Genomic DNA, 113298 nt, shown 5'->3' with positions numbered 1-113298 from the left:
ATTGAATATGACCGCATATTCTGTATTTATTATTTTCTGGTTTAGGGCTTCTATCCCTCTAACTATTTTCTTAGCATCAGGGCTTAATTGGAATAGGAGTTCTGTTAGTGTTAATTAATAGGAGTTAATTGGAATAGGAGAACTCCTATTCCAATTAAGCCCTGATGCTAAGAAAATAGTTAGAGGGATAGAAGCCCTAAACCAGAAAATAATAAATACAGAATATGCGGTCATATTCAATGATATATATATATATATATATATATATATATATATATATATATATATATATATATATATATATATATATATATATATATATATAATATACCAGGCGTACCTGGTACCTTAACCACTTGACCAACCACTTGTTCCCATTTATGTTGCTCACGTGGCCCCACAAAGTGAGATGATTCGATGAAATAACTATGCCCAAGCTTACCACCAAGTGCCGTCGGGACGGTGGGGATATAGCTTCGGCTACCTATGACTTTTGTACGGTCACGGTTGGTCAAGTGGTTAAGGTAATTGAATTACTCCGACTAGGTAAACAAAAATTTTGAAAAAAGGTTTAGACCTCAGAGTAAGCCTCTTGGGCTTCTTAAAGTTTCAAGAAGCCGTTGAGTTGACTTTTGAGGCAAATGTTTGTAAGTTGGATTTTTCCGATGGTTTAAAACTCGACATGAATTTCTAAGTCTTTGATTTTTATAATATATCCTTTTGAAGGAGTATTTGGACTGTGTAAAGAGAGTATTGGAGAGCTCCAGAGGACTAGGCTCCCCAATATTTGTACCACGAGAGTACCATAAAGTGCTCAATAAGCCAATAATTACGGGCTTACCATAGCCCGTGCTGCTTGGAACTTTTTGTTCCAAGTAGCGAATCTTAAACAACAACAAGCCAATAATAGTTATTTCGCCAGATACAAATTACATCGTTCACAAGACGGATTTTAAAACTTACCTTGCACAACATGACTTTGCTGAGCCTCAGGGGCATGTTAACAGCATATATAGGCCCTCGGTAAAGCAATGGGGCCCCTACCCGGATGATAGACAGTAGGACCCTCTATCCAGATGACTGGCAATGGGCCCCCTACCCAGGTGACGTGCACTAGAGACCTCACCCAGATGATGGGAATTTGGTCCCCTAACCGAATGATGGGCATTGGGGCCCCTCTACCCAGATGATGGGCACCGGGACCCCCTACCCAGATGATGGGAATTAGGTCCCTTACACGGATGATGAGCAGTAGAACCCCCAACCCAGATGATGGGCACCGGGACCCCCTACCCAAATGATGGGCCCGGCCCGTCCGCTAAAATGCAGGACTATCCTCAAATTGTTATGCATAAATTATTTATGTTATAAATATAATTTGAGGAAGGAACTGAATCCCAGGCCTTTCCAGCAGGAGGTCGAGCAATTATCCACGCTGCCAAAAGATTTCTCATGAACAATATGACAGCATCAGGCCGAGCCTGAGCTACCAGCTCCTACCCATTTTTGACTTAATCAGCCATTTCACTGAATGCTTAGGTGATTCAGGTGACAATGGCCACTTGAACACACTGTTTGTTTACATGCAGACAATAAGTCAAAATAAAGGGGCAGAAAATTGGACACCCAACCCCACATCTGAAAATAAAACAGGTGAGGAATATTCGGTCTGTCCTGGACCATTATAAAGTCGTATAATGAGTTTATACTGGTCCAAAACGGACCCGAAACTGTGTCGTTTTCTTTAGGTTCAGACTGATGTGTTTTCTTTCATATGACTTCCAGCGGTCAGAGGGACGTGTTTATGTGACCTCTCATGAACTTTAAGTAAAAATAGCCACAAACGCCAACGCAGCAGCTTCCGGAAGCACTACAAGCAAGGGTGACGAGCTATTCTTGGCCAAGTTGAAGTTAAAGCCTCTGGAAAGCAATATTTGCGCGCGCACACACAGACAAGCTAGAAGGGTTTCTAATTCTAGGGATAAACATTGTCATCCTTCCCCAACCACTTGGGCTGGACAGTAGAGCAACGGTCTCGCTTCATGTCTGTCGGCGTTCAATCCCCGACCGTCCACAAGTGGTTGGGGCACCATTCCTTCCCCCCCCCCCCGTCCCATCCCAAGTCCTTATCCTGACCCCTTCCAAGGGCTATATAGTCGTAGTGGCTTGGCGTTTTACCCTGACAATTTCCTACCCTCTCATTCTTCCCTGTGTAGGATCAAGTGAATCTGTCACATAAGTGATTCTTCTAATTCTTGTGATTACCTTCGTCTTCCTTTTCGGCATAGGTTCAAGTATATATATGTCACACACAAAAGGAGTTTCAAATTCCTGCGATAAATATTCTTATGGCCCTGTATGATTAACCATTCTGCGAGATGGGGACTCGGTATCACTGCTATCTTATTCACTCTTGTGTTGATGATATCCTCATAATGTACCAAAAGTCTACTTTTTGACACATGTACTTCCTTTCATACAGTTTTTTTTTATTATTATTATTTACTACCAGCCTTTCATATAATCTAGGGCAGGTGCACAAAAGCAGATGTACCTAAATATGTTAATACAAAAATTGGCTTAAGATCGCTAATAATCATGACATCAATTATATTTTTCGCTGTCAAATTTGGGAATTTCAGCATTAAGCATATATCAGTTGATTACCGCCAGCAGCATAAGTCAACATTAGCCAGTGTCCCGCGAGCCTAAAATAATGTAAACAATGTAGCCTATCAATGATATTCACTCCTGTAGCCTATCTATGATGTCCAACCCTGGAATTATTTGCAGGGTTCTATGCTGCACCAGTATGGAACCCATTACCTAAAGAAACACGTGAAACTGAAAAGGGTCCAGAGATTTTTAACAAGTAAATGTAAACTGTTAGAAAAATTATTCATCCATGCCTGACCTATCAGCTGTCTATCAGCAAAATAAAGTAAAACTATCAGCAAAACTGTTCATAACCTGCGTCACTGTTGGATGGTTATTTTGAGGTTATCTTGGGATGATTTCGGGGCTTAGCATCCCCGCGGCCCGGTCCTTGACCAGGCCTAATTTATGTTACACATTCCCTAGGAAGCAGCCCGTAGCAGTTGTCTGTTTTACTGCTAGGCGAACAAGACATCAGGGTGAAAGAAACTCTGCCCATTTGTTTCCGCCTCCGACGGGAATCGAACCCGGAACATTATGAATACGAATCTCAAGCGCTGGTCACTCAGCCGTCAGGCCCCCCCCTGGAATGAGAACAAATTAAATAATTTAGAGATAACTATCACAATGTGCAAATAATTTACAAGTATTTTATTCAAGAGGGTCCATTAACCGAAATTTAAGCCTATTATCTCAGCTTCTTAAAACGGTAAATATTATATTTATTTATTTATTTATTTATATACAAGAAGGTACATTGGGTTTGTGAGAATACATAGCATAGTATTTACAATCTTGTAAAGCCACTAGTACGCGCAGCGTTTCGGGCAGATGAATGTGACTAATTTTATATCTATAAGATACACAAAGGATCAGATTACAGTAATTACTCAGTGGGTACAGAATTTTTATTTTTGTATATAAGTTATTAACTACGCGTACAAGTTAAGATAATGAGAGAATAGAGCTTTACATTTTTAGGGTAATACTTAATACAAGTTCATGACAAATGTAAATTATTTAGCTTAAAGATAATTAGGCCCGGTGCCCCTGAACCCACATGTCTAATTCTGCTTAATTAAACCAAATATGGAAGCTACGCAGGAACTGGCTTCATGACACCCAACAACCTATGGAGCTCAATATCCAAAACCAATGACATTTCGACGTCACCAGCATTGATTCGACGTCATCAACGTTGATTCAGTGTCGAATCAATGCAATTCCTGGATATTGCCTACTGAGAAGTCTCTTTGAGGCTAAGGATATGTAAGTGAGAGAAATAACAAGAGAGCAAATGCGATGAGGAGGATGTAGTTGGAAATAACCCCAGGAAGCTCTACGAGCTGTCAGCCGCCGGCAAGCCATCAGTCTTAGAGGTGGAACCGAACGGTCACCATCCTCGGTTCCTTGTCGACTTAAACCTGGAATCAAGAAGAGGAACTGAGACTTTATAAGGTAATTAACAACTCATCAGTTATATGGTTTTACTGTTGAAGCAGTTTTGTGTTTTAATTAGACAAATAGGAGCCGAGCGGACAGCACGCTGGACTTGTGATCCTGTGGTCCTGGGTTCGATCCCAGGCGCCGGCGAGAAACAATGGGCAGAGTTTCTTTCACCCTATGCCCCTGTTACCTAGTAGTAAAATAGGTACCTGGGTGTTAGTCAGCTGTCACGGGCTGCTTCCTGGGGGTGGAGGCCTGGTCGAGGACCGGGCCGCGGGGACACTAAAAAAAGCCCCGAAATCATCTCAAGATAACAGTTGTATTGTGTTGATTGTAAATTAAATTTATAAGGTCGCGTCGGGGACAGGAAGCCGGCGGTTTCCCACTGGCCAATTACTGTTCTTCCCTATTATGCAAACGGCAACAGTTGCCAAACTTCCGGGAAGCTGTTTACTGCTAGGCTAACAAGTGAATGGGAACGTTTCCAATCGTTTCTGTCCTGACCGGGGATCGAACCCGTAACCCTCGGTTGTGAATTGGGGACGTAGACCACTATACTGCAGCACCCTCACTAAAAGCTAATGGTTGCTAGGAAGTTTGTGATAACTAAACAGAGAAAAATGATTATATGAATGCAACAGAGATAAAACATTCACAAGTGGACTAGATGTGAAGAGAGATGTACCTAATAAAATTATTATTATAATTGAGAAATTTACTACAATACCGGAGTGTGTGAATAAAGATGAAGAAAAGGCCCTGTTGTGTAAGTGCATTAAATTACACAAATTTTACATAGTATGAAATTAACCCGTATTTTCAGATGAACCTACATCCTTTATCAAGGTAGTGTAAACAATATATTAACAGTACATTGTTTACAGCAGCACCTTGAGCTTCATCCGAAAATTCGGTTTAATAATGCACTTGCTCAAGTATTGGGTCTTTTCTTTACCTCATTATTATTATTATTATTATTATTATTATTATTATTATTATTATTATTATTATTATTATTATTATTATTATTATTATTATTATTTAATAAGTGGTAGCGTATGCGACTGGCAATGATATATAGGATCGCGCCCACCTATATCCTAGTGGATTTTCTCATTGTTATTATTATTATTTTTATTATTTTGTTATTATTATTATTATTATTATTATTATATTGGAAGACCTTTGTCTGAATACTTGGTTACTGTGTCTAAAAATATGCGCAGGTCTGAGAGGCAAGAATTATTTTTATCAGAACTATATTGCGTTGATTTCACAAAGTTGGTTACTGAGAATCCTTTAGGCTTCTCGCCATGAGATTGCAGATATGCGAGATCAAATTAATCGGACGGTAGTTTTCTGCTGCTTCTCTTTCTGCCTTTTTTGGCAGAAAGATATTGAAAGATTTTTTTTGGCAGATATTTTGCCATATCTGCCTTCCCGGGCAGATATTTCCTTAAAAAAGGAATGATATTTGCATATTTTCAATCATAGGGGAACTATCACTTGATCCAGAGATTTTGTGAAATGGAGTTTCAGTGGTAGACATAGTTAAGCTGTTAGTTGCTTAATGATTTTAGACTGAAATTCCGTCCCCACCTGGAGCTTTTGAATCTTTCAGTTTGTCAATGCGTTTCCTGATTATATGACGTGTTATGGGGCTATCTCTTAATTCGCTCTCTCCACTTGCTTCAAACATGTGGGTATGTTTTCTACTCTCTAGGGTGAGTGCTGATGTATTGTATTAGTGAATATGAATACACTAAACTCTCTAGTGTGAGTGCTGATGTATTGTATTAGTGAATATGAATACACTAAACTCTCTAGGGTGAGTGCTGATGTATTGTATTAGTGAATATGAATACACTAAACTCTCTAGTGTATTTATTCGGTGATAACTGTCCTTTTATCTTTCAATTATAAGTCGGCTAGCCTTATCTTTTAGGAGTCTTCCGAGTTTTTTATTTTGGTCTTAATTCTTATATAGGCATAGACTGTGTGTAACTTCATATTTTCATTTATGTTTTCAACAAGAAGTAAATACAGCAAATATTGCCCGAAACGCTGTACGTATTAGTGCCTTTAGGCATAGTATTTATATATATATATATATATATATATATATATATATATATATATATATATATATATATATATATATATATATATATATATATATATATATATATATATATATATAAACATTTATTTATTTATTATTATAGACATCATTACGCAATATATATTTGTATAAATGATTCACACGAGAGATATAGGTATTAACAAGTTTGTATTAATGTATTTATTACTTTATTACAATAGTTATTGGTTTATGCAGACTAGGATGGAGGTGGTGGCGGTGGTGATAGTGGTGGGCGTGCTGGTGGCAGTGTGGTGGGGTCGGGGCACCTATTGGTCGTCCCGTGGGGTACCAGCCATACCTGCCTACCGTACCCTCTATGCCATCTTCACCATGATCTGCAACACTAACCTAACTGTCTGGCAGGTCGTTGATAAGGTAAGTAATTGGCAAAAGAAGGTGCCAAACCTTAGCTTTTCTGGAGGTTAGCTTCACCGCGCTGTGTGTGTGTGTGTGTGTGTGTGTGTGTACTCACCTATATGTACTCACCTATATGTGCTTGCAGGATCGAGCATTGACTCTTGGATCCCGCCTTTCTAGCTATCGGTTGTTTACAGCAATGACTCCTGTCCCATTTCCCTATCATACCTAGTTTTAAAAGTATGAATAGTATTTGCTTCCACAACCTGTTCCCCAAGTGCATTCCATTTTTCTACTACTCTCACGCTAAAAGAAAACTTCCTAACATCTCTGTGACACATCTGAGTTTCCAGTTTCCACCCATGTCCCCTCGTTCTGTTATTATTACGTGTGAACATTTGATCTATTTCCACTTTGTCAATTCCCCTGAGTATTTTATATGTCCCTATCATATCTCCTCTCTCCCTTCTTTTCTCTAGTGTCGTAAGGTTCAGTTCCTTCAGCCGCTCTTCATATCCCATCCCTCGTAGCTCTGGGACAAGCCTCGTCGCAAACCTCTGAACCTTCTCCAGTTTCTTTATGTGTTTCTTCAGGTGGGGGCTCCATGATGGCGCGGCATACTCTAAGACGGGTCTCACGTAGGCAGTGTAAAGCGCCCTAAAAGCTTCCTCATTTAGGTTTCTGAATGAAGTTCTAATTTTCGCCAGTGTAGAGTACGCTGCTGTCGTTATCCTATTTATATGTGCCTCAGGAGTTAGATTAGGTGTCACATCCACTCCCAGGTCTCTTTCTCGAATCGTTACAGGTAGGCTGTTCCCCTTCATTGTGTACTGTCCCTTTGGTCTCCTGTCACCTGATCCCATTTCCATAACTTTACATTTACTGGTGTTAAACTCCAGTAGCCATTTCTCTGACCATCCCTGCAGCCTGTTTAAGTCCTCTTGGAGGATCCTACAATCCTCGTCTGTCACAACTCTTCTCATTAATTTTGCGTCATCTGCAAACATCGACATGTATGATTCCACTCCTGTAAACATATCATTTACGTAAATTAGAAAGAGGATTGGTCCCAGCACCGATCCTTGAGGTACTCCACTTGTTACTGTTCGCCAGTCCGACTTTTCGCCCCTTACCATTACCCTCTGGCTCCTTCCTGTTAGGTAGTTCTTCACCCATACTAGGGCCTTTCCGCTTACTCCTGCCTGCCTCTCAAGTTTGTATAGCAGTCTCATGTGCGGTACCGTATCAAAGGCCTTTTGGCAGTCAAGAAATATGCAGTCTGCCCAGCCTTCTCTGTCCTGCCTTATCCTTGTTACTTTATCATAGAATTCTAAAAGGTTTGTTAGGCATGATTTCCCTGTCCAGAACCCATGTTGGTGCTTGTTTACAAACCCAATGCTCTCCAGGTGCTCAACAAGTCTTAGCCTAATTATTCTTTCAAGTATTTTGCAGGGGATGCTTGTCAGTGATACGGGTCTGTAGTTAAGTGCCTCCTCCCTATCCCCCTTTTTGAAAATCGGTACGACATTTGCCTCCTTCCAGCAACTGGGCAATTCTCCCGACATAAGTGACTCATTGAAGATCATTGCCAGAGGCACGCTGAGAGCCTGCGCTGCCTCTTTAAGTATCCACGGTGATACTTTGTCTGGTCCAACAGCTTTATTTGCATCCAGTGTTGTCAACTGTTTCATTACATCCTCTGCTGTCACCTCTATATCCGATAGTCTTTCATCTTTGGTAATCTCTTCTAACAATGGGAGCTGCTCAGGCTCGGTTGTGAACACTCCATGGAATTTTGCATTCAGTACCTCGCTGTGTGTGTGTGTGTGTGTGTGTGTGTGTGTGTGTGTGTGTGTGTGTGTGTGTGTGTGTGTGTGTGTGTGTGTGTGTGTGTGTGTGATTTAGTCATGTCACTTAAATTGCACCTGGCAAAAGTCAGCGGCTGCAGTTAGTCAGGTGTTGGTGGGGCCAGGAGACAGCCACTTGTGTAGTTGATTATCAGGTTTACTTATGAGACGTTATTCGCTTTATAAGATTGATTGATGAAGATTAAGCTATCCAAAAGGTGGCACGGGCATGAATAGCCCGTAAGTGGTGGCCCTTATGACCCATTACCAGTATCAAGAGCTGATTCTGGAGATCTGTGGAGGTGTGACTGCACCCTGCGTGACGGGAGATGTCTCCTGTGCGTTATTCGCTTTATAACAAATATAAAGAATTGTAACAATTAAAGAATTGTTTACAATTCAAGAAATGTAAACAATGTAACTTACCATTTGAATATTTTTATGGTTAAAATTATAAATATACTATTATTTTGTATTTGTATTATTTATTTGTTTGGAAATGCAGCAAATAGTATGCTCCTTCCCCTTGACAGGTATACCAGGAGCTCGGCGACAGAGGCTACGTGGGAGCATATGGGATAGACCTGAGGCCCGCCATGATGGTAGGCGACCCACAGTTGGTAAAACGCATCCTGGTGTACGACTCTCATTACTTCCACCAGCACTGGACTGGTGATCTCTCTGAGGGAGAACAGCGCATAGACATGTTGAACAGCAGTCACACGAAGGCCATCAGATCCATGTTGAAGCCCTCCTTCACCTGGCTCAGCATGCGGAGAATGTTTCCAGCAGTGGAGGAAAAGACAGATGTCTTGATAAAACACTTAATGAGCCTTTACCAGCAGCAGAAACCCTTCGTCAGCATGAAAGCATGCTTCTCCCGCTATGTCATAGACGCCGTTGCATCCTGCGCCTTCGGCATCAAAACCAATGCTATAGAAAACGAAGATGACGAAATTTGCAAAAAGGCCGCGCAACTGATGGAGTCGAACTCAAGGCAGATCATGATGAAGGCGTTGGCACAGCTCACCTTGCCCAACATTGTGCTCTCGGCGCTCGCAAAACGATTCACCACGCCAGTCATATGCTACTTCCACGATCTGATTAACGAAACACTGAAGAAGAGGCAGGAGTCAGGCGAGAGGCGTGGAGACTTCCTGGACATGATGCTGGAACGTGAAGAGCAGATGTATCATGACGGGAAGACTCAAGATCGTGAGTTATGTAGCCTAGGTTGTGAGTTATGTAGCCTAGGTCGTGAGTTATGTAGCCTAGGCCGTGAGTTATGTAGCCTAGGTTGTGAGTTATGTAGCCTAGGTTGTGAGTTATGTAGCCTAGGTCGTGAGTTATGTAGCCTAGGCCGTGAGTTATGTAGCCTAGGTTGTGAGTTATGTAGCCTAGGTCGTGAGTTATGTAGCCTAGGCCGTGAGTTATGTAGCCTAGGTTGTGAGTTATGTAGCCTAGGTCGTGAGTTATGTAGCCTAGGCCGTGAGTTATGTAGCCTAGGTTGTGAGTTATGTAGCCTAGGTTGTGAGTTATGTAGCCTAGGTCGTGAGTTATGTAGCCTAGGCCGTGAGTTATGTAGCCTAGGTTGTGAGTTATGTAGCCTAGGTTGTGAGTTATGTAGCCTAGGTCGTGAGTTATGTAGCCTAGGTCGTGAGTTATGTAGCCTAGGTCGTGAGTTATGTAGCCTAGGTTGTGAGTTATGTAGCCTAGGCCGTGAGTTATGTAGCCTAGATCGTGAGTTATGTAGCCTAGGTCGTGAGTTATGTAGCCTAGATCGTGAATTATGTAGCCTAGGTCGTGAGTTATGTAGCCTAGGTCGTGAGTTATGTAGCCTAGACCGTGAGTTATGTAGCCTAGGTCGTGAGTTATGTAGCCTAGATCGTGAGTTATGTAGCCTAGGTTGTGAGTTATGTAGCCTAGGTCGTGAGTTATGTAGCCTAGATCGTGAGTTATGTAGCCTAGGTTGTGAGTTATGTAGCCTAGGTCGTGAGTTATGTAGCCTAGATCGTGAGTTATGTAGCTTAGAACGTGAATTATGTAGCCTAAGCATTAGGCTACAGGAACATAGCGTAGTATGTTGTACAGTAGTAGTATTATAGTCGGGTTTGTTCTCGACTCACAATCTGGAATTCCGGGTTCGAATCCGGAATTATTGTGGGGTTACATCCTGGGAAGTGTCAGTAATTCGACCTTTGGGGAAAAGATCTCGATATAAGCCTATCATGTATATATCCTTGACAAGCCTAGGCTTCCTGTCCTCGTCGAGGCCACTAGTATTAGTGGCCCTCAGGTAAATATACACTGGCTGCCTGTCCCCCAACACAATGAATTATTATATGTTTGCCTAAAAATAATTTTGCTCTTGATATTTTCTCCAGCTGTGGAAGACATCGCTCAAACCAGCTTGTTCTTGGCGGCGGGCTGCGTCCCGACCTCCAACACCCTCACCTTCGCTGCTTTCCTGTTGGCAGCTCACCCACACGAGCAGAAGCGCCTTCGTCAGGAAGTACTCAACATCAGACAGGAACATGGCTGTCTCACCTATCAAACCCTCATGCATGCCCCATACCTCGATGCTGTCGTCTCAGGTAAACTATTACATATACTGTAATAGTTGACAACTATTTCATTACTAGTATTAATTATTATATACTGGATATACATATTTGCCTGAAAGCCACTATCTCCCTAGTGGCCTTGAAAGGGACAGGAAGCTGCCAGCTTGTCAAAGGTCCCCTTTTTGTTTCTGATGATTTTTTGTTTATCTGGATTTTAAACTGAAGTCTTTGCAATTACAACTTCAGCGGGTAGGCGGCTCCACGACTTTATAACCCCCACAAGTGAAAAAAAATCTCCATTTTTCTATCCTGTATTGTGGCATTTTGAGCTTGAAGCTGTTGCCCCTTCCGGGTAAAAATAAATGGTGAAATAAAGTAGCGCCCGATGCTGTGGAGCAGGGCCAGGCAGAACCTAACATGGCCAAACTTACATTAAACACAAGTCGCGGGTAGGAACATGAAAACAATGGTGTTTTAACATGACTAACCTGTGTGGAGGAGAGGTATGGAAGTAACGAAGCGTAAGGTCCGCGAAGAAGCCTAATGAGACTGGGATTAGAGGCAGAATGACTGGCCTAATTAGGACTCTGGTCTGGACAGGACTACAGGATGGTCTAATCAAGACGAGGTCCAAACAGGCTAGAGTGTAAGCCATACACCCTAGGTGGTCCAGACATTGCCAGAGAGATGGACCAAATATGGCCTTTGTTGGGTAGGCGGCGCCGTAGAAGTGAGCCAACCATGGTTGTTGTTGTTTTAGATTTAGTTACTCAGAACGAAGTATCCATGTAGCACGGGCTATGGTGTGCCCGTAAACCAACCATGGGCAGAGTGGAATTCAAATATTACGGGTTAGGTGACCTGAACTTCGCTGGACGGAAAGAGACAAGCAGTTCAGGAGAGGACTGATATGGCCGCGATGAGTTTGAGAGGAAACTGTCTTTAGGGCGGACTGGACAGAGCAGAAGTGCAGAACGAGTTTTAAACGAGTCAGTAGGAGTATAATAATAATAATTCCTTTTGTCGGGAACATGCAGCCTGCGTATATATACGTTAAGCTTACATCGAGGCCCCCCCCCCTGGTGATCGAACTACTGACCTTCCCCAGGATGTAAACTCACAACAATTTCCTAACTGCTCATTACCTATCTGCTGCTAGGTAAACAAAGGCATTGGGTGACAGAAAATTTGCGCAACCATTTCTGTTCCTCCCGGAATTCGAACTCAGAATTCCCGATTGTTAGTCGAGAACGAACCCAACTGTACTAGCCGGAACAAACGTAGTTGGCCACTAAAAGATAAAAGAAAACGTGACAGAAAATGGAAAAGTAGAGAAAACTGGATGGTAAGAACATGGAAATAAACAAAATAAAAATGTTTATTCAGGTAAAAGTGCATACATAGGTGATGAGTTACAAACATAATGTTAGATTTATAGATAGAGCTAGTAGAGCTCGTTGCAGTCTCCGTGGTGTAGTGGTAAGACACTCGCCTGGCGTTCCGCGAGCGCTATGTCAGGGGTTCGTATCCTGGCCGGGGAGGATTTACTGGGCGCAATTCCTTAACTGTAGCCTCTGTTTAACGCAACAGTAAAATGTGTACTTGGATGAAAAAACGATTCTTCGCGGCAGGGGATCGTATTCCAGGGACCATAGGATTAAGGACTTGCCCGAAACGCTACGCGTACTAGTGGCTCTACAAGAATGTAACAACTCTTGTATATATCTCAAAAAAAAAAATAGTACATATAATACCTAAAACCACTAATACGCTTGGCGTTTCGGGCAAGGTGTGGGAAAAAAAAACACTTAAGACTAATGCTTAATACTAATTGAGATTTAGATTTAGATATTCAGGTAAAGGTACATACATTGAGTTACATACATAATTAAGAATTACAGTTACAGAGTTACAGATTAAAGTATAAATTGTGTAGAAAAAAAGGGGAGAACATGGCAGAAATCAGCAATTTATTTTATTTTATTTTATTTATATACAAGAAGGTACGTTGGGTTAGAGAGAATATATAACATAGTATTTACAATCTTGTAAATAAGTTGTAATTATATAAATATGTAATTATATAATAAGTTATAATTATATAATTATGTAAATAAGTTATAATTATATAATTATGTAAATAAGTTATAATTATATATAGTTGTAATTATATAAGTTGGTCAACAAATAGTGAGACATGGGTTGACATTATGGGGTAAGGTAGGTTACAGGGAGTTAATTAGGTAGTGTTTAGTTTTCCTCTTAAACTGGTTGAGAGAGGTACAGCCTTTGACGTGATTGGGAAGGTCATTCCACATTCTGGGTCCCTTGATTTATAGAGCATTTCCAGTTTGGTTAAGGCGCACTCTTGGAATATCAAATAGGTATTTGTTTCTGGTGTGGTGCCCATGGGTACTGTTACAACCTTCTAGGAAGCGTTTAAGGTCAGGATTGGCATTACAGTTCGAGTTTTAAATATACAGAATACACACGAGAGGATGTGCAGTGACTTAATATCTATTTAATATCTATCTGATTTTGATTTTAATGTTACAAAATGTAAAAAGATAAATGACACGAAAATAGTAAGCTTTGGACTCCCTATTTAACCCAATCCGTTCTCATGAACGTGTCCAACGTTAAGAAACTGGTAATAGCGTGCCTTATCCTAACCTACTAGAGGACCCGCATCAGAAAACGAGATAATACTCGTTTATTTAACGATTTGGCGGGTCGTATATTAGGATTAAGGACCTGCCCGAAACACTATGCGGGTTATATATATATATATATATATATATATATATATATATATATATATATATATATATATATATATATATATATATATATATATTGTGAGGGTAACGCGTTGGTGTTCGGCTGTTTAAGGCTAGGGGTATGGCCTCGTCACATAGTTATAAAAAAAAAATAGAAAAAACTGGAACTTCGTCTGTCGTAAGGTAAGGAGAAGACACACAAAACACAAGTAAACTTTAACAATGAAATTTTAATTACGTTAAATAAATCAAAACATGAATAAAATGCACAAACAAATTCTTATAATAAAATCAATGAATTAAAATAATAAGAATACTTAAATGACACAATGAAAAGTTACGTTAAGGCAAAATAACAAGAAGTGCAACACAAAGTAAAATGGGAGGTGCTGGAATATTGGCTTAAAGCCACCACTTCTCTCAGTACACGCTAGAGTCTAGCTGGGAGGAGTGGTGACAACGAGAGCACTGAACATTCTGAAGTCCGAGGTTGGGGCGACCCCAGACATCAAGTAGTATGGGGGGGCGAGTGCAGGTGCAGCCAGACCGGCGACCAATCAGCGGAGCCGGCAGCGATCAACATGTAGTTTGGTGGTTTGGGTCCGAACAGGTGGCTGGCTGCATACGTTTTGCTCACCCTGGCAAGCCTTGCTGGTGTTGTTGTCATTGTTGGACATGTCTTCCATAGTCGTTTTATATAACCACAACGACGTAATTGTGGAGGGAAGAGCAGGCTCAATCTCTTGAAGGAGATTATCGTCACAATATATATATATATATATATAATATCCCTCTCTCATCCAATTGTAATATATTTACAGAAACTCTGAGACTGCACCCACCAGCAGTATTGACTGAGCGAGTGTGTTCCAACGATTACTAGTAAGCCCTTACTATTAACTTCTAACACTTTTGTAGACTATATAACAGGTGATAGGTGCACTTATACATAGTATTTTATTGGTGATATGTATACTTGTGTATACTGTATAACTGCCGGTGTGTACATGTGTACATGCTTGCCTTAACTACAGCCTGCCTCACACACACCTTACAGCCTGCCTCATACACAACTTACAGCCTGCCTCACACACACCTTACAGCCTGCCTCACACACAACTTACAGCCTGCCTCACACACAACTTACAGCCTGCCTCACACAACTTACAGCCTGCCTCACACACAACTTACAGCCTGCCTCACACACAACTTACAGCCTGCCTCACACACAACTTACAGCCTGCCTCACACACAACTTACAGCCTGCCTCACACACAACTTACAGCCTGCCTCACACACAACTTACAGCCTGCCTCACACACAACTTACAGCCTGCCTCACACACACCTTACAGCCTGCCTCATACACAACTTACAGCCTGCCTCACACACACCTTACAGCCTGCCTCACACACACCTTACAGCCTGCCTCACACACAACTTACAGCCTGCCTCACACACAACTTACAGCCTGCCTCACACACACCTTACAGCCTGCCTCACACACAACTTACAGCCTGCCTCACACACAACTTACCTTACAGCCTGCCTCACACACACAACTTACAGCCTGCCTCACACACAACTTACAGCCTGCCTCACACACAACTTACAGCCTGCCTCACACACAACTTACAGCCTACCACACACAACTTACAGCCTGCCTCACACACAACTTACAGCCTGCCTCACACACAACTTACAGCCTGCCTCACACACAACTTACAGCCTGCCTCACACACAACTTACAGCCTACCACACACACAACTTACAGCCTGCCTCACACACAACTTACAGCCTGCCTCACACACAACTTACAGCCTGCCTCACACACAACTTACAGCCTACCACACACACAACTTACAGCCTGCCTCACACACAACTTACAGCCTGCCTCACACACAACTTACAGCCTGCCTCACACACAACTTACAGCCTGCCTCACACACAACTTACAGCCTACCACACACACAACTTACAGCCTGCCTCACACACAACTTACAGCCTGCCTCACACACAACTTACAGCCTGCCTCACACACAACTTACAGCCTGCCTCACACACAACTTACAGCCTGCCTCACACACACCTTACAGCCTACCACACACCCAACTTACAGCCTACCACACACCCAACTTACAGCCTGCCTCACACACCCAACTTACCTTACAGCCTGCCTGGGACAGGGGTGGTGCTGAGGAAGGGTCACCTAGTCACAATACCCATCTGGAGTCTTCAGCACGACTCCCGCTACTGGCGCCGGCCCCACGCCTTCGACCCGGACCGGTTTCTGCAGCAACACAGACGAGACATCACCAGCGGCACCTACCTACCATTTGGTCTTGGCCCCAGAAACTGTATTGGTGAGTCTAATCCCCCTGTTTATTGGATGTAAAAGAAGCCACTATGGATGTTGAAAGATGCACAGGTTTCGTAGATATATGCGTAAATGAACGATGAATCCTGTTTATTGGATGTAAAAGAAGCCACTATGGATGTTGAATGATGCACAGGTTTCGTAGATATAAGCGTAAATGAACGATGAATCCTGGTTCAGAGTCCCTGATTCTGATTTTGATGACAGAGATTCGGCTGGATGATTCAAAGACAATATGGGATATAATTATTTAATAATATTAAATTATAAATAATATTTTTTAATTAATATAAAGTGTAATTGAAGAAATACTAAAGTAACATTTATATTTATTTAATCAAGCGTTCCTTTGACTTTAATTAAGGAAAAGAAGGTAGTGATTCAACTGTATAAATCTCTGGTGCTCCTTTTTGGATTATTATATCCAACTATGGAGTTATCTTGAGTTGATTTCGGGGCTTTAGTGTCCCCGCGGCCCGGTCCTCGATCAGGCCTCCACCCCCAGGAAGCAGCCCGTGACAACTAACTAATTCCCAGGTACCTATTTACTGCTAGGTAACAGGGGCATAGGGTGAAAGAAACTCTGCCCATCGTTTCTCGCCGGCGCCCGGGATCGAACCCGGGACCTCAGGATCACGTGTCCAGCGTGCTGTCCGCTCAGCCGACCGACTCCCGGCATGACAGGGCGGATCTCATTGAAACTTAAAATACTGAACAAGTTATGGAACCGCCTACCCGCCGAAGCCGTAACTGCCAAAACTGTTAAGTTTTAAAATCTAACTGGAAAAGATCATCAGAGCAAATGGGTGGACCTTTGACAAACCGCCGGCATCCTGTTCCCGTCGAGGCCCCTAATGTTAGTAGCCTACTGACCTTCCTCAGAATGCAACCCACAACAATTGTCTAACCCTAGGGGGGTATCTGTTTACTGCAAGGTGAACAGAGGCATCAGGTGAAAGGAAACGTGCCCAATTGTTTGTGTCCTACCCGGGGATCGAACCCTTGTCTCCAGGTTGCAAGCCGAGGATGCAGTCCATTGTGAGAGCGTAACATTCCTGACCAGGGGTCAATTTGGGTATGCAGACTTAACCTATCAACGGTATAGGTTAAGTAATAATTGTAATTAAGAAGCAATAAGATGCTTATCTTAATATACTAAGAAGGTTAGGTGAGGTCGGTGTTTTCTATGAAGCTTTTCAAGGTAAACTAAAATATTCACAATCAATTAGTATGTCACATATGCACTTATTAAATAAGCCAATATTGACTATAAGCAAGTGTGAGAACGGGTTGATAAGACAAATCAGTATCTAATTATACTTTAGTTATATCTATTTATGAAGAATATTTGATTTTTTGCTCGTAATCTCTTGACTAAAATACAATCTCCAGGGAAATGGTTCGCGCTGTTGGTGGTCAAGTTAGCGTTGGCCAAGATGGTGGAGAGCTTCGAACTGCGACCAGACCCAAGACAACACCAACTGCAGTACTCCATGTTGGCCATGAGTCCTAGGGATGATGTCAGGGTGTTCCTCAGCCCCTTCAACCCTCAGGTTAGTCCTCAACCTCATCCACCACCACCAACTAGCCAGTCCTCAAGCCCATCCACCACCACCAACTAGCCAGTCATCAAGCCCATCCACCACCACCACCAACTAGCCAGTCCTCAAGCCCATCCACCACCACCACCAACTAGCCAGTCCTCAAGCCCATCCACCACCACCACCAACTAGCCAGTCCTCAACCCCATCCACCACCACCACCAACTAGCCAGTCCTCAAGCTCATCCACCACCACCAACTAGCCAGTCCTCAAGCTCATCCACCACCACCAACTAGCCAGTCCTCAAGCCCCCCATCCACCACCACCAACTAGCCAGTCCTCAAGCCCCCCATCCACCGCCACCAACTAGCCAGTCCTCAAGCCCCCCATCCACCACCACCAACTAGCCAGTCCTCAAGCTCATCCACCACCACCACCAACTAGCCAGTCCTCAACCCCGCATCCACCACCACCAACTAGCCAGTCCTCAACCCCCCATCCACCACCACCAACTAGCCAGTCCTCAACCCCCCATCCACCACCACCAACTAGCCAGTCCTCAAGCCCATCCACCACCACCACCAACTAGCCAGTCCTCAACCCCCCATCCACCACCACCACCAACTAGCCAGTCCTCAAGCTCATCCACCACCACCAACTAGCCAGTCCTCAACCCCCCATCCACCACCACCACCAACTAGCCAGTCCTCAAGCCCATCCACCACCACCAACTAGCCAGTCCTCAAGCCCATCCACCACCACCACCAACTAGCCAGTCCTCAAGCCCATCCACCACCACCAACTAGCCAGTAATCAAGCCCATCCACCACCACCAACTAGCCAGTCATCAAGCCCATCCACCACCACCAACTAGCCAGTCCTCAAACCCCCATCCACCACCACACCAACTAGCCAGTCCTCAAGCCCATCCACCACCACCAACTAGCCAGTCCTCAAGCCCATCCACCACCACCAACTAGCCAGTCCTCAAGCCCATCCACCACCACCAACTAGCCAGTCCTCAAGCCCATCCACCACCACCAACTAGCCAGTCCTCAAGCCCATCCACCACCACCAACTAGCCAGTCCTCAAACTCCCATCCACCACCACCAACTAGCCAGTCCTCAAACCCCCATCCACCACCACCACACCAACTAGCCAGTCCTCAAGCCCATCCACCACCACCAACTAGCCAGTCCTCAAGCCCATCCACCACCACCAACTAGCCAGTCCTCAAACCCCATCCACCACCACCAACTAGCCAGTCCTCAACCCCCTATCCACAAAGTTCGTGATGTACTATATATGCTAGCCTAAAGTAAAATCTTTAAAATAAATATACTAGTATACTATTGTTGGAGATTGGCTTAACGAGCCAGGCTTGAGCAAGCATCATGCTGCCAGAGCGGTCACCCAACCAGTTACTGGTCTTACTGGAAATTATCGTGTCACGCACGACATCCACTAACCTACGCAATAATTTTTGTTTCCAGACTTAATATAAGATTTATAAATATTGGCTATTTTAAATCAAAATTATTATTTACCTATGTTCCGCGACATGGGTTGTAAAATATATTAATTAAATTTACTTGAGGGACATACTCTAGTGCTGTAGACAAGGACAGGAAGCCGGCGGCTTGTTCAAGGTCCCCCCCCCTAATTGTCCTGGTTATTTTTTTTAAGCTGGATTTTAAAATTCAACAGAATTTTGCCATTTACGGCTTCGGCGGGTAGGCGTTTCCATGGGCTTATAACCCTGTGGGTGAAAAAATATCTGTTTTCAGTTCTACATTGTAGCTTGTTGAGCTTGAAACTGTTGCTCCTTGTTTGTGTTACATCTGACCTTTTGAAGAAATTGTCGATAAAAAAAGTGTATAAATACACTCTGGCTTCCTGTCCCTTAACACAATTAATTATTATTTAAAATTATATTTAATCTAGGGGGGAACTAACCCTTGGTCCAAAGATTTTCTGAAAAGCAGTTTCAGTGGTAGGCATAGTTCGTCTACCAGTTCCGTTAGCAAACCTATAGGAAGAGATTGTCTTAAAAACGAAATATAACTTGGCATATACCACATATGTACTTATTAATCAGCCAAATAGTGACTATAAGCAATAAGTCATATATGTACTGTTTTGTGCGAGAGCAGGTTAGTTCCGTTACGACTTTGGATTGAATTCCGTCCACACCTGGGGCTTTTGTGCCTTTTAGATTGTTAATGTTCTTCCTAATTACATCGCAAATTATGAGTATATCCCTTAATTCGTTCTCTTCACCTCCTTCATATATTTGTGTGGGTAATGGAATGTTGTTTAATCTTTCTAGTGTGAACACTGATGTACAGGATTCATTCAGTGTTTGCTGCCCTTGTATCGTCCATTATAACTTGGTTAGTCTCATGTTTTAAGGGTCCTACAGAGTCCTTTGGTTTGATTTTATTTCTTATATAAGCATAGAATGACTTTGGATCTTTCGTTACGTTCTGGACAAGTTTTCAATCATAGTTTTGTTTGTCTGATCTGGTTTCCTGGGTTACTGTACTTTTATATATCTCATAATGTAGGATGTTGATCTGTACTTTTATATATCTCATAATGTAGGATGTTGATCTGTACTTTTATATATCTCATAATGTAGGATGTTCATCGTGGATTTAGACCTCTAGAGGGTCCGCTTAGTTATCAAAGCTCTTTTTACTACCTGTGTCATTCATCCAGTTCCCTTTATTTTCTTTCTCCTTTTTGGTACATATTTTTGCACGGGTTCATTGATGACCTTCCTGAAATTTTCCCATGACGTTTCCATGCAATGGTCACCAAGTTCAAGTTCAAGTATGTTTATTAAGACAAGAAAGAAATACATCTCAAAGGGATAGAGTAACTTAGGCTATTTCTACCCTCAATCGGCTCTCTCCAGTTCCTCTCTCATTTCTTGATAATCTCCTCGAAGGTAATCTAGAAAGTCATCATCATGAACCTTTATGTGGGTTTCTATAATTGTAATCCATCTTATAGCGATCTTAGAATATTATGAAACTGTTTCAGGATATCAAGCCGGCTGAGGATAGGCTATAACTACGCGAAGGATATTCAAGAAACAGAGGCTATGATGATACAGACGAATACTTATTGAGTATGGCATACAGTCATACGAAGAAGTAGTAGTTACCATGGTATCAAATACAGGTTTTAATGTACCCAGGCCTAAAAACACTCCCTAGCTGAATTTGGGTCTTCCATTTTTGTTTTTTTGTATTAAAGGCTTAGGTATACACATCAATGTGCTGCTACCATTCTATATGAAAGATTACAAAGTGTAGATACAAAACTAGCTATAAGTTCATATAATACTCCCCTCTCACAGGATGGTTAGTCATACATGGAATCAAGAGAGAAAATACCTACCTCAATACAAACAATAAATTAAATTTGACTAAATATAACTTCATGATTTTCATAAGAGCTTAACACTAACTCATGGAAATATTATATTATAATAATTTTGTACCAGTTTCTATAAGATTCCTGTCAAATAATGTCTTTTTTTTATATTATAATAATTTTTTTACCAGTTTCTATAAGATTCATCTCAAATAATGTCGTTTTTTAACAAGCTTAGGTATGCATAGCAAATAATAATGTTGTGCAGTCCCCTTGGCAAAATGTAACACACTCGCCTGGCGTTTCGCAAGCGCTTTGGTCTGGGTTCGTATCCTGGCCGGGGAGGATTGACTGGGCACCACTCCTTAACTGTAGCCTCTGTTCACCCAGCAGTGAATGGGTACCTGGTTGTTAAACAATTTGGCGGGTCGTATTTCTGGGAAAATTAGCATTAAGGACCTGCCCGAAACGCTATGAGTGCTAGTGGCTGTACAACAATGTAAGAATTCTTGTATATATAAATACAAATCCTCTAATTACTCAACACAAATCTGCTATTAGAACAATAACAAACTCCGGCCCCCTTACTTAAATCTTTGAATAAGTTAGATATTAAATCACTGCACATCCTCTCGTGTGTATTCTATATATTTAAAACTCTGAACTGTAATGCCAATACTGACCTTAAACGCTTCCTAGAAGGTTGTAACAGAACCCATGGGCACCACACCAGAAACAAATACCTATTTGATATTCCAAGAGTGCGCCTTAACCAAACTGGAAATGCTCTATAAATCAAGGGACCCAGAATGTGGAATGACCTTCCCAATCACGTCAAAGGCTGTACCTCTCTCAACCAGTTTCAGACTGATATCTGCCATGTATAAACTTGAAAAAAAGATGTAATCTTCTGGGTATTTAGTTAAAATTACTTCTGCATTACTCTCTTTCAATTTCTGTTGTTCAATCCATCATGTATATATCATTCTTTTTTTTCCTTTTTGTTCCTTTTTCAATTCAATTGATACTTTGGTCTCAATTAGTTTTTAAGTATTAGTTTATGTGTTTTTCCCACATTTTGCCCGAAACGCTGTGCGTACTAGTGGCTTTAGGCATAGTATGTACTAGATCTATCTAGAAATTCAACATTCTGTTTGTAAACATATGTTGATTGTATGTACTTTTACCTGAATAAACATTTATTTATTTATTTTTTATTATTATTATTTGCAAACTCATCCAAGATCTCCACCTGATTGGTGGAGATAGACTGATTGACTGGTTGTCTGAGAGATAAACTGATTGATGATGTAGGAGGGAAAGTATTGCCAACGCACCAGCGGACATTTTGTGTGCAAACTGGTTAAGTAGAAGTGTTACCAATGTCTCATCAAACTGAATATTTCTATTGTATGCAATGTTCTAGCTAATGACATTCCATTATATATATATATATATATATATATATATATATATATATATATATATATATATATATATATATATATATATATATATATATATATATATATTGTGACGATAATCTCCTTCAAGAGATTGAGCCTGCTCTTCCCTCCACAATTACGTCGTTGTGGTTATATAAAACGACTATGGAAGACATGTCCAACAATGACAACAACACCAGCAAGGCTTGCCAGGGTGAGCAAAACGTATGCAGCCAGCCACCTGTTCGGACCCAAACCACCAAACTACATGTTGATCGCTGCCGGCTCCGCTGATTGGTCGCCGGTCTGGCTGCACCTGCACTCGCCCCCCCATACTACTTGATGTCTGGGGTCGCCCCAACCTCGGACTTCAGAATGTTCAGTGCTCTCGTTGTCACCACTCCTCCCAGCTAGACGCTAGCGTGTACTGAGAGAAGTGGTGGCTTAAAGCCAATATTCCAACACCTCCCATTTACTTTTGTATTGCACTTCTTGTTATTTTGCCTTAACGTAACTTTTCATTGTGTCATCTAATTATTCTTATTATTTTGATTGATTTTATTATAAGAATTTGTTTGTGCATTTTATTCATGTTTTGATTTAATTAACGTAATTAAAATTTCATTGTTAAAGTTTACTTGTGTTTTGTGTGTCTTCTCCTTACCTTACCACAGACGAAGTTCCAGTTTTTTCTATTTTTTTTTATAACTATGTGACGAGGCCATACCCCTAGCCTTAAACAGCCGAACACCAACGCGTTACCGTCACAATATATATATATATATATATATATATATATATATATATATATATATATATATATATATATATATATATATATATATATATATATATATGTGTGTGTGTATATCACGAAAATAAACACGTGATTAAGAATGTGACAATGTCAGACCACGAAGGAAAAATGAAACAGGAAATTTCCTTAAGTACTTTCGTATATTAAATACATCTTCAGAAGGTCTGAAGATGTATTTAATATACGAAAGTACTTAAGGAAATTTCCTGTTTCATTTTTCCTTCGTGGTCTGACATTGTCATATATATATATATATATATATATATATATATATATATATATATATATATATATATATATATATATATATATATATATATATATATATATATATATATATATATATATATATATTAGTCCCTGAAATACAAGTGTCTTACACGGCAGCAAAAAAGAGTAAGGGAAACCCAGCACTCCTCAAATCAATAACAATTGCAGCATGGGGGCCTGGCGGCTAAGTGGACAGCGCTTGGGGTTCGTAATCCTTAGGAACCGGGTTCGATTCCCGGCGGAGGCGGAAACAAATGGGCAGAGTTTCTTTCACCCTGTTGCCGCTGTTTACCTAGCAGTAAATAGGTACCTGGGAATTAGACAGCTGCTACGGGCTGCTTCCTGGGGATGTGTGTGAAAATTAGGATTAAGGACCTGCCCGAAACGCTATGTGTGCTAGTGGCTGTACAAGAATGTAAGAACTCTTGTATATATAAATAAACTATTGGAGCCTCTGGAATTATGCTCTGGTCGTCGGTCTGGAGTGGCCTCACCAGGGTGTAATGCCAGGGTAGGTTGATTCTGGGGAGAAGCTGTTACCCATGCAGCAGGTCCCCCCTCTCCACGGCGCTGAAAGTCTGTAGAATAAATAGGACCCATAAAAGATGAGTCTGACCAAGTTATAATGCCCTTTTTTATAAGCCTGGCAAGTTTCCTGTTCTCGATTTTGGGAACTATAAGTTTCACCATATACAAAATATAACAAACTCAAGTATGTAAAGCTGTAGGAATATTATCTAATATCCCTACTGTGCACCTTGCTCTGTCGTGATAATTATTACTCATGTTTATATCTCACTCACGGTATCAGCGGCTGAGGATCTGCCACTCAAAACTACCTCTGACACATAGTTACTCAACACAAATCAGCAATTAGAACAATAACAAACTCCAACCTCAGACAACATGCAACACTTTTACTTAAATCTAAACGCACTACGCTCTCTCTCCCAAGTGTACTTAAATTCTTCAAAACCATTTAAACACAATTTCAATCCTAGCATTCAACGCTTCTTAGAAGGCTGCAAGAAATTGAAATTGAAATTGAAATAAGTTTATTGAGGTAAAATACACACAAAGGGATGAGGTAGCTCAAGCTATTCTCACCCCGTTCAGTACATCGTGTTAATATATACATAGACACACATCACAAACAATAAACATATTACCAAACATTCTGAGAGGTAAACATATACATTTCCTCTTTCACAAGTACGAGGCTGCAAGAGAGACCATGCAAATCACACGAGAAACAAGTACATATTTATACACATATTTCATATTCCAAGAGTCCCAACTTGAATGCCATATGACTAAAGGTTTCTGAATTGTGGAGTGATCTCCCAAATGGAATAAAATGTAGAACTTCCAGTAACCAATTTAAAAGAAAAAGAAGTACCTAATTAACATTATATAGTCATTTATATATTGTGTGTTACAGCAGTAATCTTATATGGTTCTTCATCTAATTAAGCCAATTATGTGTGCTATTATTGTTAGTATTAAATACTGTAAACCTGCTATTGTAATATTTACCAATAAAGCTATTAAAAATATAAAATACCTCCACATTCTTTAACACATTACTACTCTACTATATATAATTTGTTTAACTTTTTTATGCATAATATATACATGTTCAGACGACTTCAGACTTCCCCATTTGGCTCAGACTTTCTAGCTTACCCTTCCCATTGTTCATCTTACTAGTTACCCCCTGGAACACTGCAACCCGTCCTCGACTCAAGTCTATTCCATCCAGCGGTCGACCCCACAGACGCATTCATACATTTTTGCATGCTGTTCATTCAAAACGGGAATTTTCTCACATATAAATTAATATTATAATATATTAGCATATTGTGCATATATAGACATAGGTTAGGTTAGGTGTTTAGGTTCTGTTGGCGATTATTTGTATTTGTAGTACGTGGGTGAAGCATTTACAGCGTTGTGGTTCGAACACAAGTCGTCAGTGAAGCACTTGTTCCGGAAGTGTTCGGACGTCAGCAGTTGTGAGTCGTGTGTAAACTGTTTTTCATTCATAAACAGCTGGGGGGGGGGTTTGGCGGGTGGGTGGAATGGACTTTGGGCCTTTGTTTAGTAAATGACTCCTAACTGATAACCACAATATACTAATATAAAATAATATTAATTTATATTTGATAAAATTCCTGCTTTGAATGGACAGCATATTAAAATTTATGAATGCGTCTTTGGGGTCGACCGCTGGATGGAATGGACTTGGTCTGAGGACGGGTTGATTTAATGGCGACGACGAAACTAGACGCATGCACTCTGCCGAACCGGATTTCCGCTATGAAAACAAAGCCAGACGACAAGACACGCGCCTAGTGACGCTGACCACCTGGCGACACCCAAATACACCCGGCAGGCACCGGCAACCCACACCACACACGGGGTAATACCCCAGCAGAGTGAGCGCCTGGCGCCCTCCACGTCCAGAGGGAACACAGGAACCTCCAGGGCCCGCCAGACCCCAGCAGAGTGAGCGCCTGGCGCCCTCCACGTCCAGAGGGAACACAGGAACCTCCAGGGCCCGCCAGACCCCAGCAGAGTGAGCGCCTGGGGCCCTCCACGTCCAGAGGGAACACAGAAACCTCCAGGGCCCGCCGGACCCCAGCAAAGTGACCGCCTGGGGGCCCTCCACGTCCAGAGGGAACACAGGAGCCTCCAGGGCCCGCCAGACCCCAGCAGAGTGAGCGCCTGGGGCCCTCCACGTCCAGAGGGAACACAGGAACCTCCAGGGCCCGCCAGACCCCAGCAGAGTGAGCGCCTGGCGCCCTCCACGTCCAGAGGGAACACAGGAACCTCCAGGGCCCGCCAGACCCCAGCAGAGTGAGCGCCTGGGGGCCCTCCACGTCCAGAGGGAACACAGGAACCTCCAGGGCCCGCCAGACCCCAGCAAAGTGAGCGCCTGGCGCCCTCCACGTCCAGAGAGAACACAGGAACCTCCAGGGCCCGCCAGACCCCAGCAGCTTTCGGCCAAGCCGGGACCCCCAGCTCAACACCCGAGGTGCAAGACGGAAAACGGTAGAAAATCTATCAACGCCCCCGTGACTCCGTCGCGATATTCAGGCTGTTGTTGTTGTTGTTATAGATTCAGCTACTCGGAACAAGTTCCAAGTAGCACGGGCTATGGTGAGCCCGTAACTTACCTGGCACAGGAGTGGGGCAAGTAGCACGGGCTATGGTGAGCCCGTAACTTACCTGGCACAGGAGCGGGGCAAGTAGCACGGGCTATGGTGAGCCCGTAACTTACCTGGCACAGGAGCGGTGGATGAATGGATATTTAGGCGTCGCAACTGTTCGGATCCCAACTCAAGCCATCCAAGAGGTGGCATGGGCATGAATAGCCCGTAATTGGTAGATTTTTTGGAGTGAATGTGATCTTTGGTGGTGAAAGCGTGCGTGCTGTGCTCGCATTTAAATCATCAACCTTTACTATGAGGCTGTTATTGCGGAGGAGGATACTGCTTGACAGTATTGATGAGGGTCTCGTGCTGCTGGACACCTTTTTTTTGACCAGAAGTGTGGCAATGTTGATGGGTTCAGTGCGCCTGCCTTAAGAAATTCCAAAATAAACACGCTTGCATTCTGTATTGTCATCTACCCAGCCCGTCCTCAGGATCGATCGCATCGTCACTAAACTGATGCACTACACTACACGAGCCTTATAGGATTTATACGTTAAAATACGTTGTATTATTCGAGAGGACGGGTTGATTTACTATCCTTATTTTCGGATAGAGAAACGTGATTTGATCAGGAAGTGTTAGGAAAACACTGCGACGAGTATGAGTATTTAATCATTTTCAACGTTAAATAGTTTACTATCTCCTTCATCAAGGCGAAACTGTAACTTTAGTTAATTTATTATGCACCCCATACCCATCCTGTGGGCGGTAGAGGAAAGGGTTACAGAGGCACATGATGGGCTCTGGGACTGACCCCCGCTTCATGGGGGGGGGGAGAAGGGGCGCCTAGAGGTGTGCCCCGCTTCATGGAGGGGAGGGGAGGGCATGTGTGTGGCCCGCTTCAAGGGGATATGTGTGGTCCGCTTCATTGGGGAGGGGGCATGTGTAGCCCGCTTCATGGGGGAGGGGGGCCTGCAGTGCGCCCAGAGGTGTGGCCCGCTTCACAGGGAGAGAGAGAGAGAGGGAGGGGGACCGGTTCGCCCAGAACTGCGCCCACCCCCACTCTTACTGTACGTACACCTCCAGTATCGCAAAAGAATTAATGCCGAAAAAAAAAATTCCTAACAGGGTTTCGACTGATATTTTAGTTTTTACAACTTCCATCCCATCCAAGTTTGTAGTGTTTCCTGTACCCGCGTGACTGTAGCCTCTCCACCACCGCCCAGTGGATGAAAATGTTCCTTAGGTAAATATAATTAAATGTAACTCCTTCACGATGTATAAGAATGTGGAAATTCTTGTATATATATAAATAAATGAATAAATAAAATGTGACTAGCCTATCATCCACGGCCCTCAAGATGTCATATAATAAATAAATTGGTATAACTCTATCTCCTAAACACTCAATTGAATTATTTATACTTGCGTTTGTGGGGTATAAATTGTAAACAAATAGGTTTTTAATTTATTTTGAGCCATATATATATATTTTATACACAAATTATGATAAGTTAACTAAAATCATCTTTTATTTAATATGGTTAATAATGTTACAATGCGTTAATTTATATTATTAAACCACTACACGTATATGGAATGGGATTTTTTTTTTAATTTCATTTGTTTAAAATTGTTTATAAAATGATGTTTACTCGAAGTTACAGTACGTGTAACGGGCCCCGAGTGAGTGTACCTGGGGGGCCCTGGTGAGTGTACCTGGGGCCCCGGGTGAGTGTACCTGGGGGCCCGGGTGAGTGTACCTGGGGGCCCCAGGGGAGTGTACCTGGGGGCCCCCCGGGTGAGTGTACCTGGGGGCCCCCCGGGTGAGTGTACCTGGGGGCCCCCCGGGTGAGTGTACCTGGGGGCCCGGGTGAGTGTACCTGGGGGCCCCCCGGGTGAGTGTACCTGGGGGCCCGGGTGAGTGTACCTGGGGGCCCGGGTGAGTGTACCTGGGGCCCGGGTGAGTGTACCTGGGGGCCCCCCGGGTGAGTGTACCTGGGGGGCCCCTGGGTGCGTGTAACTGGGGGTACGGGAGCATGTAACAGGCCCCTGGTGAATGAAAGGGGCCCCGGGTGCATGTAACGGGCCCCGGGTGAGTATAACTGGGGGCCCCCTGAGTGCGTGCATGCGTCACACACCAAACGCGCGCACCTGGGCAAGGAGGGCCCCCTGGCCCCTCCTGCTCCCGTAACAGCAAGCCACCGAGCCGGGCTTTGTCTCACCCACTACCAAAGGCCAACAACCATCTTGGACACCATTTCCTTCCTTTAAATACCGCCATGTATATGTGTATATGTATATACTAGCAGACCGTATCGTGTATATTCATGTTTTTGAGTATTAAGTTTATTAATATGTGTTACTAGGCTAAAAAATATCCATTTTTTTTTTTAGTTGTTCGCCGGGGTATATAGTATATTTGGGTGTTAAAGTAATATTATAATATAATATATATTATAATAAAGTAATAGTCTTTAATGTTTTTCATGTCCGAAACGCTTTGCGTAATAGTGGCTTTAGGCATTGTATATGTACTAGCTCTATCTATAAATCTATCAATTTTTGTATAACCTCTTGTATGTATGTACTTTACCTGAATAAACAAATATTAAACATTTATTAAGGTTTTATCTAAATTTGTTTCATAATTAAAAGCCTAAGTATGTCGCATGGATTTACCTCCTTAGTTAAGGCTATTGACATTACCACAGGTAGGGTCGGGATTGTGTATATAATGCAGGCCTACTTATAGGCCTAGTGTGCATGTATCATGTGTGTGTGTGTATATATGGTGATGGGCAACCCATTTTGCAGATATATCCCAGTTACGGCCCCGCTCCTGTGCCAGGTAAGTCCACAACGGGCTCACCGTAGCCCGTGCTACTTGGAACGTTTTGTTCCCAGTAGCTGAATCTTAAACAACAACAACCATGTTCGGAGTTGTTCCCGGGCTCCGTCAGGAACATGTGATGTACTAAACATCACAAGTGGCAAAGTTGCACATCTCTGCCAACAGAGGGGATATATAGAGAGCCTATGTATGTTGCAAGCGTGACACAGCCCCGCTCCTGTGCCAGGTAAGTCCACTACGGGCTCACCATAGCCCGTGCTACTTGCCCCGCTCCTGTGCCAGGTAAGTCCACTACGGGCTCACCATAGCCAGTGCTACTTGCCCCGCTCTTGTGCCAGGTAAGTTACGGGCTCACCATAGCCCGTGCTACTTGGAACTTGTTCCGAGTAGCTGAATCTGTAACAACAACATGTTGCATGATAAAAAAAAACAGCAGTGACCTCTAGTGTGTGAGGGGGGAGGGGGATGTGTGTGTGCAGTTCCCCGTCCTGTGGCTGAGCCGTATATATATATATAGTTAACCTTAAAATAGTCATTACGCTCTTTACCTTCCCTGCCCACACACCCCCCTCACCCCATCCCCCGGAAATGGTATTCATGGGAAAATTTTATTAGCAGGTTTTGTCCACTTTATTTTGATAAGAGGTTGACAGTTCCTCGATCCATCAGGATCAGTTATTGAACAATCTGTTTTTGCTTCCCAAATATATTGTAGTTAATCTATATATATAAATGTTACTTGATGTGTATAACTTCATTATTACCTATATAAAAGATTGTTTAGCGTATTAGTTCTAATATATTGTAAAATATAATTTTCGACTAATGGTGACGTGTCAACGTAAATATAGATGCCTAATTAGGATCATTCACGTTAGTTTGCCAGCCACAGTTTCCGGCATTAAATACCTTGCAAATGGCCTGGTTAAATCCGGCTAGAGAGGTCACCCGATCTGAGAAACCTTAGTAGAATGTGCAAGGTCATCTCTTTCAATATGAGTCAATGTGTTCGATCGTTAGCGGGCGGTGGTTGGCGAGGCAGGCATTAGGGGCGGGCGGGTGCCTCCATGGCTGTTGCCCCCAGGAACGGCCAAGTCTATTCATAACCGTATACCACCTCACGACCCGCCTCTCCTATAGCCGGATAATGCCTCGGCCCCCACCCCAGAGCCCCTCCGTGCCCATTGCAGAGGCTGGTTATTGATCGAGACGACCCCAAGTGGCGGTGGAAGTGGATTGTTAGTGGGGAGGGTGTTATATAGGGCGGTAGGGGGCGGCGCAGATGCCGCCACTTGAAGTCGCAGTGCGCACACTCGGACGCCGGTGGTTACGGCCAATCCGCGTCCGCTGGCGATGGTAAGGGTGGTTAACGACGGCTCGCGTCCCGACCCTTGCATTCACACCCAACCTCACGCTTAATAACCCGCTATACACTCCACCCTCCTTCGCACACCACACTCCCAACCACTCCAATCCATTATTCAATCCACTAATAAACCCGTGCGAGGTTGGGGAGGTTATTATCGCGGGGGAAACGAGAAGGGAATCGAAGGGCAAGAACGGATACGAACCTAGTCGTTCGCCGTAATTGTGGACTTGACGACTCAGTTGCACTACCTTGTTGGACAGCGGTGTCCTTGCGCCCCGTAGTTTGGTGCCACGCTGGTCATTTGCACCTCGATGGTGCCGCACTAGGCCCCGAGAGGTTAGTGAGTGGCCGCAGGAGGCCAGGACAGAGTGAATTAGAGTCACGTGATGGCTGAGGGCGGTTTGTTTACATTTTGAGGTTGAGATAAAGCGGCGGCCCAGGTGATTCTCCCTCACCTGGCTCCTCCGCGGGGAATGTCCACCTTTATCGCCACTAACGCGCGCTTTATCTCGCCTTTAACCCCCCGCACGATGATTAAAGTGTTAAAATAAGAGGGAGAGGTGGGTGGAGGAGGCGAGAGGCGAGGGAGAGCGGTGTTAAACCTGGAGGAAGTTGTGCAGGAGCAAATGTCAAGGGTTGTGGGCCAGTTTGGCAATTCTCGTAAGGAATTGCCATCTTTGATAAGGCTGGCCTCTCTCCCTCACCTGCTCTAATTGATCCTCCACGCACATTTCTCACTCCCTTAAGTGCCATTTAAATTGCAAAATGGAGATAGAATGGGGTAGAGAAGTTCCAAATAAGGAAAGGAAGTACGTGCCATATTTATACCCAATAAGTGCCAGAAGTGATATTAGTTTATAATATTTGTGATTTGGGTGAACACAAGTTGGATTATATAGTGAGAAATAGCCGAGTGGTAAGTATATAGTGAGAATGGAGGCACTTGTTCACTTTCAGGAAGCTTTTGTTAACATTAGTCCAAGTTACATACAATAGGCCTACTCTCCAGCTTTTGATAATCTAATTGACACATTATATAGTGAGAAATAGCAGAGTGGTAAGTATATAGTGAGAGTGGAGGCCCTTGTTCACTTTTTAAGACTTTTAAGGCTTTTAAGACTAGTCCAAGTTGCACACACAATAGGCCTACTCTCCATCTTTTGATAATCTAATTGATACAAATAATACAATATGTTGTGTAACTTGGTAATGTAAATACAATGCTGTGGATTGATATTTGTAGGCCTACAAAGTTACAATTGTTATTTACATTATTTACAAGAAAATACAATGGATTTTTTTTTAATTGGTGTGTTTTATACAGTATTGCTCAGCCACTAATACACCTTGTTTGTATTGCTGGAGATTAAGTGTTGATGCTCAATTTAAGATTCACTACAATACTGTATCATATATTTACATGATACAGGCTTTTTGTCTGTCAAAATATATTACTGTATTTTAAATGCAAGAATTATAGGACCTGTTTTGTAATGCCTTTCATAAATTACAAAATAAATGGTTATAATTAAGATTTAAGACTCATAACCAAGAAGACTGTTTCATTAAATGATGGTCCTAAGTCTGCCCTGTTCTCTAGTGGGATTATTTAATGATTACACACGAGTAAACATCACTAGGGGCATGTGACGGGAGACTAGCAACTTCGAACTAGGTCATTGGGACAAGTTATTTGCTGCAACTTTGATGAAACTTTGTTCATGTTATCACAGCACTAATTATTACGACTGTGCACCCATTTGTTAAGTACTGTACAACATGATGAGTACATGTTGTTGTTATAGATTCAGCTACTCGGAACAAGTTCCAAGTAGCACGGGCTATGGTGAGCCCGTAGTGGACTTGCCTGGCACAGGAGTGGTGCTGTATGGGCACTACAGTATATGAGGCAAAAGTAAACTTGATTCTTGGGCAACTTGGTGAAGCAATTAATTATTCATTATGTTGGTAAATTTGCATATAAACATTTTACTTATCTTGTCCTGATGAAACCTTGAAGTTAGTTATGTACTCGACACAACTACACCTGGTCCTTGCTATTATCAGTCCACCATTGTACCTTGAATGGTCTGGTAAAGTGATATTTCCTTTTGGCCTATGACTCCCAAAGCCCCAACTCCATCTTTTGAAAATCTAATTGACACAAATAATACATTCTGTTGTGTAAGTTGGTATGTAAATACAGTACATTCATATTTGTAGGCCTACAAATGAGATCTTTAGATTTGTTTACATTAACTGAGCTACGATAATTGAACACATGTTCCTTAATGGCTTGGCATCATTGACAACTATGAATGATGCCAACCCATCATTTATGTTCCTAACATAATGTACAGTAGTTACTTGAGATAGGCCTAGAATGTGGTTTATTTGGGTATTGGCCTGGCAGCTGAGTGAACAGCACTTCAAATTCGTAGTCCTGAGATTCCGGGTTCGATCTCCGGCAGAGGCAGAAACAAATGGGCAGTTTTTTTCACCTTGATGCCCCCTGTTACCTAACAGTAAATAGGTACCTGGGAGTTAAGACAGCTGCTACGGGCTGCTTCCTGGGGGTGTGTAACATAAAGGAGGCCTGGTCAGGCCTCCTTTACGCGCCGCGAGAACGCTAAGCTCCGAAATCATCTCGAGATATGGTTTATATTCAATCTATTACAGGAAGCTGATGATGGCTTGTCAGTGTCCATTTAAAACAGTGACTCTGTTGGCTGTTTGCATGGTTATGTAGACAGTTACTGGTCAGAACCTATGTCGGCGCCTAACCAGGCTGGCAAAATACACATTAATAGCACCACAGTGAGTGTTTAAATTTCCTAATTAGATTATCTGTGTTGCAGTCAGTACTGAATAGTAATTACTAGTAATGGTGTTGGTAATAATTACTATTTAGCACTATAAGCACTGCATAACTTGTTTTCTAAGAAAGTTTCAGATGTTTTATTTTTGTTACTAATTGTTAAATGAACATAATTCGTATTACTACAGCTTGAAGAATGTACTGTATTTCATATTGGGTGAACTGTTATATAAATTTTAATATTTAAATAATAGTTTGCATGATATGAAATATATCATCTAAGTACTGTACACTGGTTAGTACTGTACAGTACTTAGATATTACATGTACTGTACTCACGGGAGACATCTCCCATCACACAGGGTGCAGTCGCACCTTCACAGATCTCCAGTATCAGCTCTTGATACTGGTAATGGCTCAAAAGGGCCACCACTTACGGGCTATTCATGCCCTTGCCACATTTTGGGTGACTTAATCTTCATCAATCAATCAATGTACTGTACTGTATATTATTTAAGATCTATAAGTAAACAATATGCACAGGATCCTGTAGCTCTGATGTATTGCTTACATGTACTGTGTATAATGTAAATGAATCAATACATTAGAATAGGCTACTTAAGACTAATTTATATGCATTAACCTATTTAAAATTAAGCAATTCTTTGGAAAGAACATAAGAATATAGGAAACTGCAGAAGGCCTATGGGCCCATAGGCCTATTTGTATCCACCCAAATTCTCGTATACTGTGTGTGTTTATCCATTGCTTGAAACAATCTAGCACTCTCACATCTGTTATTGTACCTGGTATATACAGTAATTTGTTATATGAAGCCGGTAGAATGCACTGAGTTTTTGTAAAGCCTTAAAGCAAATGGAGTACAGTGTTTGCAGTGATAAGCTAAAACAGTTTATAAAATTCAAGTACTTAAAACTAGTGGATGATTTGATATATGTCTAAATTCAACAGTATAGTTTAGTTTCAAATACTGTACTTTCCCAATTTATCGAATTTGACCTGCGGACTTTTGTGATGGGTCATTGACCATTAGAAATTCAAGCAACCAACCGTTTGACCATTAGAAGGGATATTAACAACATAATTCCTGTAGTTAATCAGTTACCCCTCGCTTTCCATAGACTGAGTTGCCCTGTCGAATGAATATAATAAACTGTGTTTTGGAAAGTTTATTTTAATGTTCCTGTTAAGCTGGAGTTAATACCTCAAAATTTGCGCTGAAATGTCACAATAATGTGGGAGTCTATTCACTGTACAACATGGATATTATATAAATATTTCAGGCTTTATCAAACTTATGATGTGTTAAGTCTAGGCAGTGTGAAACAGTCATGAGTGTGCAGAAGTAATAATGACATGGCACAGTATGGCATGTGTATGTAGTCATGTTATCCACCGCACGGTACAGAGCACCCCGAGGTGCTTTGAGAGAAGTGCTATTTTTTTAATTAGGCTATATTTTAATGTTTTTTTTAATGTTTTCATCACACTTTGTGTTTTGAAATGAAAATGGTTGAGTTTGGAAACATTTTGACATTAACTTTACCTGAACATTTTTAAAAAACAACAAAAATATGTCCTTGACAGTTGCACTATGAAGTTTTTGCCGAAACCAAGTGCGCAGTGCGGTAGTTAAGGCTTTAAGCCAGTGCTGGATGGGTGATCATATGGACATTGTGCTTTAGATTGGTAGACCTTGATTAGCCTAACAGGTTTCTTGACCTCAACAATGATGCAGCATACAATAATACTCTTTTTTTTTTTTTTTTATATATATACAGTATATGACAAATCCCATCCTAGGTAACATCATTCCTACATATGACCACTATTACCCGAGATGTAATATAATCCTAGAAACCTATACATAGTATAAAAGTCTAGGGTGATGATCTGTGCTTACTTTTGAGGACATCAAAGAATGAGAATGGAGGGAGCTAATAGGTGACAAGACCTTGAACCATTGTGGGATAACTTAACAAAAACCAGTGCCGAACTTGTATAAATATATGTGCTGTGGCAGTGGAAGGGAAAAGGACCAGATGGATGAGAAAAGTAAAAAAAAAAAAAAAAAAAAAAAAAAAAAAAACTATTAGTTTAACCTGTAAAAGAAGTATTAATCCTCCAATAATTAAATGGAGTGAAACATACAAAAGAGCATTGAATACAGTAGTAGGCATCCATCAGTCTCGGGAGACAATGGAGTTACGCTCTGGTTGTCGGTCTTCAGATTGTGATGGAAGGCCAGGCTCTGTAGCCCCCCGCTACATTAGGCCCAGACCAAGCTGCTGCTCTGACTCCCGACTAACACACACTGCTCCACTCCCATCTCTGGTAGGGTTGAGCCCAAAGCCCCCCAGTGGTGAACAATTTGTCACTTGGACTGGCTCCATCCATTGTAACAACTCCTCCCATCTCTGTGGCAGAGTCGACTGGGCCCCCTCTATGGAGATTTCTGTGGCTCTTGATTCTTCCTCTGATGCTGTCTCTGATCAAGTGCTCTCCACTGTTTCTGTCCTTCCCCATTCCCTCGACCGTCCATCTCCTAGGCCTCCTCCCACCCCGAACTCTATCAGTCTGCTTTGCCCCCTCGACTCGACCGTTTTTGCTTGATTTGTCTATGTCCCCCCCCCCCCCCACTCCCCATTTTGAGGGTGAGGGGGGGGGGCCATAGTTGCCCATTTTCTATCCTCAACAAAGATAGAAAATGGGCAACTTGTCAAAGGGGTCCTCACTTGTCTTAATAATTTTATCGAGCTGTATTTTGAATTGCAGCAATGTTTTGGCATTTTCGGTTTTGGTGGTTAAGCTGGTGTAGCCCCCGCTACATTAGGCCCAGACCAAGTGAAAGAGCATCTCCTGTTTTCTGTCCTACATTGTGGCTTGGTGAACTTTGAAACCATTGCGCCTTGTTTGTTTTATATCTGATCTTTTACTAGTTTTATTTTGTTTTTGGTATACTGTATCTCTGTTGTTATTGCATAGACTATAGTTACCATTCTGGTTTAATTTTATAGGACAATGTCTTTACTTTTGAGTTATGCCGTAGGATAAGTTTTCCCAACAAAATTAAGGGTGAAAATAAATTAAACATGTATCACTTGCCTGCAGAAATTATTTAATCTGTATTGAAAACGTACAGACATACCTCTTTTGTATAAATGTTGTGCAGTATTAGCGTGCCTTATTTAATCCATGGCATGTTTTGGTATTGGTTTTGAGTAAAGTCATAATTTAAAGGGATTAATAAATTGTATAGTTAATTTCTCAGTGAAACTTTATGAGAGGTTCCCATGGTGTAGTGGTTAGACACTCGCCTGGCATTTTGTGAGCGCTTTGTCCTAGGCTTGTATCCTGGCCGGGGAGGATTTACTGGGCGTCAATCCTTAACTGTAGCCTCTGTATACCCAACAGTAAAATGGGTACCTGGTTGTTAAACGATTTGGCGGGGTTGTATTCCGTGGAACATAGGATTAAGGACCTACAGTACCAGAAACGCTATGCGTGCTAGTGGCTGTACAAGAATGTAAGAATTCTTGTACAGTATATAAATTTAAAAATGAGAGAGAGAGAAAGAGCCATGGATGCGAGTCACATGTGCTTTGAGTAACCTGAACCTTTTGGCAAGACAGTAATAAACACACAACCCAACCAACACACAAGAAATGAAAGCGATGGCATTTTAGGTCATCATGAACCCACGTCAAGACAGACTGAAACATGGTCACTATCGTTTCATTTCGTGTGTAGGTTGGGCGATTTGTTTCATCCATGTTATTGTGACTTATTCTCTGCATTTATAAACATTGAGGTTACAGTATTTAATATATTTCTTTGATGTTTTACAGGCTCCCTTGGGGGTTGCAAGGACAGATGGCATGGAGAGAGACAATCTAGGATTAAGGGAACCCAACCAGTTGCACTCATGAAGAAGAGACAATGTAGCAAGCGGAGGAAAAGCATGGAAAAGAAGAACAAACAGGAGCGTGAACATAATATAGAACAAGAAGTAACAGCAGTTGTATTAAAACACGAGGAACAGAAGGTAATTAAAGAAAAGAAAGAAGCAACAGTAGTAGTAGTAAATGTTAAAAAGGAGAAAGATGAGGAAAAAGAAGAAAGTGAAGAAGATAAAACTGGAGGCAGAGAATCTCCAGAATTGCCTCCACAGGCATCCGATTCACCGCCACCATCGACCTCAACTGTACCACAGGAGGCTGTCGTTGCTCAATTGAACCAACTACAGCAGACGGTAGTTTCCCACATTCTGCAGTACCAAGCAGGAGTCATGGCTCAGTTTCAGCAGGTTAGCAGTGACAGGTCTAGCCAAATGACATGTTTCCCTAATCATAGCCTCGCTTGTAACCCTTTTGTGTATGTATAAAAGTATACAGCATGCTGTATACTGTATTTATATATGTATCTTTCAGGTTTTTAGCCTCCATTTTTCCATCTCTCGTGTTATATCTTCCTCTCTGTCTGTATCCATCATCCTGCATTTATACGTGTACAAGAAAGTAGTATGGGGTTTGCAACATGTTTTGGTGTGTAACCTATATAAAAGCTTATTACATTGAGAGAGAAGCACATGGATTTAAAAGTTAGTAAACATACTGTCAATTTTAAATACAGTAAAGTAATTAAACCTTTCTGAACTTATTCTAGTAAATACTTTAATGTTCCGATGACACTTTTTAGTCATCCGTAATATCTTGTAAATGGTCCGATGACTAGTGTCTTTTCATATTGGAATGTACGAAAATCACTATCTTAACCATTCTGTTTACACTTACATGATGAAAGTTGAAATACATGAGCACAGTGTGGGGCAGAGCTTACGAGGGGGACTAACTAGCGATCACCTCGGCCAGCCACAACTAGAGATCACCTCAAGACTGTAATTGCTTTATTAGTGCGTATTTTCACTTTACATCTTATACACCTGACAGGACTTTACACTTTACATACCTGACAGAAAAGAATGAAAGTTCTGTTTATTTTATTTTTTACAGTCATATAAATCGATCACGTACATATATTTTCATATTGTAAAATTCACGCTGAAAAAGAAATGAAGAATGTTGAAATGTATAAACATTCATATACTATATTATTAAGTGCCATCAAGCATAATCCATTATCAATACTGTACACATGTTATTTTTGTATCTATACTGTACTCTAAAGAATTCATTTGCAGACATTTAAATACAAAATTTAGTTATAACAAAAAAAAAAATTGAAAACAAAATGATTACTATTCTGTATAAGCATTTTACTCATGGCTGAGCAAGACTCCAAGAGGTCCAAAACACATATGTGAAGGTGTTAACATGTAAGCAAGTACTCTTGTTAACATTTTGATAATAAATACTGTATATATCGTACTAGGGAAACATATAATTACAAATTATGTTGATGAGGGGAGTTAATTATATTTTGACCTGGACTGAGTAAAACATTTGGTATCTAAACCATTGAATAAAATCATATAACAAAAATGTGAGATTCTTCAAATATTCTCCTATAACATATTGATACATTAAAAGTATCTAAAAAAAAATTGTTTGAGCATTCAATTCAACATGAAAATGAATATGCTTTTTACAAAAATTGTGGGGGGGGGGGGGGGGGCTGAATGGCACTGGGCCAAGTGGTATATCAACTAAATTACATTGCAAATATTATAATATAATAAGAAGATATATCACTGGCAAGTGAAGCTGAGGGTCTAGGCCTTGGAACGCCATGCCTATGTGTATATTTGGCTTTGGCCACAGGTGTATATAACCTGCAAATAAACCCACTCACCTGCTGGGTTTGTGTGGGTAGGCCTGCTCTCCAAGGCCTACCCACCCTTGCAACCAAGATTTCCCTCTCTCTAATACCCCCAACCTGGCCACCCACAGACGGGGAGCCGGTCAGCCGAGCGGACAGCACACTGGACTTGTGATCCTGTGGTCCTGGGTTCGATCCCGGGTGCCGGCAAGAAACAATGGGCAGTTTCTTTCACCCTATGCCCCTGTTACCTAGCAGTAAAATAGGTACCTGGGTGTTAGTCAGCTGTCACGGGCTGCTTCCTGGGGGTGGAGGCCTGGTCGAGGACCGGGCCCCAGGGACACTAAAGCCCCGAAATCATCTCAAGATAACTTCAAGATAACCACTGATGGGCACAAATCTTGTACACAGTAGACCTGAGACAAACTTCTGCCAGCCCTCCCACACTCTTCCTCTTCCCCTCCCTTTGCCCTTTTAACTACTGTATATGTTATCCATATTATACAATATTAGTGCAGAGTGACAGTAAGGAATATTTGTACTGTATTTTTAAGCATATTTTCTAATATTCTATATTTTGTATGCTGCTCCTGGCATAAGGGATTTGGTATACCTTCATCAATTGGCTATGATAAAAATGTCAAATTTATCAAGAACTAATAGTTTATATGTCTGAGAAACAGCACTTGGTTGTCCCTTTAGATAACCACTGTCATAAGGAGAAAATGTTCCGTCAGTCTGGGCAACATTTGAGGTACCAGCAGTATGATATGCTTCTCAAAGATCCTCACAGGGTCATACTGGTACTAGGGAACGTTGAAGGATGTCATTCATCCAAGGTGAACTTTAAACAATTAAAATAATTTACAGTACATTAAAAAATGATTTACAAACCCTAAGATCCTTGGTAACTCAAAGATCACCATAGAGCACCTTAGTAACTACCAGTTGGTTTGTCTGCCACTTAGGCCCAATCACTTTGGGGGGGGACGGTTTTATTTCGCTTCATGCAGGTCGACAATCAATCCCTGACCATCCAAGTGGTTGAGCATCATTCCTTCCCCCCTGTCCCATCACAAATCCTTATCCTGACCGCTTCTAAGTGCTATATAGTCGTAATGGCTTGGTGCTTTCTCCTCTTAGTTCCCTTCCCTTCCCCACCGCCTAGGCTAGGTCTACTACTCCCGCTGTCTGGTGGTAACAATTGAAGCATGACTTGACCCACTAAACCAACTCGCATATAAGCCTGACTCTGGCTGTGCTGCCAGACTGGTTTGGAACCAGAATTAAATTTAGTGGTTTATTCATCTATTTAAACATTATTTATATAGCACAGTAGGGCCTGTACACAGCAGTATTTTTCTATGCTGTGTATTTAGCACTTTCATGTTTATGTTTCAAGTCTGTGTATTTGCCGTGCTCACTGGTTTGTAAACATTTGGCAGTACTGTACTTAGCAGGAAGTAGAAGAACTCCCAAAACCCTCTCCAGGTATGTTCCAGGTAAAAGTGGCTTCCTAGGTGGTAATGTGTCTAGGTACCTTTACGAGATTTTCTCACTCTAGTGTTTGGTTGCAGGCTGCTTGGTTTCCCAACAGGTCAAGACTTGGCATAGCTTCAGTACTTGCTTCACTTCTTGTTGCATGGGTATAATATCTTTAGGGAATGCCAGTACCTCTTACCATGTCTGCCAGGCTTCTGCTCCTTAGAGACAGGGGCAGCAGATGTGGCAATTTGCTACTGATTTGTGTACCAGTTTGTGTTATTTTCACTATTGCGCAGCATGGTACAGTACTTTGGGAAGCTACACCGTGTCTCCTCGGTGGGTTTCTATGGTTTGTGGACGAGCCTCCAATTACTTCCTTGGGTGCACTGCCTGGTGGCTCTATTGTTGGTTTCACCGATGGATGCACTATTAACTGAACCTGGTTCTTTTTTATTTTAATTATCCTGCCGCTTCTTGGATGTGGAATCGGGTCCCTACTTTATCCTGACTTGCAAGCAACTCTATCTTCCTTAGAGATATGAAATTTTTTGTATAGGTCTCCAAGTGTTAATTACTCCCTTCATGTCCAGGTGCCTACTTTGCTGCTGCATCTTGTTGCAGATTTGAAAGCTTGCTCTCGATTTGCTGATGTTCTTACTCTTTTGGCATGTCTAATTTTCTCTGGTCATCTTTATGAAGAGTTTGATGGATTAGATGGGCTGAGAAAGTTTTCATCTTTCTCTTTGACTTCATCTGCAGCTGAGACTGCCTTAGCTGTTCTCACTGATTTTGCTTGTGTCAATACGCAGACTTCTTTGCTGCGTATCTGACCTGCAGATGTGCAGATCTGAGAGCCAGTCGGCCGAGCGGACAGCACATGGGACTTGTGATCCTGTGGTCCTGGGTTCGATCCCAGGCGCCGGCGAGAAACAATGGGCAGAGTTTCTTTCACCCTATGCCCCTGTTACCTATCAGTAAAATAGGTACCTGGGAGTTAGTCAGCTGTCACAGGGTGCTTCCTGGGGGTGGAGGCCTGGTCGAGGACCGGGCCGCGGGGACACTAAAAGCCCCGAAATCATCTCAAGATAACCTCAAGATAACTCAAGATAGCCTGGCCCAGTCTCAGGAGTCCTGGTGGACATTCAGTCTGTTGCTTTCCAACCCTTTATTCCTATTGTTGTTTTCTGAATCTGTCATTCAACAAATCTTAGGTGATGCTCAGGATACCTTTCGGCCTTTACACCTGGTGTTTAAACTATAGGCTTCAGCCCAAGCATCTTCTGATGGGAAGGGTTCATAGGGCTTATTTTCTATGAGCTACGTTCCTCAAATGTGTCTTTCCTAACTACATAATATGTTCTCTTAACGACAGTGGTGTCTTACCTTAAGGGGAAACCAAGCGAGTGCTTAGAAATGCATTATGTATTGAGTCTCAAAATCTATTATTCTGTTTTGTATATTGTTACAGCTTCAGCAGCAGATGTTATCTCAGCTCAGTTCCAGCACGCAGCCACAGGTCACCATTACACCCCACATTAAGAATGAGCGCAAGCGCCCTGCTTCCAGCATGAGCAACAACAATGAAAATCAGGAAGGTAAAGTTGAGAAGCAGTTTTCTGGAATTGTGTTTTGTTGGTAAATTTGTTATTTTATAATATGTAAATTTTAGAACTGCACTTTTCTCACAATTATATTGTCCTTTGTACAATTATTACTTTCCAATTAGTTTTGTCTTTTATTTGTTTAGACAGCTTCTTTCATTCTGCTTTTCCACTGGTGTTGTTTTGAGGTAATCCGTATTGTCTCTGTTGTCATATTTCATAACTTTACAGCCAAATGGTACTAGTTCACTAATGCTGTTAAAAAACTGGTATATATTTAATCTTCTGCTAACTGTTTAGCCTTTCTATACCTTCAAGTTCATCAAAAGTACTACTGTACCAGACTTCCTTGGAGTAGCAGTAGTACTTCTGGGTGAGATAGTTCACCCCATCGTGGTTTAGTCGGTAGTGCACGTGCATGGTGAGTTCGGGGATGTGAATTCAATTCCAATGTACCAGTATGTATGGCCCCAATATTTTCTCAGAGATACATTTCGCTCTGGTTATTAATTACATTACGTTCTGGTGATTAGTTACATTATGTTCTGGTGATTAGTTACATTACGTTCTGGTGATTAGTTACGTTACGTTCTGGTGATTAGTTACGTTACGTTCTGGTGATTAGTTACGTTACGTTCTGGTGATTAGTTACATTACGTTCTGGTGATTAGTTACGTTACGTTCTGGTGATTAGATACATTACGTTCTGGTGATTAATTACATTACGTTCTGGTGATTAGATACATTATGTTCTGGTGATTAATTACATTACGTTCTGGTGATTAATTACATTACGTTCTGGTGATTAGATACATTATGTTCTGGTGATTAATTACATTACGTTCTTGTGATTAGATACATTATGTTCTGGTGATTAGTTACATTATGTTCTGGAGATTAGTTAAATTATGCATATAAATTTCTGCAAGAGATTGTATGCAACTTTCAGTTCTTCATTTCTTAGATTAGATAATTACCATCTAAAGAAAATACCATATCGTAGAATAAAAATAGAAATACTGTTCGTACTTTAATTAAAATAGTGAATGTAATATAAATGTTTAAAGTATTTTAATTAATTTGAGTAATTGCAATTTTTTAATTCTTTAGGAGAATAAAATGTTCTTTGCCTTTTGCAGGTTTTCTTTATGGATTTTATCACTTGAATTATTTGTTTCAGATTGTGGTCAAGTCGGGGAGATGCAATTTAAACGCAAGCGAACTGCATTCAATGAAAAACAATATAAAGTATTAGAGGTTTGTTTTTCATATAATATTTAACACTGACCTTACCACTTAGCTGACAAATATCTAATAATAATATCAAAATTAGCTAGAAGAATAAATATTATGTGAGGGATAAGCAAGAGTAGGTACTGTATAAGAAAAGTCCTCGGGTTAAGTTGGACTTGTATGCCACACTTGGCTCTTGCCCTCCTTAGCCCCTACCACGATAAGGGTCCGTGTAAATGGTCTTGTGAAAGCAGTTAGGGAAAGGAGACAGTGAAGAGTCTGTAGCTATTGTTGAAGAATCGGCTTACTGTAAAGCAGGTGGCAGCGGGGCAGCTTAGCTAATAGTAAACAGAGCTGTGTTTGTGTTGTCACTGGCAGGGTGTGTCAAGGTGGTTGTTGGTTCACTTTAAGCGCAGACTATCTAAGCAAGCTTGAGAAAAAGGCAACAAATGAGAGGTGAATGGGCGTATCCATGAAGACTAGTGCATAAGACTGACTTCATTCAACACTATATTTTTTAGTTGAAGCCCATCAGATACACCTTGAGTCAGCTCTCCTCGTTGAATAAAGCACTTACCCAAGCTGAAGGTATGGAAAATGGGCCACATAGATGGGAGATGAAGCATACACAGATACACAGTCGCTCACTGGTATCTGATAGATGATAAGCAGTCCAGGGCTACACAGGGAGGTAACTGGCTTCAAATGTAAAGCTGGACCTCGAAACCTCGCAAACTATAATAGACATGAGATCGCTGGATTGTTTCAAGTGAAAATTAGGCAGGTATACAAATGAGTTTAGTTGTGTATAAATAGGAGCCGACTGCCTTGGAGAAATAGGCTTTCTGCAGTTGCCTCTGTTATGTTCTTATTTAATGTAAACAAAATTAACCTTGTACTGTATTGGCCACCACAGAGTTCATGTCAAGATATGGTGGATTTTAAGCACCAAAGTGACGATGGCCGACAACATTTGTCTACTAGCAGTATAGCAGTAATTATTGACATTTCATGTGTTGCTGATTATCACTTGCAGAGTTGAGGGCATTGCTCTCATAGTGAGGTAGGTGGCTTGAGTTAGGCTCCCCAGGCAGAGGTTAGGGAGCCGGTCAGCCGAGCGGACAGCACGCTGGACTTGTGATCCTGTGGTCCCGGGTTCGATCCCGGGCGCTGGCGAGAAACAATGGGCAGAGTTTCTTTCACCCTATGCCCCTGTTACCTAGCAGTAAAATAGGTACCTGGGTGTTAGTCAGCTGTCACGGGCTGCTTTATGGGGGTGGAGGCCTGGTCGAGGACCAGGCCGCGGGGACATTAAAGCCCCGAAATCATCTCAAGATAACCTCAAGATAACCACTGTCTCCCATTCTTAAGTTCCTTGAGGCTTAAATTAGACTCCTTACTGTCTCTTCGTCAACCAGATCATTTGCAAAGATACTTGTCATGGTGGGGGATGAGATTGATGAGAGCCTAGCAAGGGATGCTAGTCCTAGGTGGACCATCATAGGGTTGACTTAATTAGCATCCAAGGACCTCGGCTCAGAAATAGTAGCAACACTGTGTCTGAAGGATTGACATCTCATTTATATAGTAAATTTTTTCAGTTAACTGATCTCTGTAATATGTACAAATATAAATAGTAGGATTGTATAATAAAAATAGGCTATGAACTACAGGTATCATCAAAGAAAGTTTAATTGTATTTCATTTCCACAGACGACATTTGAGCATAACAACTTCCCGGAGCCAATTGACCAACACTGCATTGCTTTGCGAATCAAAACACCGTACCGCAGCATCAAAATGTGGTTTCAGAATAGACGGGCGAGCATTCGCAAACGTTTGCCACCAAAAGACCGAGGTAAAATACATAGTCCTTGATTCCCAGCAATATATGGGTATTTGTAATTCCATCTGTAACTAAGTTCTCAGTACGTTTCTTCCTTATGCTTCCTATTTTCAGTTTCTAGGGATTCTTTCGTCTTCATTTTCATCTCAGTCATCATCCTTCTGTTATCTCATTAATGCTTGTTTAATCTATGAAATTAATATTTAATATTTTGCCACAAATGGGGTTGCTGCTGCAAATTTGATATGCTGTACTCTGCTCTTATTTGCATAATATTATCAGTGCTACAGGTAGTATAGTTTGTATGAGGGATTATGTTTCTGCAAAAACAGTGCAGTTAAAAACCCATTAAAGTCAAACTTAAATGTATATGGGAAAAATAAGGTTAAATCCCAAAGATCTCCTAAAGTTGACCTGCTTAAAGGCATATTACTGGGGTACCCGCTCTATGCCAGACTGCTCGGTCTGGCACATCGGATGTGCCAGACCGATCATCAAGTCATTCACCGAGCCATGTCACTCTGTAACGTAATCGGTATTTTTGTTTCAGGTGCAGCACCAGGTGATAACAAAGCCGGCAAGAATGCAAGTGATCCTGATGCCCGATGGTACTGTACCCTCTGCCCCTCTACATTTATTGCAAAAAAGTAAGTTGATGTCAGCTATATTATGGAAGCATTTTACATAATTTTTTTCTCATAGAATGATGGAGCTTATTAAGAGAAACAATACAGGGGCATCTTCAAGATGGTATACGTCTTTCAGCAGGGGTTAAGGTGTCTGAAGGGTGTACTATACTGAGAAAGATTGGAAAGTAAACAGTGTAAAGATAATGTCAGTTTAGCAGCATTACATATGTTTACTTGTGTATAGGAAACATTACTGAATGTGTTATATCAAGATAATTTTTCTCTATTTTCAAATGAAATAAGTTATTATTATTTACTTTCAGGTTTTTAGAGAGCCATAAAGAAGCCCACGAGCGTGAAACACTATATTGTCCACATTGCAATGTGGGATTTACTCACAAGGTGTTACTGGACACACACAAAATATCTAAATGCAGCTCCAAAACTGGCGTTGATCTGACGCACCTTGAAGATGACGCTATGGATATCTCGGATATCTGTGCCAAAGGAAATATTGAGAAAGATATAAAGCCCACACTAACCAGTCAACAGAGCTCTCCGACACCTCTTCAAGCTGCCCTACCTCTGTTGTTGCTGCAGAAGTTACAGAAACAACAACACCACCAATCCCCTTCATCTCCCCCACCACTTATAGATTCAGCAGTATTGTCGCAGTTACAAGACAATCCCCTCATAATAAAACAGCAACAGCAGCAGTTAATGCAGCAGTTGCTGTTAGCACAGTTGCACAATGCACACAAGAACAAGTTATCGAAAGTTGCAATCAAAGAAGAACAAGAAGATGAGCAAGAAAATGATAAGCAAGAAGGTAATGACTCGGAAGACGATCAGAGGGAAGATGATCAGGAGGAAGAGAATCAGGCAGAAGATCAGATGGAAGAAGATCAGGAAGATGAGAAAATACAGATACAGCAACTACAGTTACAACTTCAACAGCACATACAGCAGCAACACTTGCAGCAGCAGCTCTTACTACAACAACAACAGCAGGAAGCGAAGGAACGGGAAGAGCCAAAAGGCTCTCTCACCCTTGGAGGTCTAACTATATTTCCCGTGCCAGCCTCGCGTTCAGAGGTAGCAAAGATCAGGGTGAAGGAAGAAATCAAAGAAATGGCAGAAGAAGAAAAACAGCCTTTAACATTACAAGACCAGATAACTGCTATACTGCAAAGCCATGGTCTCAAGTCTACATGGAAAACCCCTGTTAATATCAAGACTGAGCCAGTAGATAACACACAAACGTCGAAAGAAAGGGAATCGATGCAGGAGCAGATTGAGGCTATTCTTCGGCATCAAGAAGAACAACGACGGAAGCTGGAAAAGAATAATGAGGATGGTAAATGCAAAGTTACTTTCTATCTTTGATGAGTTTGAGGATTTAATATACTTTAGTGAATAATTGAATCCTTTCGTTAATCCTCTATGCACGTTGAGCATTATGTAGGATCACTTTCCTCCCAGAACACTACATGTAAATCAACAATCAATTCATTCCTGCCTGAAATCATATTCAAAGTTTCAGTTTTGTTTACTTAACAATTTTGTATGTGCAAATTATACCATTTACTTAACAATTATCTTTGACATATCAAATTATACATAGACTTTGATAGTTATTATTGTAATATATTTATATGACTTATCATTTAATAATGTTTTGGCATATAATAATTTCAGTAAAATATAATAATATTATAATTAGTGTCTCATGCTTTGGGGAGTGGAGCTAGGGCAGCATATTCTTTAGTTTAGATAGTACTTACAATAACGATGTGGACCATCGTACATATAATTGTATTGACATAATGAACAATTAGACAGTAAAATTTGGTACTATTAAATTTGGACAAACCAGAAAACGTTTTGTATTTGTGTTGCTAATAAAATGTAACCTAACCTAACCTAACCTAACCTAATAAAATGTAACCTAACCTAACCTAACCTAACCTAACCTTACCTAACCTAACCTAACCTTACCATCCTAGGTCTAATACACACTATCTGTGGCCTAATATAGTGCTCACCAAGTTGAGTTTGCAGTGTTGAGCATCTGCTTTTAATCCCCTGCCTTTCGGCCATCTTCAGTTCAGTACAGTGACTCATTCACTCAATTTTGCTATCATAATTTACATTTAAAGTTGTGCACTGAATTGGCTTCGACAACTTCTTCATCTAGTCCATTCCACTTATTTACAACTACGAGACTGGAAAAGTTACAGTATTTCTGATATCCCTGTGGCTCATCTGTGTTTCCAGTTTTCAATTGTGTCCTCTCATTCTACTGTTCCTTAATTTGAACATTGCTTCTTAATCTACTTTGTTAGTCTCTCTTAACATCTTGTTCATCATTATCATGTCTGCTCTGTTCCTTCTTTCCTTTAGTGTAATGAGGTCCAGTTCCTTCAGTCTTTTTCCATAGCTCAGTCCCTTTAGCTCAGGAACTAGTCTTGTTGCATAATTTTGGACTTTTTCTAATTTTGCTTTGTGAATCCTCAGGTAAGGGTTCCATGCCAGGGCAGCAAACTTAATAATAGGTCTCACAAAGAATGTATATAGAACTCGGAAGGGATCTTAATTCAAGTTCCTGAAGGATGACTGGATATTTGCCAGTATGGCATATGCTGCCCTCGTTATTCTGCTGATGTGTGCCTCCAGTGATAGATCTTGAGTTATGTGCACTCCTAAATCTTTCTCTTTTTTTCAAATGTTAGAAGTTGCCTTCCCTTCATCCTATGCTGTATATGAGGTCTTCTTGCGCCAACTACTATCCTCATAACCTTGCATTTGTCAGGGTTAAAGTCTAGTAGCCATCTCTGGAGATTGTCTAGGCCATCTTGTAAGGGTTTGCAGTCCTCAGTTCTGAGTCACCTCATTAGCTTAGCATCGTCAACAAACATAGATAAGAGGAGGCTTACTTCCTCTATTAGATTGTTTACATATGCAGTATTTGAAACAGGATGAGCCCTAGTAACGACCCCTGAGGTACTCCTCTCATTATCTCTACATTCTGATAACACTTCTCTTACTATGCCTCTTTGCCTTCTACATGATAGGTACTCCTTCACCTTCACCTTTAGTACTTTTCCCCATACATCAGCCTGTTTTTCAAGTTTGCATAGGAGTCTCTTGTGAGGAAGTGTCAAAAGCTTTCTGGCAATCCAGGAAAATGCAGTCTGCCCAGTTCTCTCTATCCCGCTTGATTGTTGTCATCTTGTCATAGAACTCCAATAAGTTGGTCAAGCATGATTTTCCTTTCCAGTATCCATGTTGATGCTTGGAAATAAAATTGGTATGTTCTAAATAATTGATGAGTTGTGATTAGTCTCTAATATCTTACGGGAATACTTGTTAATGATACTGGTCTGTAGTTCATTGGCTCCTGACTTCCTGCTTTCTTGCATATAGATATCACATTAGCCACTCTCTAAATGTCAGGACGTTTCCTGGTTTCTGGTGAGGAGTTGTATAGCAAGGGGCACACACACATGCTGCAGCTGCCTGTTTAAGGATCCTTGGCAAGATCTTGTCAGAGCCTGCAGCTTTCACCACATTCAGCTCCTCTAATTGTTTCTTTACTTCCTCTGGTGTTACTTCTATTTCAGTCTTTTTCCTGGACTCTAAAGTGAATACAGTAATACAAAATTATACTATCTAATTTTCTATTACGTCAGTATATGTACGATGGTCCACATAGTTACAAAAAGTACTATCTAAACCGGAGGATGGGATTGAGCCAGAGGTGTTGCTTGGTGCAGCTAAAGATGCCGTTTTACATCTGTGTACTCACACACTGAAATTTTTTCATTGGTATTTTCAATTCTTTATTGAAGTGTTATCTGCATACTTTCCCCCTTGTTATTTTTACACAAATTTTTAGTTTCTGGTCTGGTTAACCTGTAAATCTGATCCCCCCAGGGAAAAGAAATGGGCTGCTTTCTCCCCACCATTGTTCATTTTAGCTTCTCCTACCTTGAGGTTACCTTGAGGTGCTTCCGGGGCTTAGCGTCCCCGCGGCCCGGTCGTCGACCAGGCCTCCTGGTTGCCGGACTGATCAACCAGGCTGTTGGACGCGGCTGCTCGCAGCCTGACGTATGAGTCACAGCCTGGTCGATCAGGTTGATCCTAGCTGCCATCTCTGATTGTGGTGCTGAAATATTTTCATCTGTTTGTTATGCTGTTGGGCTCCCAAGCCCTGGCTGGAGTCATTGATTTTCCCTCAGTTTGGTCAGTGTGTGCCACCTCTTTCTCCCAGCCTTCCCTCTGGGGAAGTTATTGGTCCCTTTTGAGGGGCCTCCTAGCTTCTGGTTCTGACCTGGGTTGGGATACTACTGAAGGGCTAGGCTTCACAGCAACCCTTTCTTCGTCTATGCAAACTGCATGTTCTTAAGGGTAGCCTGTCTCCTTGGCCTTCCTCTGGGCCAGAGCCGCTGGTGGAAAACGGCTCCGGCAAGGTTACGCATTGGCCATACATGTTTAACTCACGGGCACTTAATGGAGCGCTACCCTGCTCCTTATCGTCCGAGCTCTTAACTGTAAGAGGATATGCACCTCTTACAGTAGTGCATATCCTTGTTAAATGTCCTGACTTCCAGGAAGTGCATGTGTCTTACTTCCTGGTTATTCCTCACGGTAATTTGTCCCTCGGTAGAATCCTTGGTGACTCAAAATACCTCTGATATCATTTGCCTTATGCACTTTTGTTCTCGTATTGGCATCTTTAGTGACAGTTAGCACCTTTGATGGTGCTACATAGTCTCCCCATAGTCTCTCCCTTCTTTTAATAATTGCTTACTACTTCCTCTTCTCTGGTGAAGATGTGGTTTAGTCAGAGGCATTAATGATGGAGGATGACTTAATGTTCAGTGGTTCCCATGACACAAACTGTTGAACATTTCAGTAGCTAATGTTGGTTGCTGCACCCGTGTTCAGATGTGTGGATTTTGGATATGCAGATTCCAAATTTTGTTATTTTAAAAATGTGCATTTTAGTATGGTAAGTTTAGCCATCTAGATATTTTGATTATTATCTTGATAAGTATTGCATCTGTAGACTATTTTGTGGTATTATTTAAACATCTCTCCATTTAAACCATAGAGTCTTCTAAAAAGTTTTCACTTGTATTGTAAAGTATATTAAATTTGAACACAGTTTAGGTTGCCAAAGATTCATAACTTTATCCTGTTAAATTGTTAAGTCATGAATAAGCAAGCTGCCCATCAGGTTCTCTCTGACACACAGAGCAGTGTGTGTACTTTACATTGCCTGTTCTGTCAAAGCTCATATGTAACACAGTTTAATTATAAAGTCCTGTACTATACTGTACTTGAGTGGCTCATGTGAATAATGCTATATAAGCTAAGAGTATCTTGGTTGCTCAGTTGTTGATTCTTCCCTCAGATGTAACAGACGACACCGATTTAAATAACATGAAACGACATCGCAGAAGAACGACTGTATTTAATGAAGTTCAGCTGCGAACGCTATATCTGCACTTTACGTACTGCAACTTTCCCGATCCTTCCATGTTTAAGATTATTGGACACCTGACGAAGCTGGAACCTCAAGTCATCAAGATCTGGTTTCAGAATGAAAGATCAAGACAGAGGAAAAGAGCCACACACATTTTGGACGAAGGTTTGTCGCTCGTTTAGTGTAAATACCTAAGTGTGAGTGCAGTTACCTAGGTGTAGTTACAGAATGAGAGCTATATGTGTTGTGTTCTGGCTTCTCTATAATCTTTGTCATATGACACTTTGAAACTACTGATGTATACATGGGTGTGGCTGAAGGTTTCAAACAAGTGAAAGAATATAGTGATATCAGATTGTGAAACAAGTACAGTGTGTAATAGCAGAAATGCTTGTTCACCTGGGGCCAGATTCATGAAAGCACTTACGCCAGCACTTACGAACCTGTACACCTTTCCTCAATCTTTGGCGGCTTTGTTTACAATTATTAAACAGTTAATGAGCTCTGAAGCACCAGGAGGCTGTTTATAACAATAACAACAGTTGAATGGGAAGTTTTCATGCTTGTAAACTGTTTAATAAATGTAACCAAAGCCGTCAAAGATTGAGGAAAGTTGTACATGTTCATAAGTGCTTGCGTAAGTGCTTTCGTGAATCTGGCCCCTGAAGAGCAATGCAAGAAATACATCCATACATTTGGTACAAAGTGTATGTGTGTAGGGAACTGTATACAAGACATGACCTACCTGTATGTATTAAATTTTAATGGAATTTTTGTGCTGTTACCACATTCAAATTTCTGTACATCTCAGCACATTGTATTTTTTATATTTGTTAATAGAATTTTGAATGTGTTCATGAATTTTTATCATTAATATATATATTAAGTTTGGAAACTTTATCTTTCAGTAAACTCCAAAGAAAAGCCATACAAGTGTCGTGATTGTGGGATGTCTTTCGCTATGCTGACATTTTTAGTGAAGCACAGTATGCGTCACAATGGGGACACAGACCAGGATACTTGTGTGCGCACCTGTCCTCTTTGCCTGCAGAAATGGAACAAGGAAGTGTTTGCATCGCACCTTAAAACCAGGCACAATGTAAATCTAAGTCTGGTTGATGAGAAGTTAGGGGGTGCTCTGATGTGCTACCTATGTGAGGAGAAATTCACTGATCAAGAAAATCTTATGATCCACAAGCATAAACATTTAAAAGATAATTATGGAGATCCACCACAGTGTTCTGAGTGCAAAACCACCTTTGTTAATGCCATTTGTTTAGAAGCTCATATGGAGACCCATAGACACCATGAATGGAACTACAAATGTAATTTGTGTGGGGCAATTTTCCACGACAAGATACTACTATCTTCACACAGGATGGGTCATGGGGTTCCGTTGGCTCCTGTTAGCACTATTGATAGGTCAAGAAGTCAGCTGCAACACACTTCAGTAAGAGCAATACATGCACGGGCAAGAAAGACTGTAGCATCCGTCATCACAAGTCTCAACAATTCTGATAACAACGAAGCTACATCAGAGACCGACTCAACAAAATCAGAGTATAGTGTCTCTTGTAACACCCCTGTTTTAAGTCCATCGACCACTAAGGCTTCAAAATCACCAGCCTCATCTGTTTCTACTGTTGTATCGCCACCAATGTTAACTCCACCTTCCACAATAATCACTCCATCCTCTCTTAATAACTTGTCATTCACTTCCCCATCAGGAGCTGTCAACTACGTTAAATTAATACCTGTGCAACTGGTCCCTGTTAATAATTCAGTGACAGGACAAAAAACTGCCAGCTTCACTACAGTGTCCTCTGGAAGTATTACAACACCAACTACCACCTTCATCTCTGTTCCAGTCTCATTGAAGGGCTCGTCAGAAACTAATCCCATCCTCAATTATCTTCTGGAGGGAACCTCATCTCCGGCTATCTTGGCAGATGGCAAGTTGCCCCCCAAGAAATCTAAAAAAAAGGCCCTGCCCAATCTCATTCCTATTAGTCAGAGTTCAATTTTGCCCTTAAAGGAGAAAAATGCAGAAGGAGTGCAAAAGTCCTCACTGCTCATTGAGAAGACTAAGAAGGCAAAAGAAGTGAAAAATGGTATTAATGTTGATAGCCAGAACAATGGAAAACTGCTCGATATTCACAACAATGTTAAAGCAAAAGGTAAATATGATTCAGTAATTTAAATTGCAAGATTAGTTATGTTCCTAGTATGGATATCTTATCTTATGCTTTTGTATGTTTCTCTTCCAGACAGGTTTCTATTCAATACCATGAGAATGCCTTATATTTTGACTTGACGCTTAAACTGGTAGAGTTTGAGAATAAAAATATGATTGTCATTGAAACTGAGGATTGTAACACCATTGCATCTGGTGATTTTGTTTTCTGCCATAACATTAGACAACCCAGTCATATTGACTTAAACAAACACTAATGTATAATTTTCAAACTCGGGTTACTTTGTTATCAGGTACTGTTGCCCAAAGGCAACTATTTTTCCTAATTTATTTTTATTTGTATCTAAAAAAATGGAATCATTCATTGTATTGATGTAAAACAAACACAATTATGATAATTAAAATTGGCTAACTTTTGCTTTTGGGTTGTATAGCCCAGATGGAGGGGGAGCAAACCTAGTGAGTTTGATCTGATACTTAGGCTGCCAACCCTTAACTAATACACTTGCTCCCACACCCCACCAACTCTCACCTAAACTCCTAAGCCCTAACTCCCTTCTTTGTTCTATACTTGACACCCTTACCTTCCCAATTTAAACTGCTTCTGCCATTCCTTTCCACCAAACCCACCAAATACCTGGTTGATGGGGTTCTGGGAGTTCTTCTACTCCCCAAGCCCGGCCCGAGGCCAGGCTTGACTTGGCCTCGGGCCGGGCTTGGGAGTAGAAGAACTCCCAGAACCCCATCAACCAGGTATATGTGGGCCTGCGGGCTGCTCCAAGCAACAGCCTGGTGGACCAAACTCTCACAAGTCAAGCCTGGTCTCGGGCCGGGCCTGGGGAGTAGAAGACCTCCCAGAACCCCATCAACCAGGTATCAACCAAGTAAACCTTTCAAAATCATTCTTTCAGCGGTCATCTTCACCCACACCCTCAGATACCTGTTGTATCAGTGATCCACTACTACCTACATGCTCACCTCTTCCCAAAAAGAAACACAAAAGAAGTGTTAAGTCTGCAGACACAAACAATGTTCTCTTCTGTCATGTTAGGAACTCTAATCATCTTATTGATTGGTCTTATAAAATCATTTTTCCTGCCTCTATTCTTCACAGATGCAATCTTGTTGACTCAGCTCTGATACACAACATATCCAAGATGAACCTTAGTCTTGGCTTTGTTGTTGTTGACTCTTGCCTTTCACAGTACATAAATGCTCCAACCTTCTTAACAAATGTGATCTGACTTTAACCTACCCCTTTTTCTTACCTTTCTCTTATTCTTACCTCATTCCATTCTTACCTTCATCCTATTCTTACCCTTCATATTATTCTTACCTGCTCCTCACCTCACCGTCTTTCTTTATTTATTTACCTGTACCTCCTTCTTCGATCACATAGTATATTCTTTCATGACTAAATATCACATTCACTCCAAACATCTACCACTTACGGGCTACTCGTGCCTGTACCACCTCTTGAGCGGCTTAATATTCATCAGTCAATCACGACTTGGTAATGGTCCAGCATGGACCGAAAAGTCGTCGTTTCTCCATTTTCTGATATGTGGTTTGGTCATTATAATATACCACTAACAATCATATGCACACACCCACCTCACACACATATACTTACCTCCACCATACCCATAATACCCATCACCACCACTATTATACGCACACCACATAGCAAAGTATATTTACACCTAAAATTGTTGCCCGCTTCTCAATGTACACTTTGTACTCAGTGTATGTACACTGTGTTCAGGGTTAAAGTATACTTGCTAGTTGGTCAGTAAGTTATTGTGGGTTGTCTTAATAATCCCTCCAGAGGTTGATAGATATTAAGCCCAACAACCAACAGACCCACACCTACACATCATATGCATACCCCACATGTGTCCACCCCCCACCCGACCCATACTCTTCCACATGCCTACCCTCCCACATCTCACCACCTGTCACTCCACAAGAACAGTACTCAGGTCCACCATTAGACACTGTCCTGCACTTACAAGGACTTTGGTCAACAATAGCCAAGTCAGTTCAATTCTCATTCCCTCACCTTATCTGCTTTGTATCGATGTAAGGTAAGGTAAATATCGGGATAAAGATTTAGGATAGGACGTAGGAAAGGAGTGGTGCTCTGCCTCTTGAATGATTGGGGATTGAACACTGACTTGCAAGAAGCGAGACTGTCTCTCTACCATCCAGTCATAGTGGTTGGTTTGTATAGATGTAGTGCTGACATAGTTACTTATGTAAAGAATATGTACAGTACAATCATACATTTGTACTTCCTTTGCAGAGAAGAGTATCAGTAGCATCAACACAACTGACTTACAGAAGATAGTTAATGAGAACAGTGATGCTCGTGATCAGCTGAGCATCCAAGGGGAACATGGAACCCTACAGGTGATATATACATAATGGTGTTATTCTACACCTGTGGCAAGTATGGAAGTGTGTGTGTAATTACCTAAATGTAGTTACAGGATAAGAGCTATGCTCGTAGTGTCCAGTCTTTCCAGCACTCTTTGTCATATAACGCTTTGAAATTACTGACGGTCTTGGCCTCCACCACCTTCTTACCTAACTTGTTCCAACCGTTTACCACTCTATTTGCAAAAGGGAATTTACTTATATCTCTTTGGCATCTTTGTTTAGTTAGTTTAAATCTATGACCTCTTGTTCTTGAAGTTCCAGGTCTCAGGAATTCTTGCTTATCAATTTTATCGATTCCTGCTACTATCTTGTACGTAGTGATCATATCGCCTCTTTTTCTTCTTTCTTCTAGTTTTGGCATATTTAATGCCTCTAACCTCTCCTCGTAGCTCTTGTCCTTCAGTTCTGGGAGCCACTTAGGGGCATGTCTTTGCACCTTTTCCAGTTTGTTGATGTGCTTCTTAAGATATGGGCAGCTGTAGGCATTTACAATTATCAGTTTATCTTCCAGAATCCAGACCTGCAATGCCGTTATGTCAACTTCTAGAGGGTTTTCAAGTATTAACTCTCTTACCTTCAAGTGTTCTTTCACCAGCACAGCCACTCCTTTCCCCTTCCTATTCTCCTGTCATGTCTCCAAACTGAATAGCCCCTTGGCAATACGACCTCATTTAAAATATTTTCTTCAAGTTTCGACTCTGTTAATGCAACAATATCTGGGACCATAAGCCGAATTATATCTTTTAGCTCCAATATTTTTTAACTAACTCCATCTATGTTGGTATATACAATTTTCAGTTCCCTTTCCCTTTGTTCCCCTACTCCCCCTTCCACTAATGATTTTGTTGCTTTGTTTTTATGTACCATTTCACTAGCTTTCCAGTCCCTAACACTTTGTAGAAAAAATTTCTTTCTTTCATCTACATTTCTATTCCTGTTTAGATGTTTTGCTTCAATGGGGTTCATTTTCAGCGTTTCTCTGTCTTCCTTTGAGAGGTCTTTTCTTGTTGTTGACCAAAGTTTGCCATCTTCCTCATACTGCAATTTCCTGGCATTTCTAAGCACTTCTGTCATTTGTTTCACTCCATTAAATGTCACCCTTAATTAAGGGGTGGTTCTTGTCTCTCAAATTTTCCTATCCTCCTAAAATCACTGACATTTTCCTTTGAATTGAGGCTTTCTCCTAAACCTACTATTTTCTCTATGATTTTCATCTATTTTGCTGCTCTGTCCACCTTAGATGAAATTTCCTTTTCTAAACACCCAAAAATTATTATGGACTTCTGTCTGCAGTGTTTTGTACAAGTTTACTATTGGTTACCATTTCTTTTCTAATTGCTTGCCTAATTTCTGCTTCTTGTTGGTCATGTCTGGTTTTGACTTCCAAACACACTTCCTTGATCGTCTCCTTCTCTTTTACAACTTGCGCATACATCTCTTTTATTTCTTCTTTATACTTTTCTAGTTCTTTATTAACCTCCTCTATTTGAGTTGTCACTGAGGTTTTCCCTTACATATCCTTGCCTAACTGTATGTCAGCCCTCAGGGTTCCTTGAAGTTGTTCACCATATGAGTCTATTTTCTTGTTTATTTCTTCAAATTAACCACTCTTCACTTTCCATGCCTCATTATCCTTTACTAGTTCCTGATGTGTTCCTCCTGTATCCTTACCTTATCAGTCAAGCTGGTAATTTCCTTACCTTGCAGGAAAATACTTCCCTTTAAATTACAAAACTCGACCTTGAGACCTTCATGTTTTTGTTCTAATTTAATTATCTTGTCTTCATAATTCTTTAGCATGTCTTCAATAATCACTAACCTGCCAAGAAACCCACCTTTCATTATATCTTGTGCTGAGAATCCTTCAAAACATTCCTTTGTTGGTGTGCCCTGTGGTGGTGGCCATCTTTGTTGTTGACATTCTGCTGTATTGGAAGATCAACTTTTCTAGCCCAGATATTTCATTCACTTACACTTATTTCTTGACTCTTAGTTTCTTTTCAAATTCTCTACACTTTCATGTATTATGGGACACCACTAACAGCCCTCACCCTGCTCCCAACACTTAGACAGTTTGATTTATCCTGGAGCCTGCGGCAGTGTGAGTGGTGTGCGACTGAAATAATATAGAGAATAATGTGTGTGTGTGTGTGTACTCACCTCCTTGTGCTTGCGGGGGTTGTGCTCTGGTTCTTTGGTCCTGCCTCTCAACTGTCAATCAACTGGTGTACTGGTTCCTGAGCCTACTGGGCTCTATCATATTTACACTTGAAACTGTGTATGGAGTCAGCCTCCTCCACATCACTTCCTAATGTGTGTGTGTGTGGTATTAATACAAAGACCCATATCAAACAGTACAGTACTTCCCATAGTATGTATACAATGTGTAACAACAGTCCATTTTCAAGAGGAAAATTTTGTTAAAGTAATTTTGTCACATTAGTTGTTTGATGAGAAATTCTGAATAAATTGGCAAGCTTGCATAAAACAAGTATTTTTCTTTGTGCCATCTCAGTGTCTTCCCTGAACTTATGGTTCTGGCACTCGAGGAAATTATTGCGCATGCCAGGTTCCAATAACTTCTCTCCGCACAGCAAAGTGGGGAAATTTTCCAACTGTCTTGCCTTTTTTCCAGAGAGGGAAAGAACGTGAGAATCAAGAAATCAACTCACTGCTGCTGGGAACAAAAGATCACAAAACACTTGATCTCTCTCTGAGAAATATTTGGCAGCTCTTAAAATTTCCTAACAAATTTCTGAAAAGACCTAACAAGACACTTGGTCTCAATGCAATTTATGGGAGAAGTTTAAGTTCCTTGTTAGGCCTTTCAGAGGTTTGTTTGATGATTCAAGAGTTGCCAAATATTGTTTGGAGGGAGTTTGAATGTATTGTGACTCCTTGTCATTTTTATGATGGGAGTTTCTTCACCTGGTCGACGACCGGGCCGCGGGGACGCTAAGCCCCGGAAGCACCTCAAGGTAACCTCAAGGTAACCTTGGTAGTCAGTTGGTCTTTGATCCCTAATGCACTCCCTGCTCATGGGAGGGAAGAAGACTTTTGGATAACATGTCATCTGTCTCAGGCTCTATCATCTAGGAATGTTCTACCTCTGAAATTCCTCTTTCAATACACAGAGAGTAATCACACTAACGTGATGCATCAATGAGAAAATCTGTAGGAGCCATGATGAGGATTCGAACCTTTGTGGTGGGTGTTCCCCAGGCACGCGCTCCAGACAACTAGGTCACGACATGGTAAAAGGATTGCAACTTGGGGTATTACTGTAGTGGGAGCCGGTCGGCCGAGCGGACAGCACGCTGGACTTGTGATCCTGTGGTCCCGGGTTCGATCCCAGGCGCCGGCGAGAAACATTGGGCAAAAGTTTCTTTCACCCTATGCCCCTGTTACCTAGCAGTAAATAGGTACCTGGGTGTTAGTCAGCTGTCACAGGCTGCTTCCTGGGGGTGGAGGCCTGGTCGAGGACCGGGCCACGGGGACACTAAAGCCCCGAAATCATCTCAAGATAATCTCAAGATAACTGCACCCACAAGGATTCCTGAGGCTTTTGCTGAAGCCGAACCAGAGTTTCACACAAACTCCCCATGCACTTCATGCTCCCCTTACATCTTCAAGAGAAAACTGGACTGTTTTCTAAGATAAGTTCCGGATCAGCCGGGCTGTGGTGGGTATGTGGCCCTGCGGGCCGCTCCAAGCAACAGCCTGGTGGACCAAACTCTCACAAGTTGAGCCTGGCCTCGGGCTGGGCTTGGGGAGTAGAACAACTCCCAGAACCCCATCAATCAGGTATCAAGCAGGTATCAAGTACTCTGGTTTTGTTATCTGGGAATGTTCTACCTCTGACACTCCTCTTTCAATGCACAGAGAGTAATCACACTAACATGTTAGCGAGTATGAGGGGGGGACAAGTGCAACTTGAGTGGCAGTGTGAGTGTGTATGAGGGGGCGTATGTCCTTTTCATGTTTGCAAGACTATGTGTGATAACTGTATGGACATGCAGTATGTAGCGTGTGTGTGGGGAGACGTTTGCTTATAATATGTTTCTTATTTTTGTGTGTCAGAGCAGCAATAAATCAGGGGAGGTAAGGTAATTATCAGAAGAAAGCACTAAGTCATTACGACTATATTCCACTTGGAAGGGATATGAGGATTAGGATTTAGGATAGGATGAAGGAAAGGAATGGTGCCCAACCACTTGGATGGTCAGGGATTGAACACCAACCTGCAAGAAGAAAGACTGTCACTACCATCCAGTCCAAGTAGTTGGTCAAAGGGGAATATGTGTGGGTCAAATCTCAAGTTACAATCTCAAAACAACCAACCTGTTGTCCTAATTGAACGTCGCATTTTGACGTATACTTTACCCAAAGCCAAGAATTGTTGTACTAGAAAACGGTAGCGGCTCACAAAATTGACATTATGTCCCGTTTTCTGTTTTGGGTCCTCTGGTAGGTTAGAATACAGGAACTTTAATACAGTACGACTATTTCTTGACATTGGGAAAACTTAGGAGGATGGGCTGAAACAACAGTATACTTTAGTAATAAAAATGTTCACTTCTGAATGTTGTTATAATTGTGTATAATTATGACTCACTGAACAGGTTGCAGCCAAGAAAAGATATGTGCCAATTCTACCAATGATTCCAGTCCAGTTGGCTCCTCAAGAACCTCAGGCAACTCCACAACCCCCAAGTTCCGATACAGCAACACCTCAGAGAACCAGAAGATCTCGTAATGTGCCAAATAAGAGGCTATGGGAGTCGTTTGATTTGGTTGGGTATAAAAGTAAGTGGATTTTGTAATGTTAAAAAAACTTCTAAATGAGATTTAATTTGATATTACTGTATTGTATTAAGAGAAGAATAAAATGCAACATTAGATTATCCATATATTTTATGGTTTTTACAGGAATTTTTATTTAAAAAATTATACTGTGTTTGTGTATGTAACATATTGACATCTTCATGTGTTGACTTAAAACTTTCCACATTTACAGTATGTCTAGCAATGCAAGGAAGGTACCTACTGTAATTGAGCCTTGCATTTTGCTGGTGGCAAATTGAATAATTTTATCACATTGCTGGGTGGGGGATAAAGTAAATATCTTGATATTTAAGATAAAGCAGCACTGTATCTTGAAACAAAATTAGCCTTGTTGCACAAAAATGATTAAACAAATGCCTTGATGCTAGTAGGTATAGTTGGCAGTGATGCCATAGGAAGGTTTACTCAACAGTTTGTGGTACAGTTTGTCTTTTTCTGTTGTTAGAAAGATAATCTTTAATTTCAGGAAGAAAAACTCCAACGTATTTCACTGGCAATCAACGCGAAATCTTGGAAGCTCATTTTGAGCATGATAATTTTCCTGAACCAGGAGAGCAAATGGCCATTTCAATTCAACTGGGAGTTGAATATGTTGTTGTTAAAACTTGGTTTCAAAATACTCGCAAAAATTATAGAAAACAGCTGAAAGAAGTGGGTATGTGTACAATGATATTTTTTGGTTTTCTCTTATTTAAACAGTACAAATAATGTAAGAAATCTGGAGGTTAATAACAACTTGATGTTTTGTTTGTATATGTATTAATGTTAGAGAATTGTTGTAGCAAGACGTCAATTCAAGAATAAGACAGGTACTGTGGTTTATTTAGAAATTTGAATTGTAAAATACTCAGAACAATATGTGATTTGTTTCTAGTTGGGCTATGGTGTCTTTACATGTACCTGATATGTTACCATTGCTCCTTGTTCATTTGCTCTTTTGCTTCCTATCACTCTCTTTGGTAAAAACTCTTCTAGTACATGACAGTATACAATATTTTCACATATATGCCTTCTCACATTTCTGACTTTTACCGTATCAACCATTTGGTCATTAGCCTTTATTTCCCATGGTTATCTTGAGATGATTTCGGGGCTTTTTAGTGTCCCCGAGGCCCGGTCCTCGACCAGGCCTCCACCCCCAGGAAGCAGCCCGTGACAGCTGACTAACACCCACGTACCAATTTTACTGTTGGTAACAGGGGCATAGGGTGAAAGAAACTCTGCCCATTGTTTCTCTCCGGCGCCTGGGATCGAACCCAGGACCACAGGATCACAAGTCCAGCGTGCTGTCCACTCGGCCGACCGGCTCCCAGTAATGGTACGGTAATTGTTTACTCCTCGCCTTCATTCTCCCAGTGTTTTGTGACATTTTCACCTCTTGGAATGGAGACAAGAGAGAGTTCTCATAATGTAGCCGGGAGCCGGTCGGCTGAGCAGACAGCACGCTGGACTTGTGATCCTGTGGTCCCGGGGTCGATCCCTGGCGCCGGCAAGAAACAACGGGCAGAGTTTCTTTCACCCTATGCCCCTGTTACCTAACAGTAAAATAGGTACCTGGGTGTTAGTCAGCTGTCACGGGCTGCTTCCTGGGGGTGGAGGCCTGGTCGAGGACCAGGCAGCGGGGACACTAAAAAAGCCCCGAAATCGTCTCAAGATAACCTCAAGAAGAAGATGTATATAGTGGGTTCCTGCAGACGATGAGTTACAATACTGTGACTGAAGGTATGATGACCAAACTACACTTCAGAAGGTGGAGAAATGACTTCGTTTCGGTCTATCTTGGACCATTATCAAGTCCTATGTGACCTCACACACGACTTGATAACTTCTTTTACTGAATGCCTGATCTATATTTTTTTTTTTGTAATGTTATGACGACGTTTCACGTCATCATTTTTCCATCTTCTGATGTGTGGTTTGGTCATCATGTATGATACCTAATTTACACAAGATTGCAACCCGTTCTCGCAAATTTAATAAGTCAATATTGACTTATTAAATATGTGCATAGGTGACATACTTAACATAATAGTTTCCCTTGAAAAGCTTCATAGAAAACACCGACCTTACCTAACCTACTTAGTATGTTAAGATAAGCATCTTATTGCTTCGTAATTACAATTATTACCTAACCTATACCTATAATAGGTTAAGTAACAATTGTAATTATGAAGCTATAAGATGCTTATTTTAACATACTAAGTAGGTTAGGTAAGGTCGGTGTTTTCTATGAAGCTTTTCAAGGGAAACTATTATGTTAAGTATGTCACCTATGCACGCAACTAATAAGTCAATATTGACTTATTAAATTTGCGAGAACGGGTTGAAGATTGATGACCTCTAGAAGGAGCTGGTCAGGTTCCTTAGCAAGTGTCTGATTAACTACATTGTGATGACTTTGTTGGCCTCCAGACATGGTAAACATTTACCATGTCTTTACCATGTACCATAACATTAAAAAAAGAGAAAAAGTTCAGGCTTTCAGTAAAAGAAGCCTGCCCTCAAGCTAGACTGTGATAGAATAACTTAAAACCTGCCTGAAGTAGCTTCTCTACTGACAGCCCTGTGCAATAGCCACTCTGCTGTCGGTCTTATACAATAGCTGCTCCACTGCCTGCTGTATGCAATAGCCATTCTACTGCCCACCATGTTCAATAGCCACTCTACTACCAGCCTTATACAACAGCCACTCTACTGCTGGCCCTATACAGTAGCCATCACTGCCAGCCCTATACAACAGCCACCACTTTGCCAGCGCCTTGCAATAGCCACCCTACTGTCAGCCCTATACAGTAGCTACTCTACGGCCAGCCCCATACAATAGCCACTCAACTGCCAGCCCCATACAATAACTAGCTCATTACCATTGTCCATCTTTTCCTATATATTAAATTATTGCCAGTTTATTTATGAATTGTAAATGTTGAGTGCATGTAATTTTTCACTTTTCAGCCAAATTCGAAGATGTTGGACCCTTTCCCTGTTACAAATGCAGTGTGTCATACATCACAAGGGAGTCCCTTAATAAACATTATGAGAAACACAACACAGAATCAAGCTACTCCTGCGGGGAATGTGGCATCTATTTTTCTCATCCGGTTGTTCTTAACACTCATTTGATGAGACATTTAAGTAAGTTTAAATATTTTGATGTTCATTTGTTTTCCCTTCCCTTGTTTGTAATATGTGTAATATTTCTGTTAGTTGTGAACAATTTATTGTCTGTTAAGTGTAACTCGATTCTTCGGTCATTTGGTTCAGTGGGTCCTGTAGTGCAGCGGGCTGGGTTCTTGGCTCACACTCCAGAGACCTGGGTTCAATCTCTGGGAGGGACAGAAACAGTTAGGGATGTTTCCTTTCATCTGATGCCTCTGTTCACCTAGGAGTAATTTGGGTACTTGGGAGTTGGACACTTGACCTTCTTGGGGAAGGTCATTAGAATGGGGACCTCCTATTGGCCCATACAAGGCAGCTCCTCATATCCACCCGAACTTATTTCCTGGGTGCTGCATATCCTCTTCTTTGAGGCTGAGGGTCCCTACAAACACAAACTTCAGAGGTGGTGTCTCCCTATATCAGTGCATAATGATAACTACATTACTCCGTGAATCAACATACGACGATAACGGCATTTCGAGGGTTAAAATGAATTTGATCACCTGGAGGTATAGTAGTTAACATGTTTCTTAATGCAGTCCCTCCTTAAGGAAGAGCAACTTCCAGAGGAAACATGACATTAAATTTAGAGGCAGATAATTATTGTTTTCAGTTTCTTTTGTATTAATGTTTTCTTTTCTTTTCCTCAGCAAAAGCTGCTGATGGCCATAAAAAGAAGCTTGGTGCTGAAGCTCCCATGCTGATGGCATCTAGTCAAACGGAAGCACCACAGACTTATGAGGGAGATAATGAGAGCACAAGTGAGTCCGACTCTAATGATGAAGGAAATGGTGAACGTCCAGCTGGCAAGGATTTCAACCTCTTGTCAAGAGCGCGGGATGACTCGATGGATGATGGCATGTCTGAGGATTTCGATGACTATCATCCAATTATGGCTGTGGAGTGTATTCTCGACAACTCCTCGGAAGAAGAATATGAAACTGAATCGATGAATGAATCGCCCATTAAAAATGGAGGTCACAAATGCTCATCGTGTATGGAGAGTTTTGCTTCTTTAATAGCCCTAAAGGAACACTACCCACTTAAGTGCATAAACACCAAATTTTTGCGAAAACCAGGAGAATGGAGACGAAGGAAAGCAAAGCGGAAACATAGAGTTGGGAATGAAATCCGCTGCATTGAATGCCATTTAATCTTCCCCGATCGACCTTCGTTCTTGGACCACTTCAATTCAAGTAAATGTAATGCTGGGAGACAGAGAATAGAATACACTGATGAAGAGCAGGCTATTCTTGTTACACATTATGATAGAAATAACTTCCCCATGCCGTCAGAAATGAGTTTACTGGCAAGACGTTTGGGTGTTCGTTACCGTCAAATCATGCACTGGTTTCAAAATCGTCGAAGTAAAGAAAGAAAACAACAGAAAGAGAGTAAGTGTATGGCTTTCATTTATCTTTGTTCTTATAGTTTTCTTATTATTATTATTATTTTCTTGGGGAAACCCCTTCGGCTCCCCAGAGCTATCTGGGCTGATATGAATGTATTAGACCCTGGCATCAGTCAAAGCACACGGAGTTCTTAGGCCTACCGGGGACCACGGGCCAAAACCTGGCCCCCTCAGAGTGGCATGAGGAGCAATGGCCTATAGAAACCCCCCATGTGGTTGGAAGCATTCTATGTCTGCCATCGACCTGGTCAGGTACCCAGAAAGGTAGATGTCCCCAAAACAAACCCTATCTGGTTAAAATATTGCTACTGAAAGCCGAACTGTTGGACAGAACTCCCCCAAACGAAAACGAGCAAATAAGCAGGACGTCACAACCGTCACTGTGCTGCTGTTTGTGCAGCTCCCCCCTCCCCGGGAGCCCCAGACCCCTGCGCCAGCTATTCACACCTGAAGTTCTGAGGCTGGATGTTAAAAAACCTGCGAAAACCGCCGACCGGAGGGAGGGATAGCTGCAGGGGGAGCCTCCCGGGTTTCACCCAGAAAATGGCGTTTTATTACATTTAACGCTGGTTTTCTGTGGGAAGCCTCTTCGGCTCTACTGAGGTACTGTAGTTTGTTTTGGGATTCCTACCTTTCTGGGTGCCTGACCTGGTAGATGGCAGATATAGACTGCTTTCAACCACATGGGGGTTGTCTAGAGGCCATTGCTTTTCGTGCCTCTCTGAGGGAGGCCAATTTCTAGCTCGTGGTCCCCGTTAGGCTTAGAACTCCATTAATTGGCTGTTGCTACGGTCTACTATATACACATCAGCCCAGTATAGCTCCTGGGAGCCTCTGGGTCTCACCCAAAAAATGGCATTTCATTACATTCAACACTGATTTTTTGTAGACCAACAGGCAGTATTGTTGACAAATAAATAATTATTTAGGCAATTTAAATTGCCCATATCTACAGTGGCAACCCTGGTAGCTTCTTTGAGCTCACATGGCATACTACCCACCAGGAACACAGAACTTTCAAACCCATCTCGTCTCCTCCAATAGGTGGGGAAGCACATGGGGATCAAGATCACCCACTATTGCGGTGAACCACCCACCCTTGCAGAGTATACAATGGGTTTGAACAAGTATTAGAAAAAGTATTAGTCCTTGATGGGGCAGATTAGTTATAGGAAAGTGGTGTGAACAGAATGTCCCTAGAATGCCAGTGCTTTGGGAAGCTACCGAAGCTACCGATATATTGCCCCATAAAGGGACCTTTCATTATACTGTACTCAGTATTGTTTTAATTAAATAATTTAAAAAAAATTGAGTTAAGCACTTAATTAGGTTTACTCTGATCACTTTTGCAGGTAAATATCCACCGGTTGAGTGTCAGGAGTGCAAAGTGTCCTTTGTGACAGATTCCAATTTGAAGAGACACAATGAGGTGCTTCACAGCCAAGACAGCATCCCGGAGTGTGAGTTTGTTTGCTTGGTGCCAGGATGCGGTGCTGTCTTCAACAACGCAGATCTCCTGGTTACTCACAGGATGGCTCATCAGGTTGAAAGTGATGCTTCGCAGAATGACGAGGTGAGCATCTGAGGAATGTGGGGCCCCATTGCACGCTTAGCATATGTAGGAGTATGCTTAGCATATGTAAGAGTATGCTTAGCATATGTAGGAGTATGCTTAGCATATGTAAGAGTATGCTTAGCATATGTAGGAGTATGCTTAGCATATGTAGGAGTATGCTTAGCATATGTAGGAGTATGCTTAGCATATGTAGGAGTATGCTTAGCATATGTAGGAGTATGCATATGTAGCATTCCTCTTCCAATGGTGAAGATGAGCAAGTTCATCGTTAGTTAAAAGTTGTAATTATTTTATAGTGCAGAGAAGAAGTCACAATAACTTGAGTAAAAATAAATAACCTAACCCATACATATGAAAAGGAAAGGATTGTGATGATGTTTTGGCTTGTTCTGGGGCCTTATCAAGTCACAGCTTTAAGTATTGTAATAATTGACTTCAGTTGTAAAAGTTAAAATATGTGTAGTTTGCATATTTTGAATTTAGCATAACCTAAAAAATCCAAACCTTGATATATCAGAAACTTGAAAAATCCAGAGATTTAGCTACCCAAAAATCTTGAAAGATCAGAACAAGATCTCAAACTTTTAAATGTACTAAATTAGGCCTTAGGTAGTACATACTAGACCTAGGATTGCTTATTTATGCCTAGAACAGGTTAGGTAAGGTAAATTGTTTCTGTTCCACTTTTTGCTTTGCCCTTTATAGTATTCCAAGAGTGCAAAATGTAACTCTTTTTTTTTTTTTGAGAGAGAGAGAGGTACACCAGTACATATTTTGTACATTCCACCCATGGTAGCCATAGGTTCTATCCTTTTTGGAAGGTGGATTTATTTATTTATATGGTTTCCCTATACTGGCTCATGCAGGTTTATTTAATATGAATTGATTGATTAAGCAGACATGCAATCAGTTAAGTCCAACAGCCATTCTAACCCTCTACTATAGTGCAGCTGGAGATAGAGTTGTGGCTATCGTGCATCATTTATTGTTGCCGCCGAAGGCGGCTAGTTTATTGTGCACCCCATACTCATTCTGTGAGCGGTAGTGCAAAAGCATTACAGAGGGCACAAAAAGTCTTTATCAGACCTCATCTTAGATTATTACATAAACAATTTCATCTATCCTTCACACCTTATAGTTACAATGTCAGCTAGTATTGTTACAATATCATGCATCACTTGTATTGTTTCCTGGCTTTTCAAGAGGTATGTTAGGCTTTTCTGACATTTGAGGGTTCAGTCGTATTATCAAAGTGCCAGATAGAACAAAACTGGATGAATACATTAGAGCTTGAGTGCGTGAGGAAGCTAGTTAACAGCCAGGCAACGTTCTGTGCCGCTGTGCCAAATTAATGTGAAAAATACATTTTTGCATTATTTATCAGTTTTACCAGATACCCTGTTTCAATGGGCAGTTAAGGACCAGTGTTTCCATGGGTAGTTTAAGGCCAGTATTTCCATGGGTAGTTTAAGGCCAGTGTTTCCATGGGCAGTTTAAGGCCAGTGTTTCCACGGGCAGTTTAAGGCCAGTGTTTCCATTGGTAGTTTAAGGCCAGTATTTCCATGGGTAGTTTAAGGCCAGTGTTTCCATGGGCAGTTTAAGGCCAGTGTTTCCACGGGCAGTTTAAGGCCAGTGTTTCCACGGGCAGTTTAAGGCCAGTGTTTCCACGGGCAGTTTAAGGCCAGTGTTTCCACGGGCAGTTTAAGGCCAGTGTTTCCATGGGCAGTTTAAGGCCAGTGTTTCCACGGGCAGTTAAGGGCCAGTGTTTCCACTTGCAGCTGAAGCCAGTGTTTCCATGGATGGCTGAAAGAGTGTTTCTGTGGGAAGATGAGATCAGTGTTCCCATGTGCAGCTGAAGCCAGTGTTTCCATGGATGGCTGAAAGAATGGTTCTGTGGGAAGATGAGATCAGTGTTCCCATGGGCAGCTGAAGCCAGTGTTTCCATGGACGGCTGAAAGAATGGTTCTGTGGGAAGATGAGATCAGTGTTTCCATGGGCAGCTGAAGCCAGTGTTTCCATGGACGGCTGAAAGAGTGTTTTTGTAGGAAGATGAGATCAGTGTTTCCATGGGCAGCTGAAGCCAGTGTTTCCATGGACGGCTGAAAGAGTGTTTTTGTAGGAAGATGAGATCAGTGTTTCCATGGGCAGCTGAAGCCAGTGTTTCCATAAGTATGAGAGCCTATGCACTAAGGGAAGCATTTTCCATGAAATTAAAGCTCAATAATATTTGTTACTTTACAGAATGTAGATGATAAGACTGCATTACATCATGGACGCATTCCTCTGTGGAAGAATTTTACTGTGTTAGAGGCACACTACAATGACAACAACTTTCCTGACCCAATGGACATTGGATTCATTGCTCGTCGGCTTGATGTAGACCCACTAAATGTTCACATATGGTTTAAGGTAAGACTTTGCAATTAATGTTTTGTGATTACCATTACCATGCTCGTCATACAGCATGGTAAGTATGAAAAAGGCTTTCAGTAAGTATGAAAAAAGGCCTTTCTGAGGAATGCTATTGAGGAATGTTAAGGTTAATTTGGCTGTGTCCTCTGAACAAGGATTGTGGCAGTTCAGTGAATGCAAGGGGGGTGAGCCAAGTCATTTCCAGAATGACCAACGAAGGCACATTACCAGTCCCCGTGGCAAAGTGGTAAGACACTCGCTTGGCGTTTAGCGAGTGCTTTGACCTAGGTTCGTATCCTGGCCGGGGAGGATTGACTGGGCGCCAATCCTTAACTGTAGCCTCTGTTTACCCAACAGTAAAATTTGTACCAGGTTGTTAAATGATTGGGCAGGTTGTATTCCGGGGAACACAGGATAAAGGACTTGCCCGAAATGCTATACATGCTAGTTGCTGTACAAGAATGTAAGAACTCTTGTATATACAGTATATATTTATAAAAAATAACATAAACCTAATCTCTGTATTAGCATTCTTCCTTGTGATAAAATTTAATTGCTGTCCCTCGTATGCTGAGTCTGTTTATGTGAAATAATATTTAGCCTGTAATATACAGTAATTGTAATAAAATCCTGGGTTTCCACATTTCAGGAATCACATTGGCACCAATTTTTTCCTGTATAAACACATAATCACCTTTATCTCCTTTGCTTTATTTCTAATACTTCTACCGTTTGCTAGTAAATTATTAGGATATTATTAATCTGTTTCTCACTTTGTGTGATGATGCCGTCATATGATTCTGCAGCTCCTTTCTTCTCTCCACATTCCCAGACTGCTGTATTTTTATTAGTTTAAATCCCTGTCAAGTCTTAAAAATGGCCACCTGCACTTCACCATGTAAGGCTTCCTTCCCCACCTTAGAGAGAAATTCTTCATCCCTTACATGGTCAATTTGCCTAGAATTTATCCCAGTTTCTAAGGATTTATAATTGTATTGACCTTGCAATATTTGTCTAGCCTCCAGTTACCAATACTTTTCCGTGACATCCTTTCATTGGATTTATTGGAGTCCTTTATTTCCATTGGTGTTAATTCTTTGTATTGATTTTCTGTGTATAGCTATTTTTCTAAAGGGTTCTCTCAAAATATTGACCCTCCTAACCCTAGGCAAACTTACTGATATCATATTTTTCCTTGACTTATTTAATTAATCTTAGTCCTCTATCATCTTGCCGTGATCCTCGTTTGTCCCTCCAGCAGCATCATTCTTGTAGGGTTATCGTAAGATGATTTTGGGGCTTAGGGTTCCTGCGGCCCGGTCCTCGACCAGGCCTCCTTTTTGTTACACATCCCCAGGAAGCAGCCCGTAGCAGCTGTCAAACTCCCAGGTACCTATTTACTGCTAGGTGAACAGGTGCATCAGGGTGAAAGAAACTCTGCCCGTTTGTTTCCGCCTCCGCTGGGGATCGAACCCGGAACCTCAGGACTACGAATCCCAAGCCGTGTCCACTCAGCCGTCAGAACACTCAGGACAGGCAGAGTTATTTTCACTCTCCAATCCCATCTCATTTCTTCATTGTGATTTTCATGCTCTTCTTGCTCATCTTCTTATTTTCTTGTAAATGTTTCTGTAGTTATATATTCTCATTCAGAAACTCTACTTTCTTTAACTCAACATTGTTTCACAAGATTGACTGAGGAAGACTGTTTGTCTAGCCACACTGTCATTTAGTTATCACAGTCTAGCCACACTGTCATTTAGTTATCACAGTCTAGCCACACTGACCCTCATGGCATATTTGATCCTCTTTCAGGAACGAAGAAAGCAGCACATTCACAAGTTGGAAGAGAGTAAGCATGAGGGCCTGGAGGGTGAAGCAGCTATCAGCTCACAAAAAGCTATGAGCAAGATGTGTTCGACTTGTGATGCAGCTTTCATCTGCCAGGCAGACCTCAATAAACATCAGGAGATGCATAAATCTCATTGGGCTCAGGTGAGCTACTTTTGCACCTGGCTTGCTCAAAAATTTATAAACAAGTTCGTGAATGGGCATGTGCTTCAAATGTGGCTTCATTCACCTTACAGGAATGTTGCTGTGGCTTATGCAAGTAAAATGACAAGCGAGTGGTTATATGTATTGTGTACTCACCTAGTTGTACTCACCTAGTTGTGCTTGCGGGGGTTGAGCTCTGGCTCTTTGGTCCCGCCTCTCAACCGTCAATCAACAGGTGTACAGGTTCCTGAGCCTACTGGGCTCTATCATGTGTGTGTGGGAGCATAAGTCCGTATGAAACTCCCGCTAAGGAATTAGGTTATAAGTTATAGCTATTAAGTATTCAGCTATATCATTATTTTGAATACTCATTTTTCATCCAACATTGATACTGGAGGAGGGACTATTTTAGACATTCTTAGGGTGTTGTATTTTTCTTCCATCTTTTAAGATGTGATGTAGCTGTTCCATCTCTTGAGTTATGGCATGTGTTTTCCATGTCTCTGAGACATGGCATATCTCTATCATTTCTTGAAGCATGGGAATGACATACAGCTTCTAAGGCATGGCATATCTGTCTCGTCTCTTGAAGCATGGTAATGACATATTGCTTCTAAGGAATGGCATATCTGTCTCGTCTCTTGAAGCATGGTTATAATGTACAGGCACTGAGGCATGGCATGTATCTCCCATTTCTTGAGGCAGGTACTGTTTTTCAGCCTCTGAGGCTGAGCACATCTTTTACTCTTCTTGTAATATGATACAGTCATTTGAAGTCTGTCACACGGTTCACTCCCTTTCATGTCACCCCTTTTTCAGTGAGGAAAACTGTTGAACACAATTAGTATGCAGCTGGATAAGTAGAAAGTAGTAGATGCCATGTTATTTTATTTTGCAAATAAATTCTGTGCATTTGATATTATCAATTATTTTACAAATATAATGTAACAAACTCCTTGTCAAAGGCTTGTTTTAAATATTTTGTTTAATCCGCAGGCCTGCCACTTTTGTGGAAAAGAGTACAGTAATTCGATTGTCCTAGAGACGCACTGGATTCGGCATGGGATTAAAGTAGAGCTTAAAAATGAATTGAACTCAGACTCCAAAACAGGGAGACCTTCAGGAGCACCTCTTACTGATACACAACTAAAGGTGAGTAGCCCCCTCACCCCACCTCGAATTCATTCATTCATTCATTCATTCATTCATTCATTCATTCATTCATTCATTCATTCATTCATTCATTCATTCATTCTCTCATTCTCTCATTCTCTCATTCTCTCATTCTCTCTCTCTCTCTCTCTCTCTCTCTCTCTCTCTCTCTCTCTCTCTCTCTCTCTCTCTCTCTCTCTCTCTCTCTCACTCTCACTCTCTCTCTCTCTCTCTCTCTCTCTCTCTCTCTCTCTCTCTCTCTCTCTCTCTCTCTCTCTCTCTCTCTCTCTCTCTCTCACTTTCTCACTCTCTCACACTCTCACACTCTCACACTCTCACACTCTCACTCTCTCACACTCTCACTCTCTCACACTCTCACACTCTCACACTCACACTCTCACACTCTCTCACTCTCTCACTCACTCACTCACTCACTCACTCACTCACTCACTCACTCACTCACTCACTCACTCACTCACTCACTCACTCACTCACTCACTCTGGGCATTTTTCATACCTCTGTTAGCAAAATAGCCTGGCGACATACTTTGCTGGTTCAAACTTCTCTGCTCTTCACGTCTGGAGTGTTTGACACGGTTCTCTCACCATTTGTATGGTGAGCGTGTGGCTGGATTAAATGTCCCACCTGAATCTTTCCTCACAATGACTGTATGAAGTCGCCTTCTCTCTGTCTCTTTGTCGTTGTTCTTGAATTTCGGTCAGGTCTGGCCTGTTTGTTTTTGTTGTGGTTGTTGTTGTGGTTGTTTTTCGATCAGCATCTCATGCATAATACTGTTGCCTCTTATCATCTAGTGTTGGAGGAGCCACTGTTGCTTGCGTTCAGTGTCGACTTCTTCAGTGCCGTTTTGCAAGTTATCTTGTGCATTTTCCACCTCCAGTCTGCTCATGCTGCTCCTGAGCCATCCTTGTTTCTGGACAGGGTTTTGGTGTTTTTCTCCTCACCTCAGTTAGCAGTTTTCCCATCAACTTGAGATACCTTTCTGAAAGCGGTGTTTTGTTGGCTGTTGTCTCCGGCTGCTCTATAGGTAAGATTCATTCTCTTCGGATGCATGGGTTTTGCTTCTTTGGGCCTGTAGGGCATTTAATTCAGTTGCAGCCCTCTTCTTTTCTGCCAAAGTATTAGTCAGCTTGCATTCAGAGGGTGCCTGTTGTGATTGATGCTTAGTTGGTTTGGCCAGGGGTTCATCACTTGTTGTGTGCATTGGTGGCTTGTTGTCGCTACCCGTTGGCTACAGGTTCTGCCTCGATTGATGCATTGTTGGTTGGTTCTGTTTCCTTGGTCCCCGGTTCCAAGGCTTGCATTTCCCAGGTTATCTGTAGTGTCATTAAATTTAGCCAGCCTATGGTCTACCCTCAGGCCCAGAGGCTAACAAGTAAGCCTTCTTGATGGCAGTGTTTTCCAACATGTCCTAGCCGATATTCGGGTTTGTGGCTATTGGCGGTATAACAGGGTTATGGTGGCCTGGCATTTGATTGACCTTCCTGGTTCCAGTGTGTTGTGTTACTTTAGGTCGTGTTTCCCCCCCCCCCCCCCGGCCTGGGTTTTCTCCTTCATCTTCGTTCCTGCTGCCTCTCCTCCATTGTAAGTCCTGTGTTTTTGTTTTCCATGATTAATTAGCTTCAGGGAGCCACCAGGAAGGCTCCTTTAGAAGCCTAGCATTGAATTTAATAAATTGTCTCTCTCTGGTAGAGCCCTAGTGGCCTCCTGGCTCCCTCCCTTCCCTTCAAGTTTGTCGGATCATTAGTGGGTTGTTCATCATCTCCAGAACTGATCAGAGGAGCTGACTGTGGGCTGAGGTCAGGCCACCTTGTGGCAGTTATCAGTACTACTGGGTTCAAGCTGGTTTTGAGTAAATCTCTTGTTTCCTATTAAATGTTGGGGAAGTTGTTTGCTGGTTTCAAGGCTTCATTTTCTGTGAACTTTACAGTTGTCTGTAAAGCTTTGCTGACTTTCTGGATGCTTTTCTCACTTGGTTGGCAGATTATCACTCGCTCCCTGTACCTGTGTGAAGGAGCCAGGTTCTGGATCTGATCCCTGGCAGGCCAAACAGAGTTCCTGAGACTGATGTGACCCATGAGAATGAAGCAATCTCAGTGAGTTAGCGTCAAGGAGCCACCGGGTCACTACCAAAAAGAAGCGTTTCATTACATTCATTGCTGTTTTTGTTTTGTTTTTGTTGTTTACATCCACCTCATCCATCCCTCCTCTCACACAATCACTTACTTACCTGGCACAGGAGATGTGCTATCGTGGTAAATACTTCAGGTTATCATGGTAAACACGTTGTTCCTCATGTTGTTTGTTATATAGTATGTATATATAGGTTCATGTGTAGATGTGATTTTAAACATACTGTATGTGAACTTTAGGTTATATACATTGCAAATTTTTATTTTTTTTATTTTCTGTAACTTTTTACAATGCAGCACTGAGTGCTGTTGCAGTGTTTTTCTATAGATGATGTCATGAATTTTGTTTAAAAGTGTACACATATCACTTGTATTAAAGAGTTTATTTTCACAGGTTTTGGAGACTCATTATGAGCACAACAATTTTCCGGGCACGTCTGAGGTATGGCTTGTGGCCAAACGTCTTAATCTAAGACCAAAACGAGTAAAATATTGGTTCCAAACGAAGCGGGGAAAAGACCGTCGAGCACAAAAGATGGCAACAACATCTACGTTTGTGTGCTCCTTGTGTGGAGCAGCATTCATTAGTGAATTGCACCTGGACAACCATAAGAGACTCCATAGATCAAGTCACAGATTTCCATGTACACAGTGCAAAGCAATCTTCCTTTCGTCAATCTTGCAGGTAACTCATGAGCTAAATCATGACTTGATATCGGGATCCAAAACTCTATTCCGTAAGCTCCCAGATGGAGCAAAAGATCCATTGACTTTAGGTCAGGCAAAACCAGGGGATATTGTAGAAAAAAGTGATTCTGACGGAAGTGAACCTGAGTTGGAAATTGATGAAAGAGTAAATATGGATGATGAAATTGCAAGTGCTGTGAACACAATAACATGCAGTGTTGAAAGTGAAGGGGAAGCCATATCAGATAATCTTGACATCCAGGCAAAAATCAGTTCAGATAATTTTGAAAATAAAGTGATAGTAGTGAAAAGTCTTGAAAACATTGATAAAGATGTTGTAAATTACTACGAAACTATGGAGAAAGAGCTGAAATATGATCTCGATGAACTTCGTGATACTCAAGTTGTGGAAGGTGGCACATCTTGTAAAGATGAGATGGAAGTACGGTTATTTTCTGCGGTGAAAGTAGCAGAAAGTAAGTCCATCATAACCGAAGAAAAGAAAACACGGCTACCAGATAAAAAAGTTATACGGGAAGAAGTATTCTTTGATGACATTACAGATAGTGAAGATGATGATGACGATGAGCCAAGATTGAAGATTGTTAGTGCATATACCATTTCTCCTGACACTGAGGATTTAGAGCTAGAAGACGAGGAAGAATCATAAGTGAAACCTGCTCTTCACGATAACAGGTAAAAGTGAATCTGGAGCTTCACAGCAGTGGAGCATTTAAAGAGAATTGTATACGTTTTTGAGTATGTCCCTAGCTGACTTGCCAAGTCATCAGTTATACTAATCTGTGACTGTCAAGTCAGCAGCTGTCCATTACGAAGATATTTTTCCATGGTTATTATTAATGTAAAAATTTATAGGTAAAAAATTACATATAAACAAAGTCCATGATACAAGATAATTTGATAATTGTAATATTTAGGGAATAATTCTCTGAAGGTTACTTAGCATGCAGAATGTGTGTGGATATGTAAACGAGCAACAATTGAGGGACACTGTTGGGGAAACGATGCTGATAAAATACTAGAATTGTTAATGTTAATAATGATACGAGCCTTCATGTACTGGTATTGCCTTGTGTGTGGAGATACAGTTGCCTTTGTTATGCTCATAACAAACTTGGACTGGCCCATAATTTGGCTACTGCTGCCGGAAAATTTGCTCAGGGCTTACAACTCGATAGCCATACAATAAGTCTAGTGGGTGTATAGCATGTGTGTTTTGCCTGCTAGTTTGTAAAGCAGCAGATGAATATATAATAATACTGAAGCCTGCTATACATCCCATAATACCCTGTGTCAGCTTAGAAAACTGACTATTTGGAAATTATGACATAGCTCAATACTTAAAAAATTTAATGTGATACAACAGGTAAACAATAAATTCTCAAACGTTTGCACTCTTGTTAGTAACATGTTAGAAAGTTTATGTTGCTCAAAGTAGGGTGTTCAAAATTTAATTTTCAATTGGATTTTTCATCCGCTCATTGGTATGGTATTCAGAGATTTGTGATAACGTAACCAGTCAGTTTAGCATTTCAACGTGTATCTTTGATATCCTTATCTAGTAAATTTATGCCATTTCATTGGAGATTAATATTTTGAACACGCATTTAGTCACGAAGCTGTAAGTGTAAGGGTGAGAAACCCCGTTGTTCACAACCTCGTTATGACCAAGGATTTGACTCTTGATCGTGTTTCATATACTGTATGTAGTTATTGCTCACCCATCTGCCTTTCATGGTCAAAAAAGCCTCAAATCAATGTTTTATATATTTATCTTTTAACCGTATTAATTTTTATCTCATTTGCATGGAGAAGATGGACAAAATCAGTATACAGTAAATCTGTATGACCTAGGTTTCATGAATATCTTACTTGGTAAATAATTTGTACAAAAGAAATCAATACATTCCATATTGAGATGACTGTTTTGCATGTATAAGCCATGTGGCTTGGCAGGAAATATGACTTGTGCCAAAGTACATGCATGCATGTATTGCTAGTTCAAATATATGTTGTACCTAATAGCCAGAACTGCACTACTTGGCCTAGTATGCCAGGTCCATTTTGCCTAACAGCCAGAAGAATTGTGCATATTTAAAATATTTATTTTGGAATTAGTTCACCGCTAATTGTATAATATTATGCTGACTACATGACTTTCTAACTTACATTTAGTTTTATGTATGTTATGCAGTAATGAGAAATAATTCAACTGGCAAATTAGATTAGGTTAGAATTATTTGTTTTGACTAACAAAAAAACTATCATGTTTATAATACAATGAAAAATTTTCATTCTGTAAGAGAAAGTTTTTGATAATTAAGAAAATTTAGCTTGTTAGGCAACTCTGGCCATTAGTTATGATATATACTGTGTATGTATATATATATATATATATATATATATATATATATATATATATATATATATATATATATATATATATATTTATATATATATATATATAATATATATATATACACACATACACACACACACACACACACACACACACACACACACACACACACACACACACACACACACACACACACACACACACACACACACACACACACTTGCTGGGAAGACGGGACACCACGAGTGTAGCTATCATCCTGTAACTACACTTAGGTAATTACACTTAGGTAATTACACACACACAGTACTGGGAAGATAGGGACACCACGAGTATAGCACTCATCCTGTTACTACACCTAGGTAATTACACACATCTTTCCATTTCTCCATTGCATAGGTACAGGATGCGAAACAAACATTCTAAGCATGTCACACACACACACACAAAAAAAATTCAGCCTCTTTCGATCTCAAATCCACCTTTTACCAACCTTAGGAGTTTTCATTTATGTCAATTGAAAATTGGAATTACTGTATATATTTATATTGTAAGTCCAGGCACTGGGCTCTAAATTATCTTGTAACTGATACTGTAACTACTCGGTAAATGGCAGTGTCTTTATGACATGCATACATGTGCAGTGAGTAGATTTTGGGCTTATAAAATAAATAACATATATTTTGTAAACTAATTTGAAACTTGGTAAATTTATTTGTGAGTGAGTTTTTGGTCCTCACTCAAAAACTAGCTCAACTTGTATGTGGTTAATCAGCTATGTTCAGCTAAATGCCGAGATATAATCCTGGTATTAATGGTGAGGAAGCAAGGCACAAAACGCTCGCTTCCCCCCCCCTAATCGCTGGTAAATACTGACTAGTTTAGCCCAGTAATGTGTGGGTGTGTAGCATCTTGAGAATTCCCAAGATATTTATCAGTTTCCATCACTAATAGCTGAATGATAACTATGGTAAACTAGCAGGCTCTGTGTTGCCCATATCAGTGATTGGAAGGCTATGTGTCACCTCTACTGGTGATTGGTAGGCTATTTGTCACCTATACTGATGATTGGCAGGCTAAGTGTTGCCTATACCAATGATTGGCAAGCTACATGTCACCTATACCAGTATCTGGTGGGCCATATATCACCTATACCAATGATTGACAGGCCGTGTTACGTACACCATTGATTGATTGGATACATGCATGACAATTAGTCCAGTGATTGCACTAGCCCATTGATGCATGTATTAGATGAATATACTGTATATATTCATTGTGCCGTTGGATTAGTGAGTAATGGCTTCTATTTTTCATAACAAGGTTATCAGTACTTTGTATGAAAATTAGCATATACAGTACAGTATAAAGAAAACATTTAACCTTTTTGGATTTACAGAATCGCAAGAGATTATTTTTGTTAGTGAGAAAAGCAAAGCTTGAGAATAGCGAGGTTAAATTGGTCGTGTTGTTATTAATCTTCGTGATGCATCACTGTAGAATACAAATGTCCTTCATGCAAGTCACTGTAGAACACAAACATCGTTGAAGCGAGTCACTGTTGAATACAGACATCATTGAAGCGAGTCAGTGTACAATACCAACATCGTTGATGCGAGTCACTGTATAATACAAACATCGTCCCATGAAACAATGTTAATTGTCTGCCAATTTTTACAGAAGAATAAAAGGAACTTGTATTTTATGTGGATAAAAGTCAGCACTTAAGTGTTTCTCATGTTTTTTGAGTGGTAGCATGCAGATGAGTGATCTTTCATTTTTAACACATTCGTGATTTCTGAGCAGTTTGTGCCAGGCGTAAATGTGATGGTAAAGCTTTATTTTGAAGTGGTTTATAAGGCTTTATTTAAAAAGTTGTGCCATAAATTGTTCTTTTTTTTATTAATTTATAAATGCTGGTAATAGGCATTTTAATTTCCCATCTTATTGACTTTTTGTGTAAGGTGAATGTTTGTTTTTTAAAGTTTTGTAGATAATTTGAAATATTTATCTGGAATGTAACATGTCCATTGAAAATCAATCAATGTTCTGCATTTTATAGTTATATGTATCATTTCATATATGTTCATTATCTCATGTTCCTCCATGCATATTTACAACAGAACAAGGATAACAATTTTTCAAGTTTCTATGCTGCTAATATGAATTGAGCAGCATTTTTATTATTTTATTATTATTAATTATTATTATTATTATCAGCATTATTGTAAGGAATCAATAATTTAGAATAGCTTCCTCAGCACTGTTCATGTTTGTAATTGAATTATGTTCTTTAGAATAAAAATGTTTCTGTTATACAATATGGACACTTATTTTTGAATAAATTTTCTTAAAATAATAAACTATTATTATTATTGTAATTAGTATTGTTGTTGTTATTATTATTATTATTATTATTAGATACAATTACCAGCTGTGCTGAGGAGTAGTAATTTATTTCTTTGAAAGGATCCTTTACAAAGGAAAAAATGGAATGAGCTTAGTAGGATTAGTTTAGCTTTGAAGCGCCTCTTGTCTCACACTCTCTCTCTTTCTCTGTCGGATAACTGTTTATTTATTACTGGCTTGCAGAGGCAGGTGGAGAGGTTGGGCTTAGTATTCCTTATTGTACTAAAAGTTAAGAGACAGATTTGCTTGTTGGTTGATGCGTAATAGCGTTTGTTAAGATATATTTTACTCCCAAGACAGTGATAGTATATGATACTTGCAATGTTATTCTCAAACTTTCCTTCAAACTTCTGAGAAAACACATTCTTGAGGTTACTGCCCCACAACGACAATAATTCCAAGACTAGCATGTCTCCTCTCGTGTATCTTCATGATAATTATTCCTAGTGGGCACTATTGATTGAAAGCGACTGACGTTACATAGTAAACAGTACGTAATGGTCACTTTCAAACAACAGTGTCCACTGGGTTACCTTCCATAATGTCAGAAACCTGATAATGAAGTTCATTAAGATTAAACAACATTAACACAGCCCTTAGAGGACATTGTGTGTGTGTGTGTGTGGCTGAATGCTTGCATGTTTGAGCATGCTCACTCTCATGTACAAATATAATTTATGTTAATATTAGTGTGAAGGGGTGTGAAGGTATGTGTGTGTCCATGCTGGTGCACATGCATGGATACACACACACTAATTCATGTGCATCTGCATGGATGCACACACACACTAATGCATGTGTGTGTGTATCCATGCAGGTGCACATGCATTAGTGTGTGTGTATCCATGCAGGTGCACATGAATTAGTGTGTGTATGTATATCTATGCAGGTGCACATGCATTAGTGTGTGTGTATCCATGCAGGTACGCATGAATTAGTGTGTGTATATCCATGCAGGTGTACATGCATTAGTGTGTGTGTATCCATGCAGGTGCACATGCATTAGTGTGTGTATATCCATGCAGGTGCACAAGCATTAGTGTGTGTGTGTTTATCCCATGCATGTGCACATGCATTAGTGTATGTTTCCACCTCACTCTACACATAACCTGTCATCATCATATTCATACATTATAGTATGCATGGTAATGTGCAAACTATTTAAAGGCAATTACTGTACTGTGCTCTATATAGTTTTGTACTTATTACAAATATATAACCCTGTTATGGCTGATATTGAATGCATAATGTAAGTATTGCTTTGTACATAGATCTAAGTACATTTAGCTTTCATTATGTACAAAAGTATACTTAAAATGTATGTTCAATATCTGTGCATACTATGTTATTGTATGACACGAGGACAGGCGGATAGACTATGATGCAGTGTGATAGGAAATGTAATATTTTTATCAGTGTCTGCATTCTGCCTATATTTACCTCAGCATTTTGTATCAGTGAATGGGGTGGTAACTTTACTCAGAGCTTATACTACATTGATTTGGATTATACAATGATTAGAGAAGAGAACAGAAGAATGTGGTTTCGTGATTATGGGTAATTTACTCAATACTATTATTTTGTTTCACTCTTGATTCAGTAAGCTATTTCCTGTCTTTAAACAGGCTAGTACAATTGTGTGTAAATCTGCTGTTAACTGTTACCATGGTAGTGGAATTGACTTAATTCCTAATAAAAAATTACAAAAATAATGACAATAATTTAATACAAATAACAATACAGTACTTGTAAAGTCTGTTTTGGCCAATCTGAATGACAGCTGCTCAAGTAATTATTCTCGAGTAGATTAGTTTTCACCATTTGAGGCCGAGTTAGACTTGGCATTATCCGCAAACAGCAGATATTTTAGACCTTCGTTTACACATCCTTTGTAGTGTATCACGTTGTTGATGCCCTCCCCCCCCATTCTTCTCTCTCTGATGTGTACTTACAATGTTATATGTTCTTTGTTATTCATAGATCTAAGGTCTTCATAGTTTACAAACAATATTTAATGGTGTTTTGTTCACTGAAGATTGCACCAGGAAAATGGAAAGACAGACAATCTAAATTAATTCATAGATGCTAGTGATGTAATGCATTTTCCCGGTATTCACAGGTGACAAGAATCTTTAATTAGCTAGTAAGTCGTACAATGATTGCAAGAAATGTGATGAAAACTGCCATAGTGGTTTGTTAGAATTCTTGAGTATAATTTGTATTTTATTTATGTTTACAACCCATTCATGTATTCGGTGAAAGAATGATTGTGCAAGTATTCCTGTTTTAGTCTCGGATGTTGTACATTGTGTATTTAAAATACAGTAATTTTTTTATGCAAATTATGTTTTTACGTGCAGTGAAACTCTGTAATAACAGGTTCATTAGTCCCATGTTTTATGATCTGGAAGATTTTAAGTCACACGTTCAGAAATATTTTTGTTCTTGGATGTTGTCCGTGGATAACACTTCAGGAGGTATGTAAGGATAATTTCTTTTGGGTTAACAGACAACTTACCTGACCAGTTGCCCTATGGAGAAGGTAATTGCTATTACCATCCCAGCTCTCCTAGAGAGCTAGTAATAGCCATTGCCTGGCTAGTTCCTCTTGAGAGTTGGTAACGGCTATTACCCGACTAGTTTTCCCTAGGAACCCGGTAATTGCTATTAGAGTCAATTTTACTAGATTGTTGTGTTATAGTCAGATGTCTGCCAAGTAGTACAAGTAAGTTATTATTTTTTCCATCTGTTGTGCTTGTAGTAAACTGAATTTTCACTGGAATTTTCTAAATATTATGTAGCATTTTGCCATAAAGGCTAACATTTTAGACTAAATGCTTGTATTATTATCCAATTCCTAATTTATTAAGAAAGTAAATCTAATTGCCTACTAAAGAAAAAGGGAACTAAAGCCATTAAGCAAATGCTAATTGAACAGCCTCTAAAATAAGAAGGCAGTGTTCAGGATCAAAGGGCTAGTGTGCTCGAAGAAATTTTTTGAACCTTTGGCTGATAGATAAATATTAATATGGATTATGAAGTCTATCTTCCAGTTGTCAAGTAGCAGCCAAACTATATCTGTTTCACAATGTTATGATTATGGAAAATTATTCCCAAAGTTTATGGAATAATAAACTTTGCACCATGAAACTTGGCTTTTCCAATTGGTCTTATTAGAATAAAAAATGGGAAACTTATTTGTCTCGCTTGTATATTAAACATTACTCTTGAACATTGTGCCTAGAGGTCACGACCTCTCCGTAGGGTGCAGTTGCACCTCCACAGATCTCCAGTATCAGCTAATGATACTGGTAATGGCTCCAAAGGGCCACCACTTACGGGCTATTCATCCCCGTGCCACCTTTTGGGTGGCTTAATCTTCATCAGTCAATCAATCAACATTGTGCCCACTTGGTTATGGGCATTTTGTGTAAGGAGTTGTGCCTCTATGTAGTATCCTATTACCCTTACATCTTATACGACATTGCATATTAATCTTAGGAAAGCTTGTTGGTTAACTTGTTGCAGATTTGTTAATGCTGGATAGTATTTTAATATTGCCAAATGTGTACTTTTTGGGTACTATAGTATAGTCTATATTTTTGTATAGGCACTAATATTTTATGGAGAACAGGTTGAAATTAGATAATTAAAGTTAAAAACCAATAAATATGTATATAGGCTACTCAATAAGAAACCTGTGAAAGGTTGTGTGGTAAATGGAATTGAAATTTGCATTTATATAATCGTGTATTGTGAATAAATAAGCTTAGACAAAATATACTGTAACTAATTAAGATTACAGTATGTGGTTCTAAATATTAAACTGAAATAATATAGTGAACTATAAAACATAACTTATAACTAAAGTCTGCTAATATGGATATAATACAAATTTTAACGGATGAATAGCAGGTTCCTGAAATAAATAAATAAATAAATAATAAATATTTATTCAGGTAAGGTACATACATACAAGGTAAGATACAAAAGTTGATGGATTTATAGATAGAGCTTGTACATACAATGCCTAAAGCCACTATGTCAAATATAGCCTTCCAACTTCTCTTCCATTCATTGCTGGATGAACAGAGGTTAGAGTTAGGTATTGGCTCCTTTTTCTTTTAAGTCACTCCTCCCCGGCCAGGATACGAACCCAGACCAAATTGCTCAGAAAGCGCGGGGCGTGTGTTTTACCACTACGCGACAGGGACTTATTCTCATCGAAACGTTCAAAATACTGAACAATTTGAAGGATGTTGATCTAGAAAACTTGTTCAGTTTGTAACACCAACAAAGAGCGACGGTTTCAAACTCAAGAAGCCACAATGGAGGACTGAAAGCAGAAGATGTTTTTTCACCCCACGGAGTTATTAACCCATGGAACCGCCTACCCTCCGAAGCCGTAAATGCCAAAACGCTGTTTAACTCTAAAATTCAGGTTGAAAAATCTCATCAGGACAAATAGGGGGGACCTCTGACAACCCGCCGGCTTCCAGCAAGGACCATTTAGTGGTCCTCAGGTAATACATTCATACATACATACATACATACATACATACATACATACATACATACATACATACATACATACATACATACATACATACATGCATACATACATACATACATACATACATACATACATACATACATACATACATACATACATGCATACATACATACATACATACATATATACATACAATCATAGGATATAAGAAGACTGCTTGAATCATGTGTAGGGCAGGTACAATATAAAAAGAAGTACATTATGACCACAGGTATATTACGGGCCCAAGTGTAGCTGCGTGTATTACGGCAACATACACATGGTGCTTAAGTGTATTTCGGCACTTCAGTGTTACAGGTAAATTCAGGTGTATTTCGGACCCAAGTGTATTACAGCCTCAAACCTTGCCTATATGAGAGGGTGTATGTGTGAAAATTAGGATTAAGGGCTTTCCCGAAACGCTATGCGTGTCAGTCGCAATACAAGAATGTAAGAACTCTTGTATATAAATAAATAAATAAAATAAAATAAAATAGTGTATATTCAATTTCAAATTTCCCGCCACCTTCCCTGATCAGCTGAGCGCGCAAGAGTACACCAACTCCCACATGTCTCCCGCTCCATCATTTATATCAATCATATATTATAACAATACACTTTTATCATTTAACATACCATCACTTATATAAAAGAAATAAATATTTGAGGTAAACTATGGTTATATATATGTTATTAGCGTAATAAATTACTGAAACAAAGGGTCTACAAATTCTCGAAAGATATTGTGGTAACTTGTCATCCCCCGACCGACATCTCGATGTAAACATTGCGAACAAAGGGCAGATTGGGTACACCTGTCCTCTTATTTGGCCTCATTATCCTATTTACACATGGCTCAGGTGATTGATTCCTCATCCCGGGGATGCTAAAGGCCAGAGGAAAGGTAAGGGGTAGATATCGTCCCATTTTTTGAGACGGGATGCAGGGAAATTAAAATTCAATGGGGGTTGCAGTATTTATGTTCCATTAGTGAATTTTCAGCCATATCCAAGTTGCTAGTTGTTAAGGAGTTATTAGTGAAGGAGGGAGTCCTCAGTCCTTTGCTCTTAGGGCTTGAGATTGTATTGATCACTGCCTGGGTAAGCCTAGGGTTGTGTGTCGAGGGCTGGCTGGTTGTGTGTGTCGAGGGCTGGCTGGTTGTGTGTGTCGAGGGCTGGCTGGTTGTGTGTCGAGGGCTGGCGGGTTGCGTGTGTCGAGGGCTGGCTGGTTGTGTGTGTCGAAGGCTGGCGGGTTGTGTGTGTCGAGGGCTGGCTGGTTGTGTGTCGAGGGCTGGCTGGTTGTGTGTGTCGAAGGCTGGCGGGTTGTGTGTGTCGAGGGCTGGCTGGTTGTGTGTCGAGGGCTGGCTGGTTGTGTGTGTCGAGGGCTGGCTGGTTGTGTGTGTCGAGGGCTGGCTGGTTGTGTGTGTCGAGGGCTGGCTGGTTGTGTGTGTCGAGGGCTGGCTGGTTGTGTGTGTCGAGGGCTGGCTGGTTGTGTGTGTCGAGGGCTGGCTGGTTGTGTGTGTCGAGGGCTGGCTGGTTGTGTGTGTCGAGGGCTGGCTGGTTGTGTGTGTCGAGGGCTGGCTGGTTGTGTGTGTCGAGGGCTGGCTGGTTGTGTGTGTCGAGGGCTGGCTGGTTGTGTGTGTCGAGGGCTGGCTGGTTGTGTGTGTCGAGGGCTGGCTGGTTGTGTGTGTCGAGGGCTGGCTGGTTGTGTGTGTCGAGGGCTGGCTGGTTGTGTGTGTCGAGGGCTGGCTGGTTGTGTGTGTCGAGGGCTGGCTGGTTGTGTGTGTCGAGGGCTGGCTGGTTGTGTGTCGAGGGCTGGCGGGTTGCGTGTGTCGAGGGCTGGCGGGTTGCGTGTGTCGAGGGCTGGCTGGTTGTGTGTGTCGAGGGCTGGCGGGTTGTGTGTGTCGAGGGCTGGCTGGTTGTGTGTGTCGAGGGCTGGCTGGTTGTGTGTGTCGAGGGCTGGCTGGTTGTGTGTGTCGAGGGCTGGCTGGTTGTGTGTGTCGAGGGCTGGCTGGTTGTGTGTGTCGAGGGCTGGCTGGTTGTGTGTGTCGAGGGCTGGCTGGTTGTGTGTGTCGAGGGCTGGCTGGTTGTGTGTGTCGAGGGCTGGCTGGTTGTGTGTGTCGAGGGCTGGCTGGTTGTGTGTGTCGAGGGCTGGCGGGTTGTGTGTGTCGAGGGCTGGCGGGTTGTGTGTGTCGAGGGCTGGCGGGTTGTGTGTGTCGAGGGCTGGCGGGTTGTGTGTGTCGAGGGCTGGCGGGATGTGTGTGTCGAGGGCTGGCGGGTTGTGTGTCGAGGGCTGGCGGGTTGTGTGTGTCGAGGGCTGGCGGGTTGTGTGTGTCGAGGGCTGGCGGGATGTGTGTCGAGGGCTGGCGCGATGTGTGTCAAGGGCTGGCGCGATGTGTGTGTTGAGGGCTGGCGCGATGTGTGTCGAGGGCTGGCGCGATGTGTGTGTTGAGGGCTGGCTGGATGTTTGTTGAGGGCTGGTGGAATGTGCATTGAGGGTTATTGGGACATGCATTGAGGGCTAGCACAATGTGTGATGAGGGCTGGTGGGATGTGCATTGAGGGCTATTGGGACTTGCGTTGAGGGCTGGTAGGACATATATGGAGGGCTGCTGGACTAGCTGAGGGCAGTTCTTGCTTTTGCACTTGTGTGGGCTTGCTGAGAATATACCTCGCTTTTGATTTTTCCTCAAAGTGCTTTGGGGAACACTCAATAGAAATGTGAGGTGGGCATAGCCTGGGTTCCCTGTTAATAAATAAGGGCTGATACCTGGTGGGCATAGTGGCTGGAATTACAGTAACTAAGTGTAGTTACAGGATACGGGCTACGCTTATGTGTTAGTACTCAAATTGTACAATGGTTGGGATATAGCCAATCACAGTCGAGTAAGCCTCTGACGTCATTCTCCACAGAGAGCTGGTACTAGCTATTCTGGCGAGGAGTGAGTATTCACACAGACCATAGTTAGGTAGGACCTCGGCAGGCTAGATAAACAACTTATTACTGTACTTTACTCAATAAACTGCTAAAGTGTTCAACCTTGTATTCTCTACTATCCAGCAACAACCATACATCAAGAAGGCAGCTAATATATGGTGTCCCATCTTTCTGGTTCTATTGTCGTATGACACTTTGAAACTATTTTTTTTTTTTTTTTTTTTTTTTTTTTTTTTTTTTTTTTTTTTTTTTGAGATATATACAAGAGTTGTTACATTCTTGTACAGCCACTAGTACGCGTAGCGTTTCGGGCAAGTCCTTAATCCTATGGTCCCTGGAATACGATCCCCTGCCGCGAAGAATCGTTTTTTCATCCAAGTACACATTTTACTGTTGCGTTAAACAGAGGCTACAGTTAAGGAATTGCGCCCAGTAAATCCTCCCCGGCCAGGATACGAACCCATGACACTACTGACAGTTATGGCCTCCACGGCCTTCTCACTTAACGTGTTTCAACTGTCTACCTCTGCTAAAGAGTACTTTCTAATATTTTCTGGTATACCTTTGTTTCCTTTGTTTCCTTAGCTTGAATCTATGACCTTTTCTTCTTAAAGCTGCACATTTCAAGAATTCCTCTGTCAATTTTGTCTGTTCCTGTTACTATTTTTTATGTAGTGATCATATCACCTCTAATTATTCTGTCTTTTGGCATATTTAACACATCTAGTGTCTCATAGTTCATTTTTTAGTTCTGGAATCCACTTTGTAGAATGTCTTAGTTCCCTTGCCAGTTTATTGATGTGCTTCTTGGAATATTGGCACCATACAACTGCTGCATATTCTAATTTTGGTCTCTCAAAAATCATGAAGGATTAGCATCAAGCACCTTGGTGTTCTCTTTGGTGCTGATTAATGCATATAAGGATTTTTAGTGTAAATGAGTTAGCCTCAAATTATCTCCAGAAAACTGGGTTGAGTACAGTATTCTCCATGTTTCGTTTCCCTCAATGTTTGGAAATGAAATGTCTGTGGGGATGTTTGGAAAGATTACTACTGCACCGAATGATATGTTGACTAGCCTTTACTATGGATATTCTTGTCCGTGGGAACAGAACACCTAGGTTAAGGGAGCAACCAAATTGAATTTCTCAGAAAACATTTCTAATGTCTTTTAAGCTTTATGTATTTGAGGTTTCAGTAAAGATAGTTTGATCAGTTACAAGCATACATTTAACATAATTGTTTTCACACTTCAGGCTATGGTTTGGAATGGCAAGAGGCAGGAGTGTCAAGAAACAAGAAGAATCGCACACCCTGGCCTCTAGTGACAAAGGATCAAAATTAGCAAACGAGATCATTACGTCCGACACACATTCTATCATCTCATCAAAAAAGATCCTTCAACATAGTAATTCCCAAGGAAACGAGACCGTTCAAGATCCAGGAACAAGACGACAACCTTCAAAGAAGAGTGAATCTTTAAATAATGGTTGCAAATGGCCTTGTAACTCATGTCGATTCCTAAATGTAGCCGCAACAGATCAATGTGTGATATGTACAAGATGGAGACCACGCTTACCGAGACAGGTACTATGAGGGCATCACTGCATTAATTAGTTGGTGCAAGTCTGTGTTTCACCTTTTTATATTGGAATATATTATTGATATTTTTCACACGTTAAATAGTTTGCCCGTGATGTGTGCTGGAAATAAGTGGATGATATCCAATTAAATTTGTTTTCTGAACATTAAAATTTGATGGAACATTAGGATTTTATACTGCTTATCTATAGGCCTAAGCTTCACCATCCTTTTGAAGAGACTACAGTGAAATATCAATATGCTCACAGATATGAGCATATTTCAATGTAAATTTATTTGCACAATTGTTCAAAACAATATACAGTACTTAATGATCAAAACTACAGTACTTATTCTTATTTTGCTGCACTGTAATATAAGAGTGTACTGAATGTGCCTAGAACAGATTGCAGCTCTGGCAGACGTTAGTAAATTAATAAAAAATAACGTCATGTGGCTGTTGTGAATAAATATCAGCTGGCAGCTGTTTGAGTGGCATACCAAAATTGGCAGCTTGAGACAAAAGTATAGATAAGGTCTTGTCTCTTGTCCACTCACTTTAAGGACTTGCTGGAGTAATCCCCTTTTCTCAGGAGACATACAGTACAGTGAAGAGCTGGTGAAATAAACTTCTACCCATTTATTTTACAAAAGCAGTATGTTACCTACATTGAAGCATAGCCTATCATTCAAAGGCATTTTCATTAATGTTAGAACTTATCTTAATAAAATAAATATTTTGGATGCACAAAGACATTTTTCACTAATACAGTATTCAAATATATCCCAATTAGGAAAATAGCACACCACATTTAAAAATACTGTACAGTATATTAAATGTCTGTGTGATTGACAAAGAATTGCTAATTTTTATTGATGACCAAACCATAACTCAGAAGATGGAGAAGTGACGACATTTTGGTCCGTCCTGGACCCTTATCAGTTCAGGTGAAAGTGACTAATTTCTTATTACAGTATTTCTATAATATTAATATTATTAATACAGTATTAATATTAATAATATTTCTTATTATTCCCTAATTTGTATTATTTCTGAGTGAGTCACCCTTGGTTGTTTCCTGAGCCAGCAGCCAGAGTGCCAATCAGGAAACTGAAAAGCTGTGATTCTCACCTACCTTTGATTCTACTAATTTTCTCATTGATACATCATGTTAATGTGATTTTTTTGTGTATTTGAAGAGAAGCGTTATAGGTAGAAGTTCTATACCACGGTCAGAGTGCATGCGGGCAATGTGTGAAACCCTGATTGGGCTTCAGTGGAAGCTTCAGGAGCCCTGGAGGCTTCAGTTGAACCCCAAGTTGCATTGCTTTTGAGCATGTTGTGGCGAAGTTGGTTAGGGCATATACTCAACCTGTTCTCTTTAAAATAGCAGCGCTTTTCGCTGGTATGCGCCTATGGCCAAAAATGGACTTAATTTGAAATGAAATCACGAAAGTGACACACTGTCCCGTTTTCTGTTTGAGTCCTCCAGCTTACTAGGTTAGGTTAGGAGAGGAAACTTTCAATTAATGTTTTTCATGATGTTTTGAAACCTTAGGAGAATTTCCTGCCCTAATAACCTACCAGAGGACCCTTAACTTGCTGTTGTAGAAAAAAAAACATCTAAAACTTAATTTCAAATTTTTTCATTTTCAAATTCGTCCATTTTTGGCCATACAGGCAAACAGCCAAATTCAGACGTAATTTGTAAGAGGACAGGTTGGTATACTAGCAGGTACCCAGTGTGCAGGTTCGAATCCTCACCATGGCTTCTACTGATTTTGTCAATAAGGATAATCTCAAATCTTGTATTTCACAAGCTTGGTTTCCATGACAGGCATCACACCCAGTAACTGGAGTGCACCGGTGGTCATTCCTTGGCACAACCGACCTTGCTCAAGCTGCTGCAAAAAAGAGAACTAATGAGAAAGAAAAATGGACATGTCAGAATTGCAAGTAAGTCCCCCGTTCATTTAGTACAGTTACCAAGGTTATCTTGAGATGATTTCGGGGCTTTAGTGTCCCCGCGGCCCGGTCCTCGACCAGGCCTCCACCCCTAGGAACCAGCCCATGACAGCTGACTAACACCCAGGTACCTATTTTACTGCTAGGTAACAGTAAAATAGGGTGAAAGAAACTCTGCCATTGTTTCTCGCCGGCGCCCGGGATCGAACCTGGGACCACAGGATCACGCTTCCAGTGTTCTGTCCGCTCAGCCACCGGCACCTCCTTAATGCTGAACTAATCCATTCTCTTAATTTATCACAACTTACAAAATGGTTGTTGTTGTTGTTTAAGATTTTTGCTACTTGGAACAAACAGTTCCAAGTAGCATGGGCTATGGTGAGCCCGTAGTTTACAAAATGGAAAGTGCTAACCTAACCAGAAACATAAACTCAAGCATCCCACCTGACCTAATCTACTGATGTATAGAGAATGTGGATATTTGTAAGCAGCTAATTTTCATAGTGCAGTTCAGTACTGTGCTTTGTAATTTGTGCATTGGGCACCTAATGTACATAATGAGATGTCCTAGTTGAGAGGAGAGGACAGGTTGACTGAACAGTATTTGGTCATTGTTATAATGTAACATATTTCTTATTCTCAATAATGGAACCATCAGTACAGGTCATCATTCACACAACCTGTATTGGTTGTCATGTAAATTCACACGGGTCATCATTCATCTCTAGTTAATCTGTAGATGATTTTGAAAATGATTTTCCTCCCCATTTGAGCCTTGTAGGTTTATTTGTAAAATATTTAACATGACTCAATAAAACCCGCATATAAACAAAAAAACATGTGACTACAGTACATGATGATACATGCAAGAGGTATATACCAGTATTTGTTATGTGTAATTACCTAAGTGTAGTTACAGGGTGAGAGCTACTCTCGTGGTGTCCTGTCTTCCCCAGCACTCTTTGTCATATAACACAATATCTGTAGCTTCTTTTGTGTGTGTGTATCCATTAGGACTCGTCTTGATACTGTTTAGTATTGTAGTGCAAGATAAGATCAGATAAGAATATTTATTTAATAAGAGTCTTATCTTAGCGAACTTGAAGTTTCACGTTTGCCTTCTTTTTCTTCTAATGGTTCTTTTATTTCAGGTTTCTGAATGTTTACCATGCCAATGAGTGCATCATATGTGGTTGTGGTGCTGAGCATGGTAGCAAGCTGTCCCTAGTGCCCCGGGAAATTCTCAGTCCAGTTGCTGATGAAAATGGCCCCACTTCTCGGCAAGCACTATCGAGGGTCTTCGCTGAGGCAAACATGAGCTCAAACAGTCTAGTCTCCAAAGCGGTCAAGCTCAGTTGGAAGTGTAAACAGTGCCGGCACTATAACTCGGCACACAGCTCAACATGCTCATCTTGCATCAAGCTGATCGGTAGTAGTGGCAGAAGTAACAACAGTGGTCTGACTGTAGGTTACAATAGTTCAGTAGACAATGCCATCACTCCTGTAGAGGAAGTGGAGGGATCATTGATGGTGGAAAATAGTCTATATTTTCTTGGAAATAATGCTTCTGCATTAACTTCGCCTGATAAAGAATGTAATCGTTCGCCAAAACGGCAAATTTCCTGCACTTATGGACATTTGCGATCTAAGCTGAGTAAATCAGAAGATAAACCATTGTATGTGCCAATATCATCAAGGGTTACTGAAAGAATAAACTGTCCAAACTTTGATAGTTTGGTTGTAGAACTTGATGCAAATAAAAATTACAGTGTCCGCAGCAGCAATGATAATGAGGAGGTAGAGACGTGGGTATGTAAACGATGCACACTTAAAAATCCTATCGACTTTGAATATTGTGAGGTGTGTGATGCTCCACGAAAACCAAATATACCAACAACTTTGCCAAAGAAAAACAAAAACATTCTCGGTGTTTCAGGTAATGATGTAGAAAATGATAATTGTAAAACAGGTACTAGTCAAAAGCCATGTGTCAAGACCTCTACAGGGAAAACTGCTCTTCGAAAATCTGCAAGTGATACAACAGATCTGAATATTGCTGAATCTCTTGCAAAGTTTGTTGCCAGTAGACTATCATCACCATCAGAAGTAAATATGTCGGGCCCAGCCAAAGATATGGAGGAATCTCAGCCAGAGAATGCGATGGCGGTGTCACCACCAATGGTGGACCTCACGCGCGGTACCAGTCAGGAAGAATATACTTTAGCGGAGTCCGATATGTGGTCATGTAGTTTTTGTTCTTTTGCATATAATCCCTCATGGTCAGAAACTTGTGACATGTGCAGTAGTACTAAGGAACAAGAAAAAAATCCAAAAACACGTGAAGTGTTGAATCAAGATCTGGATGAGGACTTCCAGTTGCTCACAACAGATCTTGCAGAAGAAGGTAACTCGCCAGACCAAAGCTGGACATGTATTAAGTGTACGTTAGTGAATTCTGGTGTGGAAAATGCATGTAAGGTGTGTGGGGGGTCTAGACTAAAGAGCATCTGTTACGTTGATGATGCTACATTGAAGCGAGGAGAGTTCTGGACATGTGTTGTGTGTACTTTAAAGAATCCCATTTTTGCCAGACGCTGCAAAGCATGTAAAGCCAAAGTTGATGGCACTGGTGGTACTAGAGACAAGCTCAGTTCAAATAATGAATCCAAACCCAAGGATTCAAGACCAAAGTCTGAACATATCAGCAGCCCAAGCTGGAGTATTGGTGCCCAAAAGTCCCCAAGTCTTCAGAGGATGAGTCTAATGGATACTTCAGCTGCTAATGGGGGTAAGACAATTCCCCTACCAGATAATCAAAATGGCCCTCAGTGCAATGACACATCTTCTCGGGGAAATGGAGCCATACCTAAGTCAAACACTGTTGCAGGTTGCCAAATTCCATCACTTGCCCAGGCTACTAGGTCGCCTTCATCCATGCCAAGTTCTCCTGTGGCTCGACCAAAAGAAGTGCTCACTTCTTCTGCATCGTCTACCTCCTCGTGGAACTGTAGTGCCTGTACCTTTAATAACAGTGCCAGTGCTGTGTCGTGTGCTATGTGTGGCTCTTCGCCAGCCTTAGGAGATGTAGAGATTAGTTGGCCAGGTGACCGAACTTATAGGGGACACTCAGAGTTAATGGATGTACTTAGGGAAATGGAAGTGCAAGATGCCCTGAACAGGTGGACGAGGATTGTTCAATACTGCAAAGTGGTAAGTAATAAATGATGCTTATATTTTGATTCCATGTTGTTAATAAAATGTGGTCTTGGTGCTGACCACAGCTAGAAAATATAGGACATATATCCTGAATTTCAAAAGCCTAGGCCTAATTTTGGAAAATGAGATACATTTTCTCATGGGCAGGGAAAGCATTAGCTAGGAGAAAATTTGGTTGGTGATGTATATGATATTGTTTTTAAGCCCTGGACAGGGCATAGTGTAGAGCGCACTTTGTCCATTACCTAGTTTATGAACAAATATTAAGTTACTCTAAATCTGTTTCAAAGATAATGTTATAATGTCATCTTCATATGCTATATACTGTATATATATATATATATGCAGTAACAGCAGTCAGAATGATTCTTTAAGCAACAAGTTTAATGATAGCTGCACATCCTTTGGAATAGGAAAGGTTTCCAAGGCCTGGTGTAATCCTCGCTATGGAATAGGAAAGGTTTCCTAGGCCTGGTGTAATCCTCGCCATGGAATAGGAAAGGTTTCCTAGGCCTGGTGTAATCCTCGCCATGGAATAGGAAAGGTTTCCTAGGCCTGGTGTAATCCTCGCCATGGAATAGGAAAGGTTTCCTAGGCCTGGTGTAATCCTCGCCATGGAATAGGAAAGGTTTCCTAGGCCTGGTGTAATCCTCGCCATGGAACAGGAAAGGTTTCCTAGGCCTGGTGTAATCCTCGCCAAACATCTTCCTCACTATTAATCCACACTAATGATGAGTGTAGTTCTCGCTAAGCATCTTCCTCACTGTCATTTCTCACTAATGATTGAGTGTAGGTTCCTCCAATCATATGAAATGTGGTGTGTCTCTTTTTTTTTATATATTTTGGATTACAATGTATATCATGTACATAAAGTATTTTACTTTATAAGTGCTCTGTTCACAATTTTTTTCTTAATTTCAGTGGAATATTTAAAAATAATATTCTAACTCTTTCTATATGAAGTGATTTTGTTGCTTAGATATGATTAAAGTTAGTTGCACTGTATTAGTAAATGTGTTGATCTTCATCTTTTGCAGAATCAACATCCATTCGTAGACGATTCCTTTCCTCCTGTGCCAAAATCGTTATTCTACAGTTCATCCGAAAAGTACGAGTCTCGTGTGACGCAGTGGCTGCGTCCTCATGAAATTGTCACCGATTCAGATAACCGTAATGTCAAGTGGGCAGTTTTCAGAACACCTCTTCCATCTGATATTTCACAAGGTACAGTACTCTACTTCTTAAGACAAAAGCTGTGCTTTAAGATAAAGTGGAGCTTGAGTAGAACTAAGTTTGCCATTATTCTGAAAGCATAAAAAGGATTTCATTCCAGTTGTAAGAGTATTATGATAGATTGTAATTCTAAATTAATGAAGACCAGTGGGTTGAGTCCCATAGTAGTTTGGGAGGCCTGGTTGAGGACCGGGCTGTGGGGACGTTGAGCCCCAAAATCATCGCAAGGTGGGATACCTAAATAGACAAAAAAGCCTCTCAAATTATTTTTAATAACAAGTGCAAATGAAAACAGTTACTGGATATAGGTGAAGGAATAAAGGGGTGTGTGGATGTAAAGATATATTGATTTTTATTTGGAATTGGTTTTACACAGGGTTATTTGTAAGAACTTCTGTAATTGGAAATGTTTATGTTAATTTCTGTCATCTCAGTAGGCTGGTTTTAAGTTAAATTTATGGAAATGTAATAATTGAAAAGATTCCTTATAGCTGCTGAATCATACAGGTATTCTAAGTCAGAATTATTAAGATAATAGAAAAATTGGTTTAGGTATTTTATTGTTTCTCTAGTCCTGACCTTCCCCCAGCTTTGAGGCTATTTATCAAATTCATCTTTTGTTAAAATAAGAAAATGGAACCAATTTCTTGTTCCTAACACACATCCATAATAGCAGTGTTATTTTCTGATTGCCTTGTATCTCCAAAGTATAGAAAATGATTGTTATTCTCCTCACACGTTGCTTTGAACTTTGCTTGAGAAAACTTAGGGAAGATATCTTCAATACTGTAACCCAAGACTGCAAACTCCTTTTCTAGAGCTGTGATACATTATTTCATAAGTCGGCAGCCCTGAGGTACCTTCAGACTTCATCACCAAGCTGTCTTAGGGAAAATTCAGAGCAAAGTTTGAGAATAATAGTCATTTTCTATGCTGTAAAAGCCTAAGCAATTAGAAAATACCACTACCTAGGAAAAATTAGTAAAGTGAGGATTAGGAAGTGGGGATAAGGAAGTAAGGATTAGTAAAGATAAGGAAGAGTTTTGTGAGTGTGTGAACTAACCTACAGTTTAACAGTACAGTACACTATATAGTTGGTTTGGTTTTTGTGTCACTGTACAATGACATGAATACATTTGTGGAGAAATTGCACGGTTATTTTATATTATTGAAAATTAAGCCCTATGTAGGCCTATGTAAAATGTGTGTTGATGGAGAAAGAATCGCCAACAAATGTTTGTATAAACATTTGTTTTGAGATTCTTTAGAACCATCTATTTATATTTATACCTCATATGTCAAGTTTTTGAAAGTGTAATACACATTTAGTGAACATTTACAGGTGTCTTAGGCAACTGCTGGCTACTGAGTGCTTTGGCCGTCTTAGCTGAGAGAGATGACCTTGTTAAGAAGATCATGGTCACTCGTGATTTCTGCCCTGAGGGTGTCTATCAAGTAAGGCTTTAAGGTTTAAATGGCTCAAAAAGTAGATACACATTTATTATAAATTGAAATGCAGTAGAGGTACTTAAATTTTTCATGGGAATAATATGTAAAACTTTTCTCTTATTGCATAGTCTGTGAAGCCACTCTTTTTAACTCTTTCTGGGAGGGATCCCTTTGTGGCTCCCTGAAGCTATAATGCTGATACGGTATAGTGCCATACTACTAGGTGGCATCAGTTGCAGAGTTCTTCTCAGCCTACCCGGGGAGCCGGTCGGCCGAGCGGACAGCACGCTGGACTTGTGATCCTGTGGTCTTGGGTTCGATCCCAGGTGCCGGCGAGAAACAATGGGCAGAGTTTCTTTCACCCTATGCCCCTGTTACCTAGCAGTAAAATAGGTACCTGGGTGTTAGTCACCTGTCGCGGGCTGCTTCCTGGGGGTGTAGGCCTGGTCGAGGACCGGGCTGCGGGGACACTAAAAGCCCCGAAATCGTCTCAAGATCTCAAGATAACCTACCCAGAACCTAGCTCTCTGTAAAATAGTGCTGAGAACAGTGGTGCTATGATAAAATCGTCAGTGAGTTTTAATCACGTCTGCTACCACAGGGAAAGCATCCATAAAATCAGTGAAACAAGACAGACTAATGCTGATTATAAGAAAAAATTGACACCTTAAAATTGCCAAAAGAACTCCCCCAACAATGTAAACAAATGATCGAAGATTCATGAAACTAGCACGAGCTTGTTCACCCCCACCTCTTTCCCTTGTTTGGGGTAAGGAGGGAGGCAGACTGGGTCAGGTGGCTGCTCCACCCACAGCTCATTCCTGATGGTAGATAGTGTCATCTACCCTCTCTTTCCTGATAGTCCTCTCTTTTGCTCTGCCTCCGATGTTCTGCTTCAGCTAGTTGATGCTTTTTTTTTTTTTTTTTTTTACACCCCACCATAGCCGCAATTTGGGGAATGTTAACTGTTGGAATCCTTCCATTGCATTTTTAGTTCTGGTAGACAAAATTTAGTCAGTTTAAGACACCACTGTATTGGACATCTTTCACTGACTTTGAGTGCCTTCCTCGGTTGTGGCATAAATGAATAACTTAATATATAAATGCCTCTGCTCCCTGCATGTCTGTGAAGGGGGGGGGGCCCAGGTTCTGGCTCTTGGTTCCGGTAGGCCATTGAAGTCCATGACTGATGCGACCTAGTAACATGACACACTGTCAGAGATAGTAGCTTCAGGGAGCCTTCGGGGCTCGCCCAGAAATTGGCGTTTCATTACATTCAACTGTGGTTTTCTCGCAAACCTAGGTACGGCTGTGCAAGGCTGGGCGATGGGTTACTGTTTTAGTGGATGACCTCCTTCCTTGTGACAGGCACTGTCGCCTGGTGTATTCCCAAGCCAAGCGAAGGCAGCTATGGGTGCCTCTCATTGAGAAAGCCGTAGCTAAAGTTCATGGGTGTTATGAGGCTTTGGTATCTGGGCGTGCCATAGAGGGACTGGCGACACTCACCGGAGCACCATGTGAGAGCCTTCCATTACAGGTATACCCGAAGTTCTTGAGAGTTTCATGTTTATTAAGAGTGTTGCACAAGAAGACTAGTCACTCCCAAGATTGCTAACGATCTCACCATCAGGTTCTTGAGAGTTTCATGTTTATTAAGAGTGTTGCACAAGAAGACTAGTCACTCCCAAGATTGCTAACGATCTCACCATCAGGTTCTTGAGAGTTTCATGTTTATTAAGAGTGTTGCACAAGAAGACTAGTCACTCCCAAGATTGCTAACGATCTCACCATCAGGTTCTTGAGAGTTTCATGTTTATTAAGAGTGTTGCACAAGAAGACTAGTCACTCCCAAGATTGCTAACGATCTCACCATCAGGTTCTTGAGAGTTTCATGTTTATTAAGAGTGTTGCACAAGAAGACTAGTCACTCCCAAGATTGCTAACGATCTCACCATCAGGTTCTTGAGAGTTTCATGTTTATTAAGAGTGTTGCACAAGAAGACTAGTCACTCCCAAGATTGCTAACGATCTCACCATCAGATCTGTGTGAGTCATTTTCCTGATACAAACAATTACAAATTCTGTTGTGTGTGTGTCACAAACATATGTTATAGTACTTCTGTAACAGGTGAAATGTAATTCTATTTGCTGTTATGATGTAAAATATTCAATTTTTTACTCATTCCTTTTATTTTGGAATATAATCTTGAAATGTAAATAGTGACACTGTAGTACACTACAGAGTACTACATCCGCGACTCACAATGAAGGACCCTGGGTTCGATTCCTGTGTGGGACAAAAATGACCTTGACACATTTCCTTTCACCTGATGCTTCTATTCACCTAGGAGTAAATAAGTACCCGGGAGATAGGTAATTGTTGTGGGTTTCATCCTGGGGAAGGTCAGTACTGTAAGTCAGCCTTGGAGGGGAGGTGGAGGATGACCTCAGTAAGCCTAAGTAAAGGTTTCCTGTCTGACAGTAAATATGTACAGCTAATGTGCAGATGGTGAGCCGGGATCCGGTCGGCCGAGCGGACAGCACACTGGACTTGTGATCCTGTGGTCCCGGGTTCGATCCCGGGCGCCGGCGAGAAACAATGGGCAGAGTTTCTTTCACCCTATGCTCCTGTTACCTAGCAGTAAAATAGGTACCTGGGTGTTAGTCAGCTGTCACGGGCTGCTTCCTGGGGGTGGAGGCCTGGTCGAGGACCGGGCCGCGGGGACACTAAAGCCCCAAAATCATGTCAAGATAACCTCAAGATATGGTTGATGTGGAGGAGGGAGGGGTGGAGGTGTGAAGCAAGTATTGATGAAATAGAGCAAGTACTTAGTAACTTTTTTTTTTTAGTTGATAATTTCAGGCCTCTTACTGTAGTTCTCTCTTATATTTTTTTTGAAGTGTGATGAGGGCAGACTTGATGGTGGACTCTCGGTTAATCTTGGGAGCAACTGTCCTCCAAGACTGGAGGAGGTAGCTGCACTTACATCAAAGCATCTTATGTTAAGGAAGACTTGCTGATTCTCCATACCTCAAAAATTTGTTTTGATGGATGAGTTTTAAATTTTTTATTTGTTCTTTTCCACCACGTCTTTCAAAAGTGTAGATGATGGTTTAGTTCTGATAGATTTTCTTGTTAAATTATTTACTCATTAGTTTTAAGTTGGTTATGAGATAAATGGATCTGTTGTTAATTCTTAATTCAAATTAAGTAATTTATGTGTTCAGTATAATGTACAGTACATTTATATTAACTTAAAAAGCCTTTCTCTTAAAACATTAGTATGATTTTATATGGTGTCTCATAAACATATTGCCTTACGATAACCAAAGCTGTATTATGACATGCATTCTACCATCTGTTATTATCCTCAGTTTGTGTCAGACACGAATCACATGTCTCCTATCATCCAGGCCTCGTCATCTCCACACGAGGATGACATAGATGAGGATTTAATATGGGCACAGCTGCTGAGTTCGCGTTCAGCTGGTTTCCTTATGGGAGCTTCATGTGGGGGAGGCAACATGAAAGTGGTAGATGAGGAGTACAAATCTCAGGGATTGAGACCAAGGTGAGGACACTGATTGCTCAAGCCAAGATATTTTAGTTAATTTATAAAACACTTATATTTTACGTTCATTGTGAAGAAGGTATTTAATGCGTGGTCGTGTCCCGGCTAAAACCAGATCTCGGGGATTGAGACGAAGGTGAGGACACTGATTGCTCAAGCCAAGATCTTTTAGTTAGTTTATAAAACACTTAAGTTCATTGTGAAGAAGGTATTTAATGTGTGGTCGTGTCCTGGCCCGTCTCCTTGGTAGTGACATCTCTTGTGTCACCTGCAGTGGGTAATTCATTACTCTTGGTAAACCCTTCCACAGTGGACATTTTTGGTGGCTTCAACATCGTTCTGATGTCCTCCACTGATGATGGTTGGCATTCAAGCAACCTAAAAGACCTGGATCCTTTTTGGTAACTATGGTATTAAATGCCTTCTTTAAATGTCCTTTTTCTAAGTTATATTACCTTTGAAAGCTGCATATATTTTGTAGTAGACTGTGTGGTGATTATTGTATGTCAAAATGTTTAGATTATATATTTTATCATTACTGTGTTCCTAGTATGGTAAAACAAATACAGTAGTTGATTGAGGAAATATATGTGAAGCCATATCTATACAGTGAGATTTGTCTGGACACGATGGCCAGCCTAATATGTTTTGGTTGGGAAGACACAACTCTAGAAACTGAGCAGATACAGACAGACATACATGTGAATCAGTACCAAACTTAGGATAAGAGAGAAGCAGAAATAAGTGAGAGAGGCTCCCTAGATTAGGAAGTTTCTGAGAAGGCTTTGCTCAGAATATAAATAAAATATACTTGATAGGATATTCCCTAGCACACATTGGTCTAGATGAATAAAGATGCAACAAATTATAGACTAATAGCTCTAACATCACACATCATACAAATCTTTGAAAGAGTTCTACGAAGTAAGATCGCAAAACACATGGAATCACAATGTTTACATAACCCTGGGCAACATGGGTTCAGAACAAGGGTGTTCCTCCTTCTTACACTTGCTAGTCCACTGTGATACGTCCTTAGATGCCATGGAAGACAAACAAAACGCTGATGTAATAAACAGATTTCACAAAAGCTTTTGACAAATGTGATCATGGTGGTATTGTACACAAAAGAAGTTACTGGCAAAGTAGGGAGATGGATCTTTAACTTCCTAACAAACAGAACCCAGCTTCTTGAGGTTATCTTGAGATGATTTCGAGGCTTTTAGTGTCCCCGCGGCCCGGTCCTCGACCAGACCTCCACCCCCAGGAAGCAGCCCGTGACAGCCGACTAACACCCAGGTACCTATTTTTACTGCTAGGTAACAGAGGCATAGGGTGAAAGAAACTCTGCCCATTGTTTCTCGCCGGCGCCTGGGATCGAACCCAGGACCGCTTGTAATAGTCGGCAGAGTAAAATCTGAATCGTCCACTGTGAAAAGCACAGTTCTCCACGGTACTGTGCTTGCTTCGATACTCTACCTCATCCTCATATCAGACATACACAAGGATACAAACTATAGTACTGTATCATCATTTTCAGATAACACTAGAACTTTCATGAGTAGACACTATAAAGGACACAGCAAACCTCCAGTCTAGTGTTAATCAAGTCTTTCAATTGGCCCCAGAAAATAACATGATGTTAAAGTTCCAATTACTGTACTGTGCTTTGGAAAAAAACAAAAATAACAAAGCAGAATCCACATATAAAACACAATCAAACCACACTATTGAAAGAAAAAGCAACGTAAAAGATTTATGAATAATCATGTTGGAAGTCATTTTTAATCACTGCGCTGCGCAAAGCGCCTTTAGGCGCTCTTGAGAGTTTTGTTAATTTTTTTTAATTGGGCTATATTTTAATGTTTGTATTACTCTTTGTGTTTTGAAATGGAAATAGTTGCATTTGGAAACATTTTGATATTAACTTTACCTGAACATTTATAAAAAACACAACAAAATATGTCCTTGACAATTGCACTAAAAAGTGTTTGCCAAAACCAGGTGCGCAGTGCAGTGGTTAAGGAACACAACAAAGTTGCTGTCACAACTGCAAGAAAAATGACAGGTTGGATAATAAAGTGGAATATTGTTGTGCATTAATAGCCCCATTCATAGCTGGAGAAATTGCTGACCTGGAGAGCATGTAAAGACCTTTTACCACTAGAATTCACTTAATAAAACATCTAAATTATTGGGATCCCCTAAAATTTATAAATCTGTATTTCCTAGAGTGCAGGTGGAAGAGATACATAATAACTTACACTTTGAAAATATTAGAAGGACTGGTTCCAAATCTGCACACAGAACTAATACCACATGACACCAGAAGGCATGGCAGGATGTGCAAAATAATCCCGTTGAAAAGCAGAGGTGGAATAGGCACACTGAGAGAGAACTCGATGAACATCAAAGGCCCAAGACACTTTCCCCTACAATTACGGGGCATAACTGGCCGACCTCTCGCAATGTTCAAAAGAGAACTCGACAAGCATCTTCAAACAATACCCGATTAATTGGGCTGTGACTCATACTTTAGGCTGCAAGCAGCTGCATCAAACAGTCTGGTTGATCTGACGAACAACCATCACTATCCCCCAACCGTGGGTACAGTGATTCTCAGAATCATCAGCAGATAGTTAAGTAGGCATACTGATAATTATATTTTTTAAGCAACTTGGAGATGTAAGTGGGACATTTTCATATGCAACAGCACAGAATACAGTAATAATAAATTGTAAATAGAAAATTTTGTGCAATGGATAATGAATGGGCCTTTGTGTTTGCAAATGTAAATTTGTTTCAAATTTTTTATATCGTAAGTTTGAAAACATTTATGTTGTGAATGTGACTTGCAGACATGCTTACTCAGTATTGGATGTTCAAGACATTGGTGGGTTTCGGTTGCTAAGGCTCCGTAACCCCTGGGGTCATTACTCGTGGCGTGGGGACTGGTGTGACGAATCTCCCATATGGACGACTGAGCTAAAAGAGAAGCTCATGCCACAGGGTGGTAGTGATGGCGTCTTCTGGATCTCATTCCCGGATGTTCTCAAGTAAGTGAGCCTCTTCCGGATCTCTTTCTAGTATGTCCTCGTGCATATTGTCTCAGTTTTTAATTAGATTTTTATATAAAAAGTTTATATTCATTGAACTTGTGATGCATGAACAGGTCAGCAGAAAGACAATCACAAGGTATATAATAAAGATATACAGTAGAAGTGTCAATGACCTGACTTTGAGGAAATTAGAATACCCTTAATACTTTTCTCACCCAAGTGAAAGATATCTACAGTAGGGAGATAGTATAGTAATCGGAAGGACAATGCCATATGTTAAAGAATGTTCTCAGTTTGTATATATATTTTACTATATGTTCCCAGAATTGCAGTATTTCAAAGTTTCAAAGTTTTCAAAGTTTCCTTTTGTTTCAAAGTTTGAATGTAAGATTTTGTATATACTGTACTGGTTAATAACACAGTACCTAACCTATAGGTTGGTAACCTAACCAACTTAGCCACCTAACCTATAATAGAGTAAAATTTAGATGTACATTATTATCATATATCATTAATAAAATAACTAGTGTTGCCATATATGTAGTGTGCTTTTGGACCATGACCTCCCATGGGAAAATAGACAAACATTCCAACATGCAGCACCACCTCTCCATGCTCCATGGTGGTTAGAATTGCATACTCCAATTACCTGGATGGCAGCCTAGAGAGTTATGTAAAGTTCTTTTCGGGGCCAAAGAATAGGAGATAGTCCATTAGTTTTTCATAAGTTCTGGAGTCATATTTCCTCCAGTTTGGGAGCTGAACCGAGATTTATAAACCGAATCCTTAGGTTTCTCGGGAAATTTGTTTTTACGATGCCAGATAAATTATTTACAAATCAATCATTCAAATTTGTGTACTGTATGTAAAGTTTATATTTATCGTATCTCCATTTCAGGTATTTTGACTGCATTGACATCTGCAAAGTACACAGCAATTGGTCAGAAGTTCGTGTGACTGGGACCTTGCCTTCATTGGCTGATCGCCGAGCACTCACACCCACCCTCATAACAGTCCTTGAACCTACTGAAGTGGAGTTCACTTTGTTTCAGGAAGGACACAGGTATTTCATGTGCCTATAGCATAGAAATAATCAATATGTATATTCTATTTCCTTCAGATTTTGGGGAGGATGGTAGGTGATGAGTGATGCTTAACAAGCTGAGGGAGGGGGATGAAACGGTTTAACTTGCCAATAGTACAAGTTGATAGTACAGTAGGTAATTTATAGACACCCATCTTGAGGTTATCTTGAGATAATTTCGGGGCTTTAAGGTACAGCTTTTCCACCTAAATAAAATGATATGGTAATGTTTCTTCACATAGGGTCTTTCAATATTTGCTCAGTTTAAGTATGTTTTGCCCTTGTGTACTAATACAAAGCATCCGCTTAATTTACTTTGGTCTGGCTTGTTCAAAGTTGATACAGTTTTGTCGTAATTACTGTCACAGCAATAGCAATATTTTTATGAGATGCCATGGGATAATTGGATCCCATGCTCCCTCAGATTCACTATTATTGTTATCGTTTATTATTTATTATTATTATTATTATTATTTCTACAACTATATCTTTCATTCATCTTTAAATATGTTTATACACATGTATAGTATTTCACATTTCTCTAAATCCATTGACAACTGTACTGTGTATGTTTTATGTACTTAAAAATCAATTATCTATTTCTTTCATGCTTATTTAAATCCATTGTGTATATATGTTACAAATTTTTCAATCCTATCACCTATCACACACTTGTAATCCAGTGTTGATATCTTTCACACACTTTTGTAAATCCATTGTTGGTATTTCTCACACTTGTTAAAGCCAATATTGTCTTTAATGCATCTTTTAAAATGCTATATAATTTTCCTTCCAGTTTAATTTGTTTTAATTGCTTGTATTTCTCTTTACAGAAACTCTGAAAACTCCCAAAGATCTCCATTGGATTTGTGTGTGGTGTTGTTCCGCACTACAACTACGGCAACACCGACAGTTGGAGCGCTTGTGAAACACTCCAAACGCCAGGTGCGCGGCTTCGTTGGCTGCCATGCCATGCTTGAGCCTGGGGCATATATTGCTGTGTGTTTGGCATTTAATCATTGGCATACAGGTGAGGAAAAACATTTTTGATTAGTTTCACCTAGTTGTGTTTGCTGAAAGTGAGCTCTAGCTTCTGGGCCCTGTCTCGTCTTGACAAGACAACAGCAGGACTAATTACTGTAATTGGCTGGTGTATGGCATGTGTTGATACTCACCACTGTTTATAGCAAATGGTGTGACACATCCCTGACTGTATGGATCTTAATCTATTTGCATATGATATAATGTATAGAGTCTGTCTCCACAACTTCCTCTTGTATTGTATTTACCTCCCATATTGTATTGCTCCATACTCAAGCAGCCCATATATGCCTGTGTCTTCATTTCTCCAGTTCCATAAGGCCTGACTTCATACCCAAAGTCCTTGGTTTCTGGGTGGAGGGGGAAGTAATATATTTGGATCAGAATTGTGTTGTACTCATATATATTTTGAGGGTACTAGTGTTATCACTTGTTTCTATCCATTTTGAATCATATGAGCAATAATTACATGTCAATTTTATTTAGCCTTCATACGTCACCTTTTCTCATTAGGACTAGATGTCTCGGATGGCTACCCTGGCTATGTGCTTGCAATTCATAGCAGCAAACGTGTAGCAGTGGAGCAGATCACAGCCCCAGCCTCCCTCTTGGCTGATTCTCTAATTAATCTGTGCCTGGCAAAGGGGCAGCGTCACGAGGGTCGACAAGGCATGACAGTTTACTATCTAACCAAGGTGACTAATCAGGCTTTTAACAAGTTCTTGTATTAACCCATTAACGTTCATCAAGCCCTTAGTTCATTATGAAATTTTCACACCAATGTGACAACTGAGGTGATGGATACATTTTGGTTGTTGTTAAAAGATTTTTCAGCTTCCATTGATATGGTATTTGATACCTACAAGGTGTGGGGTTCATTATGCACACAACCTTCTGCTCTAAATATGTGTAATAAGTAGTATGTGTGAGCTGGAGAAAATAATTTCAAGTTTCTTTTGTAGGGCTGGGCAGGGCTGGTGGTAATGGTGGAGAACCGTCACCCTGATAAGTGCATCCAGGTGATGTGTGATTGCCGTGAGAGCTACAATGTAGTCTCTACACGTGCCCAGCTCAAGACTGTGGATTCTGTTCCCCCACTTCACAGGTAAGTGAAACCACTATGAACTATTGGAGAAGTACCATAGTGATAAAATATTGCATGATTTTATTTAAGGGTTGTTGAATTGAAGAGTTGCATATTTTATTCTATTTTCTGTTTAGATGTTTCTGTATTTTTCTTCTGAAAGTTTTTGTGTAATATCTTGAGGATCACTCATTATATTGACTTAAAACCAATAAACCACAGTAGTACATCATTTAACTATCCACTAGTTAAACAAGTGGATATCGCTGAAAAGAAAGTCATTTATGAAGCCACCTCCATCCCTAACTGTAAGGTCAGGTATGGCAAAGAACTCGAAAGAGCAACAATGCTGTGAAACAAAACCTATGTGCACCCACACAGGGCCTGAATAGGCAGCCAACGTAAACCTAAATATCGGAAGGGCTCTGCCAACCAAAAACCAGGTCACAACCGACTATAGCAGTAAAACCCACAAAGGGCAAAAGAATCTACGGTGCTTCCTTGGTTTCCTCTACAAATTGGATATCAACTGCCTCCAATGGGGTAGTTGGTCTGATCATATCACTGGACCCTTAAGACACATCCCAACTAAGGACAAAATGGGGGGTGGAGAGACATGAGGCAGAATAACCAAAAACACAAGAGTTCCCGCACCTAATACAGAGCTTGGAGCAAACCACAGGCTTGCTCCAAGCATAAAAAAAGCAGGACTAATGTCTCCTTGTTGGATGGAATAACCCTGGACATGGCTTATGTGGAACAGTCCTTGAAACATTAACCACTACCACTCACTCAAACAGCACCTCCATTGATGGCATTGATGAACTCAACCAAGCCAAGAGGATGAGAAGCAGCTCCAGATCACACCAAGTGAACCGGAGCAAATGACCAAACAGTAATGCAAGCCACCTCCATACATAATGTGGGAAGGGGCTCTCAAATCATTAACGCACACAGCACAACAATGCTAAAAACTTTGTATGTATTGTTGCCTTGAAACATATTGTGTGTATACTTTATAAATTAATTAAGAATATGATTGATACAAAAGGGATGGCAAAGCCAAAATCAACTTAGTAAAACCAGGGACCTGCTGGCAGCTGGAACAAAAAGTACACGAGAATGAACCCATTCCACTGTGATATAAACAACTGGGCACGAAGGTTACTGGCACAGGTGTTCACCCTTGACACAATGCAGCCCCTGCACCCAACAACTGGCATCATGGTGACACCAACAGATGACTGACAGGGTAAACAATATTGTCCACATCCTGGTAAATTGAAAAGGATAACACTAGCCCATCTGTTGACCAGACTACACACTAGAAGGTGAAGGGACGACGACGTTTCGTCAATCGACTTGAGAATGGTCCAGGACGGACCGAAACGTCGTCGTCCCTTCACCTTCTAGTGTGTGGTCTGGTCAACATACTTTAGCCACGTTATTGTGACTCATCGCCTGCACTATCCCAACTCCTGCCTTGAGTATTGAGTGATTAAAGTAAATCCTGCCCTGAGGGTTGAGTGGCATTGTAACCCTGTCAAGCATTCATGAGAATTTTGCTGAAAGATTTTTACTAAAAACAAAGACATACCATTATCTGACATGTAAATTTGTATTCTGTTTTTTTCTGGCCATATAATATGGGTTGAAATGTGATTGATGTGCAATGAAATATAATTAATATTTATTACTGGAATAATTTATTTTCATATTAGCTAGCTCTTCCAGTAGTTTCTAAGATTATATTTCAAAGTATTTATATATTTTTATGATTATTATTAATTCTGGTTTATCCTACACTGTTCAATCATATGACAAGATCCCATCAACCCCCTGATTAGAATCTGGCATAGTCAGGGAAAGTCAGTTTTCTTCACTGGTGCAGTAGTTAACAGTTCACACAACTCCTACTGGATTATACTGGTATTAGGAAACCACTAGAGTATCCTCAAACCAACCCAAACTGCAGTCAAAGTATATTTACATGAAGCTCTAAACTTTTTCCAGTTAGCTTCATAGGAACCAAAAAGCAGTACCTACGAACTATCGAATGTCTCTATGGGTCACTATTCCCAACTGCCACTAGATGGCAGGACCAATGCCATAACAATGCTTTCTAAACCAGCTTCATCACATTCTTACTTAACTGGCCACAGATGCAGGTTATATGGACAGGCAGAAAGCACAACTATTCAGTTAATCTAAGTGGCTTGTGATATTACTAGAAACTTTAATGTTTCATTTATACATTAGTGAACATGTGATCAAGTGTGTATTTCTATTGGCTGACTCACAAGAGTTACCTTCTCAGCACTTGATTAATCTGTGCTTTCAACAGTGGTGATTTACGTCTTCCGATTCCTACTACAGTCACCATTCCTTGGTTACTTTGTTCCCAGTCACAGGCATATGTATTCTACATGTACTATTAAATTTCAGTGAGTGGTGTTTGAGCTGTGTCTGGTATACATAATGTACAGTTGTTTCTACCTATAGGGAATGGTGGCACAGTCTGGTGTACTTACCTCCAGATTGTACCTGGGCATCAGTTTCTTTTAGCAATTGCAGGAGTGTAATGATACCTTTTAAGTTTCTTAATGAATGCATCCCCCCTTGTTTTTTAAATCATAGAGTGGTTGGTTTTTAGCTATGAGGGATTGCCATCAAATTTATTGTCAGCTGATAATGTGGGCAAATATTCCTTGGAAAACTTAGTAATTTAGAGTCAGGGATAAGAACAGGTGTCTTCGTGTCATGGCAACATTGTTGGTATGCCGCTGGTGGCCAAGCAAACGATTTTAACGATTCTTCGCGGCAGGGGATCGTATTCCAGGGACCGTAGGATTAAGGACTTGCCCGAAACGCTACGCGTACTAGTGGCTGTACAAGAATGTAACAACTCTTGTATATATCTCAAAAAAAAAAAAAAAAAAAAAAACTAAGGGAGACACATGACTCGTGTGTTTATCCATAGACAGACTTTTATGTTGATGACCATCTTTTCTGGTGAGGGACACGAATGAAGCTGCTATGGTTCTGGCTTTTTTCTTATGCCACACCTGTAGCCCAGGTGATCTATAAACAAATGATTTTATTTCTGATGGCTTCTACCAACCTTTGCCTTACAGTAGAGAGTAACTGAGCGGCTCAGAAATAGACTTTTAGTGTAGTGTATGAAAAGAAGTCTTCTGAACGGTAAACTTGGTTGCTCTTGCCCTGTCTCTCTCTCTTCCTTCGTCCTCCTGTGCTTGGTGAAAGATTTTTTTCTTAGCTTAGGGATCAAGTAGAATGTGATGAGGTTTCAATAGGGTGCATTGTTGTAATGTCAATGCAATCTTATTTGGCAGTTGGAGGTAGTGACCTAGCAGGCTCTTTGATGGCTATCAGGGGCACATATTGATGCTAAGTAGTACTTGGAAAAACTTTGAGTTTTATATTAAAGCACCTTGTCTGCTTTTGGGGCTGTAGTAAGTATTCAGTATCCCCCTAGAACCAGTATAATCCCATGGGAGACGTTAACGGTTGCATCTGTCCAGAATGGCAATCTGCTCTGACTGTACTTGATGTTAACCAAGGGTCCATTAGGATCTTGCTTTATGCTGCCATACAGCCATACAGTGTACAGTACATATTATACAGTACTCGAAAAAATATTTTTTATACATGTCTTTTTTTTAATTAGTATAAATAAGAATTCCAGTCAAACACTGTCTGCAGGCAGGTGATAATTGTGCTGACGCAACTGGAGAGCAGTGGGGGCTTCAGCATTGCGCACCGCCTCACCCACCGCCCCTCTCACTCCGCCGGTCTCCATGACTGGGGCCCACCTGGAACTAACCATGATCCAGCGATTGATGGACTCACTCATGGCCTTCATTCTCCCAGACCCATATGAGACTGAATTACTGTTTGACCGCCACTGCACCCTATGTTGATAACCTGTGTGGATCTTTTGACGGATGCTTCCCAAGACACACCTGTGGTGGATAGCTCACTTGGCCCAGACTTCCTAACCCCCCGCTCCCCCACTATGTGATATTTGTCTTTATGGTATATGGTCAGCAGAGGAGGTTTGTAATGTTGATGTGCTTAGGCTCTTTATTTAAAAAAATATTTATATCTCGGATACTATTATATTTGGCTGCCAGTTAACTTTAGCCCAACAAAATTCTGAAGGAGGAATCAAAATAACTTAGCATTGAATAAGTATTGCATTGGCTCTTTAATACTGGTCTTACACAATTGGTATTTTGGCAGCATTCACCCTAAATGATATCCTTGTGTACAAAAAATTTCCTTATACTTTTATATGGTAAGTTGTGTATATTAAGCAAGCCTTAACTTGGTGTAAGTGAATTGACAGGGTATCATTCAAGGCACTGAAGGTGTATTTTAGTGATGTGTGTCAAATATATTACAATACCAGCAGTAAGAGAAGGATGTAATTGTGAATATTTTAATTGTAAGAAATTATAACAGATTAAGCGAGATGATTTTTCCAGTGATTGGCTACAACCATGTTGCCTGAGATTCACATGATATAGTGCAAGACATAATATTCATAACTTAACGTTTATCATTTCCTGGGAAGGGGCCGTCTTTCTGCATTTAGGACTGTGATAGGAGACGAATGAAGCATGCAGCCTTAATCTGCACAACTGTCTCGTACGTGTTGTCCCTCGGGCTACGCACTTCAGACATCAACTGCCATTGTACATATGAGAAGTGCTGTAGCCTAGCACGGTATCTGTAGCCGTTACATGCGTGTGTGTGTGTGTCAGTGCGGTAGATTACGCTTTTCTGCCACATTAACACTGTGAGGTGTGTGGTTCACATCATTTTATGTGGTTCATGGTTCATACCCATCTCTTTCCTCATCATAATGTTTTGACTGTTATAATATACTTATTTTTTTAACATTGATGAGTAAAGTACAGTAATTCAGTGTACAGTCTGAATGTGATCACTGTATTTTTTCAGTTTTCAAGTGTATTTAATGATGTAATTGTGTAATTTAATTTATTTTATACTCTGTGAACATGTATATATGTATGTGTGTGTATGTATGTATATGTATGTATGTATGTATATATATATATGTGTCGTACCTAGTAGCCAGAACGCACTTCTCAGCCTACTATGCAAGGGCCGAGTTGCCTAATAAGCCAAGTTTTCATAAATTAATATATTTTCTCTAATTTTTTTCTTATGAAATAATAAAGCTACCCATTTCATTATGTATGAGGTCAATTTTTTTTTAATGGAGTTAAAATTAACATAGATATATGACCGAACCTAACCAACCCTACCTAACCTAACCTAACCTAACCTATCTTTATAGGTTAGGTTCGGTTAGGTAGCAGAAAAAGTTAGGTTAGGTTAGGTAGTTGAAAAAACATTAATTCATGAAAACTTGGCTTATTAGGCAAATCGGGCCTTGCATAGTAGGCTGAGAAGTGAGTTCTGGCTACTAGGTACAACATATATATATACACACACATACATACATACATACATATACATACATACATACATACATACATACATACATACATACATACATACATACATACATACATACATACATACATGCACATCTATCTCATACCTAATAGCCAGAATTGCCTACCAACCTGAATATCTTAAATATCAATTAAAACTAAATTACGTAAATATGATTAGATACCTGTACTTTCATAATGTGTACCTGCAAGGACTTTACTCAGTACAGTATTAGCAAAAGCTATCTTGGTAACTTTGCCTATCCTTAAATATGGATATTTTTCAAACATTCTGAG

General features: G+C 40.8%; 3 protein-coding genes across 10 annotated transcripts; all 3 read left to right on the top strand.

Annotated features, from left to right (window-relative positions):
* Nucleotides 1-6450: 6450 nt before the first annotated feature.
* On the top strand, nt 6451-22303 carry LOC123774302 (cytochrome P450 3A13). The gene is made up of 7 exons (XM_045768455.2): nt 6451-6619; nt 8982-9663; nt 10833-11042; nt 14614-14674; nt 15964-16154; nt 17561-17721; nt 20760-22303. Exons 1-7 carry the CDS (start codon nt 6575-6577, stop codon nt 20787-20789), a joined length of 1380 nt encoding a protein of 459 aa, XP_045624411.2. The 5' UTR covers nt 6451-6574; the 3' UTR covers nt 20790-22303.
* Nucleotides 22304-30679: 8376 nt separating this feature from the next.
* Nucleotides 30680-83555, top strand: LOC123774425 (uncharacterized). 6 transcript variants are annotated; one of them, XM_045768723.2, is made up of 19 exons: nt 30680-30995; nt 37696-38153; nt 42579-42705; nt 43892-43968; nt 45658-45802; nt 46341-46437; nt 46743-47776; nt 51839-52075; nt 52819-54087; nt 56410-56516; nt 61169-61352; nt 61858-62046; nt 64344-64523; nt 65198-65941; nt 67311-67531; nt 69776-69943; nt 71762-71941; nt 72938-73093; nt 75639-83555. In XM_045768723.2, the coding sequence occupies exons 2-19, from the start codon at nt 37773-37775 to the stop codon at nt 76599-76601; spliced, it is 6459 nt and encodes a 2152-aa protein (XP_045624679.2). In that variant the 5' UTR covers nt 30680-30995; nt 37696-37772; the 3' UTR covers nt 76602-83555. The 6 variants fall into 6 exon arrangements, with proteins under 6 accessions (XP_045624679.2, XP_045624678.2, XP_045624680.2 ...); XM_045768722.2 differs by lacking the exon at nt 30680-30995 and adding an exon at nt 31018-31924; XM_045768724.2 differs by lacking the exon at nt 30680-30995 and adding an exon at nt 31019-31344 and having other exon boundaries at nt 43892-43959.
* Nucleotides 83556-86039: 2484 nt separating this feature from the next.
* On the top strand, nt 86040-111652 carry sol (small optic lobes). Of its 3 annotated transcripts, XM_045768715.2 has the most exons (15): nt 86040-86176; nt 89466-89796; nt 91629-91747; nt 92908-94966; nt 96010-96196; nt 97548-97660; nt 98958-99191; nt 100556-100627; nt 101069-101226; nt 104085-104282; nt 105184-105348; nt 106203-106399; nt 106924-107105; nt 107373-107515; nt 111218-111541. In XM_045768715.2, exons 2-15 carry the CDS (start codon nt 89479-89481, stop codon nt 111393-111395), a joined length of 4323 nt encoding a protein of 1440 aa, XP_045624671.2. In that variant the 5' UTR covers nt 86040-86176; nt 89466-89478; the 3' UTR covers nt 111396-111541. The 3 variants fall into 3 exon arrangements, with proteins under 3 accessions (XP_045624671.2, XP_045624674.2, XP_045624672.2); XM_045768718.2 differs by lacking the exon at nt 100556-100627 and having other exon boundaries at nt 111218-111652; XM_045768716.2 differs by lacking the exon at nt 100556-100627 and having other exon boundaries at nt 101030-101226.
* The last annotated feature ends 1646 nt before the right edge of the window (nt 111653-113298 follow it).

The sequence above is a fragment of the Procambarus clarkii genome, chromosome 61 (genome assembly GCF_040958095.1).
Source record: "Procambarus clarkii isolate CNS0578487 chromosome 61, FALCON_Pclarkii_2.0, whole genome shotgun sequence".
Taxonomy (NCBI): domain Eukaryota; kingdom Metazoa; phylum Arthropoda; class Malacostraca; order Decapoda; family Cambaridae; genus Procambarus; species Procambarus clarkii.
Note: the sequence above shows the minus strand (reverse complement) of the source record. Positions and strands in the feature narration are given on the sequence as shown.

What these genes read in the sequence shown, in the direction of transcription:
- LOC123774302 (XM_045768455.2), top strand. Translation starts at nt 6,575, where the DNA reads ATGATCTGCAACACTAACCTAACTGTCTGGCAGGTCGTTGATAAG. An exon ending in TGGCCCCAGAAACTGTATTG is followed by an intron (nt 16,155 to 17,560) that starts GTGAGTCTAATC and finishes TACAATCTCCAG; the next exon opens with GGAAATGGTTCGCGCTGTTG. An exon ending in TCAGCCCCTTCAACCCTCAG is followed by an intron (nt 17,722 to 20,759) that starts GTTAGTCCTCAA and finishes AAACTGTTTCAG; the next exon opens with GATATCAAGCCGGCTGAGGA.
- LOC123774425 (XM_045768723.2), top strand. Translation starts at nt 37,773, where the DNA reads ATGAAGAAGAGACAATGTAGCAAGCGGAGGAAAAGCATGGAAAAGAAG. An exon ending in TCATGGCTCAGTTTCAGCAG is followed by an intron (nt 38,154 to 42,578) that starts GTTAGCAGTGAC and finishes ATATTGTTACAG; the next exon opens with CTTCAGCAGCAGATGTTATC. An exon ending in TGATTTGGTTGGGTATAAAA is followed by an intron (nt 61,353 to 61,857) that starts GTAAGTGGATTT and finishes CTTTAATTTCAG; the next exon opens with GAAGAAAAACTCCAACGTAT.
- sol (XM_045768715.2), top strand. Translation starts at nt 89,479, where the DNA reads ATGGCAAGAGGCAGGAGTGTCAAGAAACAAGAAGAATCGCACACCCTG. An exon ending in TCCATCTGATATTTCACAAG is followed by an intron (nt 96,197 to 97,547) that starts GTACAGTACTCT and finishes GAACATTTACAG; the next exon opens with GTGTCTTAGGCAACTGCTGG. An exon ending in TCTCAGGGATTGAGACCAAG is followed by an intron (nt 101,227 to 104,084) that starts GTGAGGACACTG and finishes TGTGACTTGCAG; the next exon opens with ACATGCTTACTCAGTATTGG.